Source organism: Pezoporus occidentalis, unplaced genomic scaffold, assembly GCF_034315485.1.
Source record: "Pezoporus occidentalis ecotype Australia unplaced genomic scaffold, CSIRO_AGI_Poc_V1 ctg28, whole genome shotgun sequence".
Classification (NCBI taxonomy): Eukaryota; Metazoa; Chordata; class Aves; order Psittaciformes; family Psittacidae; genus Pezoporus; species Pezoporus occidentalis.
In genome coordinates this window covers 1588119-1732297 of record NW_026914718.1, presented here as the reverse complement: position 1 = coordinate 1732297, position 144179 = coordinate 1588119, and the positions used below count along the sequence as shown (strand labels likewise).

The following is a 144179-nucleotide window of genomic DNA, read 5'->3' as shown; positions in this document are numbered from 1 at the left end:
GCAGTCTGCAGAATGCTCTAAACGTGTTCCTTGAATGCCACTTGGCATATACACAGTGGAGGGTCTGTAAAAGGCCATCCAGGATCCTGGGGTCAAGGAAAACCAATCCAGCTCCTTTTCTGACTGACAACACCCACTCCCCCAGTCATTGTCTTGACAGACATGAAGAAAATCTGCTTGCTGTAGGTTCAGAGGAGCCGAGATTCCATGTTTATCCAAATGCACTGCACAAGTAAATGCAAACATGCAAAATCCAGCCCTTCCACATTCAAAACTACAGGTTTTGCTACAGTTCTTTGGGTAGCTTACAATTAATAATATCTATTTATACATTCAAATGCTAATTATAAATGTCCACTGAGACTACTCTCTTAACATCTTGATTTATATTCAGGCTTAACTGTCACTTCTAATTAATATTCTGTTTCAGCCTGTATAAATAGTACATGCCATGATTTAAAGTATAACAGTTAAAACAGTAATAAAGCAAGCAGATAAAATTTCCCTCTGACGCATACCTTTTACACCCATAAAACAAACTACTGTAATCCAATGTTTTTCCCATTTTTTATTATCTTTTCCCACTTGCTGCAGTGCAGGAACAGATACTTCTACATGCAAGAATATATAAATCTAAGATCATAATTGCTTTTTCCTTTACTTTTGCCATTTGTTTTCTCATTGGGTTTTTTTTTCATTGTCCCTTCGGTATTTTGCTATTTTCAAGAGAATATATTCTCCCTCTTTGAGTCACTGTTTCTTGTAATTATCCTTTCCAGCATCTCTGCATTCATCTGCAGAGGAAATTGAGCACTGCCTTATTTCTTACACACAGAATGACCTGAAGAACTAACTCTGCAGTAGGGTTTATCACTGTCACATCATTTCTGTTTTACCATATTAAAAGGATAAACTAAATCTTGATTTTTTTTTTGTCGGGTTTTGTTTAGAACATGAGAGTATTAAGCTTATGAATTTGACTCAGATACCTGTTTTAATATAATTGGCTTGGGTTTTGAGAAAGCATCGCGTAATACTCCTCTTAAACATAAAAAATAGGCCATAAGAAGATGATATAGTGGCAAGCAGGGCTTGAAACTAAAATGCACAAAAGAGAGGAATATTTTCTCTTAACACAGCTGTCCCTCACCATTCTGCCAGATCATATATATATATATATATGTGATATATAAAGATCATACTCTATATGCCTTGTTGCCTGGGAAAAATGGGAAGATTGAATCTTATGATAAGAACATACCCAAGATAACTGAGGTAATCTTTGTGTCTTCTCTGTGTTTTTTTGATACATATAGTGTAGTAACATCTTCCTTTCCAAAGCTAAAGAGCTGCTGTTGTACTTACTGTGAAGCCTGTAAATGATTTTACATAAATTCTTAGCCATTCATGCTGAATACAACTCAGAACAAGATAGTTTCATTTCAATTAATCATCATTTCAATTAATTTATTTTACATCCATCACAATACTGACAGAAAATAGAGTTTTGCTTTCTGTCCAAGTGGAAATGTTACAGTGTACTTTTAAAGCAAATAAACCCCCCAAAATAGAAGCTCTCATATGAAGTAATTAGATGGGATGCCAACAGCCTGGCCTCCAGATCATTGTTAGAGTAATGAAATAATTCATTTCATTTTTGTTGATTAGATTGTTCAAGAAATTCTTTTTGTCATGAGTGGTAGCACCGAATATGTAGACATATGAAAAGTAAGAATCATTTTAAGAGCACCATCTTTTCATTATGAAGAAGAAAGCATCACACTCCACAATGGCAGCAATCTGAGCTGAGGCCAGATCCGTTTCTCTCTGCTGAAGTTTCTGGGCCGAAATAGTCATACTCTGCTTGGTTCCACTCTGAAAGACACTTACAATCTAACAGTGGCATGAATTCTGCAAGACTCTTCCTAGATCAGCTTTTCTTTATCAAAACATGTTTGCTTAGACCTGGTTCTAAGTATTGCACCTACTAGTGTTGCTGATCTAGTGAAACTGGGCTCTATATTCGTAAGTTCCATCTGCAGCGGAGTTTCTGTTAATGTATTAGTCACCACTGGATTTCAGTAGATGAGTGATGAGTGTTGTTATCATTAGGTAGTGGTGATAATTTTATTTTGGGGTTTTGTTTTTGCAATGCAGTTGGCTGTGGCCAAAAAAAAGTCTAGATGTCATCTTAAAAAAGAAACAAAGTTTTCATTTCCTATTAATTTATTTTCCATTTGTTTATTTTGTATTCATTCCCTGTCACTGATAAAGGAGAAGGAAGAATTATAGTTCCCTTAAAAGAATACTTCTCAAGTAAAACAGTAACCAATATTGTCTTGGGTTCTAGCTACCAAGGAGCTTTACCCAAACACTGGTCACTGATGACATTCCCAAGGGAGAGAAAGGCCTAAGCAGTTGGGCCAGAGGAACACTGGAGAGAGGCAGGAAGGAAAACCTTTTTATGGATGTGTTTTCATGAAAGCTGTGATTATCAGTGAATCTCATCTGCCTTTTCTTTTAAAGCTCATTCCTTGCCCTCATCAAGGGCAGATTCACTGGGGAGAAACAAGGAAGCTTCAGTATCGTCCATTAGGAGCTGCCTGGGCTTTGCCAACTTCCAACAGTTTGTTTCCACCCTTAATATACATAAAATCATGAAGACAAAGAGGTCAGAAAACTAAAGTATGGTTAATTAGCCCACCACCCTCCTGGCTGCTGATCTCAACATGAAGCTCGCACTGCTTTTGCAGACTGAGTGGTGGTGGCCACAGGGACCTCTCAGGATGGGAAGGGTAGGGGGATTTCAGCCCCTGCTTCAGCCAAAAGCACACACCTCAATGTGCACCAGTATCATATCATCAGGGACCTTAAAGCTCCTCCAGTTCCAACCTGCTTCCATGGGCAGGGACACCTTCCACTAGAGCAGGTTGCTCCAAGCCCCGTCCAACCTGGCCTTGAACACTGCCAGGGATGGGTCAGCCACAGCTTCTCTGGGCACCCTGTGCCAGTGCCTCACCACCCTCACAGGGAAGAATTTTGAGGGTGGTGAGATTTCTTTCTGATTTATTTGAGATTTTCTTTCTTCTTTCTTTTCAGGTTATTTCTTTATGCTGACAGTATCCCAGTGATGTTCTCCTGAACTTGTAAACGCATTCAGTTTTGAATCTTCCTGCCTGCTTCTTGATCTGAGACACTTGTTGACAAATAGACTAAAGTGAGTCGGAATACAGACAAGTTAAATGGAGACATTTAGCAGCTCCAGCCCAGGCAGTGAGTGTGAGGAAGGGTGAGTGAAGTCTGTGTGCTCAGGGTAATCCTGAGATAAGCAAAGGATGATGTTCCCTTTGTACATTGCTGCCATCTGCTGCCTTTTATCAACAGGCTTGTGGAGTGGTTTTTTCCTTTATTTGCAGAAGAGCTCAGAAAATAGAACAAGCCCCACAAAACCCATCTCTCCGCAGCAGTTTCCAAGTGCCCAGTATTACTTTTCATTCATTCAGTAACTAAACACACCTCTCCTGACAGTCACTGACCAAAACCCATGTTCTCATTGCACAGAAAAAAGTGTTTGCAACTCAGTCATTTGTTTATTTCCCATCATGCAAATTTGTGGCCATCCAACAACTAGCTCTGTCACCTGAACTGATGAAGCAAGGGAACAGAAAGGTCGTTTACTGGTGGTCATGATACAGAGTATATACTGTACATTCATTGTCTTCTTTGCTTGGATTAGCTAAATAGATCATCCTAATTAGGTAGAAGAGTGATTTGAGAGGTTTATATAAAGGCCAAAGCAGCTCCCTTGTTGGCTGGTCCGATGGTAGTAGGTTAACAGAAATTGTTACTGTTAGTTAAACTAACCTTTCTATATTCCATCCCACTGCTAACATTGACTGGTCTTTTTAATGCCTTTTAGGGAGCCACTTTTCCTAACAGGTTGTATCTGTCTAGTTAAAGTGACCCTGTGTGCTCTCACATGAGCTCCTTATGCTACGGCTGGCAGTTCTCACTACCCAGTTTCAGTTTTACAAGAGATAGCTCAGTACACGGTGCGTTTGCCTCTGAAACAAAAGTAAATAGTTGTTCTACATACAGTGTAAGGAGCACTGAATTTCCAAATTTCTGGTTTTGGGTTTGTTTTTTTTTTTTTTTTGGCAGAAGTAATAAAGCTATGATTCTATCCATAACAGTTTACAAAGGCAACAACTCAAAAATAGGGATGATAAACCTGGTAGTGTGACCAAATTAAAATCCTACTATTTAACCCTGGTTCTCTGATGGGTACAATTTCCTGATCATTTTAAAAGGTTCCTAAGTGACTGTTCGCTGATGCTATCTGTAGCTATGCCACTGCCAGGTATCCCAGCGGAGCACTCCAGTGGCAGGGGAAGCAAGGCATCTCTCTCTGGCAGGTCTGGACCTATCAAGCTGACTGCATGCCTCACTCAAGCACATGGATGAATTCCACTAAAGTCAACGCATGACAGTGTTTTCTATAAGTGGATGATATGGCATAATACACCAAAAAGACTTGGGGTTTACCATCCTCTGCCATTTGTTACAGGTAACCACTTCCCTCCCTACCCTCCCTTTTTTTAAGATTAGTTGACAGCTTGTTGGTGAATTGTTACTTCATCAATATTTTGATTAATATTGATTCATTAAATCAGTATTTTTGATTGAGTTCAACTTTTCAGTTTCACTCTTTTGAATACCAAAGGGGTAGTGATGATGGCGTTAGACAAAAGGCAAGAGGAAAAAATGGCACTTACACCTGGGTAAGATTTTGATGGCCAGTATTACCTAACCTGCAGAGAATAAAACAGAACCAAGGCAACAAAGACCTTTACTTTTAAGAAGCCAAGCAGAATTGGAAAGGAAATACTACAGTATTAAATGCAAGCTACACCCTGGTGAGAGATGGGAAAAGCTGAGGAAAGGTGTAGAGTGTAACTTGCAGAAGCACTGATCTCTAATAAGACTTACAAGTGTTCAGGAGAGATATTTTGTAGGGGAGGCCATACCTGCATGATTGATTTAAAGATGGATTTCTTAAGACCATAGTCTAATTTCTCTGTCTTTGCTAGGGGGACTAGAATAAAAAAAGCACATGACAGTTGATTTAAAACAAAATATTCCAGAAAATCAAAGTTTCTTGTAATTGAAAGCTGAACACTAATTTAAGCCTTAGTTTTGAAGTGAACAGAATCCAGAAAGTAAAGGTGTACCTGCAGAAATCCAGGCTGAGCAATTTATCCATTATGTCAAACATTTGTATAGGAATACCCCGAGTATCAAAAAAATTCCCTTTCCTTTGATGCAATTCTCCCTGACACTGAGGGTAATGAACGTTATACAGGACAGGCATTGGAGAGAGAGGAGACTGTAAGGAAGTCGTACCACCTATATGGTGAAAAAGGTGATGGGTTACGTTCACTGGCACAAGACCTCAGGCTAAGCCTCAGTGAAAATCAGAGCAAGGTACATAAATTCCGTACACAAGAAACAGCTAACAAAAGTATTCTTGTCTAACAGAAAGAATTGTAAGTTTGTATCTTTCCCAATGGAGTCATGGTGACAAATTATCTACTCTATCATCTAGTGCCATGTATTCTCTGGCTTTGTATCTCTGCTATGGCAGGAGGATTGAAATGAAAGTGGAGGGTTTATATTTTTGCCCTACAGAAGAGTTTCTAGCGTCTGCCCCAAAGGCCATGCTTTAGATTAGTTTGTAACATTTATGTTATTTTGATCTAGATTGTAAGGTAGATAGATTAGTATCAAACCCTCACGGCTGCTCTATGTAACTTCTAAGAGAAACAAAAACACAACAAAAAATGCTGGCCCTTTCTTCACCTGGCTGCTTTTCTGAAAGCCTCGGGATTCAGTTCTGCCCCTCTGGCCAAGTTCTAGTCATGTTGATGGTGGTGGGGAATCTACCAGTTAGAATCAAAACTCCTCCTTGTTCATACTCAGTGAGGTGAGTTAGTTACTTCACCTCATTTGCTCTTATCTCACTAGATCTTTGGAGCAGCAAGTGAGGAAGACAGACCAAGGGTAAGCATCCTTAGTGATGCTCAGGTGTATCAGGTGAGTGGTCCATTGGCTGGGGTCACAGTCTGAGCAAGACTGAGCAAACTAAGAAGGGGATATTGTACCTGGTATTGCAAGACCTCGAAGTGCAGCCCAATCAAAAGTTAAAGACATACAAAAATCCATTTCTTCACAGTGATCTATTTGATTATTGCGCTAAGAATGGCCTACAAAGCACCAGTGCAGACAGGATGACCCAGTGGAAGCCAAAAGGAATCACACATATATTGTTTGATGAAAAGAAGGCATGTAACAAAATAGGAATCGTAAGCAATACAGTGGATAACACAATCAAAGTGCCTATTCCATTGACAGCAAGGAACTAAGCACGTGGATGAGCTATTAGGACCTATAAAAAATAGAAATGAACATGTTTAATGGCAAACCATATGTTAAGCCCATTCCTCCAAAGGAACTTGGGATTCATCTATGATGCTGGATAACAAGAAGACAACACAGGAAAACATTTGCAGAAAAGATGGGCCTGCTTAGAGAAAAGAGGGGATGAATAGATGGGGTTATGAGACAGGGGTAAAATCATAGCACAGTAGAAGTCAGTTTGGGACACTACTTACACTTACTTACAGTAAGACAGGAGGTGAGTTTTAAGAGTAATGAAAGGCAATCAAGATACTGAAACAAACCATGTTTTACTTCAGACACTGGTAAGTTGTGCAAATTCTTGCCATGATATATCACGGGTACAATGGTGATGTGGCATTTATGTGGTTAATATTCTTGCAGAGAGGATCATTTTTCATACAATAATAAAAAGCTAAGGCAGTTTAGAATCAATAACTGTCTTGATTAGAGGTTCTTGTACACTTCTGTAGTAGCTGGTCACTTGATTATTTGCCTTGGTTATGAGTTATCATGCCAGATAATGTTCTCTGTAGACCTCTGAGAAAAAGTTTGCTTCTTTCTCAAAGTCTTTGATTCCTTAGACACGTTTTGATTTTTCTGGTGATTTTTAGTTTGAGAATCTCCTCTGTACATTGTTCTCAGAAGTCAGGATGATTCAGGGACCACTGTGTAAAATTAGAGGCAAGGCCCAACTCAGCAGGAAGAACTGTCAATAAAATGGGACCTGGCTGTCTTCACAGCAGCTGAGTGTCAGGGAGGGAGGAAAATGGAACAGAAACACAAAGAGGAAAATTCTTCACAGTCAGTAGTCTGAAACATATCCAGTGTCTCAAAATGTCTATGTTCTTGCAATAGCAGTGCAAGACAGCAGGGATCACAACTCTGAAATGCTGGGAAAGGTAATTCTTTCCAACTGAGATACACTTCACAAACTACACCTCACCACATACATAATGCATTAAGGAGGATACTGGGGCTGTTTCCTATAGCAAGCTTTGTCAGTACTAGAAAGTTGAAGTATTCTAACCAGCATCAATCTAAAATTGATGTTGAAGAACAGCCATGAGCCTGTGCTATGAACATGTAAGATAGTTTATGCCTGTTACTGAACTAAATTACATGAATACAAGCAAAGCAATCTTATTGGCTCTACATTAGGTGTTCTCACCAGTTTCCATATAAACTTTAAACTTTGCAGGTAAACAGCAGACATAGGAAAACATTACTATTGCATCTGATAATCTAAAAGCTATTTCCAGGTACAGTATGTACTCACAGGCAAGAGTCCAACACTTAATAAAAAAGAATACTATCTTTGAGGAAAGAAGACAACTACAAAAACATGGTATTTTTGTACTGAAACCTGCCTAAATGCTGCAGTTTGAACCTAAACTCAGAAGGAACTTCAATTTCTTGTCCCAGTTTTAATGTAACTGATCTTAAAAAAGGTTTGCAATTCAAGGAGAGAAAATCTAGAAGGAAACCTGTCAGAATGAGAATATCAGCTTGCACTTGGACAACAGCCTACATTTTACTATAAATGCAAACTGAATCCAAATGTGGCCCCCTTAGGTCATTCCTGACTGTTGTAGCAACATAAACATTACTTGTGTTTGAATATATGCAGTAATGTGTGTGTGTATATGTACTTGCCCAATGCTATTCAATGCCTTATTAAAGTACAGTCTCGAGGATCACATAACTTTACTTCATCTCTCTCAACTGAAGTTAAAATTCCTCATTAGCCTTGACTGGCACGTTAGGATAAAAGCTAAAGAAATGAAGCTGTTAGTTTAAGGATAACATACTAATTATTAATTTCCCCTGATACAAAAAATATGAGTGTCATTCCAAACTTTGAATCCTTCATTCCCAGTGCACTGCAGTATGTAAAAAAACCCAACCCAACCTGCTTTCATATTCCATAGTGCATTTTTGAAGTGTATAAAGTACCTGCTATTTAGGTTTCTAGTATACCAGATGTCTAATTTTGGATGTCCACATTAAACCTTGGCTGCAGGGGAGAGGAAAGGGAAATAAGTAGTAATTTAGTTTGCTTTTCTTTAAAGCCATGCAGCAAATCACTGAGACCCACTTTTGCAAAGACACTTGGGCATACAAAAGTTAGGAGGCACTCCACATCTCCTTGCCAAGGACTGAATTATCCTGATTTTCTTCTGTCTCTAAACCTTGGCCTTTTCTAACACTGTCATCTTGAGGAAAGTTCCTGAGAAAAGGGCAAGTGTGTTCAAGCCTTTGCAGGAAAACAGCTGTAACAGAGTCTAGACAACCAGTGGAGATGAAACACTGTATGGCCTCAATTCAGCTCATGTACAATATTTTCAGCATCAAAACAAATAACTGTGCTTACAGTGCTGCCAATACTGAACTATTCTGCCAGATCAGGACTTCAGCTTACACTGTTACTGAATGAGATCTGACTAAGCAGCACTTTGCTGTAAACCATTTAACTGCTTGCATATAGTCATAAGCTGGCTGGATAGTAACAAGTTGTAACCTCAATAAAACATGTAATATAAATGAAACCTTATGCAAAGAGGGGTCCATTATTTTAACTTTTTTTTTTTTTTTTTTAGTTGAAAAGCAGCTAAATGCTCAGTGCTGGCAGGGAAGATTATTTGAAACACTAATTTAGAACCATGATGTGCTAAGCACTTCTCAGGGGCAGCCCTAAATCTTTATTAGTTGGAACAGAGGTATTTTGGAACATGATTATATTGGCATCCGTGGCTATCATTTGTATTTTTGCATTTTAGTCTATTCTCACCATGACAAACACTTATTCCCTGATCAGGCCCACCAAAAGCAATTCAACACAAATGTTCTAAATGACAAATGTAATTGATATACCAGCTTATATAGGGCATAATATTACTATTGTAGTAAGATTTCAGCATCTATGGGTTCCTGAATAAGATGATCTGTCATCATAAATTAGGAAATTGCAATATCATGGGAGAATGTGTCTGCTTAGAAAGATGATGTACAGAGACTAGCAAAAGACTTACTGGTAGGCAATTTAAACTGAAATAAAAATTTCTGAATGAGATGTCAGGACAAAATAAATGGCAAGATAATTTTCTGGTTTGAAATGGATAGAAATCAATTTTCAGCTGACTTTTCCTAAAGTTGTCTGAACAGGAGCAAATAAAATCAGCTTTAGTCTCTGAACAGATGATTTTCAAGTAAGCTAATAACCATGAACATTACCAGCCTTTCAGTGTTTTTGTCATGATCTATTTCTTTTAGGGGTGGGAAAGTATGCTGTTCTGATGAATAATCTTAACAAATTGTAACAATTAATGTACTCAGCATATTATATCATGCTGGACCTTTAAACCAGAAACAGAGAAGTTAGAAAAAACAGTTTCCCCCATGTCTGGAAATGCTTGAAAGGCAGTATATGTGCTCAAATTTCTAATTCATAAATGCCAATTTATAGGTTTTCCCTTAGGTGAAAAAACAAAGACTCCTGCCCAACTACATTGTGTCCCTGTCTCCTTATGCCTTCAATCTCTGAAATGTCCTGCCATTACTACTGCATTTATAGACACAAGGCAAAAACAGAACAGCAAAGCAGCTGTTCTGCTGCTACATAAGGCTTCTGATAATTCTGGAGTACCATGGATTTACTGAAACTCCTGGGAAGCAGTGGAAGCAGTATACACTAGTGAGAAATTCAGTTAGACTCACGACACCACTCGGTCTTCAGCAGACACTTGCAAGTTTGTAATAAATCAGAGAGCTTTCTGCCATGGTACAGAGAACAAAAAGAAGTTGTTTCAAAGTGAATGAATGCCCTAGTGTCATATTTAGTTGTTTTATTTTCACCAGGAAGCTCAGCCATCAGTGAGAAATTTGCAACACTAAACTCTGTTTTTACTACCACTTCTTGGCTACACTTGTAATGCTTTTCAAAGCTGTATGAGTTCAGTGATGTTCAGGAAAACATCATACAAAAAAACCCCATGTGTTTCTCTGAGGAAATATGAGTTAAAGTAGAAAAAAGAGATGTCTTTGGGATCTTGTCTCCACCTACTACAACCCTATTGCCAGATTAGGTCACTTAGAAGGGTTGCTTGTGGGCCCCCGACTCCTGTATTTTCTTTAGGTAGATTAAGGCTGCATGGAAATCAAGGAAGGTTTATTACTCAGTGCTTTGAATGAGTATCTTGAACAAAATTCCTTTCTGAGCTATACTATTGTTGGCTAAACCAGCAATATTGATCAAATACTTCTTCGCAGAGAGAAATTATCTTTCTTGAGGAGAAAGCTTTGACTAACATAAATTACTTTTCTCTTCCTACACAATGGAAGGAGACACACCTCTCGTTCTTTATACTGGCAGATAGAAAGATGATGTGAAGACACTCGTGTTGTCTTGCGAACGTTGTTTACGGTACATGCTGAAGTGTCAAGTGAGGTCATTTGCTGCTTTTGGTGACTGCCTATACTCTCATCACTAACGTTAAGAGGTGAAGCACACTATATTTGAAGCACACCGTACATTTTTTGGCACCTTTGTTCAGTCTGTCAAAACTTAAAGTAACCACATGTAAGCAACCAGAAAAGTTTCTTGTAGCAACATTAACTCGTTCACTTAACATGTCAAATATTTTTATTGCGAGTTAAGTCTCTAAAGGCAGAGCTAAACACACATTTAGAGGATAATGAGAGAGGAGAAGTCAGCATTACACTTACTAGCGCCAGTCAGAAGAACAGTGGTTCACAACAAATTAACATGAGCTATATAAAGAAGTCCTCTTGAGCTCTTATAAAAACCCTGTCCTATTACATTCAAAGTGGGTATCCGCTGTATATGGGGTCCTCTGGAACAGATATCAAGGCTCCAGCCTGTATTATTACATGTACATTGAAAAAAGGTGCTATAGAAGATGACCTATGTCCCCTACTTTAGCACTGAACCTCAGTTCATGCTGCAGAGTATTAACAAGTGAGCTAAAATAATACTGAACTTGAGGCCCATGGAGATGTGGCTGCAAGAAGGCCAAAGATGAAGCCAGGAGTAATGAGTGTGGGACCAATCTCCCTTTTAAAGGGTGAAAATAGAGATTACTTCCATGGCATATGCAATTGCTGGAGCCTGATGTAGCAATGGCACAAAAGTACTGAGAGGCAGCTGAGAGTGGCCCAATTTGGCAACTTTTAGGAAGAAATAAATTCCACAGCCAAACAGATTTTGAGCAAGTAGCAAGAGAAATAGGTTCCAACTGTGATATACTCAAAAAAAGATGTTGTTAGATTAGGAGCTTGCTTGAAAAGCCTGGGTAAAATATTACTGATGTACAACATGTGCAAATGAACTGTTGCAGAAAGAAATCCTTAACCAAACATATTTACAGTATCATCAAGGTACTTGATGAAAAAAAGAGGTAGCAAATAATGTCAGGGATCATTCCAAATTCTGCGTGCATCTCCTGCATTGCATTTTCACTGGTTTTATAAATGACATGCTCTGATTTTTTTCCTGCCTCTCTTTCTGCTCAGTAGATGTATGTATCCAAAAGAACTCTGCAGGAGAAAAAAAAAAAACCAAACCTGATTTCCTGACAAATGAGGAAAGGTAAAAATGTCCTTAGCTTGAGGAAGAAGACCAGTGACAAGAGATCTGGCTGTTGTTGCTGGCTGGACACTACTTTCCTGTGAGAAAGACAGTGCTTCAGTGCCCCTACCTGTGTCATACTAAGCTTTCCCTGATCCAAGTTGAACCTGCTGGGTCTCAAGCACAACAGGCTGATGGACCTTCAGAAAGAACAAGTTGGATGAAGCCATGACTCTGCACTTCCTGGTTTATCTGACCTCAGAATAGAAAAATTCTGGCACTTTATGGGTATTGGAATTAAAGCACAGCATTGTTCTGAAGAAATTCATCCGTTAATCATGGTGTCATCAGGATACCAGTATTACTCTGTAATAAAACTTTCTTTTGGTTCCAACTTAGTACTATAAATTAAGAGGCCCAATAGTCCAAATTTTGAAATTATTCCAAATCTTAGAAAATAATTCCTTTTTTCTATTCTGGCATCCTGCTTGGTTGGAGAGAAAGAAATGTCTGTATTTGCACTTTGTACAGCCCAAAGGAGCCTGCTAGATCATAGACATCAAGCTGAATTGAGCCTCTGGAATATTTCAAGCAAGTCTCTCTAAAAAGAAAGAGGGAAGGAGGGAAGGAGGGAGGGAGGGAGGGAGGGAGGGAGGGAAGGAGGGAAGGAGGGAAGGAGGGAGGGAGGAAGGAAGGAAAAAAACCCCAACATATTTGAGGTATTTCTTTTATCCCTAAGTGAAAAGTTCTGTTTTGTAAGACTAGTTTCTTAGTAGCTGTTGAGATCTGGATGCTGTGCATGCCCGTTTGCTACTGCACTCTCCATAGCCTCATCAGCCCCACTGATGTGTTGTGGGGCAGGGAGCCAAAGCTTCAGTAGCCCCTCTGGAGCAGAGAAACGAATTTGTGGTGTTACAAGCTACAGCAGATGTAACTGAAAGAATAGATTAGTATAGACATACCCGTGACCCTGCTGGTCTGTGTCTGCAGATGCAGAAATGCAGGTGCATAGCACAGTGCTCAATGCAGGACGTGAGCCCTGCACACTCTGCTAGTTAAAGATTATGTGAAAACGTGTTTTTTTTTTTTCTGCTATGAGAGATCACCTGTAATGCCTGCTTCACTGTCTGAAAAGAACCCGATAGCAGCATTCTTCTTCAGCAGTTTTCAATTTATGCAGCTCAGGCCGCTCATTTGCATGTGACTTACCCATCATGCCACCGTGTCTGCTGTTGCTCAAAGGAAAAGATCCACATGGAATACATTACACACGGGGTTTTAAGACAGATACAGCTGCGTTATTCTTGAATGAGAGAGCCACAATCCCTTGAATTCACAAAACCAGGGTGCCTGTGGGCCCATCATAACATTGGTAGTATGCCAATCTCGGAGGTATAAATTGCTTTGCTGCAGCTCATGCATTTCGGCTGGTCCGATGGCAGTGGTATTTATAATTAATTGATCACAGTCAGTTACAGATTTCTTTGTTCTTTCTCCACACCCACTGCTGCACTCGACTAGTCTTTTGCTGCTGAAGTCCTGCCTTTTGTTTTAATATCACTTGCAACCAGACATTACAGACATAACATCTATATAGAGCTCCAACGGGCAGGACAAAGCAAGGATGCAGCTGCCCTGGTTTGGGAATATTCCTGACAGTACACACGTGTAACTCAACCTTCCTCATCCTGCTTCCGCTTTTTCAAGTGCTACAGTGTCTTCACCATTATTTGTAGGTGCTGTTCCCTTTAATGTGTAAGATGACAGTCTTTTTCGTTAGCCTCTGATCTTCTGGAACAAATGAGCATTGAGATAAATTATAGTTTTTAATCTTAATCCCTCATGGAACATGCTTTCTTCCCCAGTCTCTTTGAGAAACAGTCCGCGATACTTGATTTTTACCACTGTTAACAACACAGGCATTGTGCTTCAAAGGCATTTGTGCAATGGCAGTTGAAAGTGTTACTCACTGCTGGGGGCAGAGGAGGAAAGAGTCTAATGATATGGTTTTCATTTCTAATACATTGTGCGTACAACTTCAAGCATGCTTTTTACAGATTAATGAAATGGAACAGTCAAAAGGATAAACAGCAAAAATTAAGTGATGACTGCCTAAACGCTTCACATAGAAGAATTTCTGCTCTAGGTGCTTCCAGCAAATGTGTCATTTGACTATCAGAGATTACAGCACCTGAGGGAGGTGGAGGTCCTCCTTTTACACACAAAGGTATTTGATTTTAGGTCATCATGAGCCTCAAATATTTATCTGATGAACGCTTCCCACAGGTGTCAGCTCAAAGCACGTAGCCTTGAGCATTCTCAGCCCCCTCTTTCTAGACCAGGCGGTTATATGTTTTGTTGTTTTAAGTCAGCTGTGAGATGTTAATTGTGCTGGGAGGAATATATCCTCAATCATAGCAGGTTTATTTTCCTATAGGCTATTTACCTCAGCATTTCGCACCTGTTTGAAATCTGCATTTATTGTTCAGTTATTGAAACCTGCTGGCTAAAACGCTACTCAAAAACGCTACTAAAACCACTAAAACTACTAAAATACTACCAGAAAGCTCTTCAGCTTTCTTTTCCATTCCCATTCCCCCGCCTTCCTTTCAGCTATGCCTACCTCCTAAATGCTTTACAGCCCCACAAACACACAAGAGGCTCCTGCTGTGGACCGAGGTGTGGAGGCAGTCTCACCACACACACCTACCACAGCTCCACAGCCTCCCTCTCGCCGCATCCCAGGCAGAGCAGGCTGAGGTGCAACTGCACCACGGGCTCTGCAGGCACAGCACTGCAAGTCCAGGGCCATGTACCTCTCCATAAACCCAAATGACATGAATATACCAGTAGAAACCTGTTTGCTGTCACAGATTTAAATCCACTGTCTATATATAAACTCCTTCAGGATTTTCTTTACCAGTTCCAATTTCCCTCCTAAGAGTATTTCACTATATCCCTTCTCCAAGGGTGTGGAAGATTTTTCTTCATGAGGGCCAAAAATAACCTTCCAGTAACTCCTTTGCCACATACTAATATTTAACTTAGCACTGTTAATCAATGCGATAGTAACTGTGCTCCCTTTCCTGCTTGTGGTGGTTGCAAAACAGCTGTCTCCATCTTGAAACACTCCCCACCCACAAGCTGCCCCCATTCCTACCACAGTGACATGGCCCATCATAATCCCAAGGGATATGCACTTCAGGGATAACACTCAGAGCCTGGTGTGAATTATTATGAGGCATACCTCCACTGAGCTGCTGCCTGTTCTCCTGGCGCTGCACCATCCACCTCAGCTGGCAGGCCTCGCCGCCATTTTCTCTCTCCTGCCTCATCCCAGCTTTCAGCCACCTCCTCCAGGATGGGTCCTGCCCTATCCCAGGACACTGCTTCCCTCCCCAAGGTCCTTGGGGCAATACACAGTGCCTGAGGGCCTCCCCACAGGGCCTCTCCCCTCCATGTGTGGGGCTGTGCTTCAGGCCAGCCTCAGCGCTGCCATGTCTGTGGTGAGAGACGCCATGTCTGACCCACCCCAGTCTCCTGCAAGGCGCTGTGTAAAATCTGTGTAAAACTTAGGCAGTGTGCAGTGTGTGAGGACAGATGTTTGCATTATTCATCACTGCCTTCAGAGGGATTAATGTTTCTTTCCTTATGTTACGTATTTACATATTTACAGTGTATGATTCTAGCCTGCTCTGCTCTCACAGGGAGATTTCTCTTCCTGCTTCAGAAACCCAATCTTGATTCTGTTTTCTAACCACTTCTCCCTCCCTTGCCACATCTCCTAGGCAAACACACTCATTTATAAAGAAAGCCTCTTAAATAAGCAAGACCCAGCAGAACCCACCCCACAGCTGTATGCAGGATCAATCTCTTTCATTTCGGCATCCCTGCCGTCCCTCCCAACACATCACTCCTGCTGGAGAGAGCTATTCCAACGCACCCGCACTGCCTGCCATGGTTGAATAGGGGGTTCTAGGCATAAATAGCACAGAAACATTGAATCATGGAATGGTTTGGGTTGGAAGGGACCTTCAAGGCTCATCTAGTTCAACCCCCTGCAATGAGCAGGGACATATTCAACCAGATCAGGTAGCCCAGAACCACATCCAGCCTGGCCTTGGCTGTCTCCAAGGATGGGGCATCTCTTTGTCACTGCCAGTAGTTCTTCTCCTTGCATCCACTTTAATTGCTGGTACACCCAGCTCCAAAGGGATTTAGCTATGAAGGCAGTATATGGTCCCATTTCTTAACATTGCTGCTAGGAAAATGCCGGTTTCTAATGTATTTTCCTACTGGGTACAAGCAGCTTCATTAAAATCCTTCACTGAATAATCTGGAGGCCCCAAATTTTGAGTAGAAGAGGCAATCACTGTAAAAATAAAAGGCTGAACGTATGCTCTTATAAGAAATGTAAGGAAAGGGAGGGCTTATAGCATTTCCTTCAAAAAACGAGCAGTTCCGAACTGAGGAAGAATTTAAAATTTAAATTTTCAGGTTTTAAACATTAGAACTTTCTACTAAGTATTTGGGTGTCCACCAAGACTGTATCAGGCAGCTCCGCTGATTACATCTCATAGCTGATTTGCAGTCATAGAATCATAGAATAGTTAGGGTTGGAAAGGACCTTAAGATCATCCAGTTCCAACCCCCTGCCATGGGCAGGGACACCTCACTAAACCATGTCACCCAAGGCTCTGTCCAGCCTGGCCTTGAGCACCGCAACAGTCAATAGATAAGTAGATAAATTCCTACTAAATACAACTGTCAGATCAACATCTGTCTTCACACTGTACCTTACATTTGGAGGTAAGAATGCCTTTCTTTGCATGACGACTATTCTTCTAGAAAATCCCTTCTCTTCAAAACATATTGAACCTGTGAAATTTGTATTCAGCTGCTAGGTTTCCAATGAAGTTTCATAGACTGATTTTATTAATCACCCAGAGTGTCAATGATTAGAATATTAATTACTACAATATTATAAAACAAAAACTAGCTAACTTATTATTACTAAGTGTTATACGCTGCAACAGCTGAGGGTTACATTGAAGGATGTGATATAAAGGATATAGTGGAAGAGGTATTGGCACGTACAATCACGTGCTCTCTTAGTTTGATCACCCAAGTGGAAATTTCATTAGGAATTTTAATCACTTCTCCCAGACTCAGAGGTCTCTCTAGGATCAAAGTAGCTTATTTACAGAGGCACTGGGCTTCTCCAGCTCCAGACCCACGGCGCTCAACACACCAAGAAAAAAAGGCTGAGGTGACTTAATTGAGACCAACACAATTTCCACTGGGGAGACAAAATCCAGGCATCAACCATTAGCCCCAGTTCCAGAGGTGGATGCCAGAGAGCTCTTTTCCTAGGAGGAAGGAAATATCCTCCATGGAGTTGCACCACACTGCAGCAGAGCCTGCTCTACCTACTGGGACAGTAACTCCCCTGTGTAGAGGTGGATGCACTCCTCAGACCCACAGTTGATGCTTTCATTGCATTCCTGTCCCTCTACAGAGGTGCGGTGCCTGCTCCACCAGGCACAACACCTTTACCTTCTGCAGGACAGTCTGTCTTTGTGCCACAAAAACATTGCTAGTTGTCTGCCAAAGAGTTATCCACTGTCCTCAAAATAAGCTGCAAAAGGAAAACTGTTGCCTTCCTAGCCTCCACATCAGTCTTTAGACACTCATTGCAATAGTTTCGGCCACAACATCTACGCCATAAATTTCCAAGAGTCAAATGTGGTAAACAAAAATACGCCAAAATCATCTTCCGCGTGATATGACCAAGTTTCTTGTGAAATTTGCTCCATTTCTTTTAGTTTTACATAAGGCTAATGGATTACAAAATTCTCTCCTTCAAACGAAACCAGCATTCTGACCAGAACATAGCTCAAAGTACAGTCAGACATAGTACCTTCTCTCTAGGCAAAGTTATCCTATCAGTAGAAGTTTGTTTTGCTGTTTAAACAGAATTCTGGAGGTATGAGGTGCTTAGCGTAAGGAATAATAATTGCAAATATGCAACATCATTACCTCTGCCAAAAAAGCTTTGCTACTCCTTCAGCAAGCGTTCCCTAGGGAAAGGTGTTAGAAGACTCTGAATACATAAATACCTATAGTCTGCAGAGATTAAATAAAATCATTTTAATGAATTCCCAATGGGGAGAGTCTTCCCAAAATCTGAATTGTATGGAAGCTAAACAGGAAAAAAAATAAATGTTTAATTCCAGATACTTCACTTTTTTTTTTTCCACCCCAGAAAACACAAAATGTTTTCACAGTGATACAGGTTTTGTCTTTTAGGAATGAAACACTGGGCAAGAGAAAACCAAGTCTTGCTTGGCCTCAGAAGGAAGTGCTGCTAACGGTGTCACATAAAATCATTTTCTCTGTTGTCCTCAAAATACAGATCCATAATTTAAGAAGTCATTCCCTGCCAATTTAAACCAGTGGCAGGTTACACATCTAAAGGAGGTATATGCTTAAAGAACGTGCTGCAATATGTGTGTATCACTCCCTGACACTGTCCTAGCCCTGTGAATACTCCAAAGACAGTAGCTGATGTAAATTGGAACGCATTAAATCTCTGCCTTAAGGAGCTTGGAGGCAAGTGTCTCTTTCCTGTTATTTTTACTGTTGTCTGTCAGAGGGGGTGCTGGTTTTGTTGAGACATGTGGGTGCCTTTTCGAGGTAGCTAATAGCTAACAGTAATAGATGTTAATAAAGCAATATTGGTTTACACTTACTGAAGGTGTGGGCCTAATTATCAGCGAGTTTTAAATAAGATGTAATAGGTTTCCATTTCATGTGCTAGCTGGAATGAGACAGCTACAGTACAGTGAAACATTCCCTTGGAAAACAAACCCACCAACCCAATTTTCAGAGAATCCAAAGAGCATGGATAAAATAAACCATTTTGCAAACAATTCTTTGGTAATGAAAATTTCTGTAGCCACAATGAATGGCACCACCGCCTCCAAATAGTTTCCAATACTTTCTGCTGTTGAAGAGTTCTCTCTGTAAGCAGGACTAGACAACAAGTTGGACCTGATTTGTGTTCCTGTAATTGGTTCCAGAAGAGAAAGCTGGGCAGATAAAGATCTGAGTCATGACCTTCTAATAAGCAAGTAAAAGAGAAACCCAGACTAAATAAAACACACCAGAACTTACTCAGTTTGTAGTAATGACATGTAATAAAACTTTCATAGAAGAAAAGAAGAAAGGAAGAATAAATATCAAAGTGCAGGAGCTTAGCATCTCCGTGAGTATCTCTGGCTACATTTAATTGCAGCCCATGCTCTGAAAACACAAGATAGATTGGATATGAAGGTTTTAGTTTTGGATAGCTGAAAAAGCTGCAAAACAAAAAGTCAAAATATCACAAGCAGTAATGCACCCAAATATTTAAGCACCACCCTTTTACTACATCTTCTACAGATGGGTATCCACCATGGGTATCCACAGATGCCCACCTTTTCTACAGGTGGGTATCTTCAACATGACAAAAAATGAACATTCAGGGAAAAATGCAGGGAATGTTTACCATATGTTTCCAAAGCAAGTACAGCAGCTGTTGCCCTTGAAGGATTTCTCTCTGCTTTACCACATTCTGTTTCAGTTTTTGCTGCTGCAGGGAGGGGTCATCTAGCTGATTTCTATATGTAACACAGAGCCCTTCTGAAAGCTTTTTGACTGAGTGCCGAGTTTCCTTTCCTGCTACAGTTTGACCTATGCCATGTTTCTGTCTATAATCATGGGTCACTCCAGATCCAAGAGAGCCACTAGATTTTTTAAGTCTACTTCATCAGACTTTCATACTTTCGCTGGGGCTCCTCTCAACACGTCATGAAATAGCAGTTACAGTGGCATTTTGCAAGGCCAGCACAGGAAAAGAGCACCTATAGCCATGGCTATGGGAAGGGTCAAGGGGGAAACACTGTGAAAACGTAGCAATGGGGGAGAGGCACACAGTCGCCTCCTGCATATATATTGGGAACTTAACCAAATACTTGTGCCTTTCTGCAGCTAGCACAAAAATCCCATGCAGCCTGGGTATGTTTTGCCTTGCTGTACACTCACCAGAACAGGACCACGGGGATAAAACTGCACATTCTCCTGCCCATCTTTTAACCAGGACAGATTCTCCCCAGAATGTATGCAGGCACCCAAGGAAGCTGTCACAAGTTTGACGAGAGGCTGAGCAGGGAAGCATCTGGTGAAGTCAGTTATGGAGACACTTCCAATGAAAAACTACACTAGACCTAATGGAGATGAGTACCCACAGGCCTTTAAAGGAAAATCTGAGAGAGCCCTTCCAGCCTAGGAGAACCCAGCTTCCTTCAGTAATCATAGTCCTTCGGGAAAGCAAAAAGGCTGCTATTAGAGAGATTACCTTCCACTTACTACAGAAGGAGAGAACGTGGCGGCATCTGGCCCAAGTTTCCCCTAGGCAGAAGGGATGTGCTGTGCTCCCTCAGCAAAAACAGCCCTCTTGAGAAAGGAGAGAGCAGCCCAGGGGAAACTAAATCACATGAACCACTGCTTATTGATACTGTGCTCGTTACACACAGAAGCAGCTGTAAAACACGCTGAAGGGAAGCTCTCAGACACCAAGTTCCACATCTAGCAGCTTGCTCCTGACCGTGTGCTACCCTTAAGTGCTCACGAGGGTGACTCAATACACTTTTTCGGTGTTGGAGTGCTGAAGGGAGCTGGAAGCGGGTTTGGACGGGAGAAGCGACCGCACTCTGTCGCTTCCAGCCACCCCTCCCCGGGGGCGGGAAGCAGCAGGGCGCGGGATCTCATCATTTGCATACCCGCATTCCCAGGATGCGGCGCGGCCGCCCAGAGGAAAAGGATGGATTTTTCCTGGCGTTTTGGTGCTGTCGTGGCTTTCATCGCACTGTCGCGACTAAAAGAAAGAACGCATTGCTATCAGGAACACCACAGCACTTCGTCCTCACTAGCCCTAAATTAGGAGGATTCAGACTGAGGGGAGTATAAATTACTTCGTGGGGGAAAGACCGCTTCGGCTGGTCCGAATGTAGTGGGTTATCTCAATTGATTGTTCACAGTCAGTTACAGATTGATCTCCTCGTTCTCTCTTTCCCCCCTTCCCACTACTGCACTTGACTAGTCTTTTGCACCACCCTGGAGAAGGGTTTTTTACAAGGGGCTGTAGTGACAGTACAGCAGGGAATGGCTTTAACCTGACAGAGGGGAGACCGAGATTAGACCTCTTCCCTGTGAGGGTGCTGAGGCGCTGGCACAGGGTGCCCAGAGAAGCTGTGGCTGCCCCATATCTGGCAGTGTTCAAGGCCAGGTTGGACACAGGGGCTTGGAGCAACCTGGTCTGGTGTGAGGTGTCCCTGCCCGTGGCAGGGGGTTAGAAGTGGATGAGCTTTAAGGTCCCTTCCAACCCAAACCATTCCGGGAACTCTATGCATTATTCATCCACCATTACCAGTGTCTCAGTTTTACAGAGCACAAGGGAAACCACCCCAAAAAGGAAAAACCCGTTACCTCGATATCCTTCCCACCAAATTCTTGGTGGTTCACTCTGCCTGCAAGCCTCCAAAGCACAGAACAGATCCTGCTAATTCCGATTAGCTCGGCGACATGCAAAAAGCACAGCAGGGTGCTCCTTACAGAAGACCATTTGAGACAGACCTTGCTGCATAAAGAGTAACTGCACCTCACAGCGGCCAGTGTAGATGGCGACCGGGGGGACACAGGATTCTCAACCACATGCTTCCTGCAGCCACTGCTCTGCAGCTGTGTTGCAGGCTCCACTGTGACCGGGCATTACAAATAGTTAAATCCTGCATTAAAGAGACTGAAAACCCGATAGAAAATAAAGGCTAGAAGGGAGGAAGGATCAGAAACTGCAGGGGTTTAAAGCTGTAGGAGAAACCCAAGAGCATATCAGGTTTCTGTTTTAGGAGAAACTGTGATGCTGGGGAAGGGGGGAAGGGTTGATGAACGATCCAAAGTCCTGGCTCAGGGAACATGGCCACCTCAAGAGAGGTAAAGACTGAAGAATTCAGGGCAGTTTGGAGAAACCCGTTATAAAAACAGGTTACACCTCCTGCTTCAAGAGAAATTCTTTGATGGAGCATGTCCGGCACCTGCTTTCCAGAGGGAGTTTGATGCTGAGGGTCACAACAAACTGCCAGCACATTCCCAGGACCTCAAGAAACCTGTGTAAGCCTGGAAGAGAGGTGAGTGTTGGGCCCTTTACTCAACATTTCCTGGTGGCTGGAGCTTGATTGCTCCTGACTCACCACCCTGTTTTGGATCTTGTCTCAGGTGCTTAATTTTCCCAAACCAGCGGAATCTTCCCCTCTGTAGGTGCATCCCAGATACCAAACTTTAGGTTACCTATTGTTAGGTGCCTAGTCTTTGACTTGATTTAATAAATCATGACTTGTGATGAGGGAAATGTCATTGACACCATAATGCTGGATATATCTTTCCTATTATTGAAAGGTAAGCACTGGCTTCAAGTTAATGAAAGAGAAGAAAGAAAACTTGACCTGGGAGAAAGGAAGCATCACAGACACTAGAGAACCACATGAAAAGCGCTCCTTTCCGGTGGCAAACAAACGAGTCCAGCAGTATGTTTGAGTGCATTTGGATGGAGTCCCTGAAGTCAAAGTTGCTGAAGCAACTAAATTTAGCTGTTAGTTTTTGCCTATTAGAGGAGCACCTCTCTGAGTCAGGCAGTGCTTTTAAAATCTTTTATCACCATTACAAATGTGTGGTCTAAATTGGTTACTGATTTCATCTTGCCATTAATGAAAATGAGGAAGGTTTCAAACAAAATCAATTTTGTGCCTTTTTTCTTCCTTCCCCTCTCCAAACAGTAATGGATCTACAGTTCCCACTATAACATCTTCATACTATTCTATTTATTCTATGATTGAGCTGATTAATTTCTCAGCCGAAATCTCCCAGATTTTCTTGCATTCCCATAGTTATTGATCTGTATTTTAAGTGGCATATACTGGTGATTGAGAGCTGTATTGCCCAGTACTGCCTGTTATTCCCTTTTTCCTTTCCAAGCAGTATGTTTTCCATCACTGACTTAGGTCTGGTCTTTCAAACTACAGCATGTCACAGCCAAGAAGTTGGCTTGTTCCTTATACACCCACAGCTCAACAGGATCCTTCAGGTTGTTGAGTTTAGGTACTGTATGTCTGATGAAGGTTGGCCATTCCTACAGTTCTCAGCAAAACAGGCTTCACTGTTAGGACAAAAAAAACCCACAAGAACTGAACACACACTGAATTGCTCCTACCACTAAAGCTGTGGCCACATCACTGTGATCAAAGACCTTCTGATCCTTACCTTTTCTTTTGGACAGCATGCAGAAGTGCTGCCCTTACATCCAACTGCTGTGCCACTACAGATACCAACATGCTTCCAAGATCTCCTTAATACTTGTGGTGCATCTTGAAGTGAAAGAATGAAAAACAAAGCCTGCTGTGACCTTTTTCTTTTTTTATTTAAAATGTGGTTTTTCTATTTAAAGGTTGGCTGGTTTGTTCAAATCGAACATTAAGGGTGATCTCTCAGCAAAACAGAGTCAGGCATATTAGTAAGGTCACTTACATTTGAATGGACTGGGTAGAATACCAATAAACACCTCTCTGCATTTGCATCTGCTCTATTACTGCTCTTCCAGGCTCCTTGAATGAAGCGCAACCCACCTATCGCTACACCCTGGATGAAGATCTGCTGGCTGGGGAAGAGCTATGGCTTTTTTCAGCTACTGGGGTTTTCCTGCTGTCCTTTAGTTATTATATCCTCTTGAGATTGTAAGAGATCAGAAACAACTCGAAGCACAAAAGAGCAGCCAAACCCCACATTAAAATACATGGCTAAAATCTACTTTCCAAAGACATTAGTAGAAGTAACACATTAAGTATTTCACATGGCAAACAAATGCAGAAACTGCCTTCCTTACTCAAAGCAGTACTGCTTAAGAGGCAAATTCCCTTTCCTCCTGAATGCATTCTGTGGGTTCGAAAGCAGTATTAATGTAGCATCAGCACTTATGGAGCTTTGGTTCTGTTGCATACCTTAAATACAAGTTATTAGGCTGAACACAGAAAGATGAAAACTAATGACCTGATAAGTAAAGCAATTGGAATAGGAGAGTAAATGGTCCTTTCTAGGCTTGGTTTCTCTGACTTTATGGACATTTCAGTTACCATTTGGTTTTTTTTTTTGAGCCCAGCTTCTGCTGTATTTTCTTTTACTCTGGTTCTACCATTCTGAGCAGCAATTTACCAGGCTGTATTGCAGATGAATTCTCCCCTGTTGCAAGACAAAGCATACTGAATTTCAGAAAGGTAAAGCAAACTTGGGACAAAGCAAGGAGGAGAGCGTTAAGCAAGAACAGGCTGACAAGCATCAGCTTTTACTATGAAGAAACAACTGGCTGTTCAAACCCCAGCATATGGAAATCCATCAGAGGATTTGGTTACCAATTGTGGTAACAGTTTTCTTTGCATGACTGGATTAAATCTAGCTTTATCTCCTTTACCTTTCCGTTAATCAAATCACATACACCTTGGGATTTGAACAAACAGCATTTCTGAAACTTCCACCTTCCTAACATAAGGATTAATGGCAATTCACAGAATTCACAGAGCAAATCTCTTCCCCTCTATAGGCAGAAATGAAACTGGAGAATGACCATGTCCTTTCAGACCCAAGCCCTTCCAGATCCATGGTGTCTCACCCAGCCTCTGCAAAGACATGACAATTTAGATTTCATGGTGCGTACACGGCTTGTCCAGATGTTCAGGAATGCTACAGAAAGCAATGCTGCAAGGAGTCAGATAACAGCACAGTGGCTTCATGTAAAACCAGCTGTCCATGATACAGAAAACCCAGCATTAACAGGACATCAGTCTGTGGCCTCTGAGAGCATGCAGAGCTATGTCTTAAGGAACCATCTTCAGTGCAGAGCAACCTAAGAAACTGAAAGAAAACAAGCTGACTTATGAGCTCTATGGGATTCTGGAAACAGGTACCAAGACAGGTCACACATGTCAGGAAAATGCTTTTCCTGCCCATGGCTGCATGGCTTCATGCGATGTACCACGAGACCCAGCAGGAAAGGAAGGGGAACCATTCCTAGTTGGTAACTGGGAGCCCTCCCCTGATTTATACTGCAGTGATGCTCAGGGATTTCTGTTACACCTCCATATTTCAAGCTGTGCAGTAACACTGACTGGCATCTGAGGAGAGATGCTACAGCATTTCAGTGCCTCTAGCCAGAGTTGCTGTCAGACCCCTGTTCTGCTCTGGTTCAGTTATGGAACTCCTTTTCCACAGCAAACCAAAGCTAAATTCCCTAACACGCACAAGGCTCTTCACAAGTTGTATGAAGTGCATTACATGCTTGCATGGGACTCGATGTACTCAATACACCACATCAAGGGCTGAGTTTACAGACTGCAATACTCAATCCTCCAACTCTTGTCCATTTCCAATGTAGGCTGTGAGCAAAGAACCTCCTGGAGCATTGACAGTTTGTAGTGGCTACCACAAAAAACACAAGTCTGCCCAGTTTATGCTACTTTCTGAAAAGCCTTTAACCTGTATTATATATTCTTATTCACATCCTACTTTTTGGAAGCCTGTCTCCCCAGCATATAGCCTCATGTACAAGAGGACAGATGAGACTTTTCCACAAAATTTAAGCCCTGCAGTACCTTGCTTGCTTGCTACCTGCCAAACCTTGGGCCATACCCAGGCATCACCATAATTAACAGTTCTGAAGTATAAAATCATTTCAAGTAGAAGTAATAACCTTGATTGCAAAGACACCTGTCCCTCTACTGTTAACAATCTCTTCCTGCACCAAAAAGCTACCACTTCATGAAGTATCAAGATCCCAAGGCATTCACCTTGAATGTCTCATAGACACAGTACAAATTCAGTCCTTATGGAGCACCAGCTCTGCTAGAGTTGCTGCTTATCCCAGTCCTTAAGCATTCACAGAAAGGAACTGGCCCTGAAGAAGTCTCAAGTCTGACTGCTTAAGGGTGTACTATAGTTTACTGAAAGAGTTGTTTTCTAGAGGATGCATGTGTCAGATATTTGCACCAGGCCAGGCTTCCTGGAGCCTACCCAGGAGCTGTTATTACTTCACAAATCAGTCTTGTGCTGAAGCACAAACTGGAGGCTTTTTTCCACCTGGAACTATAATCAGGAATGATCCATATGCTCCTGCAGCCCTGGCTCAAAGCAGGTGAGAGGAGCTCCCCCATCAGTTATATTAATAGCACTTCTCAGGCTGAGTGCTTTAACTCTCTACAGATAACAGATGTAGACACCCCAGTGAGTTTCACAGAGAGCTGATGCAGTGTCGACAGTGCACAGAACAAGGGATAGGGTACCAGAGCTAAGGAAAGCACTTTGCTTTCCAGTATGACTTTGTCCAAAGTTGAGAGGCAATAGGTTGGAAAGGACCTTAAGATCATCTGAACTAGATGACCTTAAGGTCCTTTCCAACCCTAACTGTTCTATGATTCTATGATCTTGCTGGGAAGCGATCAAGATAAACACATCAGTTATGATATTTTCCAACACGTGTGGTACAGCCAAGGACCACAGGAAATGTGGACAGATGACACTAGCGTAGGGATGGATCAGATCCTGATTCCTTCAACCACTCAGTCTAAACCCATAACCTGCCTTTGCAGCTCACAGTTGTCAAGAAGCTGAAGTTAGCAATACTAGAGCTAGTGTATTCCTCTTCCTTACTCAGATCTGACTTGGACACTGCTGCTCCAGGACAGAATTCAGTAATTCTGAAGTAACTGTGTACCAGGCTGCCTCCACCTGTGGAGGCAAGGAAGAAGGTGGTGGCTGGAGTTCTGTGCAAGCACACCTTAGACACTGTCCTGGGCCTCCCGCATTTTATTGCCACCAGGGCTCCCAGCAGGCCCCAAAGGTTGTTTTCAACCCAGACTAGTATCAGCTCCTGCTGGGAGGGAGCAGTCTACAGAAACAACACAGCACTGGCAATGACAGTGTTAGGGAGTTAGCACCTGCAAGAGGAGAAGCAGAAAGCTTTTATACAACTTATTCCCCACAAGAATGGAGCTTCAGCTCTCACTGCAGTCTTCTCACCCTCCCTCCCACATGGTCTATATTTAGCCATATTCTCCCGTCGGTTAGACAACATCTGTTTTGGAGTAAATCCCTATAAGCCTGCAACTACTAAGCAGGAGCAGTTTAGTTCCCTGCAGTATTAAGTGAGGTATTTGCTTCAGGATAGAAACTGAACAATGTTCAAGAACAGATTCGAGAAGTCTATGCCTTGAAGTGTTATTTGAAGAACTGAGCTGATCTCAACTGGCATACAGGACAGACAGAACTTGCTAACTGGCTATGTCCACTTTCTAAAGCTGACAAAGTCACTACTAATGTCAGCTGGTGCTCAGCTCAGTCTGAGCTTGGTCCTGTTGCCTGCACAGGACATTTATCACAGATCATAGCCTTTGGAGGCCCTACAGAAAAGCTGCAAACTGAAACTGCAAATGATGGGAAGATAATGCACTTGGTAAGAGTCTTCTAGGTGAAATGTTGCCCAAGCTTAACAGATAGCTGTACATTTAAGGACAGTAGAGAAAAACCCTCTAATATGAAGAGATTGACAATGCCAAGGCCTGAAATTAATGATTATACTGCTTTATCACAAAGCAGCAATTGAGATCTGATCCTGAATAGCTGCTTAGCACTTCCCAGCTTTCGCTGATAAACAACAGGACCTGAATAGCATTCAAGCACACCCTGACACTGTGGAGATCTGATACTGTCCCCTTCATTCGTAATCTGCTGGTGAGCTTTGCTCATTAGCTTCAGCTAAATTTCTAAGAGAAAGCCTTCATGCAGACTCATAGACCTCTGCAAGGATAATGCAACAATCATGCTTTACTGCACACGCTAACAGCAAGGAACAGTGCCCTGTCAAGGCATCAGTCCCTTCAACAAGGATGCAAACTGCAATAGGGAAGGATAAGGGTTACATACCCCCCTTGCAGGACCCTTTGGGTACTTGCATTATACCTAATACCGACCTCCTGGACATGGGTTTATTCTTGCTACATAGAAGGCTGCATCTCCCCTGAAGAAAAAAAATTGGGTGGTGGTTTCAGATTTGCACACCATCCAGAAAGCTGAAAACTAATGTGACAAGGAAATACTGAAGGAAAACTGATGATACTGATCTTTTGCAAGACCGGAAGCAGTGCTGCTAGGAGAGAAGCACTACTTGTAAAACGAAACATGCATCAAAACTGCCCCAGTGACACTTAAGTTGCCCACACTACAGCATCACAGCTTTGAGAAGAGGCAGGTGGTGCTTCTGGAGTACATAAACCTGAAACCCCAACATGTCTCTACAGAGGGGCACAGGGCAAAAGTAGACAGGTCTAAAGCACATTTAGTTTGTGAGTCAGTGTGTCTTATCTCAATAGGACTGAATAACTTGTCCATACTTTAAAAAGCCCCCTCCATTCTTACCCTCAGCAATGAATACAGTGATACAGCCACATGAGTAGGTATACAGAAACATAAACAGAAGAGAAGACTGGATCAAAACACTGCCCCCCTGGTAACCATACCAACAAATAAGACAGAGAAATCTGTTTGGCAGAGGGATCTGGTTTTCTTTTTTGGTATTATCTTTTAACTTAAAAACCAGCTGCATTGGGGTCAAATAACCAAGCTCAAGATAGTCACAAAAAAATAAAGGATGTATTTTTCTCCAAAGATCAAAACCGTAACTAAGGGAAGACATTCATATCAGAGGAGTTCAGTGTCCAGAAAAAAACTCTTCTGCCATATAAAAAAAGATACTGTAATTACTTTACTGCTCAAGAATTTCCTTGCTTAATTCTTCTCAAGGTTTTGTCAGTAACTTGCTTTTAACTACAATGTACAAACGATTTTTCTTCACCACCCTCATCTTATCTAAAGCTCTTCTTTTGTTCTGGAGAGTTTTGTGGCATGCTCCTCTATAAATTTGCTCAGATGCTCTAAATCTCGGTCCCCGCCTTCAAATTTAATAGGGTTGTTCTTCTTGTCCTTCGGAGCAAAGTAGATAGTGGGGAATCCCTCCACTTTGTAGTGGTCATTTGTCACGTCGTTGGCAGTAGCATCCATCTTGGCTATGATCAGGTTTTTCTCATTCTTGTATTTTTTGCCTAGCTCGGTGTACACTGGCTCTAGTTTCTTGCAGTGGCCACACCACGGGGCATAGAACTCTATGAGAACATCATTCTTTGGATCCATGACTATGGTATCAAAAGTTTTACCCACTACCACTTTCACAGGCCCTTTGTTGTTTTTTGGCACTGGCTGGGACTTCACAATAGGCTTCAGTTTTCCTAGAAGGAAGCAAAACACACAATGTTAGAATACAGTAAGAGTGGTCCTCACAGTCTCACCCAAAAGGGCAGAAGTACATCATCCCACCAGGAAATAGCATTGCACCAGAAAATGAACTTACCTCTGCATGATACATAGGTGAGTTTGCTGGTGACCTTTCAGCACAATAACCTTGTGAATACAGGCAACAATTTATTTCACAATTCCCTAGAACCTTTCTCCCTCTTTTTATGACTGTCCATCCACAATGTATTAGGCAGTGATTTAGCGTACTAGTCCCAAATACGTAGGATCACCTCACACTTCAAAGCTGCAAGAACACTTTAAGTTTGCTAGACATGCTCAGGTTTAAAATATAGCTAGATGCCAAAGCATAGATCAAGCAACAAAGTAAATTAACTAAGATTTAAAACAAAAAGGCAAGAATCACCCAAAGGCTTTAAGCCACAGAGCACTGTCCTGTTGCATATATGACTTCATTGTAGCCATTGCCTCAGGAAAGACTCTTGGAAGGGGACACAGAGCAAACCCTATTTTAAAAACTGTACCTTTTTTGAATGCCATCACAAATTGCCTGAGCACATCGGAGTCAAACTCTTCTGGCTCCATGGCGTATTTCTTGCCACCTTCATCCAGGATGGCCACATTGACATCCTCTCCACTCTCAAGCAGGCCCAAATCTTTTATTTCAGAAGAATAATCTTCCTCATCAGAAACAGCAAACACATATTCAGGGAAGTCTTTTGCCACTTCCAGGACTTTGCCTCTCCAGTACTGGGTAGCTGGAAAACCAGAACACAATGGGATTAGTAACTTCTGGTCACTTCCTGCTTGCTTCCTTCTGAAGTGGAGGAACAGCGTCTCAGCAAACTTACCAACACGATAGTCAAAACTGAAGTCTACAGTGTAATAGACAACCACCAGAGGATGTTTAGCATATCTTTTAGCGTCATTGGAAGGCTTGCGATGGCCAACTAGAGGCAAAGCATATTTTCTCACATGCTCTTTAATCTCAGATTCATTTGTAGAGTCCTGATTAAGGGAAATTGGGGAAAAAGTTCAGAGAAATGGATTTAAGTGGTATTTCTGTTACACAGTACTGAAAACTAAATACTGATGCATGCATGAACAAAAAACAGGCATGCTACTAACAATGCTGTCACCATATTCTTCAAACCCTTGAGCACTAAGATAATCTAGCATCCTACTCTTAAACTGAAAACTTTCATGGCAAATTATTATTTGAATACATAACCTCTGTGTTAGTTCCATAAAACTTTCTCAAACAAAGCAATACAGCTTTAGGGGACGAACAGGTTGCCTCAAATATCTAGTGGAGTGCTTCCAACAAGACAAAGCTAACTGCTCATCTATACAAAGAAAGAGAATCTTCAACCCATACACATAAAGTTTCTAGCTTTGGATCAGGTACTCACTTTAAGATCCAAAACACGCATCTTTGGCTCATGCTTTGACTGAAATTTTTCTGGCTGCATGACAACCACTGTTCCTGGAGATGCTTTCAATAGTTTTGCAATCTCGTTGCTAAAGGTGTGATGGAACTTGTAATCTTCTCTTAAGCCATTAGCTGAAAATTAAGGTTAGGAAGGAGGAAAAGTCGTCAAGAAGTGAAGTGTCAGCCTCTGACTGGAATCTTAAGACTGCACTGCAAAGAAACTCTCTTCTCATTCTCAATGGGACATGAAAACACCCAGAGTCTGGAGAACAGCTCTCATCCAGGGGTTAGAAGCACACAAAAATATGTACAATTCAAGTAGCACTATTTGAATGCTGTTCAACAGCCCATCGACTGCATGAGTTACTCTACATATTCAAAAACCTTGAACAGCTTCCAAAACATGCCCAGTGAAACAGCTATTTGCTTATCAGTCTCCTCCCTCTTGGCTTCCCCCCAAATAGCAGAAAGTAGAGCTGGAAAGGAACTCACAAGGTCACCTAGCCCATCTATTTGCTTTGTGGCAGCCTGGGAAACAGTTCTGTATCTTGCTGGAGCAACCATATCAGCTCCTAATCTAACTATAAGTAACAGCAGCCCCAGAAGTGGGCATAGCCAGGGGGAAATTCTCCACTCTGCTCTGAAGGCTGTTGCAGAAACCAAGACTGACTGCGAGTTGTATGTTCATGTAACAGAGAGGGACTGATTACAGGGACCGAACACTTCAAGTGCTTAGTCTGTGTGCTAGCAAATATGGTCATTAACAGGATCATCAATGTGTCACAGTCAAAAAGGTTTGTAAGAATAAACATTTCCATAGCTAAACTGATCCAGGAGTGGACGATGATTCTTTCTCCAGTCCGCCTACACCAAACAAGTTGGCAAAGCCCAGCCTTTGGAACTGTCAGATACAAAACAGGCAATAGCAGACAGCAAAGCTAGCAAGGCCTTATGTTGTGATTCATTCCCCAGCTATGAGGTTTCCCTCCTTTCTAGTCCATGTGTTTTTAGGGACACAACACTAAGAGGAAGTTATCTCCTGTGACTAGCTGGTATTTCAGTTATAGTCTCAAAGTCTGCCATGAGCCAGAATACAAGTGGAAGATCACCCTTCAATCTCCTTCCTCCTATTGCTCTCCAGCCTCTTCCCACTGAACTAAGAGCAGAAATAAAGGATGTCTCCAAGCCCAAAGTCCTGGCCTCAATCTCAACAAAACAGACATTTCATTCATATTTTACCTGCTTCCTGATAGAGCTGATAGGCTTTGTCAGTCTCTCCACTAAAGACTCCAATGATGATGACATCGTCCCCATCCTTCAGAAATTCCTGTACCTGCTTGGCAGCCTGAATCTGTTTGGATGGAGGCCCAGCCTGCTCAATCATGTAGTCAACAATACCTGCAAGACAAACCCACCCCAGAAAGTTGCTCAGAACATTTACTGAACTGAAAGGTCCAGGCATTCCCTCCAAGACATTGCTTAACACCACATTTCCTGTGGACACCGTTCTTTCTGTACAGCCCTCCCACAAGAACTTAAAGACCAGATCAGCAAAACCACAGTCCAAGACTTTAAAGCTGCAGTTCTGGATATTCTCTTTCAGGCTGGTTTCAGAAGAGGTGACCAAACATAAGCTCAATGGATATCAGCTCATCTTTCAAGTAACCCTCCTTTCTAGAATTCCAGATGCTTCATTGTCTCTTGCTATGAACCAAAGTTCTACTTGGATAGTCTTAAGCCTTCCCTTTTACTGAAACCTAATATTGAGTACTTTGCCAGTCCTTACAGTGCATTCCAGTGCAAATAAAGGCTGCCCATTTACTCATACCGCCAGCACTTCACCATGGGTATTTAACTAACCTAATACTAAAAGGAACATACAGTACCACCATAAAATATTATGAAGATTAGAGACAGATTTATATTGCTGGCCTATATAGGTATGAGGACAGAGCTTTCCAGGTTTCCCCAACAACCATTGCTGATGTTAACAAGTCTGCAAGTCCTATAGATACATCAAAACACCTGTGGTCAAAGCCCTCAAACAATAGGAATGAGCAGAAGCTGCAGTACCGTATTTTTCCCGTGGACCACTGTAGTCGTAAGCTTTGCCCTTGCGGAATATTTTCAGGGTTGGGTAGCCAGTAACATCAAACTTCTTTGCGAGCTCAGTTTCAGCAGTGGCATCGACTTTAGCCAGGGGAATGGGAGGTGTGCGCTTGCTGAGCTCCTGGGCAGCCTTCTCGTACTCTGGAGCAAGCCTTTTGCAGTGCCCGCACCTAGGGAGGGAGAGAGGAGGGCAGTTTTAGAAGACACGAGTCCTGCTGTGTACCTTCTACCTCTGAAGTGGAACAGTAAAGTATTCCAGAATGAAGAAAGTGGAAATGGGGTTATCTGATCTACAGACTTCAGTCTAGGAAGACTTGTCTCTTCAATCTGAAGCTAGCCTCTATGTCTATGTCACATTACTATAGGTAGTTTAATTTTTAGAGGCCATTTTTAAACTAGGGATCAACTGTCTTTGGTTTTCAGCATCTCTTCAATGTGTTCCCAAATGAGTAAACGAGGAGAATCTTCAGGGAAGTTTTGGAGACCACCTCTCACTGAGACACAGATCCAACCTAATCTTCAAGTGATTTCTACTATGACGCTAGGTCCGAATTAGAGATGCACACACCTGCACAAGGTAAGCCTCTTTAAAAATGAGGCGTAACAACAGAAACCAAGCAGCTCAGGCCAGCTGTGCTAGGAAGGTACAGGTGACTGCCTTCTTGCTTACCATGGAGCATAGAACTCCACTAGGATTATGTCAGCATCATTCACAACCTCGTCAAAATTATCCTGGGTCAATACCAGCGTAGCTTCTGGTGGTGGGGTCCAACTGGGGTCAGAAACCTCCTTGACTTTGGCCACAATTGCTGAAACAGAGTTCAAAAACCCAATTAGCAAGTTTGCATTATCATATCAGCAGCATACTGAATGCAAAACTTGGTATCAAGAACTTCAAATCAGAGTGGCAAGCACTCTCTTGGACCAAAGCTTACAAGTAAACACTCTCTTAATCAAGCTCCTTTATACTTTACTTCATTATTGCCAAGGAGGTCTTCTCGTCACCCCACAGGGCATCTTACTTACGCAGAACACAGATCAGTACCTTGCAGCACTGTAGCGCATAGAATTCTACCTCAAGATAGACACAAAAGGTTGTTTTTCCCCTCTGACTGCAGCTGGACACACTCCCTAAGCAAAAACCAAGTGGCTTTATATACAGTCAGTGTATAGATCAGATGCTTCTATTAGCTGATCCTTTAACAAGCATGAGACTACCTCCTCTTCTCAAATCATATTTCTAGAAAGGCTCACCAGTAATAGCATCACCTACTACCTGCAAAACTGTCTCTCGCATGCAGCCAATTGAGAAGCAAAATTTCAGCCTTCGTAATATTATTCTGCTTAAGATATAAACTAGCTTAAGACCAAAGTCCTTCAAAATAGTCACATGAAAAAAGCAGGACCATATACTACTTTGCTTTCTTACAGAGAATTGCAAAGGACTGTTGCTTACCATCTTCTGTCCGAGAGCCATCATAGTCAACAGGCTGGCCTTTCTTCAGGATCTTGATGGTTGGGTAGCCACTGACATCAAAACGACTTGCTAGTGAAGTGGCTGCAGTAGCATCTATTTTGGCAACTGGAATAGGAGGGTCATTTTCCTTGAGAGTTTTGGCTATCTTTTCATATTCAGGAGCAAACTGCTTGCAATGCCCACACCTGCCAGAGGAAGACATAAGTAGAAGGAGAAACGTATTTTGCTGCTCTGCATCTCCAGTATGCATTGTCTTGCTGTATTTTCAGATCATGAAAATATAAAGTTACTATAGCTAATGTGCTGTTTGTTCAAACCCCAACTGTTTTATCTCACTGCACACCTCGTATCACACTTCTCCTTCCTCCCCACTTCCCTCTCAGTATAGTCTTATTCAGACTTCGCTTCTCCTAATCTTGATTAATCTCCTTTACCTAGCACCCTGAATGGAATTGAAGAAAAAAATGACTCAGCAGTTGATCTAATGAAATCTAACACCCACCACAGTATCACAGCATCTGCTCTCACTCTGTGGCCACAGCAGAACTCTTGGGGAAGATCACAGGCTTCTGCTGCAAAAGCTGGTATGACAGAGGATACCAGCATTAGAAAAGCTAAATATAGTTTGACAAGCTGAAGATGAAACCAGGAAAAACAAGAGAATAAAGCATAGCAGATAGCCTGTGCTCATCAGCCTCTCAACTGGCAGGAGGGGGAGTAGAAAAACAAAAGGTGTTTCGTTTGTGATGACCACACACCCTTTTGCTTGGATAAATTACGCTTCATGTTCAGCTTTCATGCAGACATGCATGAAAACTATAGCTGCAGAAACAGTACCTAGAGCCAAGGAGGGATAGGATACTCTGTGATGAGTGGCACTAGTTAAAATGGAACTCCACCTCACACAAGATCATATTCCCCTCTCTATTCAAAGACTAGAAAAGGACAAATGAGTAAGTTGTATTTATACCACTAAGCCACAAAGAGGTTCTGGCTGCAACACTAACTCAGCAACTTGACTGCCAATATATTCTGCTCTTGTTTACCCCTCACAAACCATCCCTATTGTTTTTGTCCATAAGAATGAATGCAAGAGAAGATACATATTACACAGATGTTTGTTATACCAGTTTAAACAGTGCCTCATACAAGTCCTTACTCCACTATACCCTTCTGGCAAGGACAGAGATTTAAGCTTAAGAAGGAAAACGTCTAAGCCATACCCCTACCAGGGAAGCCTCCTCCATTCCTCCATCTAGATGAGCAAGCATGCAAGTTGCCAGTGGACCAGGCCAAAGGATTATAGCAGGCTGCACGACCACACTGCATGACTTTTCTAGGGCTCACTGACAGGCACAGAACAGGGATGGAACCAGGACTGTGCTTCAGTTGGCATGGGATCCCTCAGTATGACCCACATCTGTGAGGAAAAAGAGTACCTCCACACCATCAGAACTGTCTCCTACCCTGGGATATGGCAGAGTCCAGTGCTTCTCCTGCAGGTAAGATATTCCTACATCATCTTCAGAACTGTAGCCTAACTCACTTTAAGACTGTGTCCTGTAAGAGAAGCCCCCGACAGCCACCCCATCCTGCACCTAAGGACGTAGCTCAGGCTGTGAACCCACCAAGGTGCATAGAACTCCAGCAGCACAGTGTCCTTGTCTGCAGTAAAGGTGTCAAAGTTTGCATCATTCAAGATTAATACACCGTTTTCTTCTTTAACTTCAGAATCATCATCATCTTCGTCATCTTCATCATCATCACCATCATCATCACTGTCATCATCAGTTTCTTTTATAACAGATTCTGGAAAGATAAAAACGCAACATGGATTAGATTGTATCAAGTTTAACATTAAAATAACACTACCAGGTTAAAGATGGATTAAGTATATCCTGCGGTTAAGACAAAAGGTATCAACACAGGTTACAATGACAGCTACCTCAGTTTGCACAGAGCCTGGACTCAGATGTTAGACCATTTCACTTTTGTCTATGTTACACCAGCCAACAATATCAGTATTTCAGTAAAGTGTCAAGATGTACTTTTGCACTTATGGGCAATCTAACAAAACACACACATACAGACCTATGCGACAGTTGCCACCAAGGTACATTGTGTTTGTTGTTGAAATTTGGGAAGCGAGACCTGTTTTATTGGGCAAGAAGGGCATGCAGATGACACCTGAATTCAAAGAGAAGCCCTCCAAGATGCCCCAAAAGGGCTGTCCTTCAAGCACAGGAACTTGTGGCTAGAAAAACTGGGTGCCTTGCACCAAAAAAGCAGATGTCATCTCTCCCCAATGCGTTTCTTGTGCCCTTACTCACTATACCTGTAACATCACAACTGCTATGCTCTGCCAATCTGAACCTCTAACAGACTTGCTATAAACTCAAATGATATCGTTTGCAAGGTGGTTTAGAGGTAGCACTTGAACGTTATGCTTCTGTTCCTGACTGCTCCATCCCACTCCTGCAACCTCAGTCTATCTTTCAGTTACAGTGATATTTCAGGTCTGCTATTCACTGAAGAAGCTTCCAACTTGCTCTGCTCTGGATCAGCACCAGTCTGCAGCCTGGGTGTAAATCAAATAATAAAGTGACTGTCGTGGGAGTCCCATGAAAACCAACTTTGCAGATGCAAGGTACTCTTCTGAAATTAACAGAGTGAAAAGTTCTTTCAAAGAGGTTTTGGGGAAGCCTTAGATTTAAGGAGAACAAGACTGCTGGTCCAGAAAGGGTCTTTCAAAGAGAAAGCAGGTTTGTTGAATCACTGAAGCAGTTTGCATGTGAAACCTGAAGCCAAGACATTTAAACTGGTTCAGTCTTTGTTGGTTTGGAATTTGAGATGGCTTCTTTAATATTTCATCTCTCAAATGCTCCTTTAAACTTTTGTTTAAATGCTATCACTTGAGGCAAGCAGACCTTCCTGAATGACTTGAAAGGAATTTCAGTCACAAACCAAGTAGTGAAAACACCTCATCCCAAATGAAAACTGGAAAACCACAAAACTAAGGCCCTTTGAACCACTTGGAATCCCAGGATCAGGAAACAACCCAACAAATAAAACAAAATACCAAAACAGACTGAGGTTTCTTGATCAAAACTATTCTTCACTTAACTGGCCTTGGACTAAGCTGACAGGAGCTACTGCAGCAGGACAGGAAATCACGTACATGTGAATTACTGATTCAGCATGAGAATCCTGAAAATGCTCTGATTTCACCAGGAATTTTGAAGTTAAGAATGATAAATGTGTAGTACCCATGTATGAAAAAACACCCCAAAACCCACTGTTCTCAGACCAATTGAAGACTATAGGAACAAGCTCACAGTGGACAAAATGATGCTGTTAAATTGCAATAGCTGTTTTTCTGTTAGGAGAAGGTATTAAAGAAATAAGCCTATATGGTCTCAGAAAACAATATATGCTCCTGGACAAAAATGTGTTAATTTTAATTAAAACCCAACTTTATTCACCACCAAAATATTAAAGTTTCTGATGGGGAGAGAGAGCACAGGAGACTATTTATCACACAACAGTAGTCACCTGGATTAAATTTCTTAAAGAACTACTACTGTTTCAGCTGCTCTATGAAGCAGCAAAAAGCACTATTTGCAAGGGGACAATGCCTCCTGTGTTGCGGCCTCTGAGCACTTGCAGTTAAAGGGCTGAACATCCTGGAAGTGAATCTGCAGCTGTCACATAACTATGGGACGACCCTGGAGAAAAAGCTAGTTTTCAGCAGTCAAAACTTCTGCTGACACGTGTGCCCAGCACTTTTGAGGGCTGATTTTCACTGCAGGGTGTTTGCTCATGGTCGGCCTGTGCCTGAATTCCTACGGAGTTGTCCAATGCCCATCGTTTTTCCAGGCAAATCACTTCAGACTTGGGTTTTTCCTCACACAAAGGAACCTGAGCAAAACTAGCCAGCCTATTCTGCACATGCATGCCTGAAACTAACCACCAGGTTGTGATTCTCATTCTTGCTTACTATGTTAACTACCTGTCCCGAAGAGAGGAAAAAGGCCACCACAGCTACTGTGCATGGACTCATGAATTTGAAAGCTGAGAACAAAGCATCACCTATGGAAACATCATTACCACTAGATCCAACAAACATCACCAAAGTAAGTTTTTATCTGTCCCTAAAAGCTCTACAGAGCTTTTACAACATAAAACTTCCTTGATGGGGGATACACTGTCATGGGCATTAGGCACACACACTTCCTCCTCCTAGGAGGAGATGGCAGGACAGTAGTGTGTAACATCAGGACTCCAGCTTTTCCCAACTGGCTTAAGGAAGGCATTGCCAAACATAAAGAAGTTAACCACACCTACAAATTGGGTTTTATGAGTGCAAACTCACCCTCTATAGACTCCAGCTTCACTGATACCCAGGGTTATCTCAGCTACCTCCACATCCTCTTCAGTGTTGAGACTGTAAGACCTGATTCAAGGACCTGACCAAGTACGGGATAAGCAAGCAGGGCTGTTTTCATTAAGAGTAAGGAAGTTTCCCCTACATCACTGATTTACAGTTTGAAGGGAACAGATACAAAATGAGTCTAACTGTGACAGCTGAAATGCCAGAAGTAGTTAACAGATACTTCTATAAAGGGAGCTCACTAAAATAAAATAGCTGCACTCAGACTGAAGTGTCTTTGTTTCTTAAAGCTACTTACAAAGCAAGGTGGACAAAGCAACAAGTATCAGCTAATACCTGCCCTCCAGTAGAATATGGACTACTCCCTTTTATTCCAGCAAAGCATTCCCACATGACTACACAAGTTGAAAAGCATGATGGAGATGGCACCAACTTTAAGACTTCAGGTAGATGATGCTGGCTGGCAGGCCTCCTTCAGTATGACAGTCACTTGAACCGAAATGAATTCTGACAGTAGCTTCACTGAACTTCCAGCATTTATTAGAAGTCTGCCCTTGTAACTTTCTTTTAAGCAGAGTGAATCCTGTACAAAAAACCTGTACTTGGACATAACTTCAGGATTCTGCCTGAAACTTTCCTTTTGAGGAGGCCACTGAATGACTGTTCCCCAATTGGCTGAGCTCAGTTTTCAGAAACACCCAAGTCAAGACTCTATTGCCAGGGCATTCAAAAGCCTGTTTATGAAAGCAGTCTTCCACAGACTATTCTCTAGTGGATCAATCCTCTACGCGATCCCTCTTTTTCCTTCAACAGGATTCAAAAGTCATGATCCAGGCTAATCTTGCTGCAAGCGTATTTGCCTCACTGCCCGAGTGAGACTCCACTTCCAAAACCCTTGAGTGCAACAAGCTTTCATCGGAACTTTCCATCTCCTGAACAATTCATTTACGTAAGGTTACTTACTTGTTGCAAAGTAAATTTATTCCACTTCCTACAGTTCTGCATTTCAAGGGCAAAAATGGAAAACCCTAATTACTTGCATTTTTAAAGCAAAGGCTTGGTAAAGCCTGGTTTGTGATTTATACAGATTTTGAGATACACAACAGAAACAGAATGATTCAAGCTGTGTAATGCATTAGTGCTCAACTTGCACACAGGAGGAAATCCTTTCATCACTGTGCATCTTTGATCCCAAGAACTAATCTCATGAGAAGAAGAGCACGCATGGGAAATACTGATGAGTCTGCTCCAGGAGAAGGTGAGCTACTGCAGCCAGCCACAGGACCCAGGCTTTGCTGTAACATCATTGCTGCCACTTCATCGTTTGAAGGGAGTGGGGGAAGTCAGTACCAGGCTTTGTCACATGCTACAAAGCAATGATAACCAAGTCTTCCAGCTAAAAGCAGAGAAACAGACATAATAAAGAATCTTCCTTTCAAAATTCAAGCTGAAATATATGTATCTCCTTATTGCAGATGCTATATCCTATTAAAAGTAGAAAAATCTCCTGATCCTTTATCCTACAGATGGTACAGTTAGTAACACAGATAAGGTACCTGATATAAATGCATTTCTCCAAGTTTCAGTGCCTGTTCACTGAGCAAGACTTTGCAGGACAGGAGTTCAGGAAGTCATGCATAATCCGGCTTCCCTGACCACCCTCTAATACTCAACATACAGCACTTTAATGTAGGTAATACAAAAGACATAGGACTTCCTCAAAAACCCACAGGAAAGATGCTTAAAATGAAAAAAAAAGAAGGAAAAGAAGCACTTTCAAATGCCTGCCTCCTACAAACAGGTGCTAAACTTAGTAAGTCAGAGCAGCTTTGTTTCAGCTAATTTGGGAAAGAAGACACGCAGCAGAGAAGTCCAAACACAACAGGAAGAAACACCAAGAAACCAGAATATTCAGCAATCCTTTCGGGAAAAGATAAACAACTGGCTTGAAACACACGGAGTTCACTAAACTGAGGGCGTGCCAACAGATAATGGAATTGCATATTTACTGACAATTTAAAAGTCAGTAACTGCCCCATGGCTAATTGCAAACTTTTACTGCTGTTTAGAACCAGTGAGGCAGAGCAGCCGCTCAGCGCTGGGTCCCCAACATAAGAAAGACATGGAGCTGTTGGAGCTCGTCCAGAGGAGGCCATGAGGATGATCAGGGGCTGGAGCACCTCCTGTATGAAGACAGGCTGAGAACACTGAGGCTGTTCAGCCTGGAGAAGAGAAGCTGCTTGGAGACCTCAGAGCAGCTTCCAGTGTCTGAAGGGGGCTACAAGGATGCTGGAGAGGGACTCTTCATCAGGGACTGTAGCGACAGGACAAGGGGTGATGGGTTCAAACTTAAACAGGGTAAGTTCAGGTTAGATCTAAGGCAGAAATTCTTTACTGTGAGGGTGCTGAGGGGCTGGCACAGGGTGCCCAGAGAAGCTGTGGTTGCTCCATCCGTGGCAGTGTTCAAGGCCAGGCTGGACGGGGCTTGGAGCAACCTGGTGTTGTGGAAGGGGTCCCTGCCCGTAGCAGGGGGCTAGCACCGCATGATCTTAAGGTCCCCTCCAACCCAAAACCATTCTGTGATTCTACGATTCTCTCCGGGACACCAGCGCCTTCCCGCACTGACCACCGCGCTGCCCCCGCCGCCCCAGCCCAGCGGCCTGCGCACACCCGCGTCTCTCAGGGGGGAGCCAGGCCGCGCCACGCCGCCACCCCCCCGCGCTCACCCTCATCGCCGTTCTCCTCGGCCGCCGCGCCCCGCGCCAGAAGCACGACCTGGGCGAGCCCCAGCAGGAGCAGCAGCACGCACAGCCCGCTCAGCCTCATCCCGCCGCCGCCGCCGCCTCGCCTCTCGCCAGCCCCGACCGCGCCGCTTCCCCCTCGCTCCGGCCCGCCGCGCCTCTCGCGGGGACGCCGCGCCCCCTGATTGGCTGCCGCCTTGCGACACGAGCGGCGCGGCCGCCAATCGCGTTCCGCGCCTCTCCGCCGCGCAAGGCCCGAGCGCGCGTGGCGGGGATCCGTAGCGCGGCGCTCCCGCAGCGGCAGGCCCGGCGCCGGCTCGCGTGCCGATTAGCCGACGGCTCTGAGGTGCCGCTCGCCCATTGGCTGACCGCGGCCCCACCAACCGCCGCCCGACACGCGGCCCCGGCGCAGCCGCCCTGGCAGAGCGGGGAGGGGGCTCCGAGCCCCGCCCGCAAGGGCGAGAAGACACACTGCCCTTCGCGATTGGCGGGGTGCCTCCAGGGGGCGGGGCCATCCGGCGATTGCCGCCTATGAGGGCGCGTTACGTTGTGGAGGCTGAGTTTCCCTCAGCGGAGGGGGCGGTGTTTTACCTCAGGGGTGAAGGGAGGGTTAGGGGTCGGCCTTGTTCGTGCCACGGGGTCCTGCTGTCGTTGGGGTTGTGGTGACCCCAAAGTTGTTCGATCTTGTTATGGAAGCAACTCCTTGCCGTTTACCCGAAGCGTTTGATAGTGCCACCGCGGCTGGGGGGCTCCCGTAGAACTCGGGTTCGGGCGCAGCCTGCCTGTTTGTAATGGCATGAGGACTTGCTGCCAGCAGAAGCGTTCCACGCGTCCGGCAGGGCAGAGGGGTGTGTGCTTCTGCCTGTCCAAAAGTCTTAACTTTTAGTATTGCCAAAAAGCTGTGGTGAAACTCGGTTAGCTAGGTTACCAGAGAGCAGGTCTTCTGCTTGTCAGCAAACACACAGGCATAACGTTTGGGGATGGCGAATGCTTCCCCTTTGCCCTTGCTGACATAGCCGTGGCTGGTCTTTTTGTGTTCTTAATAACTACATTTCTTCTGGTTACTGATGGTGATCATGGAGGGATAATCAGACTTAATGGTACTAATGCTACTAGAGAGCAGTTCAGCTGAGAAGCACCTGGGAATGTTGGTGGATGATGAGTTGATCATGAGCCAGCAGCATGCCCTTGAGCCAGAAGGGACAAGGATATATCCTGGGTGTGTTGAAGGAGCGTGGCAGCAGTCAAGGGAGGTGATCCTTCCCCTCCATCCTGGTGAGGACACATCTGGAGTACTGTGGCCAGTTCGGGGCTCCCTGGAACAAGAAAGACAAGGAGATATTGGAAAGGGTCCAGGGGAGGCCCCAAGCATGATCAGGGGGCTGCAGCATCTCTCTTAAGAGGAGGGGTTGAGGGAGCTGAGCCTGTTAAATCTGGAGAAGGGAAGACTGAGAGGGGATCTCATCAATGCATATAAACGTCTCAAAGGCAGGTGCCAGGAGGATGGTGCCAGGCTCTTTTTAGTGGTGCTCAGCAACAGCGCAAAGAGCAATGGCCATAAATTAAAGCACAAGTTTCACCTCAATATGAGGAAGAACTTCTTTACATTGAGGGTATCAGAGCATTGGAACAGGCTGCCCAGGGGGGTTGTGGAGTCTCCCTCTCTGGAGACATTCCGAACCCTCCTGGATACATTCCTGTGTGCCCTGCTCCGAGTGGCCCTGCCTTGGCAGGGGGTTGGACTTTATGATCTCTAGAGGTCCCTTCCAACCCAGACCATTCTGTGATTCTGTGTGCTTTTCTGGTGAACATTTACAGTCTAACAAGACAGTGCTAAAACCTGGCCTTTTGGTGCTCAGATTGCCAGTTTGGCCACAAAATCGGGCAAATCCCAGCTGTTAAACAATATCATGAAACAATTACTTTATTTTTCACAATATTTCTAACCTTCACATAGTTTGCAGGCATAAAGCACTATTGGATTCAGTGCACAATAGTCATACTCTGAAGTGGTAGCAGTAGCTTGTGATAAGCAAGTATCTTTGAAGCCCTTGAAATGCAAGCTTCAGATGTGAAACCCATGATTTTAGGGGATTGAGAAGACATTCTGAAAGGCTGCTGGTGTGTACAGGTTACCATTTGGCTTTTTTTCATCAGTCTGTAGCAAAATGGCATTAAAAATGTGCTTTGTTCTACACTGTTACACAAGTTTCAGAGCAGGAGTCAGTGCCTGCCTTCAACGCAACTGCCAGTCAAGTTACGTTGAAAATATAGTAGCACTCTGTATACGACTACAGTCAGGTAACACCGGATCTGAACCAGGTAAAAGCTGTCTTGATCCTCTTGAGATCTTGATCCTGATCCTGTCTCTGTTTGGTATCAGTATAAAAACCCCAGATCTTGTTTTGATGATTAGTTTGCTTAACATGGATATTCAGTAGTTTGATGGTAGCACATAATCAGATTGGACATTTAGTGTTCTAAATGGAAAAATAAAAGTGTATTGGAACGGTTTTATTTGGAGTCTGTTCACTGTTTGATTAACACAGGCCCTGATTTGAATATTGTGTTTGTGTGTGAAATGTTTACTGCTCTTATAATGGGAGTTTGTAAGAGGAAGGCTGTTGTTTGTAAAAGGATTATTGCAATCCTGGTTTAGGTTGGAGATTATCTACCTCACAGGGACATGTCAGGGTAGAGAAGTTCTTTCAGGCCCAGTACTTCATGACTGACATTGTCTAGGCCAATGGAAAACAGGTTAAGTAGCTTCCAGAAGAAATAGGCATGTAAAATGGAAAGGATTAAATATTTTTGTGATAACCAAGTTTTATGGTTATTGTGTTTTATGTCTGTACAACTTAACCAAGTTGAAAATTGAGATCAGTAGATTTGGTAGATAATCAAGGGTGTCAAGCAGCAGCATCCAGCTAGAAAAGGAAGTACAAACAGTGTACAAATACAGGTTTTTATATTACTGTTTGAACTGTAGGAGGAAAGCCTGCAAGACGTAACCCCTAAAATCACCATGGAGCCAAGGACAGCCTTACTGCCTGATGGAGAGATTTGCTCCATTGTAGGTTTGTTGTATGGATTGTTACAGTATTGATAGCCTGGATCTAAGGCATGTCCCACTAGACAAACAGGGCCTTGGCAGAGGGCTGTGTTCTGGCTTGTCTTCAAACCAATGGGCCTGTGCTTGTCTTTCTAGTTTGGGGTACCAAGAGATAACACAGCAAGTCATAAATAGCACACCAAACAAGTGTGATTCCTCCCTGTCCAGCTGAGGGGCAAGCTCAGTGCAACTGTGAATTACACACACTGGAAGGAGAGTGCTAGCTGCTTTTCCAAGAGATTCCTTCCTGCTCTCTGAAGGCTTGTTTACCTGTGGGGTTGACTGACAGAGGCTGAAAATCCTCTGAACTAAGTACTGCTGGTAAGAGCACTGCTGTCTTTTGTCGAAGTACTCATTATTTACATGAGTCAATAACTGGGAAACCCTTCTCTTGACCAGGAGGGTCTGTAGGCAGAAGGGAGAACAGAGCCTGTAACAGGTAAGTATAGGGTGATCTGTAGGTTCAGTGCATGGAAAAGTGAATAGCACAGGTCCCTTGCAGCATGTCTGATGTCAGAAACTGGCCATACTTACCAGTCATGTCTGCCCCAACACAGAAAACAAGCACTGAAAGTGTGAGACCCCAGAGCATCTATGGAGCAGTTTCTGAGTAGAAGGCATTTCTATCTGATGACATCTGCTATCCTGCAGAAAAATCCAGGTGTACCAGTCACTGAAATTATTTGAAACTGGATTATGTTTTGTGCATACTGTGTATTCTGATGCTTGTAACCTGTCAGCATCACCACTGGCAGCACATCCGCAGGAACAAGCAGATGGTCATATTTCTTAAATACGCTTTTCCTCAGGAACATGCAGTAAGAGTGTTTCCTTTGGTTTAAGTTGTCAATGGCCATCTTAAAGTCTTCAAAGGTTGCACCAGTGTTTGCCAGCACCATTAAGTGGTGGACTGTGGCAATATCTACTGTAATTTTCTCCATCCAAAGGAGGCCTAGATGCTCATCGTCTTCTGCATGTCATTCTGCAAGTTCAGTGGGCTACAATTGTTCATCTTAAAGAGGTATACCTAGCACTGAATGCCAAAGCAGAAGAAGCCAGTGTTTTCTCACAAAACTTGTGAGAATTGCAAGGTATGCCAGACTAAGCCACATTAGTCTAACTTCTGCTGTTAAACTGTATTACAGTCTTAAAAGTGGGCTTGAACCTACTTGGCCTTTCACAGTCTGATGATGCTGATCCTTATTATTGTAATCCTTAATATCACAGAGTGATACTGATTAGATGCTGACTAATACTGGCTGAATAGAGGTGCAACCAATTAATTTACTATTGTTAAACATGAATTTTTCTATCTGGGTGCTATACTAAGTTGTTGATGGTGCTTAAAAGACTGGAAATTCATTTTAATAGGAGTGTGTGCAGCCTCAGCACCATGCCAGTTAGCTAAGGTGTTGGACCATGATGCACAGCTTTTTCAGTAGGACTGTGTGACAGACCACTTTGTCTTTCTGTGATTTGTTTCGAATGCAGCATTTCTTCCAAACAGCATGAGCTGATGGTGCTCTTGATGCCACCCTCTGGCAATCTAAAATATGGCTGAAATGCTGCTAAACCACACCTGATGTTACAGCACATGCACTGAATAGTTTTGGGGGGATGCTTTTGAAACTTGTTTCCTAAAAACCAAAACAACAAAAAACCCCTTTCAGTTACAAGTCCTCTCTTTTATGCAATATGCCAGCCTTAAACTGGCACAGTGTCACATGTGTTTTGTTTTGAACACTGTCTCTTACATTATTTTTCTTCAGAGTTCTATATCATAGCATGTAGGTTCAGAAGAGATTGCTTCAGGTGTCTCCGAAGTCACAAGGCTCCTAAATTGGAAGCTAGCTGAGCATTGACAAACACTTTGGCCCATGGGTTTGACCAGCTTTAGCCAATAGATCAGCATTTGCATTTCCCTGCTTTATCTGTTTGAAGCAGTTGATAAGACACAGATGTTTAAGAAAATGGTTTATCCTCCACTTTTACTGTCTTGTTTGGATTTTTTAAATATTTGCAAGGGTTGATTTTCCTTTTTTTTTAATAATAGCAGCTCGTGCAAACAACAAAACACTTAAAAAGAAATTATGGGAAGTAATTCACATGTAAACCAGTAAGGGATAATTCTGTTCAATTTGGCATCATGTGATTGTAACTTGGCCTCAGGAAGAACTGTCTGAGAAAGTGTATATGCTTTAGATTTCAAAAATACCTATAGAACATCTAGCAGAAGTAAAATTTTATGTGGCCCCCTATTGTAAAAACTGAAACTCAGAATTCTGTTACACCGACTGTATTTAAAAGCACTCACATGCTCTCATTGAACTGATTTGCCAAGCAGTCGGAATAATCAAGATTTTCTGCTAGAGCTGTTTTCCACAGCTGAATAGTTAAACCAGTTAAATGAAACTGTCATATGGCAGAATAAAGATAAACTGAGCCTGATGGAGTGTATTCTGATTGTTCAGTTGTGACAGAAACTCTCAGTGGGGCTTGAAGTAGTAATAGAATAATAGAAAGGGAGCAGGAACTGCAGATATAAAAATGAGTGTTTTTTCTTTCAGGAAAAGATAATGGTTTCAGATCCCTCTGTATGAGGAGGACCTGTGTGACACATGTCACAAGACACACAATTCCATGAGGTAGTGTATTTTGTAGTCTGGCAACTGAACAGATTTTTACAGTTAGTGATTAAACTATTTCAAAGTCAAAAGCACTTTGAAAGATAGTATGTACACAGAAGGAAATTCTTGCCGTAGTATTTACATACATGGGTGGGATTTGGAGCCACAAAATGAATGTTGAGAGTTTTCCTTTGGGAAGAGTTTTGTAAAAAGAAGCTACTGGAAGATGATATTTGCATCTGCAAGCCCAGGAACATAAAAGAATTGGGCTGGGAAAACAAAGGCCTAGACATACGATTCTGTGACAATTAATTTAAGAAAACGTTTTATACTCTGCTTCTTGTATCTCATTTGGGGTTTTTTAACATTTGCAAGGGGTGAATATTTATCCTTTAACATACTCAGCACAACTGTAGTTCATGCAAACAACTATTTTAAGAGTTGCATATGTTCTTCTTCCTGTTCCCCACAAATCACTAACCACTGCTGTTGTTCTAACTACTGCAGTTTTCAGTCTGCCTGAGAATCCTTTACCTTCCAACCTGAACTTCAGGTACTTAAGTACAAGTTTAAATAATATTCTTTAAAAATGACCATTAGCTCTGTTTGACTTGGCTTTTATTCCTTCTTTGAAATGGGTCTTGGTGTTCCTACAGGAGTATTTAATAACATCAGCCAAGGCCACCTGACATACGAGACTGGGCATTCGGGCTGGATCCTCAGGCTCTGTAGATGAATACAATGCCAGATGTTACATCCTTTTGCAGAATCCACAGGCTTGGAGTAACCAGGGGCTACAACAAATGCATCTACTTTTGGTTATCACCTATTGCTTTGCTACCCTATTTCCTAAAGACCCTCAACAATCATTGTAACACTGTGAATGGCCATTAATTCTTACTTTATCTTTGTTCATTGGGTCATGCTGGTTTCAGGAGAACATGTGGCTTGTTGATGTGCTCCGCAGTCATATTTAGCATCAACCAGGTGTTGAACAATTTTAGTCTATGTTTTTACATCAGAGTTGATATGGATTAGACTTTTCAAGAGAGGTAGAAGGGTTCCGAATTAAAGCAAATGTACATAATGAGTAAAAAATATTCCAATAAAGCCTTTTGTAGTTTTATTTACTGTAAATATGTCCCTGCTTACACTGAGAATTGGCAGCCTGAGAAAGGTCAACGCACTGCTTTTTTCCTGGGTTGCTCTCTGAGTTAATTTGATAGGAGGCACCATCTGAAGTTTCTGCTAAGAGAGCAAAACTCACTTGGTAATTATTATCATGTCCTTTCCAGAAGTCTTTACTACTGCAAGCCTGAAAATGAACTAAACTCAGCAGTGAGGTTGCAGAACTTTGATCTCTCTTGAGGAGTATCACCCCTTTCTTGGGACTCACGAACTGGTGTGCAAACAAAGGTAAGAACAAAGGATAATGTTCTTCTTTGGTTTGAGTGAAACTGTTCTATAAAGTGGTATCATAATGTGACATTCAGTTTTGTTGAATTTGTGTTCAGACATTGACAGCAAAGATGGTTTCAGTATGTAGAATTCAGTGAGTTTGCATAATATAGAATCACCGCTAGATGGTACCTTTCAACAAACTATAGTTGACTTAAACCAGCTGGTCCTTCTGTAACTGCCTGCAGGCATGAGGAGAGGCTTCCAAAGGGTTGTGTTTGTTTATATATGGGTTGTTTTTATTCTCAAGTCATCATTTTATCAATAATGTACAAGTTTGAGTCTTGGGAGAGTGGACAGAATGTTATGAATTCAGAATTTACACGTGGTCTGAATGGTGTATTTTTTATCTGTAATGCTCTGAAGGGAAAGACTTAGGCTTTTCTTGTTTCTTTTCTGTGAATAATATTTTAGATGACCTTCTCTTCTCTTTGTGTTTGTGAGGAGGCTGTCAAGGTGCGGTGCTCTGAACCATATGGACTAGTGTGTTGTGACTAGGATATGAGTTTCACTCCTCTGAGCCAGTCACAACTTGAGCTACACGGTTCAGCTCAGTCAGGAGGTTTTACTCACTACCAGTAAAGCTTCTTGCGCAAAGGAAGTGTGCATGTTGTATTTATTCAGAGGATGGAAAATTCTCAACATTGCTCTCCTTACAAGCTGGTAACAGTTCTAAGCTAGGTGAAGTATGTCACTGTTTTTCCAAAGAACTCTGTGTGTGTATGTTATGCAGTAACAAACCACTTGTATTTTCATAGTTTTTCAACACTTGGTTTTCTCCTATACAAGGAATATTATTAGTAAAGCAATGAAAATGGTACATCTTAGCTATGTATGAGATACTTCATATCCATGAGATTGACTCTTAAAACTGATTTAAATTCAGTATCTCTATTTCAGATAATTTATTTTAATCTTGCTCTTTAGAGAACAGCCATAGGCCTTGACACTTATTTCTATTTCATTTGTAAGCCTTAATATGGAAACACTTCTGGATTCACTTAATAAAACTCAAACTTTCTAGGAGAAGCTTTTTATGATTGTAGCATAGGTTCTTTACAAGAGCAGTTTATTCTTGCACGTGAACATTGCATTAAGTCAGAAATTCATATAGGGAGACATGGCAGTAAGAATGCAATGGCTGTGCTGAAATAAATTATTGAGTAATATACATTATTTAGCATGTTCCTCTGGATCACAACACTTTACAAAAGTCAGAATTATTTCCATGTCAGAGGAGAAGAAGAGGATCTGTGTTCTTAACTCTTAAACAGAGAGTTTCCAACTTGCCATGACTAAAATCATGATTACATTTCTACTTGGAAACAGTGGAAGGTGCTGGCACTGATTTACTCTTGAAAGGATTGGAAGTGCTAACTAGGTTGCAGCCAGAAGGGTTATGTCCTGTCTCTCCAGTCAGTTCTTAAGCAAAGGGAACTTGGTGGCATTAACAAGAATGTATCTTCCCTTCTATGAAGTGTGTGGGACTTGAGTCAGCTCAATTTCTAATACCAGGTAGGCCTTAGGAGGAAAAAAATTGCTTTTGAGGATGGAAAGAAAGAAAATATGGCATCTGCAGCTGATGCTGACAGAATAGCACTTTTCAAGCTATTCACACTACTGTATTTTATTCTGTAGCTGGAAATTTCCCAGAAAACAATATGAACCTGTTTACCAATCTGTCTTGATAAATCAATTCCAGTTGTCTCAGCGGTCAGAGAAGCTCCTGTTCTGTGCTCTTGGTTTTTCAGGTACTTAGAAAGGTAAATATTGACACCATCATTTTATGTTTCCAGTGCTTTGTTCTCCTTTGCTGTCTTGCTACATGTTTCATTCATGTCTTCAATGTTTTGACCATTTGCAGGACTGTTTCTCATATAATACTAAGCAACATCAAACTATTCTAACAATTATCCCAGTGATTTAAATTTGCCTTCCTCCTCCACTGAAATGATGTGTTGTAGTGAGAACAGCTTAAATACACCATACTTGCAGAGAAATACCTGTAGAACTGCAGTGTCCCACAGTTCTATTTCTCCCTTCCAAAACTGCTATAAAATTGGCAAAACCAAAATACTATATTTCACTGATTTTGTTTAAAATGAATTTGGGGAGGTTTAGATTGGATGTTAGGAAAAAATTCTTTACTGAGAGGTTGGTCAGGCATTGGAACAGGCTGCCCAGGGCAGTGGTGGAGTCACCGGCCTTGGAGGTGTTCACACACTGTGTAGATGAGGCCCTCAGTGGCATGGGTTAGTGGTGGCCTTGGCAGTGCTGGGGAACGGTTGGACTGGATGAGCTTAAAGGTCTTTTCCAACCTGGCTGATTCTATGATCCTATTTTTCAGGATTGCTAAGAAAAAAAACCCTGAGAAACCTGAATTAATAACGTAGGTATAAATTATAACTCCTTTTTATATGTGTGCTTTTGCATGTTGAAAATGAGGAGTTACAGAACATTTACTTTTATGAAAGAGCAGGAAATTATATGTATGTCCTCACTCTGCTTTGCATTACAAAAACAAATAGAAGTTGTTGTGGTGTCTAAATGGTATTTATTTGTTTTTCATATAATATGAAACCTTTTTCTCATTATTATTTTCCTTTCATGTCACTGGAACGCTCTTTTAAAAACAGACATTTATGAAATTACTTACTTTTATATGATGTGCTGAATTCTTATGAAACATCATATAGTAAGGCAATACTGTAGTATTACATTTTTAGAATACATAGTTATTGAAAGATTAATTCCATAGCACACACAATTGATCATTTATTACCTGTGTGTGAGGGAGGGAAATCTTTCCTAAATATAAAATTAAGACATTTCCCTCAACTTAAAGAAAATAACATAGAAAAATACATTCTGCACATTAATAGAGATCTACTTAATGAGATGGTGAAGTTCAGGATCCTGCAGGAAGGAGGGCAAAAAGCAAGCTCACAGCCCTGGATTTCAGGAGAGCAGACTTTGGTCCCTTCAGGGTTCTGCTTGAGAGAGTCCCATGGGATAAGGCTCTGGGCAGAGTGGAGGGAACTAAGAAAGCTACTTAGTATTCAAGGATTCCTTCCTACAAACTCTAGAGCGCTTCATCCCAGTGAATATGAAGTCAGGCAAAAATGCCATTAGGCCTACGTAGAGGAACAAGGAGCTCCTAATAGACCTTAAGCATATACAGTGGGGAAGCAAGGAGGGGAAACCTGAAAGGAATACAAAAAAACATTGTCCAGGCATCCAGGAATGAAGTTAGGGAAACTAAAGTCCAAATGGAATTGAATTTGGCCAGGGATGTCAGAGACATCTCAGTAGTGTCTACTGAGGAGGAAGAATAAGCCAAATTTGTTCATAGACGATATGGGTGTATTTACTTGGGTAGTTTTGGGTAAGGAGCTTGCTTTGAATATTAAACTTGAGAGTTTCTAAGCAAAGGAGTAATCTGCTTTCTTCATGTGTTTGGAGGGGCAGGACTTTGTACATTAGTTATTAATGACAACATTAGCATTTAAAATCCACTTGTTTTCACATGAATGGCTCTCAGTATTGGCCGACTGCTCCATGCAAGACACAACACAGAAGGCAATGAACACAACAGTGAAGAACATAGTTAATCCTTTTTCCATTGCTATGTTTCCTTGTCCTGTATACCTTTAGCTGTCTTCTGGTCTGGATTTAAGATTTTTAAAAAAGTGATGTTATGACATTTGTAAGTATGTTTTTACTATTTTCCTCAAGCCTCAGAGTCAGGACAGGCAGAAGCTATCCATAAATATGCTTAGATATACCAAATACCAGAAATAAAAATGAGAGGAGAAACATATGAAAGAATACAAAATTAGCTTTAGAGAACCATCAGGTATTGGGAGGTTTATTTTCTTGTTGCACTGGGAATTGCTCTTGTTATTATATTCACTTTTTCTATCATCTTGGTCAGCGTGAGCCATCTTTCTTAGCAGTGAGAACTAGACACTGATTTCAGTGTTGGATTTCACCTTCTGGTGTCTGTGTGGAGGTATCTGGGGAGGCTTTGTTCTCCAGGGTGTTCTGGTTTGATGTGAGAGAAAGCCTTTCCTCCATGCTGTCAGGAGAACAGTTCTTCTGCTTGAGATACTCAAATGCTGGTGCAAATACTGAATATATTGAATCCTACCCCACTGCCACATGTATTGATGGGGTTGTTGATTGTAGTTTTTGAACCAGAGTATCTGATCTGTCTGCTTTAAAGTAGAAGAAAGGAAGTGTTTATTTGTAATGCAGTTTAAGAAGGAAACATTTTGCAGCTGATCAAGATTTTAAACTGCAACAGGGGAAGTTCAGGTTAGATATAAGGAAGAAGTTCATCCCTGTGAGGGTGGTGAGGCACTGGCACAGGTTGCTCAGAGAAGTGGGAAATGCTTCATCCCTGGAAGTGTTCAAGGCCAGGTTGGACAGAGCCTTGGGTGACACCGTCTAGTGTGAGGTGTCCCTGCCCATGGCAGGGGGGGTGGAACTGGATGATCTTAAGGTCCTTTCCAACCCAAACCATTCTGTGATTCTAAGATTTGGGGCTGGACCTGTTTTTAAAAGTGAGTAACAGGGTAACATTTTGCTGTCATTACCTATGCACTTGCTCAGGATCCTTTGATGCCTCCATTTCCGCTGGGCTCTGGCCTGGGTGAAACAGGATGCAGGACAGCTCTGTGACACCAGTCCTCCACTGATGTGATATGTTTTGTACGAAGCCAGAAGTTCACCAACATAGATGGGCTGGGGGTGCTCTGCCCACTGCCAAGAGGAAGCAGGATCCTGTCAGGGGGGTGAGCTCCCGATTCTGATTGCTATTCCATGCAGAGTCTGTCTTACTAGCTTGTTTTCCAGGAGTAGCATTGTACTTGGATGTGACAGAGATAAACATTAAGACTTCTGCGCCTTTCCTAGAGAGCATTTTTCTAGCTCCTTTTAAAGGTAATAGTAAAACTTTAGATTAACTATCTATTGATTGATTCATGCTTAGTTACAATAATTTATTGGGTTTATACTGCACTATCCTTAAGAAAGAGCTATTTTTAAAAGGGGGAAAATGTAGACCTTAGAGACGCTTATGTGTAAGTATTGAGTTTAGTTACCCTTGCATTTAAGTCTGTTCATACTTTGGTACAAATACTTTATTTTTCTTTTTTGAGTGTCTGGCTGGGGTGAGGAGAGAGAGCACCATTGTTTAGTAAATATGGTCCACAGTGTATTTATTTTCATCCCATGTTCTTAACTCCCTCTGGCCAAATCTAAGGCAGAAGTCATGAGAGAGGTCATATATATGCCTCCTTTGCCTCAAAAAGTCTGTCCATGAGTGCCAAAGGGGACTATGTGTCAATAAGAGGGCTTTTTGCAGCCAGCATCACAGCTGAAATCTGAGTGCTTGTACTCTTTCATTCTTGTGGTGAGCTGCTGCTTTAGCTCTGTTCTTCATTACATGAGCACAAATCCACACACATCAGCTGAACTAAAAATATTACTGAGTGCATGCAGTCACTGAATAAATGTGTAAGATTATGCTACCTGAAGTAGACATATGTAGAAAACCTAATGCCAGTCAGAGTCATAACTAAGTATACCAGGGGGGTGGGTATAGTTTTCATTAGGAGCATATTGGGCTGATCAGTAAGAATCATGTAATTGAATAAATTATGTCAGTTTGCCTGTTCTGAGCTCAGTCTGCACATCCACTTAATGCTAAAATCCAAGCTAGAAACTACTAATGACTTCTATGGGTTAAAAGTAAGAGGGTGTGTTTGGAAATCTCAGAACATTTTTCCTGTTGAGGTATAACACATTTCCCTGAGCCGTATATAAATGAACAAAGTAGCTCACTGCACTGTTTGGTTTAGATAATACCATTTATCCATCTAAAGTTGGAGACATCTGAAAGTATCAGAATGTTTGACAATTAGACCCATAGCTTGTGTTGTTGCTCTAAAAGATCATCTTAGAAATAATCTAGTTTTATCCATAAAGGATGACTAGAAAGAGTTATCCCTTTTGACATGAGGGTTTGGACAAAACTGTATGGTCTTGCAGCTAAACAAGGAGTTAAAATCTAGTCAAGTTTGAAAATTTAAAATGCAGCCATGGCCTTCTAAAAGGAATGTGTCAAGTCCTGAACCCCAGGGTAAGAGTCAAGTCTGTTGATTCCTTATTCCCCCAGACAATCAGTTATGTCCAAGAAAATCTTTTTCAGAGCTTCTTTTCAGAGCCCAGTGCCTTTTAGTAAACCTTTTTGCCTTCTTTCTTCACTTCACTGCTGTGTTCTTCCACTCTGTCCTTGATGCAAACCTGCACAAAGCAATATCCATGACAAGAGAAGGCAAACGCTTACATGAGTTTGGCACCTGCTTTCATTCTCACTGGGACTTGTGCTGATCTGGGGCTGCCAGCCTCTCTTGGTTTACGAAATAAGTTTCTTTTAGCTCTGTAAAATACAGGAAGTTGTTATCTCTGCAGATCCACATCTCCAGACTTCTTTTGGTCTGAGGCTGAAGGACCAAATCATAGTTGATTCTATGGTTCTATGATTATTAGCATTTGTTTCCTACTGTTCAGTTTTATAAGTATCATTTTTAAATCCAGGAAGTCCCGTGTCCAGACAAATATATTTCACCATTCCTTAAGAATCCTGAAAACCTTTTTTTTTTGATTTTTAAGAGCCTTTTCAAGGTAAGAATAACTTTTTTATATGCATCAGCTGAAAACTGATTGGAAGCTCCATGCTGTTCTAATGCAATTTCTACGCGTCTGTGGTGGTAACAGATTACAGCAAATTGTCTTGCACTCAGTTTTCCCACAGGAAATTTTTGTGCTATATTTGAATCAGGCAACATTTTATGAGCAATTTTAATCCAAAGAGTGCCAAGAGGTAGGAATGATGATGTATTCCATGGAAAATGTCTGTAGTCTCAGCTAAAGTGACTTTATCTTCCTCTACACACCTGTTTTCTACCACTAATATTTTTAGCAACATTGTTTTGCTGTAACATTTCAGTTTTTTGTCAGGCTTTTGTCCTTGTGCTGTTAAAGATTTAGTAATCTTAATTTTGTCCCTTTTGAGCGTAAATAGGCACACATTACTTACTCTTGTACTTATAAATCCAGACTGGATTAATCACATTTGACTGAGTTTCAGGAATTTCAGAGATTCTCTAAGCTTTTTATTGAGAATTGCATTCCTATGTATTCCTTATGAATACAGGAGCATACTCGATACTTTATGGTATTAGTAGACCAGGTCCAGGGCAATGTGGTTTTCCTCAACAGTATCAAAGCCACAGTAAAACTAGCAAAAAAGCTCCTTGAGTAACAAAAAGCATCACCTTCTGGTACTGAAGAAGAGAGCTAACAAAAAGCTGAGTGGCCCAAGGAATATCTCCTAGAGGTAATATCAAAAACTTGCACCTTTTTTTTTTTTTTTGTAAGTTGAAACTGTTTTCTAGTGAAAATAGGGTTAAAAGGCAGGATATTGAAAGAGAATGATGACCAGAATTTGTTTAAGAAAAAGGGAAATGAGAAAACTACAAGGGTAAAACTTGGGTTCAGGGCTGAGGAGATGCCAGTAGACATGGTAAACCATAACAGGAGGGAGAAGCACAGAGGTCTTGGAAGGGTCTGCAGCCTCATTGAGGGGACTGTGAAAGCAGAGAGCCTTGCAGCTAAAGAGGGAGAAAATGTAGGGGGCTTTCCTGTGGGGCAGGTGCCTGAAGGGAGTGCAATGTTTAATACATCACTCCATCCAAAATGATTCCTCTGCTAGAGATACAGGCGTTTGTTGTTGTTAGTTTTAACTCCCTTCTTTAGTCTTTCCATCCTACTATTATGGTAAAAATCTGGTTTATATAAAATCTAGGCATATAGAGTTTATAGATATACTCGTGCCTATGAGCTTATACTTCAGCTATACCGTTCATATACAGAATCTGATATGTTTGTTTTGAAATGTGTTCCTTATAATTTTGAATAGATTTAACAACATGCTATGTTTAGCAACCCAATCCACAGATCAGTGCCATCTGTTGTTAAGATTGCCTAACTCATACCTAATAACTTGTGCTGTGTTGTAACAGTTCCACACTGAAAATGAGTTTTCTTTTGTTCAAACTACTTCTATTACTTATCTTGTTTTAATAAAGCTGTCCTTTACCACAGCTAGTGGTGTGCAGATGGATGTCATCATGCTACTTTGCTATTAAACCCATAAATAATAGAGAAAACAATAATTATGCCAGTAGCTGAGCAACTGCATTTCAGATTTCTATTATATTTTCCTGGGTTCTTGGTGTGTGTTTATTTTTATGTCTTAAGGCAAGTTTATTCTTTACTGCACAATTTCCAGGCTATGTAATTTCTGCATTCTCATCACAATTTTTTCCAGTTACTTCAGTACTTTCTAAGCCAACACTTCTGTAATGCTTGACCCCATATGTTTTGTATTCTGAGGCCATTTAGAAAAGAAAGCCAAGGGCCTGCAGATTCCCTAAGCCAGTTCACTGCCCTTGGTTTTGTGTCTATATACGTAATGTTTTTAGGCAGATAGGAGATAAATGCCACCCTTACTGTAGCAATGGGCAGAGCAAACTCATCTCTGGCTGCAAGAGACTGTATAGGCTTTCCCTGCATGGGGATCCACATATTGGATCAAACTTCCCATAAAAAACAGGACCTGAAACTAATTTAATCTGAATTTCGATGAGATTTAGCTTCTAGCCCAGACTTAAGTGCATAAAGTTATGCATTATAGATAAGGCTGTCTGCTTCTCTTGTCCCCTTTATCAGTCTTCCCACACTGAAGGTGTTACCTCCTCCATCTCTTGAAAAGTTGTTCATGACCAGCACTCTAAAACATCTGACCCTGCTGTTATGTCCAGTCTATATCACTTCAATAACGGATCAGATACAGGTTTCAGGGCTGACATAATTCACATACTAGCATTTATCTTTCTGTAAAATATCAGCGAGCTCTTTGTAAGGTCTTTCAGCAGACTATTAGCACTAGATGGAGCTACACCACAGCTTCTGGCTGTTGTCCAGGCTGTTCCCCTTATCAACAATGGACAGCACAGGAAGTAACGAATGTAGGTTGCAACAAAACGAAATTCAGGTTAGTTTTTGTGATATTGAAGTGTCGAAAGAGATTGAGAAGGTTTTGAAGCCTTCATTTTTTGGAAGATTTTACAAATGTGCTGTAAGTAGTGTGGTTCCTGCCTTTGGGTGCCAGAGAGAGAATTAGTTCACCTCTAGATTTCAGCTCTGTGTTTTTATTGCGTTTTAGGAAGAAAACTTCTGTCTTGTGAGGGGTTTGTTGTTGCTGTTAGTGTTTCCCCCCTTTTTCTTTTTAAGCACTACAGTAGTTTACAAAAGGAAGAAGGAAGGGAACAAGACAGTGTTCATTAGAAATAGGTTAATACTATGAGTGGTGCGTGTGAGTCTGGTAACCTGTCATATCCTACATGTCCTACATTCAAACAATGTTTGAAAAGGTCAGCATGACCACCTCTTTGAGATGCAGCAGTATTCTCAGCTTATCAGAGCTGAGTTCTTCCCCTGTATTCTTCCCTGGACATACCTGTGTCAGAATGAAACTCTGCAGCAGTTCTCACCTCAAGGGGGAACCCTGAATTCTTCCCAGGTAACCAAGGAGCTCCACCTGCTCTTCTGCCACCACAAAGGAACTAGTCATTGTGAAGGGCAAAATAACCATTGTTTTCTTTGATTTGTCTTATGCCAGGGTTTACTTTACACATTATCAATGGCAAGTCTGAAATACGTTATTAAATATATTTGATATCTATGGTGAGAGTAAAGCAGAGGAAGAAGTGTAAAACGTGATGGTAAAGCTGTTTAAATCAGACCCTACTAGTGAGTCTAATACTTACTTACTAATGTCAGTAAGCACATTGCTTTCTATTTGGAATAATGGCAAGATCTCAGAGTATGTTGTTGTGTTTGTTCATAATAAGGGAACAAATCTTGCTCACTTAGAATAAACACCTGGACTCAGGTGTTTCTACTTGCAAACCTTCAGTTACTTAAGTGTTAGAGCCCTTTCCTTCCTCTAAGGAGAGCCTAGAAACCCCTCAGTTAACCATTATGCTCTTTTCTGTTTGCTGGGCTTATTTATTTGGTTCACAACCTTCATAGACTGAGGCCCAGCTCTGTGACAGTGAAGCAGCTCTTCAGTCACACTGTCTTGTAACCCATGTTTTCAGAGCTATCATGGGAAGGATTTTATATCAAGAGGAAACATTCTGAGATGTTTTCTGTACTGTCCTTGGGTGCAGCAAATGTTTATGGGGTGTGTATATGAAATTTATATTGCTAACAGGCACTGCCTTAAGCCTTTCCCTAGTATTTAATTGAAAATATTCTTAGTTCCATTGAGCCATGTGTTTCATTATCCACTTCTCCCATCAGGACACCAATAGGATGGGTTTTGAGAGGGCAGGGCAGAGAGATTGGGTAAAACAGCAGAAGTTGAGTAAGTGTAGCTGAGTGCTCCAGGATTGATGCTGGAAGCCAATGGGAAGCCATAGCTTACACGACTTTGTGGTGATTCAAATACCAGACAAGTGAATTTTTTAGAACATCAGTTTCCCACAGGGACATAAAATCTCTTGGTTCCCAAGTGAAAGAAAATGCATTGTTGTATTTTTAACCAAGGGAGGCAGGGAAGAGTTTACTGAGGAAAGCTGTAGGATGGCCAGGGGGAGGCAAAACCTCAGTTGTCATTGGCCCTGCACTGATCATGGTTTTGCACTAAAAGTAGAGATTACTCTGGAAGCCATACTCTGGTTTTGAGAAGAGGCTTGGAAGGAAGGCTTTTGCTATCTTCACTTGTAAATGGTTTGCTACATGACTTGAGGCTAGTTGTGTGACCTTCTGGCTACTTTATCTGCCAGCAAAATTGATATTGTATGAAATTGTATGAATATAATATTCACTTAAAGTTCAGTTGCTATATTCATTTAAAGTCTTTTGAAGGCATTGGAATCTACATATAAATGAACCATTATAAAATGCTTGCAAGATTTCTTACTTTAATTTTCATCTTTTTAAGGGAATTGTAGCCCTGACTATAACAGGAATTTTCAGAGCAGAAAACATCAATATGTTGTATCAGTTTCATTTGCTTTTTATTATTCTCTCAGCATGTTGTTTTTAGACCTGGAAATTCTATTAGATTTTTCAATCTCAAGCTTTCTGGTTGTCTATGAAGGTACTGTTTTAGGGTACAGGGTTCAGGGACTGAAACCTTGCAGTTTTGTTTTCTGATGCTCTGCAGACTGGTAACTTCATTGCTTTCTAGCATTCTTTCAGAGTTTGAAACATCTGATAAAAATTGAGTGCCTTTCTGGGTTTGCCACTGATTGGTAGCAAATGATTCTGGCATTCATCACCTTGACAGCTATTCTTTGGTTAGTGTATTTAAGCATCAGTTGGACCTCCAGGCTCCTCACTGTTTACTGTGATATTATTTCTTCTTCTGTCATGCAGTCTGAGTATATTTCTTGGTTCTTAAATCTCTTTATAATCCTGTTTGGTTTGTTTCTTTCTATTAGATTTGCTAATAGGTTATGTTTACTACTCAGCTTTCTGAACTCTTTCAAACTTCTTGCTGATGACTGTGGAGTTTTTTGTGTTATAGTTATTCCCTCCCTGCCCTAATTCCTACTTTTACTGTCCTCTCTTACCTACGTACTTTGCTTAGCCACCTCTAGGCACAAGGCCTGTGAACATGAGTTGAATAGCTGAGTGAACCTTACTATCTAGCAGATGAAGGAAGCAGGCCACACACAGAGTATGTAAGCACGAACAGAGGCACTTTTGCCCCTTTGCACTGTGTGAGCTATAGGATCTTGTTGCTCCAAATTCATGTCATCGGTTAATTGTCATTATTTATTCTCTATGTGCAGAGAGAAACTGTTTCCACCAAAATCAAAGCTCCATTTGAAATTTAAGCCCTAAGATTTTTCCAAACTTGCACATTCACCAATAAAAACATGAGTTAAAAATGGAAGAAAAAATTGGATTTTTTCTTTTCCTGTTGCTTTACTAACATCGAAGTGTTGACAGATCAGTTTGAGTCAGTGACTAAAACCCCACAACCCCCAGAGACACTTATTCCCAAATTATTCTGGTTTTCTTAGTTTCTGTGATTTTTGTCTTTTTTTCATATAGTTTATTATCATTGGGCTAACCTTGGTTTAGTCAGTCTGAAAACTGATCCATCTTACCTCGTATCTCTTGTCTCTGTTACGCTGATTTATAAACCACATGTAGTAGCTTTCTCCTCACTCATCTTACAATACCTGCTCTTTCTTCTACTGGTTGCATGATTTTTCTTTTCCTTAATCTAAGCAGAGCATTTCTTCAAGCTCTGAACCTCTTGGCTTTCATCTTCAGTATCTTTTACATTCTTCCTGTCAGCCTCTTTGAACAAAGAGTCATCCTGGCTTTTGTTAAAGTGCATATCCCGAAAGAAAAATTGAAGTCATCTAGTCCAATTCCCTCAGACTCTTGGTGGCATTGTTCCCTACTTAGTATTTTTCAATACTTAATCTATTCTTAAATATCAGAAGATACAAAGGAGTTAGTTACTTGTATTAGAAAACCATACGGAATTTTTATAGCTCCCTGACTTATCTTCTTCACACTCAAACATTTTTTCTCTTTAATGCTATTTGCACACTGTACTTCTAAATTTGTAAGGGCTACAAGAATCTACTTCTTTTCCAAAGAGTTTAAAAGTCTTTTTGCCTTCCTCTGCAGCGTGAAGCAGGAACACTTGTCAGGGCTTATCTGGGTCATTCTGGTGGGTTACTGCCTGCTGCTCATTGACCACAAAGGTGGCCCCTCGTGTCCTGCAGCTGGGGGGGAAGGCTTTTTTCCCCCACGGAGGCATGCAAGTGTGGGGGGTTTTGCCTTCCTCTGCAGCAGTGAGCCAGCCCCTTGACAGGACTCCTTTGGGCTATTGTGGCCCAAAGGCTTCTGCTCCTGCTCCACATGGGTGCCTCTCCTGCCCCACATCTGGGGGGAGGAAGCTTTTACGACTGCCAGGGCAGCCCGTGGGAGTTGCTGCTTGTCCTCTGTTGCATTGAGCACAGCCCCTTGTCAGGGTCCTTTGAGCTTGGTTCTCGCCCGCTGCTCTCATCCCTCCAGGGCACCACTCATGCCCTGGCTCTCTCTGGCTTCATTACACAGCATAGGCTCAGAGCAGGAGTGAGCTCTGCTGTTCCTTTGGCTCCATTTCCCCAGGGGTTCTTGTGCACAGCAGCCTGTGCTTGGAAGGGCTCCAGCCTTGCTGCCCGTCTTCTTGCACATTAGTGTGTAGCTGGTGTGGATGCTCATTCTTCACGTTCTCAGTCTTCAGGAGACAGGGACTGCTTGTTCTGTCTTCTTGCTGCTGCTTTCTGTGGTTTTCCTTTCCCAGACTGCAAGGGATGTTTTTTCAGGCTAACCTGAAGAATATATTAGCCTGCTACTGGCTACATATGTGCATTGTGTTGGTGCTTGTGAGCATTGGCTATGAAATGCTCTCTGCAATGTAACATGAAATAACAGGGAATAAAATCCTGTTTCCACTTTTAACCTTTGTGATATGTGTCCTTGAAAGAGTTTTTAGAGCTGTTTTCTTCAGTGGCGTGATATTTTGTGATGATGTATATAGAGGCAGCTTTCCACAGACACAGTGTATGCTGAATGAAACTGGTGTGGCCCCTTCACTGCATGACTTCTGCATGAATTTTAGTTGAGTATTTATTTCCAGTTCATCTGATGGATCTGTCACAGTTGTATGCAGAGGCTGTGGTGAGGTTTGGCCACTTCATGCTCTAGAGTAATTCAAGATTAGGTTCATGATGCCCAGTTCTGGACAGAAGCAGTTCAAAACTGAGCCGCTCAACACAGGGAAAAACAAGAAAACATGTTTTCTTACATTATTTTTAGTCTAAATCTTTTCACTCCTACATTGGTTTAAATAACAAAACACTAAGGTTTGTTTTTTTGTTTTTTAATAATGTTTCCCCAGTAGAGGGAGCTGAAAGCTTGAAAAATATGTTCAGTATGTTGTTGCCTGTAGAGATGAAAAGTAGGGGTGGAATAATGCATGAGGTTTTAGCATTGTAGTTCAGGAAGATGATGGACATTTATTCCAAGCTATTAAGAGAAATGAGTCAGAGGAGTTTATGTCAGTGTTGTTAACGGTCTTACCTGGAAGCACTACCATGTGGAACGTGCAAGACAGCCGAATAGAGGCAACATGCTGCTCAACCATATGCTTAGCAGTTTAGTTTATTAAACTACAGCTTATCTTGATGCTGTTTGTGTTCAGACTCATTTAATGGAGCAATTTAAATGAGGTATATGTGTTTAAGAGATATTTCCCTAATATTTTTATGCTTTGAGAATTAAATATTTTTTTTAGATTCTGTAAGTGATAGGGGTTTCTTACTTCATTTGTATATTTTACCTGCTGACAAGCTGGTTTCAGTCGAGCTTGCGATTCCAGTCCATCGAGGCAGCCAGTATAAAGCCACATGTACTTTCCCCTGAGCCTGTTTCTGTTAAAATGATCCAGATTAACCTCTCATTCTCCCACCTCCATAAGAGAATCTATCGTTTATTTAATATGTTATCTATCTTTATCTAATCTAACTTTCTAATCTGTTATTTAATCATTATAAAGAATTTGTTCTGCAGTTTCTTTGCTGGCGACAGCAGTGGTGACAGTTCAGGCTCTTACCACAGGGTGTCTCTCACTGGTAGAGTTTGACATCTTAATCGTGATTACCTGTATCATCTCTGTGCCGATAACTACTTTCTCTTACTTGGTCAAGATAATACCATTCAAAGAATTTATGTGATTAAACCAATTCTTTGCTTGAGTGTTCTGTTTGGACAGCAGGTTTTTGTATAGTTTGTTTAGGAAGATTAGTGTCTTTAATGGAAGCCCTTCTCTCAATTAATTAATATTTATTAGGTTCCAGAAGAAATTAATTGAGAAAAATAAATCTATATCTTATGATTGCAGGAAACATCTGTGCCCATCTCTTGCACAGACCGATCTAATGTAAATCCATGGAAGCCTTCACCTTGGGAATAATCTCATGCTCAGGCTTTCTGAGCCCATCTCACAAACTGTCACAATGCTACCCAAAATGCTGATTTTATACCCAGCAAAACAGACAAATGAAAGAAATGGTGTTCAGGAAATTATGATCTGTTTGATCTTTTTATTCATTCCTTTGAGGAAATGAAGAAATGTTAAAGGAAATGTATTCATTTAAGAGATGGAATTCCTAGCTCAACTCATGAACACAGCTTTCCTCAAGCTCAATCAATTAATTTTATTCAGAATTAAGATAGAAATATTCTGAAGAGTAGGCAAAAAATAACCAGAGATTGTCCTGATAGAGGGACAGTTGGGACACGTGTTGAAGACAGAGCAACTTAAAAGTATTTGGAGGTAATACTGCCTTTTAAAAATGGTTGCCTAATTTATGGTGTGCACAGGCGTATGTTTTTGGTTCAATATTTATGCTTCCCCCCCCAGCATGCACTCTGAGCATTCTTGGGGAAGTATGATTGTATTTTTTTTCAGGTTATTCTGTTTAGAGTTGGTTTTGAAACTCTCATTTATTTAATAGGATCTGATGGATGATCGAAGTAAATGACACACTTGCAACAGCAGTGCAAAAGCCCACCTTGGCACATAATTCATCACTGACTTTACTGTGAACTTTAAACCTCGGTTTTGCTTTTGGGCTGGTGGAGATTTCATATTTTCTGATACCTCTTGCTTCCCCTAGTGCAGCTTCTCCTGTACTTTTTACACTGGGCTTTGCTTCAAGTATTCCTGTTACACTTGCCAGAATCAAGCAGTAAGTTCCACCTGAAATCACTGAGCTGTAGCTAATTCATTAACAGGCTGATATAGTAGTTGGAGATGGTGAGTGTGCATGTGTGCCGGTGCTCCACCACCTGCGCTGCCTGTCATCCACTTACTCACATCCTTCCTCTGATTTAGAAATCTCAGGAAATAATGGTAAAAATAGCTCGCCTTTGGAGTATTTTACCTCTGTATTTACCAATAAAATAGATGCCTATCTCAGTTATTCTAAGTTATTTAAAGTATTTGTGCTCATCTGTATTAGTTGTTCACTTCCTTTGCATGGAACAGTCTTGCTATCTCATTTTGTTGTTTCCGATCTTTTCTAAGTTGAAAACAAAAAGGACTGATGGTAAGAAGAGATCCCATGTATGATTTCATTGATACTTCAGTGAGATACAGAACGTTTTATTACTAGAGATAAAAACAGTGAGAGATTTCTACAGCAAATCAATTAAATGTGAAGGTTTAGATATTCTGTTCAAGGTAGCTTTATGAAGAAAGATGCATTTTATAAACGGTGAATATTTGAAAGGAAAAATCTTTCCTTTCTTGTGTATTTTATAACTTTATTTGAGGATAGATATTGTTTAATGTGAGCTAATCCATAAGCACACACTTTTCTTAATGATAGCTGGAATTTCCTTAAAACGTAGGTTACTTCTCAGTGAATCAGAGATTGAGCGCACACATTTCAGCAGCATACGCTGCTGTTTGCTGTAGGGGGAAGACAGCAAGTGCTACAACAATAAATCTTCCAACTCCCTGTTCCTACGCATGTCCTGTTCTAATTTTTGTGCTGCTCCAGACGTTTGAGACATGTCATTCTCTCAAATGAGAGTCATGGTCCCTTGGCACACTGAGCTACTCTCTGTCATTTGGGGCCAGCAGAATCTGAGCAGATGCTCCTTTTTCTATATGTGCAATAAACTTGATTAAACCTTTAATTGATGCACTCAAATGCAAACAGTGGGTTCATTGCTATGTGAGGAAAATAATTATTTATTGAAGTCATTTGGAGGGAATCCCAAGGCTTCTGAAAGTGTGTGCTCAAAAGGTGAAAAAAACCCTTGTGAATGGAGACATTTGAGACCCCTGGAAAGATCTGTGACAGTGACAGAAAACACGAGCAAAGATGTGTCTTTGGCACATCACCTTTCTTTCTTCCCTTCCCTTTTTCAATGGCAGTGATGACCAGTGATGTGCTTTAGGCACACTGCCAATGAATTTTCTCCGGTTTTCCCGTTAAGAAGTAAAAGTATTTACTGTGCATCACTTCTCAGTCAGGGGAAAGGAAGGTAGGAAAGCAAGTGCATGACACTGGGGAAGCTTTCTGGCTCTTCTCCTCAAGTAATGGAAACTGGAGCTCTGCACCATCACCCTGCAAGAGAAACTGGCCAAGTAAAACACTGCAAGGCAATCTCTGTGCCTGAGTTCGTTTCTTATGCAGTTTGTAGCAAATGCTGTGAAGTGTGTCTGGACAGAGGTGCAAGCGATCTGTGCATGAAATGGGGTTGCCTTGGGGCTGTAAAGATGACAGGATTAAAGTAGGATGATATGTTATGGTAGATGTATAATTGTGTGAATGTAATAGCGGGGTGAAAGTGTTTGTGAAAATATGGGGGTTTTAACTTCAGAAGGACAGCTATGGTAGGAATTAGGGCCAGAAAATTAGAAGTGTTGTGCACTGCACTCATTTTGTGCCTCCAAATAACATTTTATTTACCATGGCAACATTTTCCACCTGGAATGGAAAGGTATGGAATTTCCTATCTAAGAAGTATCCTAGGATCTGACTTGCTCAGCCCTAAAGCCAGTCTTTCATGCACCTAAGAAGGATATAATTAGTCTGGTTTCACGCTAGGGAGATACTGGATGGTTCATAAGGCACTAATCAGAGCCTACTTGTGGAGTCAGAAGTCCTGAGCTCAGAGGGAACTCTAATAGGCTTGCTGCTTTCTATTGCAGGTAGGTTTGTACTGCTTCACCAATCTCTGCAGAGTCAGCTGTCTTCCAAAGGTTACGAAATGATCCTTGAGTATTCCTTCAGATGGCTGCAAGAGTATTGGTGACTCAGTCCTGTAAGATTTCAGTCTTCAGCTCTGTCAGGTTTTGTATGAAGAGAGATTGTCACAGTGTTACTATTTCTAAAAAGAAAAAAACATGGAGTGTGTTTCCCTTTCTCTTCTCTCCCTGATTTTTCCAAGCTATTTCTCAGAGACACAGCCATGTACGCAGACAGTCTACATATTCCCTTGCTGGCATTTCCCAGACTGATCAGACAGCTTGTAATGAAAAAATAAATGCATTTTCTGAGTAAAAATTCAGGGCCTCTAGAACATAACTGACAGTGAAGTGTTTAAAACCCCATGAATTAACTTTGGCTTTATTTAGTCTAGAAGGAATAGAGCGTTGTATGCATTTTGCTAATGTTTACATTAAAAGTGAAGGCATGATTTGTTTCCCATGTCTGAGACAAATTAGAAAGACTTTCTGTTACACTAAAGCTTCTGCCTGTTGTGGAAAAAGAAGAATCACTGCGTACAATGAGAAGAAGAGATCCCAACGTGTATGACATACAGTTACCAGAAGCCTTGGGATGCCCCTTCTGGTAAGAGAAAAACACCTGGGAATGAGGGAGACATCCCAGCTCTTACAGATTCATGCTTAGGTCTTTTGATGAGAGCCTTTTGTACCCCTGGCTGTAAAACAAGGGGTGGGCATCTTGGTAGAGGACCCTTGACAGGGGACCTTCCCTCCAGCAGAGAGGGGAGATGGTGTTTGCCATTCTCCTATACAATCTGTCTGCTTTCCTTGATCTCCATCGTGATCTGTGGAACCATTTTTATTAGTTGTAGGTATTGGTGTTGATGGTGTAGTATATAGAAGTAGCTTGATCCAGACAATATACCATCCCAGAAACTAGTATGGAAACAAAGTAATTGAATGTTCTGTCTGGTTCCTTCAAACAAAGCCCACATGCTGTGCCGGTGGGAAGGCTGTCATGTCATAGCTAGGTATGTAAAATAAAATGGCCTTAGGGGTGTTGAATACTTAGAGCTGTGAAACAGTGCAGCTTGAAACATATATACATTGCTTAGATGTTTTGCTCTGAACATGGGATCCCTGCTGAAATCAGAGAGCACATTCATGCGTGGCTTAAAAAGTGGAGTTTTAGAAGGCTGGCAAAATATTTTTGAGCTTCCCTAATGCTTGTCTGCTTTTATGTAAAAAAAAAAATATGATCTTTACATAGAGAAATGTGAGCTTTTTTCTTCCCCTTCAGTTCAGGTAATATAGGCATTAAGAGTTTCAGCTCATCAAATTTGACTGACTTAAAATGCAGTCTGCTTTTATGTGCAATCACTGCATCACAGTGTGGCCTTTGAGTCACTGGAAGAAGCCATTGTAACTATCTTTTTTTTTTTTTTAGCATGTTTGTACATTTCCTATATTGATACTAAAAGGAGAAAAGATTTGTGTGGAATTACACAAACAGAATATAAAGGAGGAAATTATCTTAATGACCTGCCTTATAGTTTTTCAGTTTCTGGAGCAGGAAAAGCCTCCTAGGAGCACTGGGTGGGAAAGATGACCTACTTTAATAAAAAAACACAGGTGAACTGAACCTAGTTTTCCAAACCTCAGTCCAGCAATCAGTCCTATTAAAACATGGTCTTAAAATCTTCATGTATCTTTTATGCAAAATAACTGTTCTAGGAAGAGAAGGAAACTTTCTGCCCAGTGCTAGGTGAGGACTCTCCATGCAGGTAAGCCACTGCTTTGTCCAGGCTGGTACTTGAGGTGACAGGGGAAGGCACTGTTGCTTTCCATAGTGTAATGTCTTCAGCTTCTTATTGATTTATTTTATCACTGACTATTTTTCAGTTTATGTTAGACCAGTTTAACCTCTGGAGCATGAGATTTTATTACATTATCTTGCACTGCTCACTATATTACCTGCCCTGGATGGCTTGACTCCTTCCATCTCATCTCAGACTCCTTGGGAACTTTCCATACTGGAGCAACTGCCTACCTGTCTATTGCTATAATTTTACATTTAGGTTTTTTTTTAGTCAGTGGCTTATTATCAGATTTAAATATTCTAAAACCATGCCTCAAGTAATGTGATTGCAGCACTGTCTGCAGGGTACCTGCAAAGGGTTGTTTGTTTGGAAATTACAACAGATTATGGCTTTGACATTATTGCTACTGCATATTGCTGGGGTTGGGATTCAGAGCTTTGCACAGCATTTACAGCATTTCTCGGGTTTAAGTGAACTGGGTTTCTACTGTTGGTATAGACATGATGCTACTAGGGAAGATTTGCAGAATAAAAAGGTTTGCAGCCCTTCTGAAGTAAATTTATTGGCATTACTAAAACAGATGGGGGAGAGGCAGTCTTAATGAAAAACTGCCAACAGCCAGAGTTGCCTCTTGCTGATGGTCTGAACACTCTGACAGTTTTGTTCAGGTACACCTGTGAATCAGACTTACTCTAGAGCATGTTGCTGAAGACACCGCCTAGCATAGCTGGTTTGTGGTTCAATGCAACATTCCAAATTAGTGCATTTATCTATAAATTTTAGCTGTTCTACCTCAAAGACTCTAATTGCACCTTTATACTACCTGCTGCAAGCATAAAATGGGAAGCCCTTGCTGAATCCTGGTAGCTGTAAGCAGTTTACATTCACTTTTAAAAATTTCTAGTTTCTCATCTGAAAGAAACCAAATACAAAAGATGAAAAGGGAAATTGCTAGCATTATCTCCATATTTATTTGTCAACAAAATGTTGCTGGTATACTGTATATTGTATAATATACTGTATATTGTTTAATGTATAATATTGCATATAAAACACGATGCATCCTAACCCTCCTGAAGATCAGTCCAAGTTCTTGAAAATACAAATTGTAGCTTCAGATATTGCCATTAACAGATTCTGTGAGGGGAATCAAGATCTCACTATTAGGAAGGGTGCTATAGCAAGTCTGTGGTGTGCATGCTTTCATGCTTGTCACTTCAGTGTAGTTCCTTCTGGCAGGAGCAGATTGCAAACACTCTTACAAAGCAGAAGTGGCAGCCCCTCTGCTGAAGGATGATCTCCTGAGCTATGGTTTATTTATGGCTTGTGGTGTGTTACCAGGTTTGCTTTCAGCCAAGAGGAAAAAGTGGCACACAAATGATAGGAGGTTCATTATAACTGACACACTTAAATGTCTGCAGAGCTGTTTCAGCACTGGATTTCCAACCTTCTCTGTGGTTTCCCAAGTTTTACATTTCCTTCAGCCTAGATAACAGCATAAATCAGGTGGAGTTTGTGTATTGAGTAGTTTGCTTTTGGAGGCATGTGCAATGCATAATTCTGCTACTCTGTTGGGTACCCGCTCTCCACAAAGTGTTTGAAAGCACCATGCTATACAAGTGTACAGATTCACTGGGAACAATCTGAGAGATACATAAAAGCACTCCTTATTCTTGTGTATGGCATTAAGATCTTTCTGAAATACGAAGTTTTATGGTACATTTGACCTTTAGCAATGGCAGCGATGTTCTGCTAAAAGGCAGTTACTGAGGGGGAGCGTCCATGTACCTAGAAACACACTCTGGCTCTTTATACTGCTGAGCAGTACAATTATCTTTAGCTAAGAAGAGGCTTCTTCAGCAGCTTCTCAGCTGAGTGTTTCTTGCTGGAGACACTAATTTCCTAGAGAGAGAGCTCCAGGAACGCAGCCTTTAAATATTGATGAAAATTAGGAGCTGTGCCATTCTCTGAAAAGAGCCATGCAGAGATGACATGGCAACACAAAAACACATTAAGCACTTACTTTGAGCTCCTGCTGCTCTGCTTTGGTGCTGTGTGGGGTTAGGTTAGCTCACTGCCCATGTTTAGCTGCACATACTAAGTGTGCTAGCATCATAGAATCAACTAGGTTGGAAAAGACCTTTAAGATCATCAAATCCAACCGTTCCCCAGCACTGCCAAGGCCACCACTAACCCATGTCACTGAGGGCCTCATATACATGGTTTGTGAACACTCCAGCGACAGTGATTCCACCACTGCCCTGCTGTATTCCCTGGGCAGCCTGTTCCAGTGCCTGACCACCCTCTCGGGGAAGAGATTGTTCCTAATATCCAGTCTAAACCTCCCCTGGCGCAGCTTGAGGCTGTTTCCTCTTGTCCTATCACTTGTTACTTGGGTGAAGAGACGAGCCACCTCCTGGCTCCATCCTCCTTTCTGCCTTCAGCCCCAGTGCCAGGATGTTGTGCCAGAATGGGGGAGGCTGTTGTGCCTCCCTGTAGCCTTCGGACACTTGGGACCAGAACCATCTCCCCTCCAAAATGGGAACTTCTCCCCCCTCCCCAAACACCACCCTGCCCTGGAGGTCGCGAGAAGCATCCCTCCTTGCTGTGTGGCTCTCGGAGGGATGCCCGGTGTGCCCGCACATGCACGCTCCCGAGCTCACACGCACACATTCACCCTCCACCGTGCGCACCCTGCGCATACATCGCGCTCCCTCCGCGGCAACGCCGGCCGCGGGATCCCGCCTCTCCCTGCCCGCCTCGGCGCTGGGACCCCCCCCCCCCTCCCGGGTCGGGGGAGCGGCTCCCCCCGTGGGGTCCCGCCCCCCGCCGCCGCCCGAGGCTGGCCACCGAGGCATGAAGAGGAGGGTCCGCGGCGGGGCGGCTGAGGCGGGCCCGGGCCCTGCGCGCCGGCGGACCGGCCGCCCCATGCGGGCTCCGAGCATCGCGGCCCCTCGCCGCCGGGATGGAGGCGCCGGGCTGCCGCCGGCCGCAGCTCCCCGTCCTGCTGCTGTGGGGTAAGCACCGGGGCAGGAGCATCGCTTGGGGATGGGAGGGGTTTCCTCGGGGGTCCCTTGGGGAGCAGGTAATTAGGGTGGGTCCGTGGGGGGCTGCGGGGACTGCTCCCCTTCGGAGCTTTCTCTCCGCTGCGGGGAATGACTGCTCCCTTCCGGAGCTCTCCATCCCGAGCAGAGCGGCGGGAACGTTTCGATCATCTGCCGGTCTAGCATCCCGCCGCCAGCTGCACCCCCTTATCCACCTTCATGGGGGGAGAGCTCAGAAACGCGGCCCAAGGCACGCAGCCCCCCAGGAAAACGATCTCAGCGACTTCTATCGTTAGTCATGCTTTCCATCTCGGATCCCAAAGCCGATGCTGGGGAGGCAGGGTTGGCTGTTGGGAAAGGTTTTCTGCTGCAGGCGAGGGGTTGATTAGCGTCGGAGCGGTTGGGTTGCAAACAGGCAGTTATAAAGTGCGGATATCCTTAAGATCTTTCACTTAGAGTAACTCTACTGCTAGAAGAACTATCTTTTTCCCCCCTTGTCATGTAGCTTGTTTTAGCCAGATTTAATATGTTGCAGTCAGGTCAAAAGTTGCTGGGAGAAGTCAGCTCTGATCTTTTTCACCCAGCAGTAAACCCAGAGATGCAATCAAGTCCTCGTTAGTCACAGATAGGGGAGAAGAAATTCAGGCCTTGTATGTTTAGAAGGTTTATCTGAGGACTTTATAACTTTGTTTGCTAACTTTATGCCCCTTCTAAAGTACAAAGCTGGTAAACACTGGACATCTTTCTAGGAAAGACCCACAAATAAATGGATAGTTATATTGACAGTGTTCAGTAGCATCATCTTGACCTGGTCTGTCAAAAGAATGGCATGTCAAATGCATACATTTTCTGATTCTCTGTGGTTTGAGGACTGCTAAAATCTGACCTTAATCACTCAGATTTATTGTTATTTCCCAGCTGAAAAGGAATAGAAACCAACACCTGTCTTGACACATGAAAGATTTATGCAGTCTTGAACTCGAGGAACCAGGCAGGAATGTTTGTGTGTGTAGAGACATTGTGATGTGACTTTTACAAAGCAAAATTACTCACTGGAGATTTCTTTTCAGAGGATGAGTAGAATGAGGGACAATGTCCCTGTAGCTTCGAAAGCTACAGGAAGACATTTTTCACCAGATACACACAGGTAAATCAATTGTGCTAGACATTTTTGGCTGTGCTGGTTGCTTTCTTAATAGAATAGCACACACACACAAAGATTTTAAGGATGTCTGTGAACAGATAATGCATTACTTTTGCTTGGAATTGGAAAGGATAGATAAAATCAAGAACTAATGAAACTAGTTTAATTTGCTAGTAGAAAAGCCCTGAAAGTGATAGGAAAGATGGTATGAGATCGAGGTGTTTAAATAAGAAAAGCCTTAAGTGGTAGAAAAGTAAAGCTCTTCTTTCAGTGATACAAACATACTTGTAGCATTAGTTATTTCAGAAGGATTTTTACTTGAATTGATCCCTTTCTCCTAATGGCTTCTTTTGATTAACCAGAAGCCTGCAACCTCTGTCATTAAGATAAAACTCTTGCCAGGATTCCTAAGTGCTAGCTCTCACTGAATCCAGTGGGAAGCCTGTCTGGATGGGGATGGGAACTGTACTTCTGTAACCACTGCTTTCTGCATATGCTTCTACCTGAGGCTCTTAACACATTATCGCTGTATAGAACCATCTGACGCATTGTCCCTCCTTAGTGAGGATGGCAAAAAAGGCAGCGTGTTTGCTTGCTGGAAGCTCAGTGACCACAGGAGTTGGATTTGCTCTGTGTGTGTTTATTGGGAGGGAAAGAAGGTGTGAACTGGGGTACCTGCTCCGCAGACCACCATCATCGGTACTGTTTACCCTATGAAGTGCTGATAACATCCAGAGCTGGAAACACCAGCTGCCTGGTGAAATCCTCTGTGCTTGGCTTAGCAGAGCTGGAGGTACTTAGAGATATTTGCTTACTGCAGAATGTGAGTGCCTCACAAATTATGTATGTACCATAATACCAGGTTCTTTTATTCCACTTCTACCTATGGAAACTGAGGCAAGGAGAAACTGAAGGGCTTGACCAAGACTTTTAACAGACTAAATAGGTTATTTTACACAAGTTGCTGTTTCTGCTTCTGTGTCCAGATATTTACTCCTTCATCCTTTACATAATGCCGGCATTTCAGTGGTACTATTAGTATGTGAGTCGAAAGATGCTGCCAGAGTAAAATGGGTATTTTTTTCTAGAGGAATGTTTCTCAGTATATGGATGTATACCCCTGTAGAGAGAGGTGGTGTGATTTTTACCTGGAGCAGTCTACCCATGCAGATTTCAAAGACTGTCTATAGCTGTTTGCATTTCATCATCCTGTTTCACAGTGAAGCTTAGCATTCTGGCCAGAGGTGAACAACTGGACAGTTGGAAAGCTGGGAACAGAGCCTGGCTCCAGGCTCCCATTCTCCTATTTTAAAGACCAGACCTCATCCTGCAAACAATAATGAAAAGCTGTGTGTTAAAATCTGAGTTCTGTAAGGTCCTGAGCTCCCCTTGTGTGGAACACAGCGTCTGTAACTCCTGGGGAGTTTGGACTCTTAATGGAAAAAAAAAACTCAAAACAAACAGGAAACAACTTTATTGGGCTGAAGTTTGAAATCTAAATCAAGTTTTTTCCATTACTTTCTTATTAATATATCATGCTGTTCTGCAGCTGCAAAGGGTGGAACAAAGGGAAAACTATTGTAGGAGTTTTGAATTTAATAAACCCAGGTGGGTGTGCATGTAAGAGAAATAAACGTTTGCAAAGCAGAACATCTGACAAACCAGAGAGTTTTAACAAAACCGCTTCTCTTCCAAAATGCTTCTTTTCCTGAAGATGCAATTTTCAACACCAGGCAAGCAGGAAGATAGTGAGCGGACCCCATCAACATCCATCCTGAAAGAAAAGCATGGAGCATAAATCCAGACTCTGTTCCAACTTACTCCTGGACACAGAAATCTTTCCCACCATCCTTCACCCTTTTTGTATCTCTTGATTCCTTTTCGGAGAGGTGTTGGTCTTTTACTGAGGTCACCATCCAACAGGGGACAGATTCGTCCTGTCCGCGCTCAGTTACCTGTGGTGACTGGAAGTGGGCTGCAGGTGGTAGCATAGAGCATAAAATGCCATCTACAGCTGCCTCTGTCCCAGCAGCTGGGGGGAATTCCACTGTGAAGGTAAGCCCAGATTGAAAGTGGGAAGGAGGAAAATAAGCTTTCTAAACCTGATTTACATCAATGAGATCCATTTCTAGAAACCATTTAGCTAGTAAATTCTTGCTCTTATCACAGAATCCCGGAATGGTTTGGGTTGGAAGGGACCTTGAAGCTCATCCAGTTCCAACCCCGTGCCACGGGTAGGGACATCTTCCACTAGAGCAGGTTGCTCCAAGCCCCATCCAACCTGGCCTTGAGCACTGCCAGGGATGGGGCAGGCACAGCTTCTCTGGGCACCCTGTGCCAGCACCTCAGCACCCTCACAGGGAAGAACTTCTGCCTAAGAGCTCATCTCCATCTCCCCTCTGTCAGGTTAAAGCCATTCCCTTTGTCCTGTCTCTACAGGCCCTTGTCCAAAGCCGCTCTCCAGGTTTCTTGTAGCTCCTTTAGGCACTGAGCTGCTCTAAGGTCTCCCCTTCAGGAGCCTTCTCTTCTCCAGGCTGAACCAGCCCACCTCTCTCAGCCTGGCTCCAGAGCGGAGCTGCTCCAGCCCTTGCAGCATCTCTGTGGCCTCCTCTGGACTCACGCCAACAGCTGCACATCCCTTTTGTACTGGGAGCCCCACCTACATAGGAGTCAGGGTTTTAAACACCTTTGAGGTATGAGCTTAGCTTTTAGGTTCATTTTAGCCAAATCTATGAAGTAAACCATCAAAGGCTGTGAAGTGAAGCTGGAAGTCTATCCTGGGATAGACAGGCATTGCTATAGGTGCAGATACGTACAGACCACTAGGTTTTAAGGCCATGGTCTTGAGCATGGCTGGGGTGGCTCAAGGGAAACCGTGCAAGGTTTTGCTAATGAAGTTGTCTTTAAAAAGTGCAACACCAGCAGGTTTTGGACAGTTTGTTGTTTCAGTTGCTCCCACCTCTCCATTGGTAACAGAGGTGATTTTTTTGCTTGGATTGGAGGCAAACAAAGAAAATTCCACTTTTTCTTACCAGGGAAAGAAATGCAGCGAGAGAGTCCTTTACAAAACACCATTTGCTACCATCCATGCCTTTGCTATTGAAATTAGTGCTTGAGAGAGAGGTATGAAGAAAGCAAACTGTGTTCTCATTTAAGGCTCACAAAGAGATTAATTTTCACAAATTTAATGAAGCCCGTTTTCATTTGCACCTCTCTGTATTAGTGAAAGCTGTTGCATGAGCCATCTTACTTCAGAATAGACGTGTACAAGTGTATTATTTTATGTTCTATGAAAGCAGCTGTGATTTTTGTTCTAAAATAAGAGTCTCTTCATAGCCAGGCTTGCACTGAGATACACTGGGAAATATAAATGACAAAAAATGACATTATTATAATGTGACTATATATGTAGAAGGTCCTAAATGCTGCCTGAAGGACTCTTGGGTCATTTGGGAGGGATATGTATAGGTATGAGGAAAGAAAAGAGTAGGAAAGCAGAATAGGAGAAAGCCTTCTTTTCCATTAGTTTCTAGGGTTGATCTCTGTTGGCTTCCCTGAAACAAGCCCGAAAAGAGGAGACAGCTTTGCTCCTCTCTAAAGGCTTTAAAAGGAAATGAGATGGCACTGTTAGAAATGGTCTGAAAGCTAGAGAGGGTCCCAGCCTTCATCTCCAGAGCAGCTTGACATGCCCTACCATATTGGCTTGAACAAAGGGCATGTCTGCATAGCAGCTGGTGGCCTCAATTTATCCCCTGGAATACAGCATTTTGTCTGTCTGAAGCCAGGCTGATGGCCTTCTGCAAATGGAATGCCACTTGCTCCACCTGTGCTCCTAGCCAGGGAGAATCTGACCTCTGAAGAGGACAATGGGATAGGCTCTTGCACAGCACAGGGCTGGTGGAAGCACATCTTTTTCACATCTAACCAGATTAAGCTGAGTAAGCAAAGTGCTATGCGGAAGCACCACACCCTACTGTAAAGCATCTCTCTTATTGCTTTTACACTCAAATAAATGTGACTGATTTGCCATTATTTTGGAGAGTGTGATCTGGGGAAAATTTCTGTGGGCAGTGTGAGAAGAAATAGTGTCATTCACTTTGCCAGTAATGGCTGTCACTTTTTATGGGAATTCAGACTTTTGGGAAGTGGCAGATTTCTTTTGCATCCCTTTGTGTGCAGATTAATGCTAGAGACTCTAATCTTTAGAAAACATCCATGCATTTTTGTTGTCTCAAAATATATAGCTTGAGATTTGACAGGGTGTGCAGCTCTTAGTCTGTATGGCCCTCCTGCCTTCAGCAGAAATGAAAAGCAAGTTCACAGCCACAGGGTATTGTGAAGAGATGGAGAAATACTGGGACAGAAATAGCGTCTTGTAGAATCGTTCAAGTGCTCATCAATAGGACACAAAGTCCAGGTTTCTTCCAAGACTTGATCTCTTTGACCTTAGTTTTGGTTTGTAGTCTTCTCTCTTGCTGACCTTGTGTGCACTGGAGAATATCTTCAGGGCTGTGAGGAAGACATCCTCCTGATGCAGTGGTGCAAAGGCCACATGGGTGCTTACAGTTAGTTTGATCTGAAGGGACATTGCTGTCCCTGAGCGACCTGGACACACTGCAGCATTGGAGTGGAGAGGGACCCTTTGCTTAAAGGGTATCTCAGCCTTGGCATCAGGGCTGTGCTGCCTGGTAGCCACAGGGGCTGTGGAATAGCTTTTCTCTTCACGTTTGTTTTTGGCATAGTGGCTGCAAACGTGCTTCTGTGGGAAGGACTCAAGTTGAAGGAGTTCATGTAGGAATATCTCCTATGGGATAGACCCCATGTTGGAGCAGGGGAAAGACTGTGAGGAAGAAGGAGCGGTAGGTGCAACATGTGATGAACAACCCCATTCTCTGTCCCCTTGCACCACTTGAGGAGAGGAGGTAGATAAATCAGGAGTGAAGCTGAGCTTAAGTAAAAAGGATGAGGTGGAGGGAAGGTGTTTAAGATTTGGTTTTATTTCTTATTACCCTGCTCTGATTTTGATTGCCAGTAACTTAAATTAATTTCCCCAAGTTGGATCTGTTTTGCCCATGATGGTAACTGGTGAGTGATCTCTCCCTGTCCTTAACTCGTGAGCCTTTCATTATATCTTCTCTCCTCTGTGCAGCTGAGGAGCAGGGGTGATGGAGTGGCTTGGTGGGCACCTGGTGTCCAGCCAGGGTCAGCACCACACCAAGTTACAAAAGAGAAGTGTTAGCTGAGCAGTCAGTCCCACAAAATAGTTAGCTCTGATGCTGCTTGTGAATAGTGGGCCATAAATCTTTCTGTGGCTGGCTTTATGCAGATGTTTATTTGTGTAACCCCCAAAAGCAGCTTTAGCTTCAGTCTCAAGTTATTGAAGGCTTTTTTATTATTTACAGGGTGAAAGCTTGAGAAAAAGCCTCTGTGAAGAAGGTCTGGATAGTAACCACAGTAGGGTGGCTGTGCAGCAGGGGACTCTGGGCTATGGATCAGCTACCCCAGAGCTCAAAAATGAGGAGCCTGCTCTTCAGGGTTGTTTGTGTTCACTGGCTTCACAAATAGTGATGAATGATTTTGTCCTCATGCCGTAGCAGTTTTCTTAGCTCAGGAATAACCATGGTATAGCATTTTCTCTACAGTGTTTACTTTCATTTGGGTTTCCATACTTCTTAACTGGCATATTCCTAGCAGAGTCTTAGTTTTCCCATGAAAATGGAAGCACTGCTGATCTACTGTTGCTGAAATGTGTTTTGGTCTTGGGCTGCTTGACAAAGTAAGGTCAGATACACTACCCTTTTTTAACTTTTCTTAATAAAACACTGACATGAATGAAAACCAGGACAGAGGTTATTAATTAAATAAAATTAAATTAAACTTTAATTTAAAGGTTTTACTGGCTTAATACTTTATGCATACCTTTGTTACTGTAAGTTTTTAATGGAACTCTTACTAATAAATGCCTTGTTTTCTATTCCTCAGGAGTAATTGTAATCAACTTGCACAACTTTTACAATGTTAATAAATAAGCAAGGAGGTGGCTGGTCTCTTCTCCCAAGTAACCAGTGACAGGATGAGAGGGAATGGCCTCAAGCTGTGCCAGGGGAGGTTTAGACTGGAGATTAGGAACAATTCCTTCCCCAGTGAAACATTGGAATAGGCATTGGAACAGATTGCCCAGTGCAGTGGTGGAGTAACAGTCCCTGCAAGTGTTCACACATCGTGTAGAAGAGGCCCTCAGTGCCATGGGTTAGTGGTGGCATTGGCAGTGCTGGGGAATGGTTGGACTGGATGAGCTTAAAGGTCTTTTCCAACCTGGCTGATTCTATGATTCTAAGATAGCAGATGGTGGAAAAAATAAAAAGGAGTTTAAACCTGTCACTATTGTTTCTTCTTACTCCTTTGGTGGCACCTGCTATGTGGAAAACAAAGCCACTGTGTTAGGAAACATAAAATCAGCGTAAAGGGAGAAAGTGCAAACTGAGGAGCACTGGGTTCTGCATGAGCAGCCAGATGTGCCCTGCCTTGCTGAGGGGGATACCTGGGAATTTGTGTTCTTCTGCAGTTCAGTTCTGCTCCTCATATCCACTAAGAGTAATGATTTACTCCAGGATTGGCCTAAGTAGTTTCCTATACCAGTGCCTGCTGCTGTGCAGTTTCCTGTGGGGGTATCTATCCAGGAAAGATTTTGGTGTGCAGGGATCACGCTGCCATGCCAGACTGCTAAGGATATGTTTTCAGTGTTTATTCCTTGGAGTAAGGATGCTGTTGTGAAGAGCCACACAGACCTACAATAAACAGGTGTGTATATAGCAGTATACATAGGCACGCAAATCTCTGAGATTTTGTTTGTTTTCTTGCTCTTTTGAGTTCTTCATGGCAATATGTCATTGAAAATATTCTGTGGTTGTGTAGTTGAGTATCCAGAGCTCTGGAGCACTGGCAGGTGAGCTGGGCTACTGAAGCAAAACAGCCCGCATTTGAATGGTCAGGCCAACTTACTATTTCATGGTAGGTGCAGCATTCATTTGAGGCATGACTGCTGAAATTGTTTTGATGTAATGCCTCAGCACAGTATGTAACAGCATTAGGAGTTTGCGAGAGGAGTACATGCAGCATTCAGAGAAGGTGGATGTGCGAGAGGAGTACATGCAGCATTCAGAGAAGGTGGATGTGCGAGAGGAGTACATGCAGCATTCAGAGAAGGTGGATGTGCGAGAGGAGTACATGCAGCATTCAGAGAAGGTGGATGTGCGAGAGGAGTACATGCAGCATTCAGAGAAGGTGGATGTGCGAGAGGAGTACATGCAGCATTCAGAGAAGGTGGATGTGCAGGGTGGGGATTTTTGGTCAGAAACGAGAAAAAATCCCACATTTTCCCAGGTCTTCTGCACTGACAAGATCTTGATTTAAATGTTCTGCCTGTCAGGGGAAGAAGAAACTTTTAATGTCTTCAAGTATCCCATGGTTTTAAACACTTCCTCAGGAGGGAGTGTGTTGTGACCCCTGTCTGTGAAACCTTCACGGGTCATTTCCCTTTCCCAAGGTTATTAAAAAAGAAATGTTGCTTGACTTCTCTTTCAGGCCATCCACAGGAGCAGACTATTTGCCTTGGGGGACTGGTGTTTTACACTCATTCACAGGTGGATAGGTATAGAGTGAAGTCAGTATTGTGCTGACCTTATGTTTCCTTATTATAGGGAATTCTCATGTCACATCACATTTTCTTTTGTGTTTTCCTGTGTTTTTGACCAATGACAGGCAGTTGGGTTACAATAATGAGCATCCCTTAGGTCTAATATATGTTTCCAGGTGATTAGGTGGTACAATGACAGACCGAGGTCCTGGATGCAGATGGCCAGCTTTGGGGGCTGTCACAGTTCTGATGTGGACCGAGGGGGGGGTCTCTCTTCACAATGAATTGCAAACTGTCTGTCCTGTTGCAGGGGATAGATCTGAACTGTGCTGCCTCATTTGGTGATGTACCTTTCCCATAAATTGCACAGCAGACACATTTCACAGTTATTATCTTCGGGGCAGAGAGGTCGTCATGTTCTTCAGTTACTTTGGTAACATTTTCTGAGAGGAGATAGAGGTCCTGGCACCACACCACTGCTGGGTCACTCTGTTCTTGGTGTGATGGTGATTCCTGCTTGTGACTGAGACAAATCTCTTACTAGTTCTGTCATCATTTTCATACCTGGTGTAAAATTGGGACCACACCAGTGGTACCACACAAGGCTGTAATGAACCTGAAGAAGTGCAGATGTTTAGGGGGTGAAAAAAGATTTTCGTTTCCTCTTGCTAGAAGCATATTTATCTGTAAGCATAAATTATTAAGAGACAATTTGGTTGGTTTAGAGGTTACACATCTGTGTGACAACTAGTGTATTCCAAGACCCAGAAGACCAGGTCTCACAGGCAGAAATTAGATGAAAACAAGGAGCACAAAGCCTTTGGAAGGCCTGTAGATACATCCTAAATAACAGTGTTTTCCTAATGTCCCAGAGAACAGTCACAGAAGTGAATTCAGTCAATTAGGATTTGTTTAGGCAACCTGTTCTGCTTGTCTCTGCTAGCTGTAGGCTGTAGCACCTCCGGAGGAGTGTTAGTCCTCTGGGACTCTCTTCCAGCCCCCTTGAGTCAAATCGTGGTCCCTGTATTGTTGCTGGATGTCATTTTTAAACAGTTTCTAATGCCACAAATTTCTTTCTACTCTAGAAACAAATGTACGCCTCTTAGTCTTCAATTTTACTGTAAGGATGGAACTCAGGATTTCTGTCAAGGATCACATTTGTCCATAGCACCCTTCTGAAAGAGTGTGGAGCTGGTCTACTTCAAGCACTTGATTCTGATGTTGACATATTTAGTTCATCCACCTTCTGAAAGTTAGTGGCAGTAAAAAAAATTAAGGATTTATATTTCAGTTACACAGTGCTTCATCAAAAGCACAATGGGACAGAAAAGAAGGGGAGAAAACATTATGTGGCATTTCAGGTTGAGTCACAGGACTTCCATTACAATACAGATCTTATTGTTCAGTCAGTTGCTAAATAATCCCCTCCCTAATTCTGTTGTTGAAGTGGCATGGTTTATTTAAATAGTTATTTAGTAAATAAATATTAATAAGAATATAAATATTTAATGAAAAGCACTGGTTAGATATATATTGAAATAAATCATACCGCTTTCAAACAAAGTAGTAGAAAACTCATCCAACACCTCTGGAAGCAGCCATAGGCTGTTCAGAAATGGAGCAGCATTATTTATACGCTGCCAGCAGTGATTTAAGAACTCCACCAAGGAATGTAAAAGGCAATAATTTGTATTCCTGCTCTGAAAAATTCCCAGTTGAAGTATGAGTTCACAGTAATTGTCACATTTCTTTGCAGTCGCTGGAAAGCTGGGCAACTCTGAGCCAACATGAGCCTGAACAGCCAATGTCCTCAGTAATGTTCCCTGTTGATTTGCAGTGATGAAATGAAAAAGCTTAAATTGCCTTCCTGCTTTTCTTGCTCTGCAGGAAGAAGAGTCTGACGTCCAAAATTGTTAACTGTCTGAAATTACCTTGCCAATTCAAAAGCAATAACGTAATGCCTCAAACTGTGATAAAGTATAGCATTGAACTGCACTTTTAGTTTTGAATATTACATTTCCATGGCTAATATATGTCTTCCGTAAAGTTGACACAGGGAAAAAAAGTATTAAAAAGGATTTAGCATCAAAGCAGGGGATGGTGCAAAGCTGACTTCTATGTTACCTGTTATCCTAGCTCTCTAGATAACTTCTCGGGCATAGCGACAGATCAATGCACCCCGCCAACAGGTTTACTTGCTCCTGTCTCTCCATATGTTGAAGCATGTTTTTTTTGGGCCAATTCTGAATGCCAGTGTAACACTTCTTTCAAGTACTATATTTATTGCAAGCTTCTGTTTATTCCTGGCATCCTTCCTTTGTGTTGAGTTCCTGTCATTGCCTGGCTCCGTGAACTTCAGTTGCCTCATTTCCTTGGCTGCTTTTACACTATGTGATGATGTTCTTGTGTCCTGTTCCTGTTCCTCTCCCTCCCCGTCCCGCTCCTCTTATAAAGTGTCAAAGGGACAGTTAGTAGCTGAGAACAAAAGATGACCTTCTGAGCCATATATACAGTAGCAAGGGTTATTTAAAGATTGGCAGGTGGGACTTCAGTTTTGTACCAACAGCATTTTTTTTCCTTTCTGTACTTTTATAACAACCTCTAGACTTGGAATCACTCATGATAGCTTTCTCTCTGAGGGTGGCCACCTGAGAAGCTGTGTTTCATTTTCCCCATACACACAGGCATACATTTCACTGTATAGCTGATAGAGTTTCCATCTGGACCAGTTTTTGCATTGTGTTTGTAAGCCTAGGTGGAAGGCTGCACATTGTGACCACTTGCTGCCTTCCTGTCAGGACTCCCAGCGCATTAACAGCACCCTCAACAGCTCCAGCGAGTTCCCCTCTGCCCACTGCCTGGGTCCCCCACTGTGCCCTGAGCTACACCCTAAGTGCTCCTGGCTTACTGGCTGTTAACTGCTCTGAACTTATGTATTGGGTCACCTCATAGAATCATAGAATCATAGAATAGTTTGGGCTGGAAAGCACCTTAAGATCATCCAGTTCCAACCCTCCTGCCATGGGCAGGGACACCTCACACTAAACCATGTCATCCAAGACTCCATCCAACCTGGCTTCTGGGCCTATCTGCTGCTGCTGCTGCACTCCCTGGCTCATCCCCGGCCACGCTGGAGCTGCAAATAGAGCCACTTTCCCACCCGTGGCTCTGCCCATCTTGGGGGATGGTGCTGGAGTCACCCCAGCTCATCACCAGTCATCATCAATTCTTTTTCCCTTGAATGTATTTAAGACATTTTCATAACAGAAGTTTATGCTTTGCCCATCTGTATACCAATTTCATGCTAAATTATCACTTTGTTATCTCTGTTGGGGGCTTAGCATCCTGGTGTGATTAGGCTGGAATGAGAACTGGACTCAGAGAAGCAGTTTATAATTTAAAAAATAACCCAGAGCTGCAGTTTGTGGGGGTATAAACTAGGCCTGTAAGGGCAGGAAGGATGAAGGCTGCAGCAGGGGGAGGACCAGCCAGCTCCCTGTGGCACAAGGTATTTTGTGTGGCTGCTGAGAAATACATGGCTTCAAGCTTCAGCAGCCCTATAGGAAGCTATCTGTGTTAAGACTTCTCCCAGTTGCAGGCAGTGGCACTGTGGGTGATAAGTCAGATCTGTTTCAGTACCTCAGTTACCATGTCTGGTAAATCAGCCTGCGTCAGTCTGCTCCTCAGCAGGCTGACATAGTCAAAACTCAATCAGTGCTCTTTCATCCTAGCTAAAGATGAGTACCTTTTCTCCCAGCAGCTGGTGTAGCAAACCTTGGTTTTAAGCTGAAAGGACAGAAACGGTCTAAGTTCTTTTGCCTGTTTCTCCTACTGTAGGGACCAGTTTCTGCATGCCCAGTTCATATACTTCCTTGGTCCACCTCTGTCCCTCCTTCAGTGATTGAGTTGGTGATACAAAACTGAGTGCCCTAACATGATGCAAAATTGGAAGAGAGAGATGTACCTTGATGTGCCTTTAAGCAATGCTTACTGATGGTATTTTTCTGAAGAAAGGCATAGAGATTATGCAGGGGAAAAGGTGGGTTTGATGAAATACCTTTGAACAAACTGTTTTGCCTTAGTCTTATTCAAAGCAGGAATGCTCAGACTTTTGTGGGCTTTCTCATGAAGCTTCAGGGTTCCTTAGCCTCTTCAGATTCTGCTGCGACTTGGCCACATACATTTTACTTGCCCCCCTTGAAGTGCTTTTAGAGAACTTTTTGGAAAGCAGCCATGTGATGCTTGTGTTAGCTCATCTTTTCCTTCTGTATTCATAAAAATCCTAGTGAAATGAGGCTCTTGAGCACATAAATGTCAGGAAGATAGGTAATAAAGAACCCCTAGATACTTGTAATCACTGTTTTTCTGATGCAGTAGGATGCACTTGATGTTGTGTCAGAGCACAGGTGGAGTTATTTCCATGGGAGTCTCTTATGAACTAGATACCCCAAAGTCTCTGTGCATTCCTGCCAGAGAACCTGTAATGGTATAACTTGGGATTTACATAAAAGATTAGTGAATTTAACATGATCTTTAATGCCACCCACACAACAGGTAAATTCATGTTACAGTTAAATACCTGATGAAACATTGGTACACTTCTGTAAGATTGATTTGTTCAGTACTTAAAATCAGGTTTATGAAAGAAATGTGGATAAAGAGATGTGATCAATATGACAAAATTATACTAATAGAGTATTAATCTTTCTCTTGTGTTTCCATCAAATCAGAGGCGCAGAACTGCAGAATGGCAGTTGCCATTTCAAACTGGGGTTTCACCTACTTTCATGAACTGTATGTTAGAGCAGTTTTTGCACACTATCAATAAAGCTTCAATATTGGCATCAGTAAAGCTATCAATAAAACGTCATGCTCTGCAGAAAGGCAGGTGTTTGCTTAATGCATAACTTCCAATAGAGATCTGATGTCCTGACACATAGTTAAAGATTAGATGATTGCAATTGGCAGGATTGTCTTTAGAAAGAGGTATAGAAGTAGAGTCTTGACAGTAGGTTTAACTTGAGGCCATTGTATGTTCTTTTGTTGTAATTGCTGGTGAAGAACTGCATACAGTGGTCAGGTAAAACAAGAATTATTGAATATATGCATTCTGAGAAAGTCTTGGAGCTGCTCAGAAATCTTCCTATCCTGTCAGGCAGTGCAGCAGCCTCAAGAAATGATCAAGCAAAGGCAAATGTTCTGACATCTCCCTCATAAACAAGGTTTTCAGAATTATCCTTACAAAGTGTTTGGAGAAATGTGCAGTAGGAAGAGCACACAGCAATTCAGAGGCTGCTTCAAATCCAAAGACTTCCAGTGCTAATTTTAAGCCTCAAGAGAGAATGCCAGGGAATAATAACAGTATAGCAGAAAACCAACCATTTAGAAATATTTATTCATCTTAGAGGAAAACAGAAGTTTATGTACCTGAAAAATTGTAGGACAGTTACCCTCTCATGTATCCCAATAGTGAATTTACATGGTGCTGTGAATCCCATTCTGAATTAATTCTCTTTTTCATGCCAGAAGAATGCCTGCTTACAAAAGGAAGGTAGAGAGTGAATAATAAGAGGCTGCAGTGAAGGTCTAGAACCAGATTTTCTTTTTTTCATGTACAAGAAGGTTATTAGTAAAAACTTTTTTTCTTGGCTTTCTTATTTTCTATCACTTTATCCTATTTTGTTTTTCTTTCCATAGGCTCTTCAAACTGATTTTTCCCCATCTAAGAAAGATTGAAAGAATCAATGATACTTTCCTTTACCTCTTGGCCCCTTCACATCTAATTCCACTAATGCTAGTGGAATACATGCTGCTACAGTGTATGGAGAAAATAAAAGTTAAAGGCCATTGTTATGGTTCATTATTAATAGGATTTAACCTGTAGTCAACTGGTACAGTTAAACTCAACCTCCTTTTTTCTCCCTTAGATGTTGGTTCAGGTAGGATTGCATGGCAACTGTTTATTTTGGGGTCATGGGAGCATCTTCCAATGCTGTGACCCACTTTACTTCCTCTGTGTATCTTCTAATGAGATGTGATGGCATCAAGCTCTCAAGAAATAAGCTGAACTTGCTCCTTCTTAAAATATCTGATGGAAGAGTCATACTTTCTGTGTAAACTATCATGGCCAACAAGCTGTAGTCTCCTGATTAAATCTTTGTTATGAGTTGAATACCTGGGTGTAGAGAAACAAAGAGAGGTGGGCATGATAACACATGGTGGTCTGCATTTTTGTTTCACCCTTCTCTGAAGGTATCTGGACTTTCTTGGTTGAGATAGGTGCAAAACATCCTTTGTTACTTTGTCATGAGCAGATCAGAAAATGCAAAAAGCATGCTTTCATGTGAGCAGGGAGATCTGTGAGCACAAACCTGAGAGCCTTTATTCAGTACTTGGTTTATCACAGCTTCCCTGCCTGACACTAGGGTAGTCACTCAGCCTCTTCTCTGTAAAACATGGACTCGTTTTCTGTTACTGATTCTCTCTTCTTGTAATTCCTGGTTTATTTACCTCTCCATGGTCTCATGAGGATTGCTACAGCAATAAGTATGAGGGATCTAGAGACTGGTGACTGGAATTGATAGATAATTTGAGGTGCAGGCTGTGGTCCTCCAGGGGAACATCTAAGGCACCTATGTGCATCTAGACCCCTTTCCTCAGAATCAGTGGGTTTGGCTTCCTCAGAAATTGGGTGCTTTTAATTTGGTCTTCAGTATTCTGCAGTTGATCAGTCACATTTTTCAAGTGAGGATAAACGGACTCAAGTATGTTTACTGGTATTACACCTGGCATTACAGTCTGGAAAGAGCAGTGCTTTATTTGTGAAAGAGATACAGCCACCAGAGTGTGTAATGGCGTTTCAGCTCTGTGTGTTGGATGCAACTCAATTTTCAGATACTTGGATTCCTGCTTTTTACAGTTTCGGTACATTCTGTCTCATTAGTAACCAAGACAGAGATTAATGCTTGTCTGGAAGAAAAATACGTTCCTTGGAAGGGTCTAAATTCTCCTCAGACGTATGTACACAATTTGCAGTTAACTCAGTTGAGAGCTTGGCATATCGCAGTGACTGTACAGGCTAGATCAATATAATTTGAACTAATATTCTGCTATGTATATAGCTTGATTCATTCTACTGGAGTGACATGTAGAGTATAAACAAGAAGCAGGGGGCACCCATGTGTGTGAAATTATTAATTTCATTTCTGATGGATACTATATACTTAATACTGTAAAGATTTGTCAGCAATTTTTCTTCTTTTCAGTTTGACATCAAAAACAATTGAAGCCACATCCCTTTAAGCTCTATCTGCAAAATCCTAAGTGTGGCTGGAGCTGTGCAAACACAGTGGGCTTCTGTTCATTAATCCATCTGAATGTACTGCAGCTTGCTAATCAGAAGATTCCTTCTGTTGGCATAGCCTGTGTTTCCGTTTGGATGCTCTTCTGACATACCTGTTAAAGTAACATCTCTGTGAGAAGCTCCTGTGTTTTGACTGTAATGGTTTTCAAAATGTACGATTTCACCGTGCAAAAGGTGGAGACCATGAAAACCAGCATTACATTTCTTAACGAATATAGCACACACTTATTTATGATTCTGTGCTTGCTTGATTTTAAAGCAAAAGGGTTTGTGTTTTTTTGCTTTACACTTTAGAATGTGCAGTTCACCTACATTTTGAGCAAATGTGTTATTTCTCCAACTTTTTCATGCTCAAGAAGCTTAAAGTAAAATTTTCCCTGTCCCTAATTCTTAACATTGGAATCTATAGGAAAGAATGGTGTGGATAGACCCATATGTCTGCATGACTCAGACATTTAAAGGATAGGTAAAAAGGAATTTAAAAGCATCATGTTCTCTAAATGTTATTTTTTCCATTCAGACTCACTCTTTGATAAAACTGAAACTAATGATCAAAGGCATACTTTTGAGTATTCTCTTGAAGCCTAAATTATGCTCAGGTTTGCTTGTATCTGTACTGTCTTTGACATAACAGCATGGAAGTATCTAACTCATCTCTCTTTTTTCCCCCTCCCTCTAGTTAATGGTCTGATGATGCTTGGATTCGCAGGTGAGCTTTGCTTTTAAACTTCAAACTTCTCTTTCTGTTTTATTGCTGGCAGCTGTCTGAGAAGCACTTCCATCCTGTCTCATTTCAGTTAGGCAACTGGTCATCTCCATCAGCTGTATGAACAGAAAGTTCTGTAGTGTTTTGTAAAGGTCAGTCTCAAGAGTGATGGTAAAACAGTAGAATTATTCTTAATTTTAAATCCCTTTGGCCAGGGATTTAGACAGAAACTCTTGCATCATCAGATTGTTTCTGTCAAATGACTCCATCAGAGTTTTTTCTATAACCCTGCAAAATATTGAAGTCCTAACCAAAAATACCAAGGCCATGGAAAATCCATTTAGACATGCTGCTGGGGAAGGAGATGGAGTAAATTGTCAGTGCACATGATGTAATGGAGGAGACACTTGTATTCTGTTGGATTTATAGACTTATAAATCAAATGATAGCCGGTTGGTTAGAATAGTCTGCCAGGGAAGGCAGCTTTGCTTCACTTTTGTGAAAGCATCAATGCAGGAATTAAGTTGCCAGCTATGCAACTTTCATATCTGGTTTTGAATTCTGCCCAGTGTTAATATTCATTTATAGATCTAGCAGTGGAACGTAAAACGTAGCTGCTGCAGCCTCCAGATGCATTGGCAGGAACACTTAAATAGGCAGGGCCCACGCTACCATGTTAACTTTCCAAGGACAGAGTTATGCTGCCCCTGTTTCATAACTTTCACCATTTCTATCCTGCTGATTAACTGTAGTTCTGATTTTTTTTCCTGACATGGATGAACACTTAGCATCAGCTTTATGAGCTCTGTCAGTCAGACATGACAAAGGAGGTAGGTAGGGTTGGGTCCCAGTGAGTCGGCCGTATACCTGGAGAGGTTTGTGGTCTGTATGAAATAGCAGGCTTAGGGTCTCAGTTATGGATCTGCTGCTTTTGGAAAGTATGTGAAAGTGGAGTATTTCTTTGGTCAGATGTGACGGCTGTGTCTCGTTTGGCACATGGCATCACTGAGTCAGTGACTTCCCCAGCTAAGATGTTGGCTGCAATAGTTTGAGTTGCAAGGTACTCCTGCCCAGGCTCCAAAGCCCTCTCGCTGGGTGAAACACTTAATGTGCACTCCAGCCTGTCTTGCAATCACATGGCCCATTTTGAATGGGATATTCAAGTTTCTGACTGATGGCTGGGTCATGATGTGAAGCCTGAAACCAGTCATCTTGGCTTAGGTTTTTTGGACTGAACAGTAAGGAACACTGTTGAGAGTGGGGGCTGCGCCTGACTTTTCAAGTGAAGACTTGCACGCCTTCGACCTGCTTCACCTGTCAGTGTGTTTGCCTGTCAGCACACATAATTGGAACCATTGGCTCTTTTCAGTAATGATGGGATACTGCTTTCAAAGTAACTAATAGAAGGAAAAGAAATAGCTCCTCTCCCTGGTATAAAGAGGGTCTCAGTGAAAAACGTAGTTCAAGCAGAAAAAGGTACAAGACATGATTCTACTTAGACTTCTTTTTTCAATGAATAAAAAGGATGAAGTAGTCTGTTCTTGGCTTTATTCGTATAAAAGCTGTTCCTCCAGAGTTCTCAGGAGGGTTGTTTGACACATGAGGATCTTCTAGGGTTGCAGTTTTGTTCAGGTAAATCCTTTTCTCTGATTTGTGCTGCTCTAAAGAGAAGTAATCACACTGAGGTTTTTCTGACTAATTTAATTTAGGCATTTGTATTAAATAAGTGACATGCATATGCTTTCAGGTAATTTTAATGTTCTGCAAAATGTATGCTTTTTGTGTATAGACGAATAGTGGCATTTATAAAGGTAAAGCAAGACATATTTAATTAATCAAAACAAAATGTTTCAGCCGTATCAAAATCAAAAGCTTTAGTTAGTCTGAATAGATTGTTTTGCAGAATTTTAAGTTTCTAAGAAATACCAAAATACAGTCTTTATATTCCATTGCAGATAGGGGCTGGATGAGAAAAACCTCTGACTTTGGCTCTAAATATTGTAGAATTGCCACTTCAGGTTGCAAAATATACAGGTTTGCTCAAGTCAAGGTTAATTCTTTCTTTGCCAGTAGCTGTATGCTGCAACATTAACATCTGATAATGGCAGATAATTCTTTTAGTGGATACACTAAAGGAAAAGCTAAACTGTGGCTGTGGGAATTCAAGCCCTTTAGCTGATAAGACACACTTCTCGATGTTGAAGTACATTTACAACCAGTTAGTTGAATGGGATGCACCTGTGTGAGCTTGAGAAGTGCTTTCTACCCTGAAGTATATGGTCAGTAACTGTGGTTAGCTTTTAACTAAAAACACAAATAGGCATTTCTATGTTAGTTTGTAAGTCAATATAATATAAGTAGTATTAATAGATAGTAAGGTTAGAAAACTGAATAGATAGGTTCCTCTATGTTAGGTCTAAAAGATGATGCTATATATGGCAACCTATAGTATTTCATACTAAGTTATGTTTTTAATTTATTTATGTAAAGGTGCATTTTATCTATTTTCTAAAATGGTTTGGAAAGTTAACTGATAGGTTTACAACAATGTAACTTGTGAGTGATATGTTTGTGCTGCTTCTATTTCAATGATTGAGATTTAAGGTGCTTTCTGATTTTACCTAGGTGCTCGTCAACAGACTAATCTCTGCAATGAATCTCTCATGTTAGAAAAGTTGCCTGCCTGTGGAAAATCCTTTGAAGAGATGATGAAGAAAGTGGACTCTAAAAAATGGTGCAACCTGACAGAATTTATCATGTAAGAGCTAGTTTTGGTTTTAATAGTTCTCACCTGGTAGTGCTATTTGTCCTTTAAAGAAAGGATCACCTCAGAGACCAAGAGCACTGTAATGTCTACATCCATAATGCATATAAAGTGTTTGTGTTCCAGATAAATTGAAATCCTCCTGTATTTGTTTGCCTGTTGCAGAGGGCTAAGCTGTAGCTCTTAAGTCCCTGAAGTATGGCCACATGCACACAGAAAGTTCCAACTCTTAACTCAAATAGTGCACAAAATTGACCACTTAAATGAGAATCACCCAGTGGGCTAATGAATACTAGCTGCTATTGCTTTTACCTCAGACAACTGTGTTTGTATTTAATCTGTATCTCTGTACACTTTAGACAAGTGTGACTTAAGTAATATGTTTTTTCTATAAAGCTGCACACTTAAAACTCTGCTCTGCAGGGAACTCAGTGGGCTTGTGGAATTGGTGGTAGTTTTGGCTTTGTGGAGCCTTTGATTCTTCAGAGCATGTGTGCTCATGCATAATACTCGGTTTTCGGAAGCATGGAGTATCCTCTACACCCCCTGGAATCAGAGGGAACTGCAGGCATTCAGCACTTCAACAAATGAGACTCAAGTGAATAAGTGTGCTACAAGCCAGCCTGAAGCAGAGCATCTTCCTGGGTTTGAAACTGCACTGTAATGGTTCAGGGGATGCTCCTGAGGCAGGGTGGCCATAAGCTAGCTGTCACCAGGTCTGTCACAGCATCAAATAGCCCCAAATATCTTCTTGTCTCATATGACCATTGGTCTTGTATCCTATGTAGTATCACCTCAGGTGATGCAAACTTTTGCAGCCACCTTATGTAAGATTTTAACTACTGGATAACCAGTAGACACAATAGATAATGAAATGCTGGACTGCTGTGCTACGTTGCAGCAGTTCCCCATGTTTCTCTACCACTGACATCTGTATTGACATGTCCTACCCATTTCATTAATCTGACAGCGTATTAACCACTTAGATACTGTTACTTCTTAGCACTTTTATTTGCACACCCTAGATGACATTACAACCTTGCAGCCTTCTACAAGGTAGATTCTTAAAACTCATGGCACTGGAGTGAAAGATGCACTCGTGCAGCTCTCTCCCACTGTGGGGAAGAGCAAAAGGAGATAAGGTCTTTATCCAGCTTCCAGAAACTGCCTTCAAATCTGACAGAGAGATGTGCTTATGCAAAGGTAAAGAAAATCCTTGCAATGCAGCTACTGCTAAAGTTATTAACAAATATTTGTACAGTATGTGGTAATGATTTTAATTTTGAAACTCCTCTAGATACCAGTTGGTTTACTTGTTTTGCAGGAAGAACTGTAATTTTGCTCCATTTAAGTTTCATTACAGTTGTATTATAATAACAAAACAGAGTTTGTGTTCATATTGATGTGTCCTCAACTAATGGGCCTATTTACAGCAGAGAAAGGAATGGGGGAGTGAAAATACATTACAGGAGTGAAAATGTTAGAATCTGCCTTTGCTAATGCAGATGAAGAAAGAGGCAGCTTTTCACAAGCCTTACACTAATATTTCTTCAAGAGTTCAAACATTTTGGTACATGATTTGTCCAAAGTTTGGAGGTGACTGAAGTCTCTGAGTTCTCCTGATCTTCAATGAGAGTTAAGAATCTGCCTTGCTTTTATCTTTTCTGATTGCACTTCCCCTTTGGTGTCATTTTCATTCCCTGTACAAGAAAACTCCTGCCTATCTGTGAAGATTGTTTTGTCTGAAGAATGGGTCAGTCTGAGGCTTTGTTCATTTTTCCCTATATGCAGTACCAGAAGAATTCCAGTCTCTTCCAAAAGAAAAATCCTTTACATTTTTACATTATACATTTTTAAAAAAACTTCTTTCTATCACTTATCTTTCAAGATCAAGCTTAGGAGAGAGTAAAGGGATGAGTCCGCTTTGGAATTTATTTCAAGTATTAATCAAGCGTTATCAGTGTGATTGCAAACTTGTCTTAAGGGTTCACTGCACTGAAGAAACAGCACATTTACATCTAACTTTAAGAATTTTACTCTTTTGAGAACAGGCACTGTGATTTGGTGTCATGCTTTATATAAGAAGAATGCAGAGTAATTTATTCCTGTTCTTCTTTATTTGAAGTATTCTGACAAATCAGGAGAAAAACAGTATTTCTTGCCATGGTCACTTAAAATTCAGATATTTAAACCTGGTAGTATTAGTTTACCCTGATGTTACATCTAGCCTCCAGCAATAAAAATTAGACAGCCTGGATCAGATAGTGGCTTAAAACTGAGTTTACTATGAAGGAAGCTGTTTCTTCATGCAGTAATTTCTGCATGGTGCTTTTCACTTACAAAGCTCTTACAAAATTTGGTTTCGTATCTTACAAATGTAATGTTTTATGGAAATCTGCTTCTTTTCTGAATTCTACGGAGGAGTTTTAGCACTTTGGGGTAAATAGGTGTCCTTGGTTATGGGATTGTAAATAGCCGTATCCGCATTGCTTCACTGTTCAGCCAAATAGTTGTGAGAGACATCTCAGTGACTTCAATTTGTTGTAACTTAATTATACTGTAAGATCTTCTGACAGCTCCATTATTTATTAACTTTATTCTTAACAAACTCATGTTCTTTAAAAAGAAGCCTTTTGACTGAGTTTAAACAGACAAGGTCCTTGTGTGGCACTAGAAACCAGTAACAGAGTTTTAGGCTCATAGCTGATATTGACCTTGCTGGAAATGTATAATGATCACATGTAAGTCCCCTTCATCTGGGACTGTAGAGATAGGACAAGGGGTAATGGGTTCAAACTAAAGCACCTCCTTTCTTTGAAATGTTAAGAGTTGGGGCTTTATTTACTGAGCTGTCAGAAGGAACCTGTTTTGGGCAAAAGATGCACATTGTGTGTCTGGGTCACTGAGCAGCAGATGCCACTGAAGAACATGACCCTATTGCCAACACTCAGGCTAGCATATCAGGAAATCAAAATGAGGGCAGAATGCTGCACGATACAGGACAGGGAAAGATACAGTGAAAAGAGCATCTGTCTCTGAGTAGAGCCCATCAGTCTTTCTGATGTCATTAGGGACAGTGATGGCAAATGAGCCCAGAAAGTGATTTTCCTTCAAAGACCTTCCTTTAGTCAAAGGGAAATGGATGGCTACACATTTTGTACATCTTTTGCTGCACACTTACTCAGTTGTATCCTTAAACATCTTGTCACTCCAGCAGCCCTTTCTTTAACTGAAATCTCTGCATAGTCATGCCAGCCAGGAGTTGTCTGAGGAGTACATCCCCAAACTAACTTCTCATGGATCCAAAGCAAACTATGGAGTGCTTTTCTTTAGCTGAATCAGTAAATGAAATAACAATTGATAACTTAATACCCAAAAGATAGTGCTGATATGTAATTTCTAGGGTTTCCAGTCCTCTAAACGTTTCCTGAAGGGACAGAGCAGCCTCACTAACATTTATTTGGTAATGGACTAAAATGCAGGATCCTGTTGTTATTTTTGACCTAGTCAAGTGTTGTCTGTTTTGGTGTAAGAAAGACACTGCACTATTTCAGGCCAATACCACTCTCGCCGCAGTCACCTCACAAGTGTGTAAAGGAACATACCTGCTACCTTGTGAATCAAGAGGCTGAGGGTGAAATAGCAATATTTGTTTAGGAAGAGAGTTCTAGCAAAGCAGTGCATGTAACACATGCTTTTCTGTTTCAGAAGTATTGACTGTAACAGACCTCTTCCTACAGTCCCAACTTTTTTCTACCACATCAAGCCTGTTTTCGTAGCTCAGAGAGCCCCTAATTCACTGTGAGGCAGTGGCTGTGTGACTCTGACCTGTGGCACTTGGAAGATGTTACAGTTGTACTTTTATAAGTTTTGAGTCCTTAAAAGCATAGGAGAGGGCAAAACCGTGTCTGAAGCTGATTCGTTGGAAGTATGTGTGTGTACCTGGTGGAACTCCCTGCTCTGCTGTGAGCATAGCCCAAGGTCTATCTTCATGCTGAACAACCATTGTATTTTCAGTACAGCCTCAGTGTAGACTTCCCAGAACACTGTATATCAAAAATGAATTCTATAAACAGAAGCAATAGGCTTTAGTCCCATTGAAGATGACGAAGGAGTTGACCATGTTCTGTACAGATGTTGAAGATCTGAAAAAGGAATTAAGGAAAAAAGATACGTCTGACTAGAGCCAAACTTGATCTAATCTGCTGGAAAAATAATCCTAAAGCTGTTGCTCAATTTTAAAGTCAAAGGGAGTTTTGCCTGTTACAACTTGGCCCAACTAAACTAAACTATACTACTACTAAGTGTCTAGTTTTCAAAGAAACACAGTAAAACATTAAAGAAAAGAATGCCAGATGACATTAAGATCAATGGGAAAACAAATGGGAAGAAACATGTGCAATCCAAAGTAAAATTGTATGTCCCCAGTTCTTAAAGCTCAGAGCTAATAACATCTGCTGGCTGAGGGTGTATGTAAGAGCCCCCCAAACTGAGTCATTTTCTTGGTTGGTTGTATAAGGTTTTTTATATCTTCCCCATTGACTGCTGCAGGAAGTCTGATCCAGCTGCTGGGTGGTGATTGCATCCAGCTGCTAATGTCAAAACAGCTGTACAAGGGGAATGTACTGTGGAAATCTCAGGCAAACCACTGGCTTTGTTTTGCAGCTAAGGTGAGGCACTGATTTGTGTGGGCTGATTTCTTCCCACAGAAACGTGCCTCACAGTTAGAAAGTGGGCACCTTTGGCTTGTTCTGTTCAGCATTTATGAGAAAAGCCTCAGTTCTGGATATTTGCATGTGATTTTCTCACATGAAGAGCAAACTGGGGCTGCCTGGAGCTGGCCCTTTGAGTGGCCAGCACACGTGATTTTAGATCCAGAACAGTACTGATGAAAGGGAGGCTCACTCTTCCTCACTTGTGCCACGTAGAGGGGATACAGGCACACACCATGTAGAGGGGTGTGTGTCTGTATTGGTGTTAGGATTTACATCCTGATAGACAAGTTACATTGGTTATGCTTTATCTTGGGTGAAAATGCTGCAAATCACAAATGTGCTTGCAGAACAAAAGCTCACTGTATTTCCTGGTGTCCGGATTATCTTCTGTAATGTTTTCCCCTAATGTTCTGTGTGTGTCTGAAGAATTCCCTTTTCCCCCTCTAAAGATTTACTGGGGAAGAAAACCAAAATTCCTTATTTAGCCTGCTGTAAACCCTCCCAGTTTTGTCAGGCCAGATTCTGTAGAAGAAAATATTCCATGTCAGTTTAGTGTCTTTGTGAAGGAAGACTGAAGAAACCTGCACTTTATCTGGCCTCATGTCAGTGTAATTTATTTACTATTAGGTGTTTGGTGTGGCATAGTAAAACAAGGACTGCTGTGGTATAATAGAACGGGTTTCCTTTGGGCTTCTCATGCAGATACAGTTACTGATTTCTTTTTAAGCTCTCAGTGAAAGGCAGATAATGCTGGTATTTCATCCTTTCTACCTGTGTATTTCTTCCACCTCTTCATATATCAAAGCTTACAGTCATTTTGTATTAAAAAATCATTCTAAAACCTCCTAGAGGTCATGGTGGCAGTGGCAAAACCAGGCTGGTAATCATTACCCCCAAGAATCTATTATTTTTCCTTCAGTGACTCATACCTTCCTTTTCCAAAGCAAAGCAAAGCTTATAAATCAGTTAGGTGTGTGCAAGAAAAAGAACATCATATTTCAACAGTTGTGTTGCCATCGTGCTGGTAGCTGACAGCAGCAATTTTTCAATATAAATAATACCGTTTGCTATCCATTATTTAAAACAATGGAAATAACACCCCCCAGTATAAAGTCTCACAAGGTTGTCAGATGCAGGGATGCTCTGAAAATGTATACACTCACCTCCTGTTTGGGATCAGCCATTCTAGCCACAAAATTGCTGTGAAGTTAATGCAAAGGCACAGCTTGTCCCTGATTGAGGATTTTAGAACATCTTAAAAGAGGAACTACGTTTCAGATGAATCTCCATTACTTTCATACAAAATATATTAGCTTTGGAGTATACCATGTAGCTAAGAGTATGTCCTGATGAATGTGCGTAAAGCTTGAATTCAGAGACCAGGATTCCACATGAGGCAAGAACACTCCATTGCCACATAATTGCTTTCTTCCTGGTAGATGTGGAGGCTGAAATATGGTTATTTATACAGTTACATTTTTAATTCTTTGCTACATAGGAGAGGGAAAGATACTTTATACAAATCATGGCTATGAAAATGAAATCTATATTTGATAATTCCAGATGCGGGACTGAATAGGCTTGTGGCTTTGGACACTCATTTCTAGCATTTTCACTCACTTCAGTGCAGCATTACAGCAATCCGCTCCCAAATCTCTGTCTGCTGTAGCCACTTACATGACGCAGAAGGGGGATTAAAAACACTAATGGACACTGAATTTTAAATGAATTATTCTGACTTCCCAATTTTAATGATGTATTAAGGACACTGGAATTTATGAATTCTGTGTAAAGCCATCACTGTTTCTGCCACACGTCATAGTAATGGCTAGGAAAGCTATTGTCAGCTAGGAAAGCCTTGTCAAATTTACATTTGATGAGTTTTGGTTTAGACACTGAAAAATCGGGCTATTTGCAAGGGAAACCTTGCTTTGAAGAGCTTCCTTGAAACCACTAAATGGGTGAATGCGCAGGATAAGGAGAAATTGGCCAATCTTCTGGGAGGCTGCCGAGTTAAATACACACAATTCCAGGAGCTCAGGTTTGTTGAACTAAACCCAATGTTATTTACTGTTTATTCCACAACACATGTAATCACAGCCTACAAAAACCTCAGCCTTGGGATACCAATACTGTGGCATGGGGAGAAGAGAAAATGAGTGGAGTTTGTTCTCCAATCAAGAATAATTGTTTCTTTATTGTTAAACCACTGGATACCTTGTGTCTGCCACTGAGAAAGAGATGATTCTATCATGCCAAAATAGTGTGGTTTTATAGCCCATTCTCCATCTCTTTAAAGTTTCTAAGAGCCCAAACTTTCCTGTTCTTCAGTTTACAGAGAATGTTGCAAATCTCTGTGCAAGTTCTGTCACTGTGTGACCTTTTCATTACCAACAGCTGAAAACTCTTCCATTTTTAATATCAGATTTCAATTTTTCAGGTGGTTTTTGCCAACAAGTTTTGACGTCTGTTACATTTGTCATGAGTCATTGTTTTTAAGAAGAGAGTGAAATCTGGCATTTGCCAAAAGGTCACCAATGTATATATCGATAATTTCTTCTTAAAGTTCTGGAGAGTTTCCAACACTGGTGAAGTTAAGGTCACCAAAAGGCATCACAGGCAATATTTCAGTGAGGGTGCTGTGCATCAAACTGATGTGTACTGCTGCAGATGCATCAGACTAATGGCTGGTAGCTTGTACTTACAAGGTGGGATCGGTATGTCAGCACTTGGTAAAGTAAGTCAAGTAATAAATAGTTCAAAATACATGAATATAATGATCTGAATGGATAAACCACTTGCAAAAGATACTGTAAGCAATTTAGAGGGGATGTTAGAAAGCACTCTGCTGTTGAATCTCATGGCTGTCAGCTGATAGGCCCTGGCCCTTTCAACACCTTTTATGCCCTCTGAATTTTACTGTGGAAAGATCAGTAATAGAAAATTATCTTCGTGGAGCTTATTACAAAAGGTCATATTTCAAAATAAGCAGTACATAAGTTTTCTGTCTAAAGTTACTCAGTGGTAAAACAATATGGCGTGATAGATCAATTATGCAATGCAAATATTATGGACAGTATTTTTAGAGGCAGTGAAAATGAAAGACAATAAATGTGTTATGAAAATTAATGCATAATACCAACTTTTGTGGTTCTTCTGGTTTGCAAGACAGTTTGTACATTTTTGTTTTCTAACTGCATCAACCAACCGCAAACATATAAACCAACACAGATTAACCCAGCAGAGTCAAAGAAAATAGATTTGCTTGCTTCAAGCTACATGAAGTATTAGTCCTGTGATTAACTGTTGACTGCACAATGAGGTACGAATTAATACTACCCATTTGTTCTATATTCAGGGCCTTGTTTCAATTACAGAAGTTTATTATATAACAGTACTTTAAAATAAGTATTTTACATGGTTAATTGACAAGGCTCTGGCATTTCTATTTATCTTTGCACAACAGTTTATAATTCAGTGTTGGAAAGTAGTTCCAAGACAAAAAAAAGCAGTGTTCTGCGCTCTTATAGGGATTAGTCACCTTCTTCAGCCTGGCATATAGTTTGCAAAAGGCTGACATATATCATAGAATCACAGAACTGTTTAGATTGGAAAGGACCTTAAGATGATCCAGTTCCAACCCCCTGCCATGGGCAGGGATGCCCCATGCTAGACCATGTCGCCTAAGGCACTGTCCAGCCTGACCTTGAACACTGCCAGGGATGGAGCATTCACCACTTGTTTGGGCAACCTGTATGTTGCTAGCTTCATGGACAAACTTGATGCAATGCATGAGATGACTATAGTACTTATGATATAGGTAAAAGAGAGCTCTGTAAAATTAAAGATCTTCTCTGTGGTAAGATCTGAGTATATAAGGGCTGGAAAGAACAAAGGTTTCCAAGGCATAGTGCAGAGATGAACAACTAAGAGCACCACTCTTGAGCTTTCAAGAAACTGATGTTCTACATTTCTCTTGGGTACACAAATGTCCTTCATACATTCCACTGACTGCTAAAATGTACCATTTCATATTAATGTGAGTATCAGGTTGCACCAGAGACATAGAAAAGTTAAAATGAGCATTCTGGCATCTGGAACTGGTTTCTGTGTCTGCTTCCATTATGGAGCCTGTCCGACTGGGAGTCACTGAAGCTCTCAGTCTGATTTTGATCTGCAGAAAGGCAGCTTCAGAAGCAATTCACTGTAATCTATAATGGATTTTTGCACCATATTACTGGGAAGTATATATACCTAATACATATCTAGGTCTGCAATTGGTCACCTGCTTCTTGACCCTTATTATTTGTGTTTTGCTTGGAATAGGAAACAACTACCACTCTCCTCCGAAAGCAAATGGATTTTGTAACTACAGTGATTTTATTAGTGTATATAAACCCATTTTCCATAAAGAAAAAAAATCTACATTCTTGGCATGCTCATACAAATTAAGTAAGGAGGGGTATGGGAATTATGATAGAAAGTTCAACTTAGAAGCATATGGATTGGGGTTTTTATTTGATGTATTTTTCACTCTGTGGACATGCTGCAGTGGGTGTTTCTCAAAAGTGTAAACTTGGTTGACCCATGCTTCCTCTTTCACAGCTGGGTATCGTCAGATATTTCTTTTCCCTGTTTTCACTTTAAGAAATGATGCTGTGGTGTTATGAAAGGCTTGTGCTACTTTGGACTAAGTGGAATCTAATAACAGCTTCCACTCAGCAGATGACACTTTAATATCCTTTATTATCCTCTTAAAAATGGAACCGAAGCAGTTGTTTGGAGATGTAAGCTAGAACGAATGAGGAGGGCTCTTCTGTTATTGCTTTCCCTGTGAGTTTTTGTCTGCTGGTCAGAAAAATGACTGTGTTCGCAGGTGCCTGTTTGGAATAGCTGTTGGGAGGCCCAGCTGTGTAGCACTGATCTGGATCACAGCCACATTTTCTCTGCTTGCGTGTCAGCTTGGTTCATCTAGATGGAAAGAACAGCCTGGAGCTGCTGAGATGATACAGGGAGTGAGATGCTATTGACTAGCTCACAGTGGCACCGGGCTAGGGACTGGCTCTTCCCCACTGACTTTGGCTCCTCCCAGTGTGTTGCAGGATTGAACTGAAGCTGGCTGAGCCTTTAATTTTGGAAGCACCAATGGGATAACGGTGTTAGCATGGAGTTGGAACACTTGGAGAAAAGTGCTGACAAATACATCACTAGTCATAGCAAACTTTACAAAGTGAATGAACAGAGAGACTGATGTGTTTGGGAGAAACCAAAATTGCTTCAACAGATGACTGATATCTCTTGAATACCTGCATGCACCAAGAGCATTTGCACTTGGGCTGACTGGAGCTAAGATTGTGTGAACAAATGGTGACTCTGATGGTAATGTTTCTGGAAAGGAGATGAACTCAGGTAGATACAAGGATAGCATATTGGTTGCATGTTTCTCCATCACTGACAGTGGCATATTTGAGTGTAATTCTTGCCTTTTGTGATGCTTCTTTCTTTGTTACACAGAACAGCTGTGGGACTCATCCATCCAATGTACTAGTTGTCCTGGACCCCCTTCCTAGTCAGCAGAAGCTAGGTGTCTTAAAAGATATCATATACATCATACCCTATAGTTATTCCAGTGTCTCCACTGACTATAAAGGCAGACTAATTTCTAAGCATGCAGAAGTTTGCTATGAAATCTGACCTGACAAGAAATAGTGGGAATACACCTTCAGATGGTGTTATTAGCTTCTCAGGGCTCTCATCTCTGTCATTTCTGGCCTTTGAAGGAGGATATGCACTAGGAAATGCTAATGGTACTTCTAATGAGATTGAAGGGAGAGGTAAAGCAGATGGGAGAGAAAAAATACCAGATCTTAGTCTGATTTTGCCTTTGCCTTGACCTATTGTGAAATAATCTGAATTGGATGGAGAAAGCTGAATGTACTAGAAAAAAAGCAGATGAGGCAGCAGAGATTGTGCACCTTTGGTTTGCAGCACTGAGAAGTATTTACTAGAAATGAAAAGATATTCGGACCTTTGGGTCTGAATTTGGGAGTGCTTCCTGCTTCCCTTCCATGTGCTAGCACAAGGATTGACATTTTAGATGTAAAATCTTGACTACTGATGAGTACAGCAACAAGAACACATGTAATGTGTTTGAATGCTCACTCCAGAAACATATCATCTCCTCTCATGAGAAGCTCAAGAAGATGAAGGGCTTTCATTCTGTCAACTGGACAGAAAGTTTGAAACCTGAGCCATAAGTAAGGAGTCCTAAAGTTTACATTTAACTTAGAGAAACACAAGCCTGATTTGTCTGACTGTTTGGGATAGGTATGTAATGGTTTGTGCTACTTGTAGTCAACTGTTATCTCTTGAAGGATACATGTATATTCTGGTGATGGGTGAAATCTCTTTGCCTGTCTCAGAGCTTGGTCATGGATAGGGACTGGGTAATTTTTGCCTCTCTTATTATTATTTCCATCTCTTTCCTGTCCTACTACAGTATAGACTACCTGTTCTGATGCCTCCTCTCTCCCCTTCTCAGGAGGAACTTTTCTCCTCTTACTGAGCTGACCACTGCTTCCACTGTTTCCACTAGACTATAGGAACTATTATAGTTGAGGGTTAGGTCTCCGGTTTAGTCTCAGTACGAGTTTGAGGGCACTGGACAGTGGCTCAATTGACATGGGACAGGCCTCAACACAGCTTTAGAAGTTGCTTTATTACATAGAAAGTATTGTGAAGCTTGTACCAGACAACAGGAACAAGAGACACTAAGGAATAGTGGACAAGGTGTTTGATGAGTGCTGGAAACACAGGCCTTAATTCACAACAGAATTGCCTGGAAGCTCTATCCAAACTGCAGATGTTAGAGTTTAGGATTCAGGGGCTAGGCACTCTGATGTAACCACTCAGCATTTCGTGGGTCTTGGAAAGCAAACTAGAAAGGGGAAGATAAACAGCCACAATAAAACATCACTTTGGAAACAAAACCTCTCTGGTTCTGTAAAGGTTCTGATTTTATATTATTTGCATGTCAGCACTGCAGGTGTGCGTGTGAGGGTCCAGAACACAGCATCATCTTGAGGAGCCATTCAACTTCAGAAAGAACCTCAAGTGGATGCATCTTCTCAGCCTTCAAATCCTTAGGAGGCTGCTGAAACAGTCAGTATCTGGAGTGCCTTTCTAAAGGAGCTCTTGACTGATACTGTTCTCTGAGAAGAGAATTTCATCCGTTGCTTTTTGCTTTACAAAGAGTGTTCGGTCTTTGCAAAGAGTGCTTTTTGTTTGACAAAGATGGCACTGCTGCCATCTCTGTAGCCACACTCCGACTGAGGCTCACAAGGTCTTTGGAAACAGACAGGGCAATCTTCATGTCAAGGTCAAGATTGGTGGCAGCCCCGTGCAGCAGCAATCATGCCCTTCTGGAATTCACTCTCATGAGGGATATGGGCCAGGTGAAGTGTAGAGTCAGGGCCATGAATCTTCAGAGAGCAAACTTCTAGTTGCTCAAGTAATTAGTAGATGGGACCCCCTGGGAAACTGCCCTCAGGGATAAAGGGGCAAAAGAGACCTGGCAGCTCTTTAAGGATATATCCTATGTGTAAGAAATCAGGCAAGGAAGGCAGGAGACCAGCGTGGCTGAGTAAGGACCTCCTGGTCAAATGGAAGTGTAGGCAGGAAATGCACAGGCAGTGGAATGAGGGACGTGTATGCAGGGAAGAATACAGGGATGCTGCCCAGATGTGTAGTGATGCTATCAGGAAAGCGAAGGTACAGTTAGAGCTGAAATTGGCTAGAGATGCAAAGAGTAATAAGGGTTTCTAGAGGTATGTTGGTGAGAAAAGTAAGGTTAAAGAAAATATACCCACCTGATAGATAAGGCCGGAAAACTGGTGACAACTGACATGCACCTATTTTGTCTTTTCAATTTTTAGGGGGGAATTAATCATCAATTGAAGCAGCCTTTTATCCCCATGCAAACTGTCATGTAAATCATGGGAGCAAAAAAGCTGCTTTCTAGCAGCAGTCCCTTCAGCTTTCTGGTTCACTGGCAGAAAAGCTTTGCTTTGAAGTCTTACCAAGCAGAAATGTGTTACTTGCTCCCCATGAAAAGCAGGCAGTGGTTGGAGACTGTTAAATGCTAAGTGAGAGAACAGGCTACTGCAGCAGTTCTGCTCCCTGTGACTTAGGACTCTGAGTATTAGCTGTTGTAATTCCCTTTCATTAGAGGCTTCTAACAAAACTGCAGCATGTGATACCTCGACTAAAATAACAATTCTATGTGATGTCCTTGCTGATAAACTGAAAATGTGCTCTATTGATAGAATTTTCCCATTCTAGAGACAACAAAATACAGGTAGGACATAATGTTTTTGAGAGTACTGTCCTTATGAAATATTTCTTCTCTTCAAAACCTATGCAATGTTACTCAGGTTTGGGAGTACTTGGTACTTCTACAGAATTTATCAATCAGACCCATTCTGCTTCAAAATAATAATCTAATATGAATTCATGATGCTGATATTGGGGGAAGTGTGGATTTTATTTGTTTTTCTTAACAAAGAATCACTGCTGAGCAGTATTGAATTGTTCAGTACCATGCCCTTGTATCAAGGTAACTGTCCTCACTTAGGATGTTTAATGCAATTAAACCCTCTGAGCCATCTTGTACTTTTGTACAATTCCTCCTTCCAGCACGCTGTTAGGTTGTACTTTGTGTTCTCTACTGACACACAGGCGCTTGTTTGGCATTTCAGCTGCGAGGTGAAGAGCAAGGCTGAGCAGGGCATGAGTGACAAGTGTAAGAGGTTTTGGTGATCGGGGTGCTGGTGTCTGAGGATGCAGCGTCACCAGCTGATTGGTAAGCTTGGCACAGCTGAGGTTTTCTGCACAGAGTGCTTTGTGCACTCGAAATACTCCAGGAAGGAAAGCTCTATTTTATAACAATAAGAACTCAAAATTAAGCCTTCATTGACATTATTTAGGGTCCTTTAATTTTGTTATCTCTGACTCTGCTTATTTGAAGGTATCAAGGAAATGTCCAGACCGCCTTTCCCTTGGTTATTGGATTCATTTACATTCAGCTTTCAGTTTTTCTTGAAAGAACCTGGAGGGTCATAGAAAAAATCTTGGAACAAGCAGCTCAGTAATCTTGTATAAATGTTGCTATGGGATCCTCAGACTTTCACTGATGTTGCTTTGAATATAAATGGGATAGGCCTTGATCAACAGGAACACTTACCACTTGCTATTCCTCATTTCCAAGTAGTGCTGAAAACACAGCTCACGTTGCAGAAGCATGAAAATATGTTTACTAATAAGACATGACATTCACTGTTGGCTGCAGTTCTGCAAATGAGATCCCTGTTTCTCAGATGAAAGCAAACAGGTTTTCCTCTCATTCATATGAATCACTGCTTTTGGAATTGAGCAGGGACCTGAGGTTTGTGTTTCAGAAGAAGAGGAGTCTTGCGGAGGATGTGTCCACATGAAAGCTCCCGCTGCAGTGCAATGTCAGCTCAACTGCCTGCCTTTAAACCCAAAGTAGATTGGCAGCAACACCAGTCCACTTCACAGGAGAATGGAGCTGAGCAAAGATGTGTGCACCACACGTGGTACACGGGCTTGTTCTGAGGTGCATGTAGGTAAGGCTAAACTGTTTCTAATATTCAGGCTGGCTAATTAAAAGTTACCAAGGAATAATTGCATTGCACTGCATTAGTTTAGTTGCTTAAGTATAAACTGATTTACAGATTGAACATATTTTTATATGTGTTTCATTTACCATAGGAACAAAGGTTATGGACTAGCGTTGTATTAGTACAGTTGCAGGGAAAGTTGCTGTGCTAGAGTTACCTCAGTTCTTTCCAGAGAAACAATCATGTTGCTGCTTGGTCAGGTTAATACCATTCAGTCCCTTGCCACTTCATGTTATTGAAGGTGGGAGTTCTTTGACATGTTATGGGGGCTGTTTACAGGGAGGGTTTTTTACTGCTCTTCCCACTAGAACTCCACCTCCTTTATCTGGGTCTGGAAGTGATGATTAAATAGCAATAAAACATGACTGTTGAGGAATTCCGCTCTAGGTCTGTGGTTTAGCTGTGATTTTGTTCTTTCTATTGCTGAGCTTGAGGGTTAGGTTTTTTTCAGTGATTTGGCTGAAGGAGGAAACTGTTCCTATGGGAACACTACATTTTGTTAAACCTAAGTTGAGGAGAACATTGCTGCAGCTTTGCGGTAACCATTCCCACACTGGTTTGCCAGTGCAGCAGTTAATACCCATAGTAATTTAGCTGTTAAGCTACATTTTGAAATAGGTTAATAATAGCAGTATTAATATGTTTGGTTTAATAGTATGATTAATTCTCAAAGGACTAGGGGCTAGTTCATTGCTATAGAATCTGATGGGAAGGTGCACATTTCACTTGCAAATTGGCACGAATTTTGCTGGGGACCAAAATGTTAGGGAAGGTGTCTTTGTGGTTTCATATGCATTTGTTTTGCCCTTGAGATCTACGTATTAGAGACTGTTCAAGCAGAGCCCCAAGCAAACAGCAGACTCAACTGCTCTTGCAGGTGTGTGTCTTTTAAGCTGCTCACTTGCATCATTTTGCTTACTTTAAAGCTAGCAGCATAATCTGTCTATCCAAAAGCAAAGCTTGCTTCTGCATTGTGGGGAAAATGCACTTGGAGAGAGGAGAAGCAGTATGAGATTGTAACACCCACCACAGCAGCGCTTCATATAATCTTAGGATGAGCAGGCTTCCAAAACAGACCTTGCGAGGAGTGTGTTGATGTGTTGAAAATACAGACCCTAGCTACCCATGGGCAAGTACAAAACCTGCTTTTTGTCTGGCAAGGACCACTTCTGCAGTCCTTGGAGAAGTGAGGAGTGGTCACAGATGAGTTGATGGAGACAGTGCCAGTGTCCCATATGGGGCAGCAGGCCTGGTGCGCAAGCGCTGCCTGTCACTGGGGTGGAAACTCTTACCAGGTGCTCATGTGGTTTTCTGTGTTTAACACTAGAGTCAGTGCCCAGAGTTCACTCTGAAAGATCAGCTTCTTCAGGGCACAAATGCTATTGGTCTCTTAAAGAACATTCTGTATAAATAAGAAATACTGAGATTTCTTTTGTGTGCTGAGCTGAACTCAAATATCTGGTCTATTGTTAAATGGAATCCTCACTTCTTTTCTGCTATGAAATGTATATTTTCCCACACATCAAAGGTCATGGTTTTCATGAAAAGCTGTGGCAGGGAGAACGAGTAGGTGTGAAAATCAAGCTTTAAGTAGTCACAAAAGTAGTGAGGATTCTTAAATCTCTTTTACCTCCTCACCTTTACAGGCTTATTTGCAGCATGTCTCAAAAGTACAATCTCAAGTCGTCTGGATATGCAAGTTTATGTAACATAAACTTCTCCAGTGAGGTTTGCAGAATTTAAGATTACAAGCCAGTTGTTGAACGGAGACAGGTTTATCTTTGGGTGAAGAACTCAAGCTCAGTGCATTTGCAGAGGAATGAAGGATTAGTCTGTAACTGAGCTCCCCTTCACCTGAGGACTGTGCTATTGATGTTACCTGTGTGACACTTACTGTGTCAGTAACATAAATGAAACTGGAGCTTGTACCAAAACTCGCATGAACTCTGTGGGAGCAGAGCCCTTGCATATGCTCAGGGCTGAGGTACAGGGTGTCTTTTATACATTGAATTAAAGATGGTAGTTCATATATTCCTTACTTGGAAGCCAGAAGCTTGGGTCTGTCACTTGAGGATCGCCTTCAGGCTGTTGCTATTTTGTGTATATTCCTAGATAACTGCTCAGCAGTAACTCTGTGCTTTGTTTTCTGCCCCCTGTATTCAGTGTGGACAGCGTTTTTCTTTCCTGTCTGTATTTCAGTCAGGTGCAGAGGGAAAAGCACAAAGAAGTTCAGGGCATCCTTCCATTCCTCTCTGGCAGGTTCTGGTGCTCCATTGTCCAAACAGTCCCCAAAGACTGAGCTTCTCTGGAGCTCCACTTTCTCTGTAATGCTTCCCGGCCTGGTTTCCTATGGAATTCAGCCATATGTAGTCATGCTTTGTGTGTGTGTTTATAGCTCAGACAGTGGAGATCTCACAAGGAGAGGGTTGTTTTCAGCACCCCAGTTGCAGGGTAAGAATTAGAGTTCTCATATGCAGTGTGGATTGTGCACAGAACCTGGTCCTGAGCCCAGAAGACGCGTGCTCTGTCCCCAGTTCTGCCATGAACTACTCTGCGGTGGGCAAACTGTGATTCCTTGTGTGAAGAAAACAATGTGGATGTTTGCTTCCTTTGCAAATGAATGGATGAAGGTATTAGATGACACACAGGCATTATTTGCAGTATCTTTTTGCCTGTATCCATTAGTAGAAAATACAAACCACTAAGAGGTTTGCACATCAGTCAGTGTCTGAAAGAGCAGTGTGGCATACTTGTTTTCTGTTACCATCCCTCATTTAGAAATCAGTTGTTTTATTTTAGCTTTATTTAGAGCAGTTATTTCATAACTGGCCTCTGACTTTGAAACCAAAACAAAGCCAGTTATCCATGCTGGGTTTATGTGTTTATTCATTTTCAGTGGTATCTGCTCTCCTGCTGTCACTGCACGGGTATTTACATGGTTCAGTTTTTGAGTACGTATGGAAACTAGTACAGAAAGTTCACCACATTTGTCTGTCTCTTTTATAGCAGAAACTGTAAAGAGACGACTTCCTTTGCTTTGTTTATAAAGCAAACTGCTTCCTACAGTTTGAGCAGCACAGCAAACAGGATTTAGAATTAGAGGAAGAAACAGCTAGAGTGGGCTTCATTTTAATACTTTAAGGCAATCAATCAAATCACAGAATCATACACTTGAACTGGTTTGGGCAGGAAGGGACCTTAAAGCTCATCCAGTTCCAACCCCTGCCACAATCAGGGACACCTTCCACTTGAGCAGGTTGCTCCAAGCCCCTTTCAACCTGGCCTTGAACACTGCCAGGGATGGGGCAGCCACAGCTTCTCTGGGCACCCTGTGCCAGTGCCTCAGCACCCTCACAGGGAAGAACTTCTGCCTAAGAGCTCATCTCCATCTCCCCTCTGTCAGGTTAAAGCCATTCCCTTTGTCCTGTCTCTACAGACCCTTGTCCAAAGCCCCTCTCCAGGTTTCTTGTAGCCCCTTCAGGCACTGGAGCTGCTCTAAGGTCTCCCCTTCAGGAGCCTTCTCTTCTTCAGGCTGAACCAGCCCAGCTCTCTCAGCCTGGCTCTAGAGCGGAGCTGCTCCAGCCCTCGCAGCATCTCCAGGACTTCCTCTGGACTTGCCTGAGCAGGTCCGCGTCCTTCTTGTGCTGGGGGCTCCAGAGAAATAATACAGGGATTGTTGTTAAATACTTGGGAAGTTTTTGGCCATCTAAACTGTATGTATATGACACATACGGTCCCTATTACAGTAGTCACTAGAGACCTTACTGTCTTTTATTACACAGTATTTTTGTGAGGTTCGGTAATGCCATTTTAGCTTCATTTTACAGCGGGTCACACAACAGAGAGGTCTCACTGATGAGCACACGCAGATTGGGTTGGCAGCACCTCTTCTTCATGAGCATCTGCAGGGCAAACCGCCACAGTTTTTGTGGTGCTCAGTGCTGTGCCGTACAGGAACCAGTTTGTGAAGGGTGCATACATCGTGGTGCTGGAGGAGGAGGAATACAGCACAGTGTAGAAACCTTGTCATCTGTTCCAAGTTGAACCACCCTTGCTTTCTGGTTATATGACCTAAATTCCCAAACACTTCGGGGATGATTGTAGTTGAAATTCAGCTACAGAGACTCTACTTGTCCCCAGAAGCAGAGGAAAGAGAAAGGATTTACATGTACCTCCCAGGGAATTCACGTGTGTCCAGTGTTCTGTATTCTACTGGCTGCAAAATAACACACTTAATTTCAAGGACTGTTAGTGACTGTTTTCAGGGATTTGACTAGTTTTAAAAACCTGTCTGTAAACAATTGGGGTAGATCTCATAAGGGCTCATGTCCCTCCAGACCCACAGTGCACACTTGAGCTTGTAGAATTCAGCACAACGTATTAAACAAGCAAATACAGCCCAAACAACCCTTCACACAAGACAGAAGAAAGAGGAAAAGTTATCTTTATTAGCTGTAATAGCATAGATTTCTAAATGGAAGGTACAATCCAGTAACAAGGTAAGTCTTTAATTAATGCTTTTTCCTCCACATACAGTCTCATACTCCTTCCAAATACCATTTTGTGCCTTCTCAAGGTTTAGGAATCATTTAGGATTAGGAGGTGTCATTTTCAGCTCACAGCACTGAAGCCTGTTTTAAAAATGACTCTGCCTTCTTTCAGCTTTCAGTGAGTAACAAATGGCCCTTCTTTCCCCCTGGCTGTTCTCTCTGTTTCCCATCAAATGTCAGTGTTACTACAATAGCTGCTGGTGGTGGACCAGTGCAGAGAGCAGGCATCAAGACTTCCTAAAATAGTCCTGAATCCTCAGTATCCTCAGTCCTGTTTGCACTGTTACATGGTAAGCTCATTCTGAACTGAGATAGCAGGGTTGCTGCTGCAAACCTAAGGATGTCAGCTTACCAAGGCACTTGTTAACTGGCAGCATTGCTGTGCCTCAGGAGCTTAAGCAAAAATGAGCTGTGGTGCTAACTGTGGTCTCTATCAGGTGCTCTAGCATCAAAGCTGTAATTCAAGTCAACTTTGGAAACTGAGCAGTGGTGATTTAAAAGCAGTGAGCCACAGAGGACCCTGCTCTTGCAATAAAGAAATGCACATTTTTAAGCCAGAAATGCAGAGTTTTTGATGGTGTGTTAATTAACACACCAGCTTGGTACCTGTTGTGTCAAACTGGTGAGGGGATGTGCCTCAACTTGGCACCTTTGTGGAGAATCCATATTCACCACTAAAATATCACCTATTTCTTCTTCTGAAAGCTGGCTCAAGGATTTCTTTGTAGTAGTTCAGCCCTCTTCATTTTATTCTTTGTCCGTGATGACTTCATGATCAACTAATATGTTCTGCCATAATTTGATGTTCATGCGATAGCATAGTATATAATGCTATATCTGAGCCAGATCACTGCATAGAGCAGAGTGACACTGCAATGTTGTACTCATCTCTAAGGAGCAAAACTCTTATCTGGAAGATACAGTGCATGAATGACCCTTTGCAAGCCAGACATTTGCAGAGCATTTCGGTGTTTGGATTGCAGGATGCCAGTTGCATGTGCTGCTCTTGCATCCTGCATTTTCCTGTGCCCTCCACAGTCCATTCCCTGTTTCTCTCTGGGCTGGAGAGCTGGGAATTCATGAGGTGGCAGAAAGCATCTGAAACCAGTGCAGACTCTTCACTGATGAAGATGAAGGGCATCTTTTTCCACACATCCTCACTGATGGTGATGCTACTTAGGGGATGCAGTGCATATAAGAAGTTGGATACAGACGCTTAAGTGTCTGTGGGATTAGAATTTGCCTTCACTTGCTCTTTTGATTTTTATCTAATTCAAGGGAGTTACGGGACTGTCTCCTGTAGACATGCTGTAGTGATGGCTTCAGAGAATACTTCCCATCTGAACTGGTGTATCTCCAAATCAGGCTGAGTTTACAACTAAGTAATCATTAACACACAGCTCAGGAGTGGTAGAAGGCAAAGCACACTTGATAGTAGAAGCTTCTGGCTTGGTAAGATTCCAGTGCTACTAAACTTTTGATCTTTACAACATAGTACCTGCTGCAAGGCTGTTTCCCTCCTTGTTCTAGATTTCCTTGATGTATAGTTTCTATTGCTCACTGGAGATGGATAATAGGTCTATAAACTACTGCTTACATCTACAGTTGCTCTTTGTATTTACATTTTCATAGAATCCCAGACTGGTTTGGGTTTGAAGGGACCTTAAAGCTCACCCACTTCCAACCCCCTGCCATGGACAGGGACGCCTTCCACCAGAGGAGGTTGCTCCAAGCCCTGTCCAAGCTGGCCTCTTTAGGAAATGAACAACAATTTAGTAAGAGTTGTGCATTTTGGGGTTTTCAGTGAGGGTTATTCAACCATCTTGCATTTCCCAGACACTGTTGATGTGAAGCCAAGGGTGCAGATCGGTAATTATTCCAAAGGACACCAGAATGTATTTATGATTCTCAACCCAAGTGAGTAAATCTCTCACAATGCCCATTATTTAGTGACATGAGAGTAAACTACACTTTACAATGTTGACATTAAACCAGCAAGGGTTTTCTTGTGTCCCCTTTCCTTCCCCCCACCTTTCCTTCCTTATGTTTTGTAAAGCACTATTTTCTTCTAGCTGAATTCTATGCTGCAGATGCACAACAGCAGACGTGATCTGAACAGGGAGGTAGAAGTGTGTCTGTGAGAATGCTCCTCTGAAAGCAGTGCTGAGATACAGCCATGGATCTGTTTGGAGAGATGTTGAATGCAAAACACTGAGCAATAGTGTGCCATATCTTTAGGCTCATAGCTGATTATAGAACTGAAGCTTTGCTTTCAATGTGATGACGAAACCTCAGGAGATAGTAATCTTAAGGTTTGGATCCTTATCTGAAGTTCATCCAGATTGTTACACCCTTAAATTCTACCAAATCTGGCTGCATATCACACAAGAACAGGCTTTTTGCTTTGTTTTGTGAGGGTGTTTGGTACTTCCTGCCTCCGTCCAGAAATGCTGCAAGAAATCTCATCAGAAGATATTTATAAGTATTCTTTCAGCGTTTCTCATTCCAGACTGGGTGGAGGCTACAAGGAGGATGATTCACTTTGAACTCTAATTTAAGATATAACTGTGTATAAAGAAATTTCTTGGTTGAAGCATCTGGGGGCTGTATAAGAAGAGTTTTAAAACCTCTTTATTAAAACACACCACATAACTTGTGCTATCCTGAACAGTGCCTCTAGATTCCTTTCCAGGCCTGTTGAGTAGTAGGAGTGTCTCTGGAGGATCTGTTACCTGATTTATATCCAGACTTGTCTCTGCTAGAGGGATTTTCCCCCGTCTGAATACTTGGTATGACTCAAAATAACAAAAATGAGCTCATGATGTATGTACCCCACTGAACCCTTCCATAATTCTGTCACTAATCCTGATTTATGTAGAACAGGAGAGTGATTGTTTTGGTTTGGAATTCCTCACCCATCTCACTAAGCAATGGCAAAACATCCCTGACTCTGTGTGTGTAGAGCGCCTCTACCCATGAGTGCTGCAGAGGTGGCAAATTCTCCTGTGGGAACTGCTGGTGGGTCTGCTGTCTGCAGCCAGCAAATGCCTTCAACAGTTTGTCCTCAGTACCATGATCTACGGCACTCTGCTGTTGGAGAATTGTTTGGAAGGTTTCGAAAGCACATTTTTCTTTGGGAAGTGCTGGTTTGTTGAAGCTCATCATGAAACAATCCATTTGTTTCCTTGGTCTCATGCAAGTCTGGAGGAGGGAGTTGTATTTTTTCTTTACAAACCAGTCGTCCCTGCAGTTTTTCTGTACAGATGTTGAAGAAAGAGCAAGGATTTACCACGCTCCTTCCTGGGAATGTGAGAAACTATGGATGAGATGAAGCCCCACTTAGACCAGTCAGTGCCCTGAGTGGTGGGGAGCTGGGTACCCTAAGATGGGTGAGATGTGACACATCCATCTGGCTCATTAAATAGTGTGAGTGGGCACTCTAGGAAACACTGTCCCATTAAGGCAAATGTGTGCACTGATAATAACTGCCTATTGTCCAGGTTCTTGCTTATAGATAAAGATATATAAATATGTTTTGTTATGGGTAAAATAACTCCCAAACTAAATTTCTCCTCAGGTTTTACAGAAAACCAGCCACAAGATTGTTATTTTCTGTTCTAGTGGAAACATAAAGTACAGGAGAAAAAGTGTTTGTGCTCTCAAAATGAAGCTTTGTTCCAGGATATTTAATATTGTCTTTCGTGACAAATGTGCTGCAGCCCAGAGATTGCTCCAAAGAGGAATTAAGGATTTGACATCTTCTCTGGAAGTATTTTCAGTAATATGCCCTATGCCCCAGTAGTTGGTTCCTCAATAAAACTTACAATGATTCCCCTGAGCATATGAGGGGTAAGCACAGCTTTAGATGAATTTTGGTGCTCAGACTATGCTTAGCTCTTGTTTTTTGGTACTGGCCTATCAAACCAAGTTGAAACTCCAGAGAAATACATTAATTTTTCAGCCCACTGATCACAAAGCGTGTTACCTGGCTCCCAGTGAATTTGCCTTTGCTGAGTATTAACTAACGTGGAGCTAGCCTGAAAGAGATGAAAATGTGACTCAGGACAGAGCATAATAACCTTCCCACACGTCATTATGGTCCAAGAGGTGAAGAAGCTTGTGCTGCTGTACTGCTCTCCAATTGGATATAAGTGGAAAACGTCATTTCTTGTTCTTTCCCTTCCCAAAGTGTGTAATTTTTATGCATTGATGTTGCGGTACCTCCAGTCAGAAGTCAGGGCATCTTTTTGGTAGTCATTTTATTATACAGAATGAACAGATTTCCTACTCTAGCCTTTCCCATTGGAATAAAGAGAATTGCATAAGGCTTACGAGAATTAAGCGCAGGAGAATCAAATTGGACTGAAAGATCTATTAACCCCCACCTCCCTCTTACAAAAGCCCAACAACTTGCTAACAAATTGACCGAGTACAAAATGCCACATGATGAGGATTCAGTTCCTCCCTCCCGAGGCAGCTCTTGGTACCATGCAGAGGACTGAGCTTTCTGCTGCAGTGCATAAACTCGACATTATTTAATTACATAAATATTTAAGTGAATTGAGCTTTCCTGGCAGATGTGGCATTCTCAAATAGCTGAGATTTTTCCTTATCTGCATTCTCAGAATTGTGGGAAACCCCCAGTTACAGTGCAGGTAACGAAGAGGATATTAAGGGAAGGTTGTGAGGAATTCAAACTATTAAGATAGCATTTTTATTCTATTATGGCTCTTAGGGATTCGCTCTTTCAAAGACAATGTAACTCCCTAATGGTTTTTATCTGGCCTTTTGGCAACATTTAACCAGATATTTTTTCTAGCTGTGCTGTACTTGATGTGCAAAATCAAGGGGGAAAGCTCTTGTTTATACCACAGAAAATCCACAGAATTCCTGGCAGACCACTGAGCTTTCTATAGGATTTTATACCCAGGGAGAAAACAAAAGAAGAGGAAAGGTTTCTATAAATAAATCTTCCAGTTTAGGGTGCTTTTCTATGATGTCTGCCCAGGTCATCAGGACTTATTGTTGGGTTTGTTACTCTGCACGACCATGAGGTGGCTGTGGCAGCGGGGAGCTGGAGCTCTCTCCAGCACAGCACCTGCCTGGTGTCTGTGCTAGGCAGAGCACTGAGCTGCCTGGGCAATGGGGTGTACCATCTCTGCATTGCAGTCTGTTGAGCCTTGTAGGCTTGCCTTGGATGTGTGATTCCTCTGGGACTGGCTTTCCCATATTCAGCTAGACATCTTCAGCTTCCAATTTGGTCCAAGGACATAAAGAATGGATGCTACTGGGGCACATGGAAGAATGACACTACTGAAATAACAGCTTATATTTGTGGTTTATTTTTAGCTTATTTCCTGTTGTTTCCCTGCAGCTGCTGCCGTTGTCACAAAAGCTTCCTTTCTAGTTGTTTTGCTTACAATATACATACATTGTGCATACAGGCATCTGTGTGTCAGAGCATCTGGGTGTGGACTTACCAGACTGTTCAGTGTATTTGCTTATGAATAAAGTGGCATCAGCCCAAGCTCTGTGACTGTAGCATGGGCAGGCAGACATCTCCCTTGGCAGGCCATAGACAGTGGACTTCAGTCCTGACCCAGACACTGAATGCCTCTCCTGCACTGCTTCGCAACAAAGGATTGAGTCAGCATTAGTCCCGTTTGGCACTTAATGTCAGAAGAAGCCATTTGTCAGGAGTTACCATATTTACATGCACTGTAAGGGAGGGTAGGACCTTCAGATCAATGTGCAGGATGCTATCCCATCAGGTGACATATGGTTTCTTGCCCCCTCCTTTCTATTTTTAATTTCCCTTTGAAGTGAGCCTATTGAGTCACGCAGAACTGAAATAAATGTTTAAAAACACAACAGACAATAATTCAGCTTCCTTATTTCATGTCTTATTCCTGTGCTGACCAGACACTCCTTGTCTTCTTAACTTCCGAACTCCTCCTGCATATATCATTTGCTTCCTGAATTTCTTTGGCTTATGGTAACACCATAAACCCCATCCAATTATTCATTTAGCATTATTGTTTCCTTTTTTTTTCCCTGAGGGGTAGCCAATTCTCATAAATAGAGTTACCCTGGACAGGTTAACCTCAGCACATGGGGTGTTCAAGATCAGGTGCTAGGCATTACAAGTGGCTCTCAATAAAGGAGCGTGAGCAGCAGGTTGAAGGAGGGGATTCTCTCCCTCTGCTGTGCTCTGGGGAGACCCCCACTGCAGCCCTGATCCAGCTCTGGGGCAACAGCACAAAACGGATGTGGAGCTGTTGGAGGAAGTCCAGAGGAGGCCACGGAGATGCTGTGAGGGCTGGAGCAGCTCTGCTCTGGAGCCAGGCTGAGAGAGCTGGGCTGGTTCAGCCTGGAGAAGAGAAGGCTCCTGAAGGGGAGCCCTCAGAGCAGCTCCAGTGCCTAAAGGGGCTCCAGGAAACCTGGAGAGGGGCTTTGGACAAGGGCCTGTAGGGACAGGCCAAGGGAATGGCTTTGAACTGACAGAAGTAGAAACTTGGTCCAGTGGAAGGTGTCCCTGCCCATGGCAGCGGGTTGGAACTGGGTGAGCATTAAGGTCCTTTCCAACCCAAACCATTCTGTGATTCTAGGATTCTTAACATGCGTAATTAGGAATTCACCCCCCCCCCCCCCCCCCCCCCGGCATTTGCTGGAATTGGGAAAAAGCTCAAGGCTGTCAAAAGCTGACTTTCTGCATGTTTATCTTACCATTCTCCTTCTACTGCCTGAGGGTACAACAGAACTGAAACTGTTACACAGTAACGCATGTTGTTGCTCAGTTCCAGTGCCACATCATTATTTTCACCACAGTGTCATGCCCAATGACAGCAAGGCATGAATTACCCATATTTTGCTCAAAACATTCTGTTCTTAGCACATTTGTGTGTGTTTTGTAAAGATCCTGTAGATGCCTTTAGCGAGGGTTCTGGTTCTACTTAAGTGGCATTAGGAGGTCCTGGCTGTAGTAGCAGCATGTGGAAGACAGGGTTTTTACCACTGTCCATTGGGGGTCTCAGGGTTTCACATAAAATCTCCCAGTTGTACGAGTATGTGTGAGTCAGTTCTCCTTCTGCCTCACTGTTTGGTACCTATTTGGTGCTCACAGCTTCCAGTCCAGGTCCTTCAGCAGCGTATCTCCATGACAGACCCACTCTCGCAGGTTCTATATGGCACCTTATGTAGCTTATCTAAGTGTAATATGCATATGCATTCTAGTGAAAATTTTTCCTTCATTTCCTTCTCCCAGGTATTACGACAACTTTACCCAGTGCACAGAACGTGAAGCCAACAATGCGAGTTGCTTTTGGCCAAACCCTCTGGCAGAGGGCTTCATCACTGGAATTCATAAACAGTTCTTTTCAAACTGTACTTCAGAGAAGGTTCACTGGGAAGATCCACCGGATGAAATTCTTGTAACTCTCATCTTGATCCCAGTCATGTTGACGTGTGCCATGATAACACTGGTAGTATGGTGCAGCAAGAGAAGTGATATCCTGGTGTAAGTTCTTCCTCTTGGCCTTTATTTTTCTCCATCTCCATCTTCCAAAACCACTAAGAAAGAAAGAGAGAAACTAGACAGAAGGATTTCAGATCTGCTGAAATGGAACCTGTGAGATACTGAGACTGAGACAGTGCTCCTGTGAACTTAAGAGCTGCCTGCTGCTGCTGCCCAAAGTCACTACTTCTGAGCTTGGCTATTGGTGTTGCTGGTGCAAAGTTCTCTACTTCCATCAGGCTTCATCATCATGGAATGCTCAGGCAGCTCCCAGAAACAGGAGAGTCCCCAGGCAAACGGACCCCTTAACTGCAAAAGGGATAAAGTTACTTTACCTGGGTAAAGCTGGTTGGTAAACTAAGTTTTGCAGAACTGTATGTAAGTGTATGTACATGTGGTGTAGCACTGACAGCGGGGAAGATGGCATCTCTGGAGTTCTTGTGTAGGACACTGGAGGTTTTCATCTGTGAACCCCGTGACTCGGACAGATCACTGGCAAAGGAACTGAACATGGATGTAACCAAGTGGCAGCTTTTCCTGGAAGCCAGTCAAAAACATCATCATCAAGAACTGGAAGTATTGTTCTGGCAAAGGAACAATTTATGTGTCCAGTGACTATCACCATGGGGAAGTTATTATGCCACTTTCAAACCAGGTTATAAAACGCCTTTAAGCATGGCTGCTTGGAATTGTATGGCTTACAAACCAGCTCTGGGAAGATCTACAAGAAGTCTTACTTTACAGAGCTGAAAATTGGAAAATCGGTTGATTACAAATATACTAAGGAATAATGAAGAAACTTTCCTATGCCAGACTCTGTTTTTCCTCTTTTATAGTGATTATTCTTGATGACTTGTGTTCACTGTATATTCCCTGCTCTCACTTCACTCTGTGCAAGAGCGATCCTACAAATCAATGTAAAGGCATCATGTTGCTTGAGGTGCCTTTCGGAGTATAATTTTGTACATAAATCATTCTTCATCCTGTGAAGAGCGGGGAGCTAAAGCATGAACATCAAACAGGAACAGACATAGGAGGGAAGAGAAAAAATTCTACTCAGAAATCTTATTCTATGAAGCTATTCCTATGTAACACATTAAATAAAGATTATATGCCCAAAATAAACCAACTTCCATGTTTGTGTTGTAAACCTCTTTTCTGTCATTTCACAAAATGCCTTTCAGTCGAATGCTCCTCTATTATATTTTGAGCAGTATCTGTTACAAGTGACTCTTCATTTTTCCATACACACAAGTGAAATACAGGTCGAATGGTGTTTTATCCCTGCCCATGGCAGGGGGGTTTTAACCGGATGATCTTAAGGTCCTTTCCAACCCAAACCATTTTGTGAGTGTGTATCTCTGCTAGTTAGATTTTCTCCTTTAAGATTCTGGCCCTGTGTTTGAGACTTAGGTCTGTGTGTGGGAGAAGCATTTCTAGGCTGGAATCAAAGCAGAAGTGCCCCCATTACTGGAATTGCTTATATGTAGATAGATAAAGAACCCCTGCAGCTGTACTGGTTTGTTTTCACATCCTTTCACAAGGGTTGAAGGCACTGGCTTGCTTTTTCATTACCCTCATGTTTGAATGATTCATTTTCTAAAGGTGTTTCCTGTGTGCTTTTCCAAAGATCCTTTTTCATTCTCTAGATGCCGGGAGAAAACTCCCCTTTGTAAAAGCAGAATGACATACACACTGAGGATTCTGCTTTAGTTTTCTACTGAACTATGATTTCCTGCATTACCGAAACTCGTGATGGGTACAAACCCCAACCCATCCATCTCATCCAGAACAGCGTTTGGGTTTGCGTTTTTTGTGGCCAAACCCCAAATAATGCATGGAGTTTCACTGTAATCCTCATTTTACTTTAAATTTCACCAAGCTTCAAAGCGAGTCTCAAACTTTGGAAACCACAGAGCAAATATTTATAGACTTTTTCAAACCCATGTTAATATAATGTGATTGCCATGCGTCGTCCAAAGTCTTGGCCGGTTCTGGTTCATCTGCAACTGAGTTCAGCTGATCGACAGCTCACCTGAGAGTTATCAGCCCCCTTCATTCAATATAAACCAGACTGGAGAAGAAACTGTCACCCTGATGGCATCATGCTATTGGATGTGTATGGTAGCCTTTAAACAAATGTCTTGTTTAAATGGATTCTATTTAATGTGAGAATAAAATCTATGATGAACAAGTCTAGGAAATGTAACATTCAAAGAATGAAAGATAATGGGTTTTCCTTCATGTGCTGTGGGGAGGGGGAAGGATTCTGCTGCTGTATATGTGCTTTATATTGTGTGTCTTCCCCATCCACAGTGTGATTTTCCCCTGTGTTTTTTATATACTTGATAGAAGGGTACAGAAGTTGAATTTAATGCAGCCTCAGCAGTCAAATCTGGAGATACATTTGTAGTGTTTCAAGGAAAATAGCAGCTGCCGTGTCCAGTTCTTGACAGCTGTGACCATTAATGGAGAACCACAGTGGTAACTATTGGACCCTTTGACCTAACTTGTACTATATGTGAGAGTTAGTGGTTACTTTCTAATGCATGGAATCTGCTACCTTTCCCCCAAAGCCTGTTTCCATTGCCAAGGAAATTGCATCTCAGACCAAGAATCTGGCTCGTCTTCTAATTGTGAATTGATTCTATGTTACAACAGAGTCTCAGAGGAAAAGAGGCATAGATTCAGCCTGAAAGGAAATAACTGGTTTAAAATCCTTCCGAGAATCAGAACAGCGTTTGATCCCAAGAAATGCTCAGGCAGAAGAGAAGTGACAGGCTGGCTGTGCAGCTGTCTGACATGGCTTAAATGCTCCTACTTGCAGGGACAACTGGGGCAGTGTCCTTCCATGGGCTGCTACAGCTTCAGCAAGCCCTTGCCAGAAGAAGACAATGACTACCAGGAGCAAGACAAAGGCTGAGAGGGCTGCCATAGCTTTCAAGAAAGGTATCAAGGATGAAGGCTGGAGGAGGAAAAGGGCTATGGAAGTGCAAGGAAAAAGATGGTTGAGAACAGGAAACAGTCAAATACACAAAAGAATTCAGGATTTCTTTACAAGATGCCTCTTGGTGCACTGGGTGTCCCTGCCCATGGCAGGGGGATGATGCCACTGGATGATCTTAAGGTCCTTTCCAACCCTATTTGATGATTCTATGACTGGTAAGGAATAGCAAGGATATCTTACATGCTCTCTCTGTCTCTTCTCCAGGCTGAACAGCCCCAATGTTCTCAGCCTGTCTTCATATGGGAGGTGCTCCAGCCCCTGAGCATTCTTGTGGCCTCCTCTGGACTTGCTCGAACACCTCCATGTCCTGTTTGCTAGATAGTCTTTTGGGACATCTCTAGATGGAGATCTTGGAGAAACGTTGTGGCAGAAGGATGGGAAGCTGTGTGGGGACCTTAGAGCAGCTTCCAGTATCTGAAAGATGCTGGAGAAGGACTCTTCATCAGGGCCTGCAGCAATAGGACAAGGGGTGATGGGTTCAAACTGCAACAGGGGAAGTTCAGGTTAGATATAAGGAAGAAGTTCTTCCCTGTGGGGGTGGTGAGGCACTGGAATGGGTTGCCCAAGGGAGTTGTGAATGCTCCATCCCTGGCAGAGTTCAAGGCCAGGCTGGACAGAGCCTTGGGTGACATGGGCTAGTTTGAGGTGTCCCTGCCCATGACAGGGGTTTGGAACTGGATGATCTTAAGGTCTTTTCCAACCCAAACCATTCTGTGATTCTATGCAATCTTGCTAGTCCTAATGGGACACTCTAACAGGAGTGCTTAGGTCAGGTTGGGACTACCTGGAGTCAGCCTGCAGGCTTAACAGCCTCACTTGGGAAGACTCGAGTTTGCCAGGTTTTGACAAAGAGAACATTTTCTAAGGATAACTGTTGCTAATTGAGGTCACAGCCTATAGGAATTCTATCGGATCAGCATCTTAGAGACCTGTGGATCTTTGATGAGGTGGATTCCCATGAGCTTGAGTCTCTAAGGAGAGATATTTGCTTACAGTGTAGTATTTATGAGGTGGCTGCCATGAATTTTCCTGCCAGCAGTGAGTGAATCCCAGCTCTCTTGTCCCGGATTATTTTCAAGTGAAATCCATGCCAGCAAACTTTACCCTTTTTAGGAATTCATCTGGGCATTAAAACCACATTTTAAAACCTCTGGAGAAACAGCAGTATTTGACAATCCTGTTGGTAGAATATCTGCAGATTCCATGTTTTTTTCCTGTCTTTCAACAATTTGATGTTGCTAGCAAAAATAACAAGAGTTTAGGGTACTTTCTTTAGCAGAGTAGCAGAACATGCAGTCTGAGTTTCAAAGCACCTTTCTAATAACTAAAGCTCTAATACTGCAAACTACTCTCATAAATCTACTATATAGACTCTCTTTGCCTGAAAGGAGTGTAAGAAAGTCAAATCAATAAGCATAATCTTACTACTTCAACTGTGGTGACTGATCACTGGGTCTGAATACTGTACATAATCTGATATAATCTGAAATAGTTATGGAATAGGGTTGAATAGATTTGATTTAACTGCAAGAAGTTAACTGCACATTGCTCATCTTGGGGTTTGTTTCAGCTGAAGCAGACGGTGGTTAAGAACTGCAGATGTTCTGTAATTGAAAATCAAGTTACATTTACCGTGGGTATCTCACTTTAAGCTCTCAAATGTGCAAGTTTTGATTTCACTGGATTAGAGGTGGAGTAACTGTACAGGTTCAAACTCTGCTTTGCATTGTCTAAGTGTACGGTATTTATAGAGTGCTATGAAAACATTAATAGTCTTCCAACGTTCTCCATGGTAAGAGATGGGAGTCGGACTCCTTTGCTCTCAGAGCAGTAACAGGGGTGACCAGCTCTCTGGCTGGGAACACAAGCGGCTTTTTAAAGTTCTCCTTCTCTGGGTGCTAAGTGTGCAGATTAGTATCACTCCAATCATTAGGATGGGAATGTTCTGGGAGAAGCATGATAAGACATTGAGAAGTGTGTTCTTTGGCAGTCATTTTACATTCTCTTTTTATAAACAGCCACAGAAGTACACAGAAGGATCCAGTGCACTTTCTGTTCAGTTCAAATGCCTTTGAGTCCAATGATGGAGATACTCTGGAGTCTGGAGAATTCAAAATAACAAGAGCTTTCCTTTTAGACCTCAATGTGTGACTGTCTTAACAGCCTCCTTTACAGAGGTTAACCTTCATTTTAACTCAAGAGCTTTAAACATACGTCAGTTAAACATTAGCTTCACCACTGCATTTCCCCACTTCCAATGCAGACTACAGCCTTTTGGCCCCCAGAAATACACCAAGCACCATTTAAGGTTCTTTTAAAATATTGCTGGTATTAACAGCATGTTAATGGAAAATATTATCTATCCCCTTTTATCTTAACTTCTAGGCAGGTTACAAAGATGTATATATGGATAAGTAAAAAGAAATGATCATCTATTAAGAATAAATGTTGGCAAAATTGCTAGCTTATGTAAAACGTGATGGAAGTTTTACAGCAGCTGTAATAAGTGGGGTTTCAAAAAGTATATGGTCAATGTAAATATTCATTTAAATTTTGATTATACTGGTAATATTATATGGCAAAATATTATGGCAAAACTAGTTCCAGACTGATGTTTTTCCTTTGTTTCTGAATTTCCCCAGCGTATTAAATATGGTACAGAGGTTTTGTAACACAAGTAGGATGAATGTGTCACATTCTATTATGCTGAAAGCTATTATTAAAATCAAAGTGTTCAGAGGAGAAAGGCCAATGCACTAACCCACTGGACCACCCAGCTCCCAGGCAAAAATAGAAGCAGCATTCCCTTTGTTGACTATAGGCTCTTCTGGCTCAGGGAGATACTTCACTGGAGGGAGAAACTGTGGTTGCTATCTTCCAAACATTTCTTATAAGTGGAATGCTTCACTTCTTTTCCCCTCCATAATGTAGTATCCCCAAAACCCCAGTCCTTGGAATATATAAAAAAATACAATTCTTGGTGTCCCATATAAAGCATTTTTTTAGTGTTCAAGGAGACAGCCGAGGGAGCAGATGCCTCACTGGGTTGGGTGGAGTTAACCAATGGCCAGCCATCAGTACTGTGAGCATCCAACCAAAGCCGGCTCTATTTTGCACTTATGCAATGCACTTACTGACATGGCAAATGAATGTGTCACTAATGGCAGACTGTTATCACTTGTGATTCATGTGCTAGGGTTCCCAAGTCATCTCTTTATGTATGGCTTGTGTGAACTCAGATTTCACTGTCAGCCCACACAGTGAATATCCTTGGTCAAAACTGAGTGTGACATTAAAAAGTATGACATTAAAGAGTAAAAGAGTAGAAGGTCCTTCCAGATTTATTTCAGTGCACCCAGGAGGAAGACTCCTACCATCAGATGTGAGCTGCTGCTTATCTACTGTGACATGGAGTAGATGCATGGGAGTGTGGAAACCCTGCACTGTGGTGGCACGTGAGGTGTTGGCACTGCTGTTCCTTCAGTGAAGCTGTGTCATTTGACTCAGGGAAGCACCTGGTTTTGGGAGGCAGCCTTTTAAAGGAGAGAAGATAGATAGTGAATTCAGCATACACAACCTGCAAAAGAAGTTTTGTAGCTACTTATGTAACCTGAAAGTGAATAGCTGAGGGTGAATGATGTCTCCCCTGCCCCCCAGGGCTCTGGTGCTTGTCCTGCCTGCCATCCAATATGTAACTTAAGACCAAACTGCAGAGCAAATGTCCCTGATGTTTGTAAGTTAATGACAAGAAGAGCAGGACAGCTAAATCACCAGGTTAACCTGGAATGTTTTAATTCATTGAAGCCAGAGAACAAACTTGAGTTAAAGTGCATGTCTATCCAAATGCCATCTACCAGTCAGTACCCTTAGGGTGGCGTGTAACTCCATGTGCCTATCTCCATGTAGCTGAGATAGGCACGAGTCTTCCAGAATGGAAGATCATCTTGAGTAGTAACCCATATATGAGAACAACATCAGTAACTATGAAGCACGCTGCAAGCCACAAGTTTCCTGACACCAATGATCTAGGCCAGAAGTTAATGACTGCTGCTAATGTCACCAGTGCATACTGTTCATTAGGATCCCACCAGAGACTGTTCGTATCAGAGCAATCATTTCAGTAACTCCCAGGGTCATATGATCAGCCTCCTCAGTCTTATTTCCACTCTCTGGGGTGAACAAAGTGCTTGAGAAAAGAAGAAAATGGAAATATTTATAGCACTGTGTTATGTGTTTCTCTCTTAAGCAGCTAGCAGCGTTTCTGGCTCTTGCAGTGGATCAGCAGCAGTGGAAGCAGCAGTGACCACCCTGCTCTATTTATATTCCTCTTCTGGGGAATAACTGACAAGGAATAATTGACAAGGAATAATCTTAACAGTTGGCAAGGACAATGCAATTCATATGAAACCTACGTGATGGTGTATGGACACTTACTACAGCTGCCTTTATTATTTACATTTATTTATTTACATTATAATGTAATTCATGGACAGTTAGGTCATTTTGATTTCAACTGGCTTGGATTTTGATGGGGATCTAGACAACTCCATAATCCCAGAAGGGTTCACTCCAACCATACCCTCGCCTAGGCTTTTTTGGCTCTATTTCTTCTGAATGTTCAAATCACTCTTCTGGTGCTTAATGTGAATGTCCTTTGCTTCTGCCCTGGTTTGTGCTCTCTGCACGGTTGCTGAACAACCCCATGGTATTCTAGGCACCAGTTTGTCCCTATGGACCAGGATGGAGAGATGGCCTGGTAGGTATGTTTGCCCCGTTAGTCACTGTGGTGCCTCAAAGCTGCTTTTCTTTAATATGTGTGATACAATGATTAGGCTCAGGAGAGTGAGTTAATCCTCTCTCCAGAAGGTGCCATGTTTCAGCTCTCTGCCAATGCAGTCGATATAGAAGGCACTAAGGATGATACTGAGATTACACCCATGGCAATTAATGTGAATAGGAGAGCCTATCACTTTCTATTGACTTTACAGGTCTGGACAGTGGGAGTCACTCATTAGTGCCGATGCTATTAGAAGCACGTAAATTCTCACAGAAGCTCTGTGAATATAGCTGATTATATCCCTATTCCAGTATTACTTCTAATATAAAGGGAAAAAATGTGGCCACAGAACATTTATCAAGCTTGTCTAGTTCATCTCATTCATGTAAGCTGGTATGGCTACTGGGAAGCATGATCTACTATTATGTAGCTGGAAACTGCAGTGAGAGAGTTCTGCTGTGCTCTATGTATGTGTATATATAGACCTATACATACAACAAACTGTTACTAAAACTGGGTGATGCATTGACTAAACACAACTGTGAGGGGATGGAAATTTGCACAAATAAAGCAAATTCAGTCGTTAATTGTGTGGCTCATTATTTTAACATAGAAGTCTGCAGAAGCAAGGTGAGCTTTTTGCCACTTACCAGGTACATAGGATACAGCACCAGGTACAGTGCACAGGTACTGCACAGTACAGTGACACCAAAAATGCATCCAATTTAACCAGGGAATATTTATGAGTGATCAAAAGATGAGAATTCTGCAGTGATCATTTTTGAGAGTTGGTCTTTATGAGTTCTGAGGATGTCACAGATCAGTAAACTGAATGGAAACAGAATCACAGATTCACAGAATGGTTTGGGTTGGAAAGGACCTGAAGATCATCCAGTTCCAACCCCCCTGCCATGGGCAGGGACACCTCACACTAGACCATGTCACTGAAGGCTCTGTCCAACCTGGCCTTGAACGCTGCCAGGGATGGAGTATTTGACACGTCTTTGGGCAACCTCTGCCAGTGTCTCACAGGGAAGAACTTCTTCCTTACATCTAACCTGAACTTCCCCTGTTTCAGTTTTAACCCGTTACCCCTTGTCCTGTCACTACAGTCCCTGATGAAGAGTCCCTCCCCAGCATCCTTGTAGCCCCCTTCAGACACTGGAAGCTGCTCTGAGGTCTCCACGCAGCTTCTCTTCTCCAGGCTGAACAGCCCCAATGTTCTCAGTCTGTCTCCATACAGGAGGTGCAGTTCCTTTCAGTTACAAGGAAATGTATTCATATTGTTGGTAGGAGAATCTCCATATTTCTGCCCAAGGTTTTTAAACCAGTGATGACATATCTGTGCCAAAGAATATATCAAACACTTTCTATGATGCACAGTACGTAAGTCTTCAGCTTTCCAATGAGATCTTGTTATTAATCCCATTTTCCCTGGTGTGTAACACAGGAGCTGGTAATATCAGGTAAATTTCCAGTCTCATTAACCTCCTCACATGAAAGGCGGTTTAATTGTGGAACTTACTGCCCCAGGGAGTTGTTGAGATCAAGATTTTGGTGACAGCAAAACCCCCAGGTTAGCTTCCTGAATGGAAATCAGGAATATTGATAACTCCTGTTACCAACGATTACAGGAGTCCTTGCTGGCCATATAGGTTTCTGCCTTGAAATCTAAAGAAAACAAATACATAGTGCAGAGAGCGGCTTTGGAGGAACAGCAGACAATTGTGCTCATGCTTCTCATTCTTGCTCTATAACTTTCTTTTGGTTTCTTGAATCCACACAATATTGCCTGCTGGAGGCTGAGAAGGCATACCAGGAGAAGTACCAGTTTGCTGAGCACGACCTTGGAGGAGAAATCAGTGAACTGCCATTTAACCCAGAGAGAATTGTGTTTGAGATTGGAATGGAATTTTCCCTGAAGGAGCTGGTTTGGCTCACTGCCTACAGCTGAGTCCCCAGGTGATTTCTGTAAGGGGCAAATGAAAGTAGGGGAGGGGAGAAGAGTTTTTAGCAGGTACTGCCTCCAACATCTTCATGCTTTTCCAAAGGTAAAGCCACTGGTAGCAAAGGAAATCCGTCTCCTGGATGCATACAAGCTTGAGAACAGATACCTTCCCAACGCAGAGCTGTTCACAGGCTGGCAATCTAAGTCAGCTTTGCCAACTCAATTTGAAGTTTATTCCTGCAGATAATGAGTTGCCAGCAATCCTAGAATGGGGATGGGATGGCTCTAGCTAACTACCAGTAAGTAGCTACTTGATTATACCTCTAACTACTTCTAAGTACTTTCTGCATTAAGGAATGTGCTTTACTGTTTCTGAACTTGGGATGACCAAGAATAGTATACTTAGTTGCAAAAGGGTGAGCAATATTGAGTATATAAGTAAGGGATGGGTCTAATGTAGTTAAAAATGATGAACAACAAATGGCACGGTGGGTGAATTACTGCATGTTGTACTGAAGGTAATTTACTGAGCAGCTCAGGCTTTTGTCATCCCATCTGTCATGGATATTGGTGAAGGGGTACTGCAGCTGCTTGTTATTCAGGGCATTGCTTTCCATGGGATTTGTAAATTAAATTCTAATGCAAATTACAGTATTAAAAAGAACAAGCATTTGTTTTAAGGTGACAACATATCTGGCTCCCAGAATTACAGCCAAGTTGCCAAACCCTCTTTTAACAGGTTTGCAACTATTCAAGTGTGACTGCAGTACCACTGGTCAAGCCCTGAATCTGGGCTATAAAAATTGGACAGTGCTTATTCTAATAGTCACCTCCTTATTTTCTATACTGTTTCAGCCAGGATCATCCCACAGCCTTTATCATAGGTCTTTTCAGATCTTTTGGGTCCCTTTGGGATCTCATGTTACCCTTAATGTTCTCCCCAGCAACTGGATTTGATATTTAAGGGAAGCTTACAAAGTGTGAATGAGATTAGGCCCAGAATATTGAGGAGAAGAAACTTTCCCCACAAAGCACTGCTGCTTTGTGTTTGGTACTCCTTACCCTCTCCTAGGCTTTGGCTTGCTATCAACTGTATCACTTTGGAGGAAAAATAATCGTTTCCTTACTTGTTTTGCTCAGAAGGGTTCAGTTGCCTCAGTGCTCAGGACTGTGTTGATACAGATATGCTGTTGGACTGCTGGCTTAAACAGACCCCCAAATCCCCAAAGGTATTAAGGCTGAATTCTTGTTATGTGAAACAGTGATTAGAAAGGTAACATACTAACAGCTTTACAGACGTGCAAACCCTGTCTGACTGTGGATTAGATACTGACTTCCATTTTAAGCTTTTTCTTCAATGTTTTCAGAACTTCTCAGTAAGAAAACTGGTATTTTTGCCATGAGAATCACTTCTGTATTGCCTGGTCACAAGTTAGGTCACAGAACCTAATCTACATGACCCTCAGTTACTATTAAATCTATACTTTCCTAAATTTCCTAGTGTTTTTTCTTCTAAACCTATTAATGCTGTACATTATTGGGAAGCCAAGGATGAAACACTGACTGCTACAGTGATTTTTCTAAGTGGCTGCCATTTCGCAGGCCACAAGTACCCTGAAGTTTCCAGAGATTGGGAGTCTGATTCACCATCAAGCTACTCCAGTTTTATTCTGCTGGAATTCTACTGACTCAGCTTAGCAACACTTATGTAAAGCTTAGTGGTGATGAATTATGCCTTGGGTTTTTTACTCCTTTCTGAACATAAAAGTTACACAGTAAATAGCGTTTGCTCCTCACAGAGTGACTATGGGGGGAAACATACTTTTTCTGAATACTAAAGATGCAAACTTGGCAGCAATTCAGAGTACTAGAGTGTAGAGAGTTGGACTAGACAGCTTGGTGAATTACTTGCTTTGCAGTACTGCTGTTGACATTCTTGCTCCTCTTAGGACCCCTTTGGGAATAAATGAATATACCTCTTGGCATACAGGCACAAGAAGCAGGGTTAGAGAAGTGATTATAATGAATTCAGAATTGTAACTTGGGTATGTTTTGTTCCCATAAGGGAAGAGGGACCCTCCAGAATCAAAACTGTGGTCTGTGTTTTCCTATTGCCTTAAACTGGCCAGCTCCTCCAAGTTTGGATGCTCAGTGCTTCCTAAAATTAGGGTCCTTTAAGGCTAATGGTGGGATCGAGCCTCCTGAGCCTAGCTCTGGTGCCCTGTTCCCAGGACCACCTGCCCTTGAGTGTTCAATCCATATTCCAACTAATCTTTCAACTTCGCCAATTTTCCCCCTCTTCTACTACTTCCAATGCTTTCACTCCATCTTGAATACAGACACCCTCTTTATGTTCCATTTCAGCTGCCCCTTGGTCATTAGTTTGTCATTTTGCAAACAAACTTCAGGCAATTCAGCCTTGCTGACTTTGTTTCTAATAATTGCTGCACTCATTTGGCTTCTGCTCTGCTTACCCGAGGACCACACTGTGTATTGAGGTGGTCCACCAAATGAGAACAGTTGTATTATACTAGTTGGCTGGATGGATTCAGACGGTTGTGTAAGAAACATAAAACCTCCTTGTCCTGTTCACAGTCAGTGCTACAAACTTCAGAATTAAAAGGAGGAAAAAAAGTAATATTACAGTGGAACTGAATGGCAGGTTTAATGAAACATTGCAATGCATGAGGAAAAACTGTGACATGTCTTACGTTGCTAATTTAGTCTTCTGGGAAACAGTAAAGGTATGACAACTTCAGTCAAGCTAATAGTGCTAGATAACTAATGATAAGTGGTACAGGTAGCACATAATGATACAGGTAACAGTGACTGTGATGGGCACTTCAATGGATAATTTTCACTGCTATGCATGGAACTGCTAATACCCACATTTATGTCGCACACCGTTAGAGGGGAAAAAATATTATTGACTTCTGTCAAAACTTAAAATGGAAATCTTGTGGGGCATACATGCTATTTATCCGCTGGGCTTCAGGCTAAAATATGCATGCTGAATATTGCTATGGGTTTATTCATGTGCCACTTCTTGCCACTTGACAATTAATATTTTATATTGCCTGTTGAGAAATCCATTTGCAGCATTTTATACCTGTGTGTGGCCCACAATTTGGGTATCCACAGTTTGGGATCTGCTGCGGAGGAAGAGTTTCAGGATGCAGGACTCTTCCTCACAAGTGCAAAGACATTGTCAGCTTCTACATCATGACAGACATGTAATCCAAAACATATTTGGAAGCGTCATAAATATATCTTTATTTCTTACCCATGATAGTGCTTGAATTATAACCTTGAATAATTACATGGAAACTTACATGCTCATTCTATTCCCCCCAACATGAATATGTACCCAGTACTCTCCTGCATGTACTTAGCCTGTAAGAAGTTGTTGCAATAGTAGAGAGAAGCTAAGTGATGAGCAATGACAGTAGTTTATCAGCTTGTTGCAATGTTGATTTAGCAGAGATGTCCAACGACCGATCAGTAACTCATCTGATGAAAACGTGAGTGACCTTGGATTAGCCATTTCAGTTTGCTAGCTCTGACTTGCTACATATCATATTAACTTTAGGGCTTGAAGATGTTATCATTACTCAGAAAAAGTGAAGATCAAAGAAGCAGATATTTATAGAAGGCAGGTTCATCAGAGATTATGAAATATTCCAGTCTGATGTGGAACTTCTGACTGCCACCAAGACAATGATTGCTGGAATCTGGGAAGAGCTTGCAGAACTATGTTCTATACTCACCTCATTTCTTCTGCTTTCCTTAGGACTTTTTGGGTCCTGTGAGGGATCAGCAGGTGGACCTTTGGCCTGATCAGTGGTATTTATCTCATGTAATTCCCATGTACAGTTATTGATTTAAAGGAAAAAGGTGTTATTCCATGTCCTAGTGGGATATCTTCCTATGTATGTGGTAGGGAGATCAATGCAACTGGTGGCCTTTGTCAGGGGTTGATATTCAGATCTTATGCAATGTGTATGTGGTAGAAGAGTGGAGACAGTAGATGAAGGCATGCGGTTGGAGTCCTTGTTTGAAAGTTTGGCAGTGTAATACAAGGGTTGGCTTCTGAAGCTGAGCTTCTGGTTTGAGAAATTACGAAGCTGAGGAAAGAGAACTTGTTGAGGACACTCTACCCACTGGTGATACCAAAACAATGTAAGTCAGGGTATTCGTGAGCAAGAGCACTTAAAAGACTCTGAATAAATGAGCTCTTTGCAGGGGTCTGAGGTCTTTCACTTGCAAAAAATCCTGAGGTATTTCTGCTGCAACTGAATCTGTGAAGACAGAATTAGAGCAATGTTTGACAAGATCAGTTCCATATCTGAATTTTGGGTCATGAAACAATTAGCAAATGTACTATATTGAATGTTCACAGGATATAATGAATGAATTTCTTCTGTAAAATAGTAATGAAAACATGCCTGTAAATAAATGGTTGCTTGATGACTTAGAGTATGACTGGGAGTGTGTGTATGAAAGAAACAGGACTGAAGAGAAAAGCAATAAAATCTCCATTACTTTTTTTAAGTTGCTCTTTTTATAAAAACCTCTCACTGGACCACTTAGATCACATTTTGTTGAGACATTTACTTCCCATCTGCAAACTACGATTTCCTGTGGGATTTGTTATGGAAAAGCTGGATCCAAATGTAATTTGACTATTTCACTGTGCCAAGGGAGTTTATAGTATCTTTGCTTTGGAACCCATTCTCTTTTGGACAACGCTACAAACCATCTGTCTTAGTTTTCAGTTCATAGTTGAGCAGAAGTAGCTGTAAAGCTAAGCCTGAAATCCTGTGCTCAGACTGCTGCATGGGGATAGTAAAAGTGCAGTACAGGTCAACTGTGTTTCTGTCCCAGGGTCTGCAAAGAACAGCATGTGTCTTTAAGTGCTATGTTCTGGACAGCTTTTCAGAGGTGGCTCAGTATGGATCCAAGCACGATGTATGGCTTTGCGTTCTGCTTATTTTACGTGGAACTGAAGAGCCTGGGTATGCTCAGAGTTCTTAGCAATCCCATGTGGAGAGGAAATGTATGGATAACATTTATGGATAACATGCTGAGTTTCCAGAAACAGGAAAAAAAAAAAGCTTTACTTGTACACTGGGTTGATTTCATTTCTGAATTCCCTGTCAAAGGCTGAATGCAGGAATCGGTGTCAGGTTAGGGTAGGATCACTCTTAAAAATCAGTTCTGTGATGAGATCTCTTGTTATTTAGCTTCTATTAAAACACACTGAGTGTTTTACAGGGTGAAGCTTGGAACAAGTTCTAAAGCATTAGTAACTTCAAGCCATTGTAGGAGTAACAAACATCTGATTGTGTCTGCCATTAAAAATCAGAGGTGTTTTTGTGGAGTGGTGCTCACATGCTCCAGAATATTGTCTTTCAGCTCTGGATTTCTCACTGTATTACTATACCACTAATCTACAGGCCAGTTTTCAGAAGTTATTATCCCTGTGGTCTGCTGAGGATATGAGAGGGTCAGATGCTAAATCAGAACAGGTAAGGAGGCCACAGAACTACCTACCCTTATAAACTGCTGTCACTGTGCTTTAGAATGAAGTTTGCTAGTGAAAGGATTCAGCAACCTATAAGGAATAGGTAACATCTTTTGCATTGCAAGCATATGGGTATAAGTGATGACATAGTAAGTATATGTTACATGCTATATATGATGGAGAGTGCTGAGTTAATAACACCAAGGCAAATCCAGATCACAGCCATTAGATTATAGAGGTAGTAAGGAATGTAGTCATCTCATGTCACTATGGAGCACGAGACTGTATGGCAACAATGTACAAGCAATGAAAAAAATATTAAGAAGAAAGTGGAAATATTGCAATTTATAGAAGCTTACAATATAAATGAAGTAACAGCTTGGCTTGGTTTGCAGGAAAATTATACAAAAGTCTCACAATGACTGTATGAGCCTGAATAGGACAAATTCTGCTTTAGATTCCCCTAACCTAACTGACCGAGGTATTTTAAATTACTGAAGAACTTGCTTGTAACACAATACTTAGTCCTTATTGCATGGTTAATATGTGCCTCTGGATGTGTAGATGAAAAGGGTCGAGCTCTGATCCCTCTGAACTTGAGTCCACTCAAGTTTTTTTATTTTTGCATCAAAAAGGAAGCATGCTCCTGTATGTGCTCCCTGTGAACCTTCCAGGCTTTCTGAATGCACTTAACTCCAGCACACGCACAGACAGTATCCCACAGTTATTCAGTCGCTTTAGGGAATGCAGGGGTTGCACAACAAATGGTTAGAGCTGACCTATAAATCCCAGGAGGTTCAGAATAAAAGCACTGCACAATGGCACTGCCGCATAAGATTTCCAGTGAGTTTGATTAGAACAGAAATGACAGCTCTGTGGCTGCAAGGAAAGATGGCAAAAAGGAAAGATCAATACTTACAGAGGCTAATAAGAAATATACTTGTTTTCTTTTAGCACAAAGCTGAAAAAAAAAAAATAAGGCCCCTATCTCAGTATGAAAACTAATTCTAAAGAGATTAAACCTCCAGTAAAATGGACTCATTTCAGCTTTCTTTGGTGTGTTAACTGTAGTTCCCCTACAGATAAGGGCAGTAGGGTCCCTTCTGACCGAATCTCTATTGGAAATATTCAATTCTTACATATGTCTGAAAGTGTGGTCTCCTCAAAAAGCCAGACTTGCATTTGGAATTGGGCTACTCGCAGGACCCTATGCTGGTTTACCACAGGGGGAAAGTTTACGTCCTAATGGAGTTAGCAGGGAAGTAAGGAAACAAAAGAACCATTATTTCAGTATGTTATCTCTCTCATCAGCCTCAAACAACTACGTTCTTTTTTTTATGGCTCCCTGCAGTACAACCAAGTTTCATAGATAGTGCGTTAACTCCAAGACCATTGTTCTCTTGAACAAGTACTGCAAAGATAAGCATTTGCCATGCTGCTGTTATGTTTCAACATAGTCTTCTGAACTAAAACCACACTGAAATCATTGGCTGGGTGACATTATACTTAATCAGGCATCACCTGATACGGAACAATGGAATTACTATATTCCTGCTGTAATGTATGCCAGTGAATTATAATTCTTGTTTCTACTGCTGGAAGCAAAGCAATGCCATGCAAATATGTGTTCTGTGTCTCTTTTTTCTTTAAATACAGAATGAACCTCCTTGCAAAACAGGAGATGAAACTGTGTTGGGAGAATTAGTGAAAGAAAACAGTAACTGGAGGCAAGAGGGCTTTCCCTTTGTATTGAGTTTATTTTTATAGGACACGATCCATAAAGAACACTATTGCAAAGACCAAATTACATTCTGATTTGGCCCAGACCCTCAGAACAAACTGACTCATTCTGGGTTATGTGAGGAGTAGACTAAGAAAACACTCAATTTGCAGTACAAGAGCATACACTTTCTGCTACACCTCTACAGGTTTCCATCATGTTTCTTCCTAGGTGGCAGGATTTCATGGGTGCACTTGCAGTCCTTTTTTACTTTCTCCTTTTTCAGTAAAACTGTGACACCATAAAGTGATTGCTGTAGGTGAGAACTGAATTTACAGTAAATGTGGATGTTTCAGGGTATAACTGGAGTCTGTAGTGGCTCCAACCTGACTGGTTTCCTATGCTGTGGTGGAAATCTGATTAGCTTCCTCTGAGAAGTATACGAAGTCAGCTGTCTGTATTGCAACATATGATACATTCGAAGCAAGACTATTTTGAGGCTGCCTTGTTTAGCCTCTACCTAAATTGTTCAATGAACAGAATGGAAGTTTTTCTGTCTATCTGTCTGTGTATCTTCATCTTAGATTATCATTATGATTTAAGATTACTACAGAAATTGAATTGGCATAGGAATAATCATCTTTTTCTGAGGAGCAAGGAAGCGGTGAAATCGTCATCCCTGGAAGCGTTCACACACCGTGTAGACAAGGCCCTCAGTGACATGGGTTAGTGGTGACCGTGGCAGTGCTGGGCAATGATTGGACTTGATGATCTTGAAGGTCTTTTCCAACTCAGCTGATTCTATGATTCTATCTGAATGCAAGTATATATGCTGTCTATATTACATATCCTATCCTATTCAAGGATTTGGCCAGACATGTTGCGTTTATTGCTTATTGTTCCAAATTTCCAGTCTTCCAAATTGGAAACACTATCTTCCTGCTCCTCTTAGGGAGCTCACATCTGTATTGAACAGCTGCTGTAATTAATGCTTGCAGTTTCAATAGTACATGGAGAGTGCTTATAGTCAGCTCTGGTCACAGAGAGAGAGCTCCTGCTGTTGCCATGTTCCAGATATAAATGATACGAAATACATCACAATCTCTGTTTTTTGACATAGAAAATGTTTATGGATGTGATCCCATTAAAAAAAAGAATACTTTATGGATTAATGGATTTGTTTAACCTTTGGATTCTGTGGTGACAATTGCTTGGTGGCTTAATTGTTAGCAAATCAGTGTGAGTATAGAAGCCTGACTATGGAAATAAGTACAAACTCTCCTGCTTGTAGCTTGAGACTTGCCTCATAGGCCTGGCAAAACAAAAGCGTGGCCACATTAGAAGCTCATTTTAATAGGGAAGCCTAATTTCAAAATGGAAAGAATGTTGACCAGTTACTTTGTTCTTTCTAATTAGTATTTCTTAAACTACCAATTAAATGTATTCTGTTTGACAACTGCAGTGACTATTAGAAGTAAACCAAATCCCTACTTTAAACATCCATGTTTTAAGTTCAGAACTTAACTTTTTAGCAAAGCTCATACTGTTTAGCAGTGAATTCTGTTGTCAACCAAGACTTTCAAGCAGCTACATCTAAAGTACTGTATTATCCAACAATGTGGTTATGTATTTGGTCCTGGGCAACCTGCTCTACTTGATCAAGTTTTGAGCAAGAAGGTTGGACAAGACAATATTCCTAGAATATTCCAAAGAAAGCAAATGATGTCATTTAAGAATTGCTGAGATTCTAGCTGAAACTATTTCAGATGTAGTGTGGGGATATTATTCCTTAAATCTACCTCTAAATTGCTGTGTCCTATGTCTGAAAGTTTTCTTAGTTGCTTGACTCCTTTCTGTTTCTCTAGAAATTAACTCTTTGCCCTGGTGAGAGGGCTTCTCCTTCAATGCCCTCCTCCTGGGCCACATCTGTGTAGGTTTCTCAAGGCACAATTTAACAAGTTTCAGAGTTTTCATCATTGTCTATGAGCAGGAATGCCTGGATTAGTATAAGAAGTCTTACAACTGACTGAAATGTGCTCTGCAATTGCACACAAACCCAGAATCGGTCTTACTAAAACAACACAGTCAAAGCATTGACTTACTTTTAAAGTAAGTCTGAGAATGGGAAAGCCATTTGCATCTGCACTGCGTATTTCATATTTGTGGTCCAGATTTAACTCTTTTTATGGTCTTGATGGAACGAAATGTTTTCCTTTCAGAAAATTTGGGTCCAACGGTAACATTGTGGTTACTTCCCCTTGACAGTATTTGACATGTGGCTTTATTCATGTCATGATTTAGCTTTGGTCCAAAAGTTGAAACTTCAAAACATAAAAGGGAAGCATTGTTTCCATTTTGATGCTTTCAGAATATATTCAGTCAGTCAGATTCCTCACAAAATCATGTTTGCTCATTAATAGCAAATCCTCCTCAGGCACAGGAAGACCTATCTCAAAGGCTGCAGCACTTGGCAGTTTATTATTATCCTTGCATATGTATGACAGCATAAGAAGCCATTGCACCCACAGGTGCTGAGATATGACAGGGAAAGTGGAAGAAACCTGATGAGTTGAAAGGCTGGTCAGAATTTGTCTGCAGTGCTAGTGAAATCAAACTGTTCGGAGTGAAGGATGCTGGATAACAGTGTAGCTCAGGCACAGTTGTGCATGTTATGGGAAGAGGAACAGCCAGAGCTAAAACAGAAACCTGGACAAACTTCCTGAAGAGCTAAATGTGGTGGTCTTGCTGCCATGAGGGAAAAATGCGGTGTGGAGGAGTAGCCACTGTCCTTGGAATAGCAAACACCGAAACCTGAAGTACTTGTCCTCCTCACCACTCACACTCTTTCTGAGCTTTGGAAATGGCAAAGAAGAGCCATGCTCTGATCTTTGCTAGCATATATAGAACCTACCTGTCTCTCTAGCTGTACTTAAAAGCAATTTCGCTGAAAATGAATCCTAAGGGAAATGCAGGTGATAATCATTAGATGAAACCTCTGCTCTAGAATTTATGTTTCTGTAACCTGGATAGAGACCAGGAAGTATTCTACAGCTCATGAAATACTATGCATGTGCGTATTTTAAACAGAAACTGCTTGGAGAATTAGTCTTGACCTTACATAATCTGTGTAACACATAACTGTAGGCAGTGGTCAGGGCCACAGTGTGGTAATCAGTGAAGCTGCAGTCTTAAGTAACGGTTTTTATCTTGGTGTTACAGTCTTAAGGAGACTCAGACAATGAAAGACAAAGACAATTAAAGGACACAAAAACCCACATGAGGAAAATAAAATCTCAAAGTTAATAGTAATGATTAAAATAGTAATAGCATTTTCTGGCAATATATTGCAGTCTTAGTGTCTCAAATTGCTTTAGAGACATTAAGCGACTTAACATCAAGATGAGGAGGATCTTGCCTTAGAAAGTCCTCATGTTTTATTTCTAACTCTTCAGTTATCTCCCTATGAAAATTTCAACACATATCTTGTTTGAAAATCCTCAGTTCTCTGCTCCAAAACTGGGCATCATTTATTGATAATAGCCCTGAGCATTGAAACTGATTGACAAATGAGAGCTATGTTCTACATGAACACATTCTGATTTGTATTTCTGGATGGAAGACAGTGGAAGTCATTAATATCATAGTATCATAGACTGGTTTGGGTTGGAAAAGACCTTAAGATCTTCCAGTTCCAACCCCCTGCCATGGGCAGCGATGCCTCACATTAGACCATGTTGCCCAAAGCTCTGTCCAACCTGGCCTTGAACACTGCCAGGGATGGGCCATTTACCACTTCTTTGGGCAGCCTGTGCCATTGCCTCACCACCCTCACAGTAAAGAACTTCTGCCTTGTATCTAACCTGAACTTCCACAGTATTTACTTCAGTTTAAACCCATTACCTTTTGTCCTCTTGTTACAGTCCCTGAAGAAGGGAAGATTATAATGTGAAGAGCAGGGTACTTTGCTGCTTAGAGTTTGTGTTTTGAGGTTTTAAACACAAATCAATGAATGTTTCTAACCAGGCTCTTAGTTGATGTAAATTACTGCCTAATCATGCTGCTGAGTTTTGAACAGCTCTTTTGACTACTGTTCTATCTGAGTGTGCTCAGCTTTCTACAGTAGGTTTTAGTACTGGTGTTTTTTTCTGCTTGTACTAAAGTCTTGTTTTTCATGCTATCAAGTTAAATTTAAGTATTTTGAAGAAGTTTTTTATAAAATAGGGATATAAAAAATGGCAGTATTAACAAAAAAGGGACCAAACTGGAGATCATCCCTGTAATCTTCAGGTTATTATGGAATTGCATACTTACATATTTGGTTTTATGTAATTTGAAACACTTGCAATCCTGGCTTCCTACTGGTGATTCACAAGCTATAATAAAAATGAAGGCTCAAAGACATGAAGCCTAGACAATCCCAAAGCAAATATACCCAAAATGATGTTTTACCTCATATCCACTGTATAAAGATTTCTTATTATAAAAAGAATAGCAGTTTGACATGAGACCTTGTGTATTTATGAAGTGAATGATATCATTGCCTGACTAAAGTATCTGAAACGCAGTCCAAATAACCAACATTACTGTAAGCAGATTCATACATGTTAGATGTCATGGGCTTAAGACAGGTATCTGGTAAGTACATGACTGAGATCTACATGAAGGTTTTCAATGTTTCCAAAGTGTTTATAACCTCTTTCTTTTGAAAAGTAGAAGCCAGGAAAAGAATCTTACATGAAATTTCACATTGGTGTGAACAGCTATTTTTGGGCCTGGTCCAGACCACTTTGGTCTGTTTGCTGATCCCTGTGGATTTCAGTTGGCTTTGACGCTCAATGGAGTTTTTTGCACCTTATTCAAGCATAGAAATGTGCTGTAGCTCTGCTCCACATCCTAAAGCATGACCTGTTAGGACTTTCCTATGTGATTTCCAGAGATTTACTGAGTGCTCTCAGAACTCTGAGGTGGGAAAATCCCAGGAAAATGTTCTCGCCAGTATTGATATATTTTAATCCAAGTATATCTTTGCCAGCAACGGCCAGCTTGTACAGTGAACATAATTCAGAGCTCCATGCACTGAAGTAATGGATATACAGATGAATACATTAGGCAAATATACTGCATCACATTACAACATCAGTGTTAACAAATGGATAACCTGGTGTGTGCATGCTGCCTATTGACTGCATATATGGGAACCCAGTTGGTTTCTATTTTCTCACTATAGGAAGAAGGAAATATTTATAGAGTAATTTGCCAGTGATTAGATCTTAAGTGTCTCAGCAGGTCTCTAGTGTCCTAGAAGACCATTGAGGTGTTGTTTCTTATTTCATCTGTTTCCTTTCTGTCGGCTGTTTTGGATATGAAGGATTCAGTTTGTTCAGTTGACTTTGCATCATACTGAATCGAAGTTATACATACAGAAAAGTGGCTTTGAAATGGAAAATCAGGGGAATTAGCTGTCTTTCTGTTCCTTTCCCACTAAACAGAATGAGCAAAACTAGATCTTTGGGCTTAATCTTGCAAGGTGATGAGACTACTGGTACTAGTGAAATCATGTTGTGAGAGGCTTCTAGAAAGGGGCAAGTTCCACAGCTAGTGACTTAGCTAGTGTAGTTGTATGTGCCTCTGCACTGCCTGTGCAAAGTTCATCAGGGCTTAAATAATGAATTAGAATTTCTCATGATTCCTTGTGGCAGTCTGCCGTAGGTAAGACTTTCATCACTGTAGTGGATGGATGGGGTGGGTGAATAGAGAAAAAAGATATCCTTTGCAATCTTCATGTAACTTTTCAGAACAATTTGTACTCTGTGCTGCTCTCTGATTCACTGAGCTGCTAGATTACCTCTGACATTTTGTACTTTTAAGAAAGAAAGGCTAGAACTGGCAAAAAACATGAAGCTGTGCAGGCTTCAGATTTTTCCAGGACACAATCCGTATGCCATCCTGCCAGTGGAAGCGTGTGCTTCGCTCCCATGCTTTTGAAATGTGTTTCATGTGACACTCACAGAAGTGGTCCTCTAAAATGTGCCGGAACTCCGAGAAGCAAAAGAATTTGTGCCTGTTGCAGTTTTGTAACAATATTCTTAAAGCATTTCTCTTCTGTTGTTTAAAACCTGTAGAGCAACAGGCAACAACCAGACATGCACCCTGTACCCTTTCTTTGCAGCAATCAAGCTTTTCTCATCTCTTCACACATACACCCATTTGTTGGTGATATACTGCTCTGGACCAGTTTGTGCTTTGGAACTTCAATATTCCATACAATTCTCCCCATTCTTTACTACCCTCCAGTATATAGCTTTTCTATCTGTGTTACCTTGTTAGTGGATGGGCATTCAGCAAGAGCAAGACTTGGAATTATTTACTCCTTTGTTTCCTGTATGTAAATGGTAAAGATTTATGCACTTTGAGCTATCTGGTAACCATGGTTAGATGGTATTTGCCAATAGAAGTTCAGTGTGGGGTTAGCTTATTTTAAAATTCACTTGTCTACCAAATCTGATAGCTATTTTTTTCACTAACTACTAATAGTAAAATTATTACAGCATTAATGACTGAATTAAGCTGTCATAAATCCTCATACACAAGTAGCCAGTGATTTCAGAAGAGCTGCATGTTTTATTGCAGGGAAGAGTAGATGGTAACCCTGCTGCTGGTGTACTCCTCAATGCCAAGAAACAGCAATTTATTTTTTGCTAGAGCTGAGCAGTTTTGTAGGAGTTATTCTGCTCCACAACTTCTCCTTGGCACAAAATCTACAATTTGTGCTACTATAGACCATCGTTTTCTTTACCTCCTATGCTTACATCCAATACAAGGATTATGTGCAACCTGTCATATGAATTTGGAAAGGACATTAAGAATGGTACACATTCTTCTCCATCTTTTTCTCCTGAATGTCTTTTAAAATCAGAGAGGATTAAAGTGAAAGTGTCAGCAGTTCAATGTGGAACAGATTGACTGTTGTCTTTGCATGGCATGACAGCTCTGATGTCTGATATATGGAAAGTATTAAACCTAGCTCCGTGTTAATCAGGTACATTCATTAAACATGGTGGTTAATCAGTATACCAGATACTTGTTTTACTGCATTACTTGCTCTCAGATGATAAATACTGGCTATTTGCTACCACCTTTTGATTTCACTCCAGGTTCTCAACTGAAAATTAAGTTGGTGATAACCACTTATTAGTGATTATCCCTATTAGCCTAGATATTACACCCACAGACCTTGCTTGAATTTGAAGTGTGAATGTTGGAAACTAACCTCCAACCCCCAATAAACAAACACATGGCATTTAAAATCAAAACTGTCATCATGAAAAGACACTGGAACAAACTGAAATCGTAAGACCATCACTGCAGCAATTAACACCTAGGATTTTCAAAAGTAGGTAGTATCCCTGAGTATTGCATTTGTTTGGTGGATGCTGTTTAAGACCTATTTAAAATACTCCATCTTCTGTGGCTCAGTGCCAAATAATTTAGCACAACCTTGCAATTGGAAATCCCTGCTCCACAAGTTACACAAGTGGCATTATAATGATTCTAGTATTATTTGCTGCACACAGTATCTATGTTCTTTGTATAGATTCCATTTATGTCTCAGAATGACAGAAATAAAACAGTCTGCCAAATTTCCTTTTGTTCCTCTAGCAAAAGGTTAGTCAAAACTCTAAAGGAGTCAGAAAAGGAGGGTAAAAATCGGCTCCAGCTTGTACAAGGATTCAGACACTGTAAAACCCATCACATCTCCTGGATGAAAGCATGTCATAGATGCCAGGCATGACACGGGCTATATGAGGAACTTTTGAAACATCAAAGACTGGTAATTAATTTCTTTGGGAAGCTTGGAACAAGCTGTGCTAAAACCAGGCAGAAACCTGTTTCAAGTGTATATATAGGACAGCTAGAAAAATAGAATAGAAAAGAATTCTCTTTCTGATAGAGCAAAGGCAGAGACTTAGAACTAGGAAAAAATCCAGATTTGATGCTGAATATGTTTCACGTATAAACAATTCCATTTGGGTAAGTAAAAACTTAGAATATCTCTAGAAATAACCACAGAAAACATCTGAAACTGGGCAGTAAAGCGAGACTTCCTAAAAGCCACTAAGGCTTGTGATTGTACAGTCGATTACTAGACTTGAAAATGGACTGGGATGAGAAGTGAATACCTTCAAACAATTAGTGTTTGAAATAGTTTAAACAGTTTGGGTTTCAGGAACTTGAAAGTGCTTTCCTGTGTAGAGAGATCAGAAGCAAGTGATGTTTACATAGTCAGGCATCAGCTGGTGGGAAGTGTACAGTGCTACAGAATAACCAGTATGGAGGAAGTTAGCTTAGTTTATGGCAGAGGATTAAGGTTTACTGTTGTTTTAAAGCTGAATGCAAATGCTGTCATCATCTACCTGAATAAGACCTACCTGAATGTTTAGCTCTTTTTATAGACCTCCCCAAATATAGAGATATATATAGATATCCATACATCTAGATATATGGGGATATCTTGAGGCAATAAATTTCACATAATTAACTTACAATGTGCAATACATTTTTTCCTACACATTTACTTTCAGCTCAGAGCCAAAGACACATACGGTAGCCACATAATTCCAAAGAAGGAATTATTCTCATTGAGTAATCTACCATCTCAATAACAGCTATATCTGCTGTGTCTGTTCTTATTTATCTCATCCTCAAACTGTACAGTCTCTATCCCTTTAGCCTTTCCTCACATGGATCATTCTAGCCCTCTAACCATTTTCCTTACACATCCGACTTCTCCCTTTCCACTACAAAATGTAAAGCTGTTACAACCAGTTACCAATTTAAACAATTCACTTCTACATGAAATCTAGTGGTTATTTATAAGTTTAGCCATTCTCTTTGGATAACTATGTACCAGATGTAAACTCTGGGCTTCATGGTTTAATGAGAAGTAGAGAGCACTGGAAAACAATAGGAACCTGGGATTATAATCTGACAATCCTTTGTCAAATAGCTAAAATATAGGAGCAGTAGGAACATGCCCTTCCAAGGGTACTGTTTTTTCTCCATGCTGGGTTTTGTGTGTCTCCCAATCTCTCTTGTTTCTGTAAATGGATGCATCAGAAGGCGAGAAAATCAGCTGTCTAGCAGCTTTTAGGACTTTGTCCTGAGATTATTCTGTGATATCAAGGTAGAATCTCTATAAGCAGAGTCCTTACAGGCTCTAAGCATGTTGGATGTCACCGCATAAGTCTTCCCAGTTGGATTGTTTGTGTCAGTAAATCTTATTTATATGAATATAATATGAGTCAGAATGGTGCACTATGAATTATGTGCTATTACCTCAGCTGATGTAACTTGCTTTCTTTTTAGCAAACCTCTGCTGTTAACTATTTTCCCTAAGTTTGTTTTGAAGGTCTGTACCAAGAAAAGTATCTAATCCTTCAAGTGTTAGGAGACAAAATTTAGCACTATCAGTATCAATGGTAGCCCTCCCAAAGATCACAGCTCCTAAACATCTCCTCATCAA

General features: G+C 41.6%; 2 protein-coding genes and 1 long non-coding RNA gene across 5 annotated transcripts; 2 read left to right on the top strand and 1 right to left on the bottom strand.

The window, feature by feature from the left end:
* Positions 1 to 28806: 28806 nt before the first annotated feature.
* Positions 28807 to 41775, bottom strand: PDIA4 (protein disulfide isomerase family A member 4). Of its 2 annotated transcripts, none has more exons than XM_062625349.1 (10): positions 41620 to 41775; positions 36132 to 36312; positions 34483 to 34688; positions 33697 to 33835; positions 33074 to 33219; positions 32157 to 32315; positions 30898 to 31049; positions 30337 to 30493; positions 30010 to 30243; positions 28807 to 29460 (listed from the first exon to the last, which is right to left on the bottom strand). In XM_062625349.1, the coding sequence occupies exons 1-10, from the start codon at positions 41717 to 41719 to the stop codon at positions 29045 to 29047; spliced, it is 1890 nt and encodes a 629-aa protein (XP_062481333.1). In that variant the 5' UTR covers positions 41720 to 41775; the 3' UTR covers positions 28807 to 29044. The 2 variants fall into 2 exon arrangements, with proteins under 2 accessions (XP_062481333.1, XP_062481332.1); XM_062625348.1 differs by having other exon boundaries at positions 32991 to 33196.
* Positions 41776 to 48697: 6922 nt separating this feature from the next.
* On the top strand, positions 48698 to 118809 carry RAMP3 (receptor activity modifying protein 3). 2 transcript variants are annotated; one of them, XM_062625418.1, is made up of 4 exons: positions 48698 to 48789; positions 88414 to 88443; positions 91066 to 91198; positions 117432 to 118809. In XM_062625418.1, exons 2-4 carry the CDS (start codon positions 88425 to 88427, stop codon positions 117685 to 117687), a joined length of 408 nt encoding a protein of 135 aa, XP_062481402.1. In that variant the 5' UTR covers positions 48698 to 48789; positions 88414 to 88424; the 3' UTR covers positions 117688 to 118809. The 2 variants fall into 2 exon arrangements, with proteins under 2 accessions (XP_062481402.1, XP_062481401.1); XM_062625417.1 differs by lacking the exon at positions 48698 to 48789 and adding an exon at positions 71356 to 71564.
* Positions 64651 to 70223, top strand: LOC134167181 (uncharacterized). Its single transcript, XR_009966126.1, has 2 exons — positions 64651 to 64801; positions 68175 to 70223. It is a non-coding gene; the product is annotated as an uncharacterized LOC134167181 (long non-coding RNA).
* Positions 118810 to 144179: the final 25370 nt, after the last annotated feature.

Excerpts from the sequence above, each read along its gene's own strand:
- PDIA4 (XM_062625348.1), bottom strand. The coding sequence starts at position 41,719 with ATGAGGCTGAGCGGGCTGTGCGTGCTGCTGCTCCTGCTGGGGCTCGCC. Across the intron at positions 36,313-41,619 it reads CGAGGAGAACGGCGATGAGG|AATCTGTTATAAAAGAAACT; the intron begins GTGAGCGCGGGG and ends TTATCTTTCCAG. Across the intron at positions 32,316-32,990 it reads TGGTCCACGGGAAAAATACG|GTATTGTTGACTACATGATT; the intron begins GTACTGCAGCTT and ends TTTGTCTTGCAG.
- RAMP3 (XM_062625417.1), top strand. The coding sequence starts at position 71,513 with ATGGAGGCGCCGGGCTGCCGCCGGCCGCAGCTCCCCGTCCTGCTGCTG. Across the intron at positions 88,444-91,065 it reads GATGATGCTTGGATTCGCAG|GTGCTCGTCAACAGACTAAT; the intron begins GTGAGCTTTGCT and ends GATTTTACCTAG. Across the intron at positions 91,199-117,431 it reads AACCTGACAGAATTTATCAT|GTATTACGACAACTTTACCC; the intron begins GTAAGAGCTAGT and ends TCCTTCTCCCAG.